General features: G+C 37.5%; 1 protein-coding gene across 4 annotated transcripts; it reads right to left on the bottom strand.

Annotated features, from left to right (window-relative positions):
* Nucleotides 1-24,220: 24,220 nt before the first annotated feature.
* LOC149563790 (NagB/RpiA/CoA transferase-like superfamily protein) lies at nucleotides 24,221-143,521 on the bottom strand. Of its 4 annotated transcripts, none has more exons than XM_089826921.1 (10): nucleotides 143,301-143,521; nucleotides 143,080-143,184; nucleotides 68,324-68,379; nucleotides 54,565-54,723; nucleotides 54,372-54,471; nucleotides 25,996-26,138; nucleotides 25,800-25,905; nucleotides 25,034-25,172; nucleotides 24,603-24,871; nucleotides 24,221-24,442 (listed from the first exon to the last, which is right to left on the bottom strand). In XM_089826921.1, the coding sequence occupies exons 2-10, from the start codon at nucleotides 143,173-143,175 to the stop codon at nucleotides 24,374-24,376; spliced, it is 1,137 nt and encodes a 378-aa protein (XP_089683047.1). In that variant the 5' UTR covers nucleotides 143,176-143,184; nucleotides 143,301-143,521; the 3' UTR covers nucleotides 24,221-24,373. The 4 variants fall into 4 exon arrangements, with proteins under 4 accessions (XP_089683047.1, XP_089683049.1, XP_089683050.1 ...); XM_089826923.1 differs by having other exon boundaries at nucleotides 143,340-143,465; XM_089826924.1 differs by having other exon boundaries at nucleotides 54,565-54,739; nucleotides 143,301-143,330.
* Between the last annotated feature and the right edge of the window lie 658 nt (nucleotides 143,522-144,179).

Below are 144,179 nucleotides of genomic sequence, written 5' to 3'. Positions count from 1 at the left end.
GGAATAGGTAAGAAATAGGACAAAGAGGTCAGAGAAGATCAGGCATAGTGGCACAGATTTTCAATTTCATGACATGACAAGGCTTAAACAACTCAGGGGAGTCATAAGGTACTTACAATATTTTTTGAAATTTTGCATGTAAGCCAAGCAAGTAAAGAATGTACTCAATAGGATTGGATCATAAATGATCAGTTAAGTGTTTTTGACACTCATGTCAATGGGGGAGATTGTTGATCAAATTAGTAATATTGACAAATGAGTGTCAACGCACTTAACCATTTCCATATGAATGTTGAGTACACAATGTATGCCGAGTTAGAATTTTAGTTAGTATCGAGTTAGAGTTAGTCCCGAGTAGATCACAGTATAGTATGTGTCAAGTAATGCAAAAAATATGTACGTGTTGAGTGATCCATAATTCTCCATGTGCCAAGTAATAGGAAAATTATTCAGGTGACGAGTGATTCAAGAACTAGAGTGTGTTGAGCAACCAAGAAATAGTATGTGCCAAGCAAAGCAGGAAATATAGTTGATGCCAAGCAATCTAGAAACAATATGTGTCGAGTATTGGTAACACTTTATGTGTCGAGCAACACAGGATTAGCATAAGAGTTTGTGCCATCAAAAACCAATATGTAAAATGGTTATCCATGACTCATAAGAAGATAAGAAGATAAGATCAAATCCTTCCATCCACCTATGCATTCAACATGCAACCAATCAGAAAATTAGAGTGAGCATGCAGCCAATAGTTGAATTCAAAGGATTTCAGAAGAACTTTTTTAATCACCAATGCATAACCAACCACTAATCATTTTAAGGAAGTCATGACACCATTGAATGAGTTGTTAGAAGAAGAAGAAGAAGTAGAGCCTAATACTAAGGTTGTTGCAGAACATAGGTGTCATAGATTAAGTGGAAGAGATAACATTTACACATCCAATTGATCAGACCAGAACAAGGGACATATTTAGAAGATCAAATCTAGGAGAGATCAGTAAAAGAAGAGCAGATCAAGTGCCTGAGACAAGTAATTACATATTGCATTCAATCAAGTGTATTGTTCTAATATTCTTTTATAATTGTATTAGAAGTTGAAATCCTATATTGATAGGTTAGCTTAATAGCTAGGTAGAAGATCCTTTGGAGAAGGATAGGAGAGCCTTTGGAGAAAGTCATGAAAGTTCTATTAAGTTAGGTATATTTAACAACCTATATGTAAATCCTTTAACAAGGTGACACTTCAAGTAAAGTGTTTGTAAATCCTTTCAACAGGTCACATTTGATAGTGTGTAAAGCCTTTAACAGGGCAGGCCCTTAACAAGGAAAACCATCAGAAGTGGTTGAACTCATTACTGCAGTAATTTTATGGGTGTCATCCCCACCCTAGTTTTACCTTCTTATTCCTAGAGGGTTTTTAGGTCACCAAATTCTCACGTGTTATGTGGTGTTGCATGTTTACTTTTCATTGTTTTTCAAATGTTTATATGCATGCATGTTTATTTCAATTATATGTCATTGAGGGTTTGAAAAGGATAAAAAGCTATTACTTCTGATTCTCCCCCCCCCCCCCCCACCCTCTTAGAAGCACTCTTCCCATTAAGACATTCCAACAAATTCTTTAAAGGGGTATTGAAATCTCTCATCAGTAACCAATTATTTTTAGCAAAGAGATTTCTCTAATTAGAAATTTCTTCCCACAATGCCTTCCTCCCCTATTTTGAATTGGGGGCATAAAAATTAGTAAGGACCTAGCTAAAATTATCTTTTGAATTGAAGAATATAACATTCATCATGTTTCTACTTTGAGAGATGAGTTTCCCTTGAATCCATTTATTAATCTAAAAAATTGTCATCCCACCTGATGCTCCTTTAGAATCATTACCAATAATATTTCCTCCCTTGAAAATAGAAAGACATTCCACCTTATCCTTTAGCATCTTGGTTTCTTGAATAACAAAAATGTCTGGCCTATTGTACCTAATCATATTTTTGAAAATGTTATGTTTATGAGGGTTATTTAACCCTCGGATATTCCAAGAAATAATCTTCATAATTTATGATTTTTTCTTTATTCAAGGATAGTTCTATGACTACCATCAGCAATGCTTCTATTAGCCTCAGCTATTCTTTTCTACAGATTGGATGGTCTTCCAACCGATGACAGAGAAGACCCAACATCACCATTCTTAAAGGTTGAACCACCATCCTTAGAAGAAGAACTTCCATGTTTACCCTTAAAAAAAATTGACTCCCCATTTTTGGAATCTACTTTGGGCCCTTTCTTATTATTTTTCACTAGAGTAGACTCCTCATCTTTTTTACCACCTTTCTTCCTACCTTTAGAATTTTTACCAACCGAAGTCCAATTGGCATCAGAACTATCCTCTTCCCATACTGCTTCCTCAACATGAGATACAGTTAGAAGGTCCTCAACTTCACCACTAACAAAGTTGTCAGCCTTCATCACAGGTTCCTAGACCCTGTGAACAGTATGCAAACCTAAATCCTTTTAGGTTTCTTCATTGACATTATCCCTCCCCTCCTTGGACATGATCACCATATCTTCTTGGTTCCTCTAAAAATTGTCACTATTAGGGATCTCTAAAAGGAACTAGGTAGAGGCATTCAAACCACTCTCCATCTCCAGAGGTGAATCCAAGCTAGGATAGGGAGCCCCCATATCATAGTGTGAGACATCAAACTGATCTTAAGGAGGTGCACCAATCTCACAAGGTTCGGTAGGAACCTCCACACCCCTAGTCACATTACCCACCACACCACCATCTGAACACATAGACTGGTCATTTGGGGAAACAGAATCATCTAAATCAGCCCCTGCACCCTTAGAGAGATCTTTCCTCACCCACACTTTGTTGACCTTCTTAGCCTTTCCTTTCAGAGAAAGAAATTTCTTAGCCCAATGACTAGTTTTCTTAAAGTGAAAGCAGACAAAAGGAATAGACTCAAACTCAATCCGTTGGTCCCAAATACCAAGTTTAGATTTTTAAAAGATAGATTCAAGAAAATCCACGCCTCATGAAACACCAATACAAAATCTAGAAAAGTTTAGTTTCCTCCTTAAAATAGTCACAGGATCTAAAGAGAGCTCTCGAAAAGTGTTAGCAATGCCCTTGAACACATCTTTCACCTAGAACTCAAGAGGGAGACTAGGAAATCTCACCCAAATAGGGGCTTGAATAGCAAAATCATCCAAAGAGTAAAGGTTGGGGGTCCATTTCTATAACAACATTTTATGCCTTCCCATAACCCATGGATTTCTACAGAGGATGTCTTGCTTATCCTCCTCGCAAGAAAAAAAAAAGGAGAGGCACCCTTTAGCCATTGCTAAAATGTCAACTTGGCCCTTCAAAAACCATTTTTTGTGAACAAAGGCCCACACATATTCAATATTGGGTCTAGCCCCAATTAAATGCCCAACCAGAGTCATGTCCATACAAGAAATATTTTTGTCAATAATCTAATCAGGGATTTTAATTGAGTACTTACCTTTATCCCTCAGAGAAATATCCCTAACTGGCAAAAAAGTAGACTTGCCAATAGGGTGTACCCCAAATAAATTGGACCATTCTTTAATCTTCTTGTTCCCCCCTCATGAGTCCTCCAAAATCCTACCATCATGAACATCCCTAGATTCAACATCCCCAAATTCAATAGGGGAATCTCCAGAACACTCACCCAGTACAGAGGAATTCAAATTTAGATTCCCACCCGAACACTTCTCCCTGCTCTTCCCGCTCCTACTTGCATTTTTACTAATCCCTTGACACTCATTTGGGAATTGATTTATATGTTACAACAAGTTTACATTTATAGTTTTGCATGCACAAGTTATTGAGAGTTGTGGATGAATATGTGAAAAATGTAGATTGGTATAGATTCTGATTCACCCCCACCCGCCCCCCCACTTTACACCTCCATAAATCGACATTAATATCTTCCTCTTATTTTCAAACAAAGTATTATTAACTTAAATATAAAACACATCTACAAGAAGAACCTTTTTTTTTTTACTAACACTAAAAAGAAATGAATAATTCATATGGCTATGCTTTGAGATCCCTATAAATAATTTTAAATTAACTTTTCCTACCTCTCCCTAATTTTTTTAGAATTCATACGACTTGGTCAATGGGTTTGGATGCTCACACATCTCATTGAAGGCATCATTTAGCAATGGGTTGTATTTTATGTTTGTGCAATATATCTATGGTCTCTTCTAAAATAATGGTCACAGATAGTCACAAAATATCTACTTGGTTATTTTATTCATATATAGTGACCTTTATAGATATGTTTACTTATTTTGAGGCTATACCCCATGGCTCTCATCTATAGGTGGCACATAGTTCACAATTTATATCATCCATAATCATGGCTAGGTTGAGAGTCATATTATCCGCTCTATACATTTCAAGAAGAATCTACTATGCTTGCAATCCTTCATGCTTTATAGTTCAAAAAAAAAATGTCTTGGTATAATCTATATATTTGATCATGTGTGAGATTCTCTTCCTTAATTAAACCAATGGGTGTTGGATCCTTGACAACTTCTCACAAGAGACAAAATCAAGATCTATCCTCTTCAAGAGGTTTTATCAATTATAAATTATTAATCAAAATCATAAAAAGCAGGTGGTATAGGTTTTTATTCTATGAATATGACCTCTATTAGGATTGAAGGATACCAAGGGGAGTGGGGTGAATCAATATTCTAGTTCTTTTAATAACTTCAAACTAATTGCACAAATATCATATAAATCATATCAAAAGTAAACTAAAACATAAAAAAGATGCAATCATATAACTCATAACACCGTATTCTTATTTTCAAGGAGAATTTGTTTAAGGGAAGAAACCCAATGGGGACGGTGCCCACAAATTATCTCACTAGTGCAACAATAATTGTCCTATAAAGGTTTCATAGTTAAAGTATTAAGTACACGAAATTTTGAATGCACGTGCATTTAGGAGAGTATTCTCTTTTATTTTATAATATGTATTTCTATTTTTTAAACCTTTATTCTAATTTCCTCCATCGTATATATTGAATGGTTACTTCCACTTGATAGAAAAATGTATGTCATGTGATAACTTGAATATTGGTGATTTTTTAGCTTTGAGTATTGCATATCTCATGTTGTTTCCCAAGATTGTGATGGCCCAACTAAAAGCTTGAGTTGTTTTGAGGGTTATGCAAATCCAACACCTTCTTTTCTTGATGAACCACCTTCTCTTTTTTCCTCTTCCAATTGACACTCCTACTTCTCAACCTAGTATTTTCAAGGTGTGTTCATTTGAAGCCCTTATTCTTTGTGTTCCTTTTTATTTTTCTCAATTCATATCTTCTATGATTAGTCACTCTTCTCTAATTAGTGTGGCGGAGAATTTTAAGGCTATAATAGAGAATTATTCTCTACTCTCTTGTGAATTTAAAGACTTAGAAAATGATGTTTCTTAAGCTATCATCCAAAGAATAAATAGATTTATTCCTAAAATTAATATAATTTTCAATCAACACATTTTAATGTGAAAACTACTAGGTGGGGCCTTGGTGTTCTGTAAATTGTTTGTTGATCATGCAATTTTTTTACTTATTTTGTGGTTTGGATTTAGTGTCAATTATTTTTGTTTTGTAAATAGTTTTGACAACCCTTCAAAACCTATTTTACTCATATAATATAAAACTTTGGGTTTTTATAGGTTAGAAATGATTGACTAAATTAAATTAGCTTATAAACTTAGAAGATAAATAAATTTCAAGTATGAGTTGCCTATTAAAAATTTTAATGGAATTATTTTTTCTTTTACCTTAAAAATTATCAAATGGTATTTAACAATTGGCAATGATTCTCGTCAAAACACGATATAGAGTTAAATTATAGATTGTTTTATTATGTTATTTTATCTTTAAATAGTTTATATCAAATATTTTTATTTCAATTATCTTAGCATAATTAGTGGTGGTGATGACATGTTTCTTGATTACACCATCCACCAAGTTGAAATCTTGCAGAGGTCTAATAAATAAGGAATGAGGTAGAAATAATGTCTTGGATGAATATGGTAGAATGGATAGTCCCCAACCTTTGGCTCTTAACTAAAGATTCATTAACTTAAAATTGTTCTCTTATATCAAGCTTATCTCTAGAAGAAGTTATGAACTTATACTCGTTCTCCTAGAGCAAACTGAAACAATGATCTCAATTTAATTTAAAACCTTCTAAAAGAAAATCCTCAAAATATTCATTAAAAAATGTTAATTAAAAAAGTTCTATTAAAATATGTACTTTCCTAACTAAATTCCAAATTATTATTTTCTCACATATATCATAAAATATTTCAAAAATATACCATAACATGAAATTTTAAAAAAACCCAACTGTGACTTGGGTTTGTACATATAGACCCTAATAGATTCAATCCTAGGTCAAAGTAATAATAGCTAAAGCATTTCTTTTTATCAGTATTATATGTATTTTCTTCAAACAAGATCTGAATCCATGTACAAAAACCTTTGATGGAGTCCAAAAGCTTTGAGCATACTTAATATAAATGATCACTCAATCCTATCATAGGTATTTTCAAAGTCTAGTATGACCATGACAGAGTCTAGAAAATCATGTTTAGCTCAAGGAAGAGTATTATTTTCTAAAGAAAAAGCAATTCTATCAAGAATCTCAAAATTAGGGTCACGGGAAGTCAAGACCCTTTCATTTAAATGGGGTAGAGTAACTCGGGATCCTTGTATTCGAAGAAAATTCCCGAAAACCTTCCAAATAGAACAAATATTTAGAGAAGACATAATTTATGTTGGCATTTGATGAAGATGATCGAACATTGGCATGGGATGGTGTTGTCATTATTGGAAACAAGGTTACACATGATGTACAATATTACAACAAGGTCAAATGGAAGGATTATGATCAAGTTAACTTGTATTCTTAATTGAAAAAGTCCTTACAACACTAAGTCGTGATAAAATGTTATCTTCAAATATTTTGATGTGAATTTAGTGCATGGTCATAGTAATTATGTTTAAATGTCTTGTATTAGAACTCTTCAATTGCACATCCTATATTTAACAATAGTACAAGTTATGGGTAATTTCGTAAACATGGGGAGATTGTTCATAGTGTAGGAACAAGAGCAAGAACAAAAAAGCAAATTCAATCCATGTACTCTACTTGGATATGATCAAATTGTGTGATTGTAGGTGTGTAATCCTCAGAATATTTATGATTATTTTCTTAAACCACATACTTCTAGAAAATTGATAAAGGAATTTATTGAATTCTAGTGATTGATAGAGGAAGCTATGAAGAATAGTGGAGAACTATTAGATAGATTATTGATTGGTACAAGTAAAGTTGTTTAAGTAATAAATTAATAAATTTAGGTGGCATAATGATGTGTCCATGTTGATGTAGAAAGTTGTTTATAATTTGTATTGGTCAAGTTGATCAAAGATTCACAAAGGCATGCATGTACCCAGGGAAGTGTACTACATTTTTACTTTCTTGTCAAATCAATGCATGATTGGATTGTATTTCCTGTCCAATCTGGAAATCATTTCTAACATGTTTGGAAGACTTGTAAGTAGGGAAATTTGAATTAATTAAAAATTATTAAGATGGTGGAAAACCCTAATTAAGTGAATATATTAACAACAATTTTTGCATGAAAAAGGTGTGCAAACTAGTTGAAGAATACAAATAAATCTTGTGTGTGGTAGTGGCAGATTGAGAATCAAGGAGTGTGATTGATAATAAGGCTAAGTTTGAATGTGAAGAGGAAGTGTAAGGCTAATTGGATTTGTCCAAAAAAATTATAGGTGTTATTTGTCGAATCGCTCTACTTGTTGTATCCTAATAGTTGCCACAAGTGAAATCTTTTATCAAGGTCATAATAAACAATATGGGAAGGATTTTTAATAGGATCTAAAGTAAAATTTCTTTAATAAGGTAAAACATTTACTTGTGCTATAAATCTATTAGTAGAGTACTCTCTAATATGACTTTCGATCTCCTAACAGGGTATGCCTTTAACAAGGTGATTGTAATTAGTCCTAAGAGGCCATATTTCACATAGCTCAATGAGATATTATGGGTTGCATCCCCACCATGATTTTTTTCCCTCTAACTAGGGTTTTCATAATTGTTATTTTTCTTACAAATTCAATAAAAATTTTGAATTTAAAACAAATGCACCTAAGTTAGTTTAATCTTTTAAAGAATGTAGTCAAAATTATAAGATGCATATTACAAAATTAGAAGGGAAAGATGTTAGCATGAATTCTGATGCTATTCCTTTGGGGGAGTATCCTAAGCATTGGAGAGCATGTGGCAGTATTGACATGTTGCATTAATGACTATGTTTTTCATTGATGTTAACATAGCATTAATTTTGTGAAGATTGGTAGAGTAGCAAATAGAGATCGTGGTAGTATGAACAACATTTTGATGTTCAGACGATGCGTGGTTAAGGATGCATTCCACACTATGTCCTAATAATGAGGTTAAGTGTGAATAACATAAGTCAAAGAAGTATGGAAGATATGTTTGATTTACAAAGACTAGTATAGAAACAAAGTAACTGAAAAGAAGCTTCTGATATTTATATTATATCTTCTGATAGAGATATAATACAGATATGTGAAGTTATACAGTGATAGAGGACAATTTGATGATGACATCAGTAAGTGTGAAAAGTCTCAACTCGCATGTGTAAAAATTTGTATAGACTATGAGTCGATAGTGTTATGTAATTGCAATATAACTAATTATCTTAATGCGGTCCTATTATAATTGATTGGGAAGGCCTCAAGTCCGACTCAAGGAAGTTTTTTGAGGACATGGTATAAAGAAAAGATGTTTTCCTTGTTTGGAGGAATGCAAACAATGCAAATATGATTAAGGAAGTGCAAAAAAGAACAAAGTGTTTGGTAAGTGCAAGTAAGTGATCTAAGGGATTATTGGATGTGAAGTTAGTGATCTAGTATCAAGATTAGAAGGAGTTGAAGTCCTTTTGACAAGAAAGGAGGAAGAGAAAGGAAGAAAGTAAAATACAATTCTATTATTCTACAAGGAATAATACAAAGATCATTTGGACAGTGGGTTTATTGGTCTTGCCCTTGAAGCTATTTGGATAGCAGGTCCATCTTCCTTCTATAGCTCCTAACAGGGTTGAAATCTCCTAACAGGAATTCAAAGTATCCTAACAAGACTGATATGTACTTAATGTTTTCATGGACTCCTAACAAGGTCCATCCTCTAATAGGGAATATTTATATTAGTACATTACCTTGTGGTTACCACCCCACTAGGGTTTTCCCTCTAATCAAGGGTTTCCCTAGTTAACATATCTCGTATTATTGTGTATGAGTATCTTTTTATGGTTTCTGATTATATTGCTCATATGGTTAAGGTTTAATAAGGTTGATAATTATAATAATAGTTGGATAATTGATTCATCCTCCCCCCCCCCCCCGGGTTATATTGGTGGACTACATATTCTAACAAAAGATTCTATGGGAGCCCTATGTTGTTTACCTTATGGTGTGGCATACCAAAGACATAAGTGCATCCATACACTACAATTTGAAATTATCAAATAAAATGCAATTCATGAACAGTTTGAGAAATTACTTAATGATGATAAAGTGACACTAGGGGTAGAACATTGGAGAATTATCGAAAGGGGTTTCATCACTAAGTTGATATTTCCTATGAATTTGTGGAAGATCAGTTTTGGGTTGTACATAGTAGGTGTTATGGTCACCACATGTGGATAAAAATATCATAAAATCACAAAAGAGGTTATTCATAAGGTAACCAATCTTCATACAATCAGTGAAGTGGCATTTTTTCTAAATGCACATAAAGAGGAAGCGGCAAGATTAACATGATTAATATGGGATGAATGTGGAATGATTTTCATTGACATTAAAGATGAAGAAGTGAGATTGGATTCAATAATAATTAGCTAAAATATTTGTCATTTTGGTAAATATAATAGTGTAGCAATGGGAGTAGTTCATACTGCTTGTTAGATAACTGAGAAGGAGGGTGAATTAGTTATCATGAGGTCCATGACACCAATTTTTAACAAATTAACAATTGAAACTTGCAATAAACAATCTTAATAACTAGATCCAAACTTCACAATAATACCAATTAATTTTTTACCAATAAATTGTTAATTTATATCGAGTATCAAAATAATTGATTGTTAATTGTAAACTTCATAAACTATAAACTTCATAAACTAACTTGCAACAATTAATAGTAAACATGTGATCTGGGGGATATTTTCACCAAAAATTGAAGTATCTCAAAAACTCCAACAATCAACATCATTTTAAAGTCTTCAAAATTCTGCACCCAACATAATTTGAACGGGCAAAAAAGTAGTTCATATGCAAAAGTTATAGCCAGTCAAATTTTGGTCAAACCAGGTACAGAGGTCATCAAAAGGTGAAAAAAATAATCTCAAAAGTGGTCAACAATGGGTTTCAAATTGAAGATCTTGTCGAGAGCTTTCCAATAGCGTTCGTTTCGTCAAAAATGGAGTTCGTATGCGAAAGATATGTTCGATTGAAGTTCGAGATGATGAGGTGGAAAAAAAAATAATAAATTTAAAAAATAAATAAATAAATTGTTGACAGTGCCGGGATTTGAACCCACGACCACCGGTCCCCAAAATCTGGCCGGTGGCCATTACACCACTAGCAGCCTTTGAAACATGTTAGACAAATGTTTATTATAATGTTTGAAACGGTGCTAAGTTTAGTTAAAGGCTAGAGGTCGGTGTGGTGGTTGGAACCACCAACCTCCCTCTATTACATGCATTTTCAAAATCTCCTTTGCCACTATGCCACATGAGTGGCTATGCATAGAATATGTGTTGTTTTTATTTAACTTTAAGCCAATGCTGATTCCTCTTGCCAATTTAAGGGGATTTGTTGGAAACTAACCCTCCAAAAGAGGAATAATGACAAATTCCTAAAATGACTAAGGCCTGATTTCGAAGGTGGATAGTTGTGAAGGCCTATTATTAGATTTGTTTTTTTTGGCCCTATTTTAGGCAAATATTTTGTATAAAAAGGGGGGTTAGAGGCCTTTTCAAGGGGGAAAATGAAGGGAGAAATAATGCAAATGTTGAGAGAGAGTTTGTCTATTTGGAGACTTAGTGATTTTCCTGCACATAGAGGAATTTTGCTACGTGTGCTCGAAGGGAATTGTCACAAATTATTTGTATTGATTTATTGGAGTTAATCGGATTGGTCCCCCTATTGGAGCTAGACCCAGAGACGTAGTCCTTCTCGGATGAACTCTGAAATCAAATGTGTTGTGTCTCTATCTCTCTTTCTATCATCTCATCTCGTGTTTCCTTATTTGAAGTTATTTTAATTTTTCTTTATTAAAGCTTTAAAATTAACTTTATGTAATTGGTTAACATTATCTGTAATAGTCCTAGATCCTAGAAATCAGATCAAATTTTGGTATCAAAGCTTTGTTGGACTAGTATTGCAGATTTGAATGTTAACAAGATTCAAGTTGAATCAAGGCAAAGGTGATCTTGAAGAATATAATCCTAAGATTGGAAAACGAAGAGCTAATCCACCATTTCAGATGGAAGATAAAGGTGGTGGACAAGGTTCAAAAGATCAAAATGTCCAGAAGACTCTCCAGAGTTTGCAAACAATGGTAGAAGTTTTGTTACAAGAAAGAGAAGAGAAGATGCGAAGGCATGCAGCTCGTGATGATAAAGGGAAAAAGAAAGGTGCTGATCGTGATCCTGATCATGAGCCTCCATCTCCTCCCTCATCTCCCTCTTCTCCTTCTCCCCCTTCTTCTCCTTCTTCTACACATTCTGAGTCTTCTAATATTTTTAAAGGTGGACATAAGCCTCGAATTAAGTTGGATGTAAAATTTGACTTGCCAAAATATTGTGGGGAGTTAAATGCTGAGAAATTAGATGACTGGATTCAACAAGTAGAAGTCTATTGTAGAGTCCAAAACCTTGTAGATGATGTTGATAGAATTCGGTTAGCCACTCTTCGGTTAGGTGGTGTAGCTCTAACTTGGTGGGAGAGTAGGACTCAGCATGAAACTTCACAACATGGTAAGTTAAATATGTCTTGGTCAGAATTTGTTAGTGCTTTAAAAAAGAAATTCTACCCCCTAGGCCATATGCAACAACTAATGATGAGCTGGCAACATTTTAGGCAAGGGAAAGGTCAAACTGTCCAAGAGTACACCCATGAGTTTCATAAAAGGGCTATTTCATTAAATGTCCCATTGTATACCCAAGAAACTTTACTCAAGTATATAGGTGGTCTTCATTCTTACATAAGGCACTCTATTCTCATCCTGAATCCTTGTAATTTGGATGAAGTATGTGTCCAAGCAACACATTTAGAGTCAAGAGGTAAGGGTACCTTCATTGATAAGTCTGACAAAAAGTCATCTAAGTCTGAGGAAAATTCCAAAGGCAAAGGGAAGGGTAAAAAGACAGCTACGGTAAAGAAAGAGGGTGAGAAACCCACATGCTCACATTGCAAGAAAGAAGGGCATGATGATTCTAAGTGCTAGAAGCTACATCCTGAAAAGAGGCCGAAGCGATTTGGTGGAAATAAAGGCAAACAAAAGACTGCTACTGTAGCTCAACAGGATCTTGGATCTGACTCCGGAGATGAAACAAAAATCGCTGCTACCGGGATCCAAGGTAAAGCAAAAGGTATTTCTCTTTCATCAGCTACCAGTTCTTCTAGCATAAGTGCAAGTACAAGTGAAGATTTTTCTCCTAAGAATGACAAGAAAAGGAATGAATTATTTCACATTCGAGTTGTCATCAAGAAAAATAAGGTTGATACATTATTTGATACAGGTTTTCAAGTTAATTTGATATCTGAGGAAATTGTTAAGAAGCTCAATCTGACTACAACACCTCATCCAAAGCCATATCCTCTTGGATGGGTTTGCAATGATGTGCAATTACAGGTAACCAAGCAATGTAAGTTAAGATTCGCTATCACTACAAACTTTTTAGATGAGGCAAAAGCTGATGTAGTCCCTCTAGATATTTGTGGTCTTGTACTTGGGAGTCCTTATTTGTATGATCGACAAGCTATCTTCTATAGGGGGGAAAATAAGTATCATCTGTTTAAAGATAAAATTGAATACATTGTACGGGCACATAAGGTTGAGACTAATCTGACACTAGTTAATGCTGGTCAGATGAAAAGGTTAGTCAACTCTAGTAAGAATTTTGTGCTGATGATTGTAAAAGCCAAAGAAGATGAAACATCTGAGGCATTTAAGGGATGTGATCCAAAACATCAAGATGAAATGGTCAAAGTTGTTTCCGCCTATGATGACTTGTTTCAGGATCCGAAGGGATTGCCTCCCAAAAGAGAGATACAGCATGAAATTCAGTTGCAGCCAGAAGCGCCACTTCCTAATATCAGCATGTACCGCTTATCAATCTTGCAGAATGAGGAAATCAAGAAGCAAGTTAAAGAGCTCATGGAGAAAGGAGTTATTCGTCCTAGTACTTCTCCTTGTGGTTCTCTTATTGTGTTGGTTCCAAAGAAAGATGGGACTTGGAGAATGTGCATTTACAACAGGGCTTTGAACAAGATAACGGTAAAGAACAGGCATCCTCTTCCTAGAATTGATGATTTACTTGATCAGTTGAAACATGCAATTTATTTCACTAAGCTAGACTTACGTAGCGGATATCATCAGATAAGAATAGCAAAAAATGATATTTGGAAAACTACTTTTAAGACAAAACAAGGACTGTATGAGTGGTTGGTTATGCCATTTGGGCTTTGTAATGCACTAGCTACATTCATGAGAGTCATGAATGATGTCTTTTGTCCTTTTATTGATGATTTTGTCATTGTATATCTAGATGATATTCTTGTATTTAGTAAGTCTTGGGATGATCATGTAATTCATGTAAAGAAAGTTCTTGATGTATTGAGAAAAGAAAAACTCTATGTAAAGATGTCAAAATGTGAATTTGCAAAGACATCCTTAGTGTACTTAGGCTATGTCGTAGGAAATGGTCAATTGAAAGTAGACCCTATGAAGGTCGAATGTATTGTAAAATGGCCTAAGACAAGTATAGTTACAGAAGTCAAGAGCTTTTTAGGTGCAGTTCAGTATTGGAGAAAGTTCATTGCAAACTTCTCTTATATTGCATCACAGTTGCATGCATTGACCAATACCAAGGCAACTTTTCAGTGGGGAGGTCCACAACAGAAGGCTTTCGACACTTTGAAGGAAAAGTTGAGCACTGCACTAGTTCTGGCTTTACCAGATTTACATCAACCATTTGAGATTGAGACAGATGCAAGTAGGTTTTCCATGGGAGTTGTACTCATACAAGGAGGTAAACCAGTATGCTACCACTTTGAAACTTTTTTGGGAGTAGTAAGTAACTATCCTACTTATGATAAGGAACTTTATGCTTTAGTTCAGAGTGTTAAAAAATGGGAGCACTACTTAATGGGAAAGGAAACTATAATCCACACTGATCACCAGCCCCTACAATATTTGCACTCACAATCTAAGTTGCAACAGAGTAGGCATTTTAGGTGGATGGGTTTTCTACAACAGTTTCATTTGGTAATTAAGTATAAAAAGGGTTCCCATAACAAAGTAGTAGATATGCTCTCTAGGCCTCCTGTTAAGAATGCTTTGATAATCCTTCAGAATAGTTCTATGGTTCATTAAAGTTTTCAGGAACAATATTCTAATGATGAGGACTTTAAGGATATCTATACAGCTTTAATCTAGGGTAAACATGTGGAAGAGAAAGATTACCATGTGCAGGATAATTTGTTGTACCACTTGGGCAAACTATGCATTCCTAAAGATGAAAAAGCACATGTAATCTGTAAAGCACACACCTCTTTGATTGCAGGACATTTTGGGGTAAGTAAGACATTAGCTCAATTGCAAAAATATTGTTACTAGCCTCGTATGCAGGAAATTGTCAACAAGTATATAAAAGGATGTGTAATGTGTGCAACCAGTAAGCCAAGTAATAGGAAATTTGGTTTGTACACACCATTACCTGTACCATCCCATCCATGGGAAAGTGTGTCTATGGACTTTGTGGGGGGTTTACCTATGTCTAGGAAGGGTCATGATTATTTGTATGTAGTAGTTGATCGGTTCAGAAAAATGTGTATTTTAATGCCTTGTAAAAAGCAAGTCACTGCTGAACTGACTGCTCATTTGTACTTTCAAAATGTATGAGTTCATTTTGGGTTACCCACTTCCATTGTATCGGATCGAGATTCTCGATTCTTAGGGGAATTTTGGTCATCTTTGTGGGGACTCATGGATACCAAGCTAAAGAAGAGTACAGCCTTCCATCCATAAACTGATGGACAGATAGAGGTACTCAACGGGACAATGGTTCATCTACTTAGAGGTTATTGCAGCAAGCATCCTAAGTTGTGGGATGAAAGTCTTCACTATGTGCAACACGCTTACAACCATGCAGCACACTCTTCTACAAAGAGGTCTCCTTTTGAGACTTGCTTCGGATATTTGCCAAAAACACCAATGGATTTTTCTTTTGGAAAGGACAATATCATTGATGGACACCATGATGCAGAAAGGGCTTTGAAGTTCATCCAGAAGGTCCAAGCAATCCATCAGGCAGTAGAAGCACAGTTGGAGCAAAGCCAAGCAAAATACAAGGCTCGCCATGATAAGCATCGCATTGATCATCAGTTCCAAGTTGGTGATAGAGTTTGGTTACATATCAGTAAGGAAAGAATGCAAGGTGAAGGAAGGAAACTCAAGCCTATCAGGTATGGTCCTTTTGAAATCTTAGAAAAGATTGGTACTAATGCATTCCACCTTAATCTTCCTCCATACATGCAAATTTACTTAGTTGTCAATGTTGAGAATCTAAAGTTGTATGAGCCTCCAATGGTCTTGGATGAAAACATCAATGTTCAGGTTCCATCAATTGATGATCTTTCCCCAGAGTATATGACAGAATTGCCAGAAGATGTCATCTTTGACAGGAATGTTAGAACTTCACGAAGAGGACCAATTGAATACCTTTGAGTGGGATTGAAAGGGATGCATCCAATCAAGGCAAGATGGATGGAGATTCGTAAAGTGAGGGAGAAATACCCTCAACTACTTTCCAAATAATCCAAACTTTCGGTGGTCCGAAAGCTTCTCAGTGGGGAGGCTTGATCCGGGGGATATTTTCACCAAAAATTGAAGTATCTCCAAAACTCCAACAATCAAACATCATTTTAAAGTCTTCAAAATTCTACACCCAACACAATTCGAACGAGCAAAAAAGGAGTTCATATGCAAAAGTTATAGCCAATCAAAGTTTGGTCAAACTAGGTACAGAGGTCGTCAAAAGGTGAAAAAAATAATCATCTCAAAAGTGGTCAACAATGGGTTTCAAATTGAAGATCTTGTCGAGAGCTTTCCAATGGCATTCATTTCATCAAAAATGGAGTTCGTATGCGAAAGATATGTCTGATTGAAGTTCGAGATGATGAGGTGGAAAAACTAATAATAAATTTTAAAAAATAAATAAATAAATTGTTGACGGTGCCAGGATTTGAACCCACGACCACCGGTCCCCAAAATCTGGTCGGTGGCCATTACACCACTGACAGCCTTTGAAACATGTTAGACAAATGTTTATCATATGGTTTGAAACGATGCTAAGTTTAGTTAAAGGCTAGAGGTCGGTGTGGTGGTTGGAACCACCAACCTCCCTCTATTACATGCATTTTTGAAATCTCCTTTGACACTACGCCACGTGAGTGGCTATGCATAGAATATGCATTTTTTTTATTTAACTTTAAGCCAATGCCAATTCCTCTTGCCAATTTAAGGGAATTTGTTGGAAACTAACCCTCCAAAAGAGGATAATGACAAATTCCTAAAATGACTAAGGCCTGATTTTGAAGGTGGATAGTTGTGAAGGCCTATTATTAGATTTGTTTGTTTTTTCCCTATTTTAGGAAAATATTTTGTATAAAAAGGGGGGTTAGAGGCCTTTTCAAGGGGGAAAATGAAGGGAGAAATAATGCAAATGTTGAGAGAGAGTTTGTCTATTTGGAGACTTAGTGATTTTTCCTGCACATAGAGGAATTTTGCTATGTGTGCTTGAAGGGAATTGTCACAAATCATTTGTATTGATTTATTGGAGTTAATCGGATCGGTCCCCCTATTGGAGCTGGACCCAGAGACGTAGTCCTTCCCGGATGAACTCTGAAATCAAATGTGTTGTGTCTCTATCTCTCTTTCTATCATCTCATCTTGTGTTTTCTTATTTGCAATTACGTTAATTTTTCTTTATTAAAGCTTTAAAATTAACTTTATGTAATTGGTTAACATTATTTGTAATAGTCCTAGATCCTAGAAATTGGATCAACATGAAATAACATGTAACACAATCATCTACACATTTCTATACAAATATTTTTAGCATGGAAACCTTGTTAAGGAAAAAACCACCTAGGACCAGTTACTCAAGATGTTCACTCTTCTAAAGTGAGCTCGGTTAGGAGCCAACGTTATTCAAGGTTATATGCACATTGTTAATGTGACCTTGTTACGAGATTTACACCAAAGATAATCTAGAACTTATCACTCCTCAATTGAGCAGCCTTCTCTAAAGGGCTTATGAATATTCAATGGAATGCTACCCTAAAAAGGATTTACAAATAAGGTTGTTAAGTCCACTTAGTTAAGATATTTTATGCTAAAATTGCTAGAGAGTAACAATGAAATGGTTTGATAAATAATGAAACTACCTTTGTTGCTTCAGATCTTAATTTTTCTCATTTTTTTTCCCATTTTGGTTGATCCACTCATATACATCAACTTAGCACTTCACTTTCTTGATCTTGGAATATAGTTCTTCTCAATGTCACCTTCTATCTTCACTTCAACAAATGACTTTGATTATCATATGTAAACATCTTGATCATCCCTTCAATAGATAGGTTATTACCACTTAATTAGTTTCTCCAATGTTTTTATGCTTAATCATAATGATTTGAGCATCTTGTAGCTTGGATACATTAAATCTAGACACTCGGTCAACATAGTTTGTCACCAAAATTTGAACTCCTTTTCTTGATCATTAAATATCCACCATAAGATCTTCTTTGAATTTCTCTTGTAGTAGATCTCTAAAAAAACTTAGTCCTTATCTTGGAAACTTATTGATCAATTCATATTTTCATTAAATGTTGGTCTCCAATTGATTCTTCTACAAAAAAATTGTCTTTCCCTTGCTCGCTTAATATTGTGCTCACTTAGTCAGTGCTAATCTCACTTAACACTATACTACTTGGTCCATACTATTCATCATTCGCTTACTTAACATGTTCGTGGTGACTATTAGTCCTTCATTCAGCAACCTCATTGTCTAGCTCAGTGCATTTCATTATTGCTTTGGCTTTCCACTTCATAACTACTTTCCTTCTTTATCAACCAACATCAATTTCTTATACATGATCTCAAAAATTAATCAAATCATGTAAAATAATCAAATCAATATTTTCTTTCCAAATTCTAACTCATCAAGTGCCCATTGAATATGTATCAATAGTTTTTTGCACTTAATTTTCTTCTTCAGTATACAACCAACACTACATCCTTCATACGATTTGGCACCTTAGTGAATTAGCACAATGTATTACATTTTTATGCTTTACACTAATTACAACATAACAACTCATCTAATTATTCCACATACATTATCTCCCTTATATTTACCATGATCAGTTGGGGCTAACAATCTCCCCCTTTAGCATTGATAGAAACACATTATGAAACAAGTCATCCAATACCAGACATCAACATCTTCAATAGTATAATAGTTCTATCTTCATCGAGATATCTACTTAGTCTACAACTTATAGTTCCATTCATATACTCTGTATACTTCATATACTCCCCTTATGATATACTTCATTCACTATTCATTATCTTCTTCTTCAAGTAACTCTTTTATTGACCTCATCACATGTAATCACCTCCTTTACTTATTATCTTCCCCTTTGATTCATATACATTATGCTCTCAAAATCATATCTCCTTGATGTTCTCAAACATATACACTCCCCATTTACTCACCTCTCCCATGAGCAATCACTTCTAAGAAATATCTCCCTCTTTTACTAACTCTCTCCCCCTTTAACAAAAATATTAAAGGTGACTATAATCTTAAGTTAGAAACTTATAAAACCCTGTAGTTATACTTTTTGGCTTGCATGTAATTATTACATCTTTTTTGTAGATTTTGCCATCACAACCAAAAGCACGTATTGGTGTCTAGAGGGATCTCATCGAGGATATAGTCACTATGCCAACACCCCCCCACATGGTGGAGCTAGATACAACCATTTATCATGTGGTTTTTTCACCCACTACATACCATGTTGATAATCCAAGCCTACAGGAATGAAGGGTCAAAGGGCTTGAGGCACTCGAACTGATGACCTGTGCTCTGATACCATCTAGATTTTTCCATCACACCAAAAGCACGTACTAATGGTGGAGAGGGATCTCATCAGGAATATTTTCACTACATTAAGAAGTATGCCTATTGTTAGATTAAATGGTTCTTTTCCATTTAACTCTTATTTAAGTTCACTCTTATAAGAAATTTATAGGTTCTTCGAGGATATAGTTCTCTGTTGTTAGAGTAAATGGTTCTTTTTTATTTAACTTTTATATCAAGTTTTCCTAGGTGAGCTCATAAATTAGGAGGAACCATTTACTAAGTTGGAAAAGAGCCATTTACTAAGTCACAACTTTAAGGCATCCTAAAGAGAGAACTCATGCATCAAATCCATAAAGATGATTTGATAAATTTTATACATCTTTACTTAGTGAACATTGGATAAGGGAAGGAACCCTAATTTACCTCTTCAATACTCAAATACATCCTTAATAAATGGCTTGGTGAATATAACTACTATTTTCTCTTTTGACTTCACATTCTCTAGCTTTACTTGTTTCTCTTGAACTTGCTCTCTCAAATAGTGATATTTGATAGAAATGTGTTTTGTCTTTGCATGCATCACTAGATTATTTGATATGTTAATAGAATTGGTGTTCTCACAATAGATTGTTAGAGGTTTTTTTACTTCCTCTTGCATAACTTCCAATAGTTGTTTAATCCATACAATATTTGAACAATTTATTGCAGATGCCACATATTCAGCTTCAATAGTGGACTGTGAGATACAATAGTGCTTCTTACTTATACATGTCTCCAATATTTCTCCTAAAAAGAAACCTCCTCCACTAGTACTCTTTATGTCATCAATATTTACTTCCTAGTCAACATCAGTGTAGACTCTCAATTCAAAATCTCCATCTTTCTTGTACCATAATCTATAATCTTTAGTTCTCTTTATACATCTAAAGATTCTTTTCACCATATTCATATGTATCTCCTTAGGATTGGCTAAAAATCTTGCTACTATTCCAATTTCACGTGCAATATAAAGTTTGTTATGTAACTCCACAATCATAGATCTATACATTTTCTTATTCACTTCTGTCGAGTTGTGTTCCTTAGGAATTTTACATCGAGTGCCATTGGTGTACCAACTAGACTTGCCTCATCCACACCAAATGGTTTCAATATCTCTTTGATGTATTTGGACATAGTAAGCTATGTTCCACATTTAGCTTGGTGAACTTACAAACCAATGAAGAATTGTATCTCACCAAACATTGAAATCTCAAAATTTTTACTCATTTGATCACCAGATGAATTACACATCAATTTATTTCCTCCAAATATAATGCCACAAACAAACATCTATGTTATTAAGACCTTACCTTCAGCTTCACTCTATAGGTATCAATTACTATTGTCACTAGTTTTAATAAAAAACCAATTTTGATCAAATAAGAATGCAATCTTTCATACCATACTCGGGGTTCCTTCTTCAATCCATATGAAGATTTGTATAGTTTACATATGTTACTCTAATATTTTTCTACAAATCTGTCAAGTTGTTCAATGTATACCTCTTCCTCCAGAATTCTATTCATGAATGTAGACTTGACATCCATTTGATAGACCTTGAATCTTTTGTATGCAGCATATGCAATTAATATTCTCACTCCTTCCAATCTTGCAACAAGGGAAAATATTTCACCATAGTCAATTCCTTTGTCTGCAGCATAACCTTTACATACTAGTCTTACTTTGTTCCTTACAACTTCTCCTTTTTCGTTCAACTTATTCCTAAAAATATATTTTTCTCGAATCACATTATTTTCCTTGGGTCTCAATATCAATGTCCATGTGTTATTCTTCTCAATGTGATTTATCTCTTCATTCATTGAATTGATCCAATATTTATCTTCAAGTGCATCTTTGATTGTTTTAGGCTCAAACTCATAAATCAAGCATGTATTGTCTCTTAACTTACTTTTTTTCATGACTCCAACATTCTTATCTCCAATTATGTGACTTTGTGAATGGTTCCTTCTAACATACTTTGATAAAATAGGCTCCAATTTACATTCTTTATTATTTTCAATGTTTCATTGGACCTCAATAATGTTCCCAGTGTACTCTTGTTTTGGCTCAGCAACTACATGTTATTTCTTGGTAGATCTTTGTTGTTGTTCAAACATTCTCTTTTGTGACTCACTTTTATTCTCAAGTAAATTTTCAGGCTCTTCTTTGTGTACATAGACAAATATATTTTAGTCTTTAGGTTCTTTCTTTATTTCCTCATTGTTCTTGTCTGCAAACACATCAATTCTGACATTTTTCACTTTCAATGATGGGGAGAGTTAGGGTAGACTAACCAATATATGCCACTAATCCACACTAGGATCTTTGTGTTCTCCTAACATCTAACTTGGTCTATAGGATTTCCTACAACTTGGAACATCCCCTGACTTGCCCTAACCTTCCCACTAGGTGAAATAATGAAATCTTGATCCATGACTCATTTATCCTCTTAGGAATGCAATTCTTCCAAAATACCTATGTAGTTCTACCAAGGTCCTACAATAATCCCTAGTCCAACCAAGGTTCTAGGTTTTAAGGTTCTATGGGAACAAGTTTAGTATGCTTGAATTGATAGAATTAATGGGTTCATACCTGATTTCTTGATTTCTTCACAATAAGGCTACTATTAAAGCCCCAAATTAGGCCTCCACACAGATTTATAGGGCTGATAACTCTTGTGTCTTAGAGATTCACCACATCTAGTTTGAAGAAAAAATTCTTCACATAGTCCATGCTTAGAGATTCTCGAGGTTTTAGGCCACCAAAAGGCCATACAACAAATACGGAGACAATGAGGGTTTTGGAGGGTTTTCTAGGATGTCTGTTGTCCTCAACTTTCAAACACCTTATTAAACTCACAAAAACTTCTCCTCTTTAAGAAATAACCTTCTTATATCTCTCTTGAATCCTCCAAAGAGAAAGTCTTGAATCCTCATACTTTGCTCTTGAGAACTACTTCTTTGTTGATTGCTCCCAGTCGAGCATTGCCTAGCTCGCCTAGGGATTTGTCAAACAAATGCTTGCATATATTTTCTGGGCTCTTTCCTAAATTATATTACACCTTAGGTTCTATAGTATTATAATACAAGAGGCCATGAAAATCCCACAATGGAAATAAGAGCTACAGACCTTTCATTGTAAAGAACTCAAAATTGGATAGCAAACAATGAACTTTAAAGAAATTTACAAAAACCTTCTAAAACTTGATTACATTTCTAATCTAATTCATGGATAATGGAGAATATGCAAGATAAAAACTACAACATGGAACAAAATGACAGTAACAACATGATTTTCTGCCAAACAACAACACAAACTAGTAAAAATGTATTAAAATTGGTCACAGTCTGCTACAACAGTACAATGTCATACAAAAAAATGACTTCCAGCCCGTGGTTGGGGTTTTTCAAGCCTTAAATAATATCCCCTTTGGTGTATGAACATTTTTTAGGCTTTATGTTAAGCCATTTTACAAATTAGACCTTTTCTTTTACAAAGGAAAAAGTTGTTGAGCAACTTTTAAAAGTTGCTACAATTTTTTTAATGCATGAGTTACATTACTTGTTTCCACATTTAGAAACCATTGATAAGCCTTCCCAAACATCCTTGGGAGTTAAAATTTCACCAACTTGCCTCATCTAAGACCTCCAAGCTCTTGATGTCATCTATAGCATATGGTGACAACTTTTGCAAAACATTGTATTGTCTAATCATTTTGGCCTTTCAAGCAATTTATCCACCTTGGGAGGTTTTCTAATGCATACATATGCCCAAAATGTAATAAGAACTCCTAACTCAACCTTTCACCAACATGGAAACACAAAGAACTCAGAATGATTCTGACCTAAGGCCAAGATATCATTCTCAACAAAGACCAAAGAGGAAACTTTTAAAACCTATCCTAGCTTAGACACACAAGCACGAGCTATATGCTCTTATTGTACTCACATACTTTCTAAGAGAAGTTTATCACACCAAAAATGAAATGGTGGAAGCCTTGGAAGGGTGCTCCTATACCATTCAACCATAGTTTCATTAACTTTATTCAAATACTTATATGACTTACTTATTCAAAAACTTCAGCAAATTTTGTTTTGTAATGCTAACGATCTTTATTCAAATTCTATAATAATCATTTTCTGCTCTAAATTATAGAATATTTCTAAGTGGAACTATACCTGGTTCGTACTCGGTTTGCCTAGGTCTCCACTGGTTCAACCTAGGTTCAGCCTAGAGGAACCAGCATACCTGGGTTCGGACCTAAGTAGAACCCAAAAGAGAACCGGGACCATAACCAAGGACTGGTTCGAAGGGCTGGGGGGAGAACTAAACTAAGTTTAATTGTATTGATCTTCTCCACAAAACATGCTGTAATTAGTTGTAACTTTCAGTTGTTTGTTGGTTGTGTCTGCAGCTTGTTATTCTGTTTTAGATTTTGCTCTTCTCAACTTACTGGCTTACTCTGTCAAAGTGACAAGACCCTGGTTCCCATTTTATCTTATCAAATAACAATCGAAACCAATCTGAATGCAAATCTATCGTAACAAACAGGTACAACTTGCTACACACCATACTGCTACAAAATTTATGTTACTATTATACCAACAGACCCACCAGCCAAAAAAAAATTATTGATAAATTATTAAAAAAACATGATTATTGCATTGATGAATAAAAACTGTGCAGTCAATTTGCTCTTTTTTAGAATTTAATGACTGACGAGTACTTCAGTTTCTTTAAATTGTTATGGAAATCATAGTTGCACTTGTCCAATGTATCCTTTGTCTGCTCCTTAAGAAACACTCTCTATGAACTCCTTTACATCAAACACGGAAGTTGGATTCTTCTTTGTAATGATGCCCTGTTTTACACAACAAATTTTAAATATTGTACGCCAAAATATATATCATGGTTGCACTTGTACAATGTATCAAATGACGAAAACCAAGTTTGAGATCAAATTGTATTTTTTTTCAAAATGACAGTTTATTCACAAAAAAAGAGTAGATATGACAATGCACCTTTTCAGTTATAATGGCTGAGATAAGATTTGCAGGGGTAATATCAAAAGCAGGGTTCCAAACAGAAATCCCAGATGGAGCTACTTGTTGACCTTGGCCACCAAGAGCATGTGTTAGTTCTTTTGGTGACCTCTCTTCAATTATTATATACTCACCAGAGGAAATTGAGAGATCCACTGAGGTCAGAGGAGCAGCTACATAAAATGGGATATGATGGTGGAAAGCTGAGAGTGCCAGATTATATGTCCCTATTTTATTTGCTGTGTCACCTATGAAAATATAATACCAACTTAGCAAGCCTTAACATACAAGAACAAATGTTGTTGGCAAAATTCTGTCGGCCAATCATCTAATGAGATTGAATTTGATGAACATCAATTTCAAATATCATAGCAAAGAAATTGCAGGATATTAATAGTAATTCTACATACCATTTGCTGCAATCCTATCTGCTCCTACAACTATAGCATCTACACGACCTGACTTCTGCAATGCTGCTGCTGCCGAATCTGCTATAAGGACTGCAGGTATGTGATCATGGACCAATTCATATGCGGTGAGCCTTGATCCCTGAAAGAAATGCAACAAATCTTCAAGTCAATATAAATCTTGATTTTGAAATCATATGCGATAAATTTGTTCAGATATGAAATTTCAATAAAATGCAGAGTTGGATCAAAATGTTCAGCACTTTTCATGTTTCATCAACTTTGAGGGATACAACAGGGAAGTTTCTTGGGAAAAATGCTAATCAAAAGCTTATGTTGCTTTCGAAAACCAAAAATAGTAGCGCAAGCAGGACTAGCTGAAATAAAATATTGTGAAAATTTCCACCTAATCTATTCAATAATCAGTAAGCCTATGAAATTGTCAACCATCAATACATTCTCTATGTTTAGAGAGGACCCTTGATCAAATAATAACCAGAACAGTCTCTTGACATCAAACGAACAATCAGTTGGCAGGTGGAAATCACTACATATGCTGAAGTAGATGACTTTTTTAAATTGAAATAATCTATGATAACTTTTTGAGTCAAAATTGTTTATGATAATTTTTCAAGTTACATTAATTATTAGAATCTAGATACAAACAACACTGACCAATTTTCTTGAAGATTTTTGACATGAAATGAATTCTTATAGACTAAAATATAGAGTTCAGTCACAGAAATTAACAAAGAACCATCCACAGTACCTGGTTGAATGGTCTCGTCTCTGTGCAAAAAGCAGTCTCTAACAGTCCCTCAGAATGAAGTGCACGAATCACACCAAGAGCAGTACCATATCCAGCAGTTGCAAGACTGGCCAAACACATCACTAAGTTATGTTAGAATCATGCAGAGTTCACAAAGAAATGGATAATTCAACATATTATTGAAGTTCTGTCACACCTTCCAGTGTTACAATGAGTCAAAACATTAAGGTTCTGAGTTTTGTTGGTCTGGCATAGAATAAATTTAGCCCCATGTAAACCAATTGCTTTGTTAGAATTGACATCATCTATCAGCATTCCTTCAGCAGCTTCAATATAGGCCTGTACTCAAGAAATTTAAAAATGCCATTAGAAATTTAAAAGTATATATATATACAAAATGATTTGACCTGAGTATACATAGATGATTAGACCTCAGCAATACTTCATACCGTTACTAACTGAAAGTGCCTTCTTCATATTCCCCACCAAGTCCTCTGCTGATCTATCACAGCCATTAGTTTCTACATTTAAAATAAACCAGTACCTGGTTCCCTCTTTGATCAGCAAAGATGGGTTTTATACCAACAAATTATACAGATTCATGTGAGGAAATCACCCCTACCAGCCATCAATGTACAAAATCAGGAAAACAAGACTAACAGATGTAGTATAGGGTACTAGATATAAAACAAAGTGAACAGAAGATAAAACCTAAATACCGTGTGGGTCCTTTCAGAGTCGGAAAAAGATTCTCAAAACAAAAATCAACTTTAAAAAGAATGAAAAGGTCACATCAAATTTAACAATCTGGAGAGCTAGAATGTGATTCAAAATTGCAACACGAAGAAAAAGAATCTCTTTCCTACAATTCACACACAACAAATACTAAGATCGCTGCCAAGTTGAAAATTAACATCATGCAGGTTAATAAGTTCCTCCTAGAACATATGACCAAAGAAGACAACAAAAACCACGAATTTCCTAACATGAAAGGTGATGCTCAGGAAATAGAAACACAAGGTGTACAACCGTTAGAACATCATCTTTACAATAAAATTTTGGTAAAGTGACCAGTCTCAAACACGCAAAAATTAATGAACCTGGTGGGAATTTCGAAAAATTGGATGGAAAAAATAAAATGGTCTTTCTTCCTCCATGGAAAGACATCCTACATCTCTACTTGGTTTTGTTTCTTCCCAAGGCGAGGAAAGTTGTTTTGGACCATCATCATCGTTTTTTGAGCATCTAACATCAATATAGAAGAATATACATTGTGGGGTGGCTACACACTCTCTCTCTCACGTGCACGCTCCCCCCACCCCATATGGGATATATCCATTGTAATTTGATGACAAAAGTAGTTCTTGGCGGTCCTTGTTGAGTTCTCATTTCCTTCTTTCACTAGTAAATTTTTGTATATTTTCTCTTTTAGATAGTGATTTCTTTTAATGATTATTTTCCTTTAATCTATTAGCTAATTATAAGTTTGTAAATGGCTACCCAACATGGCCTTGTAGCTAGAACATGTTACATCATTGCATCTATGCGTATTCCATCATACTCACTAATCCGCACTTAAGGGGAGTGTTGATATGAACATAATATATTATATACTATTTTCCTATTAGTTCCTATTCACACTTACACACTTAAGCTTTCTAAAGTCATTTACCTTTTTGTCTCAGCTCATAGAACTAAGACACCTGTCATGATTTCAGTATGTTCCGAGGTTCCATCCTAATTTTTGTTAAAAGGTTTTCTCATCGCATATCATACCAATTTCGATTTTGTATCCAATAATCTTTCTGGCTTCATAGCATTTCCATTGCTTCTTGATTGTGAGGAAGGTTGTTTTGGTTGCAAATGATCCTTGTGCTACGATGGGGTTCTTTACCGTACTGGGTAAATGGATTAATGCATATAGACAATAGATATGAATAGCAGAACTTATTGTTATTATTCGCATATGCCAAAATAGTACATTATGCTTCGCTGATATCTCATAATTACAATGCTTCCCGAAGGGGGTATAAATACTTTCCGAAGAACCTTACCGAAGGGGTCCATCAGCTACATGACAATTACCGAAGGGCCCATCGGCTACATAACAAGAACCTTCCCCAAAGGGTCCGTCGGCTACATAACAAAAAATTTCCCGAAGGGACCCGCTAGCTACCCAATATTTACCTATGACATCATCCCCCCCCAAAAGAAAAAGTCGTCTCCGGACAACAATTACAAAACAAAATACATTAACTGACTAACTTCAACAAGATAAATCTGCTTCTGTCACATCACTTTCACATTCGTTCCGTGCTTGAACCAAACTGGTCTCCAGCCCACATGGCATCTATAGCCACTATCTCCTAAGTCAAGCTGACCTTGATAGCCACTAGTGCCGCTTTGTCTGCTTCCAACTTTGGGTCCACTGAGCCAAGTGCCACTGAACTGCCTTCAACTGGATGATCAACTCCTCCCGAGCTCTCTCTACATCCACCAAGACAGCTTCATAGCCAACACCTACTCCAAGTGTAACACCCCTCTCGAAATGCTTGTTCCGTAGATCTTTCCACCTCTGGCACACTATGCCTGCAGCAGCTCCAAGTTTCATCAATTGGTCACACTTCCCACGACTGATATCCGCAACGAATGGGGGTCCAGGGGCAACCAGCGGGGTCGAGGGGCAGTGCCCCTGCGAGGTCTTGGGGACCAAATTAGCACTCTGAAACCCACAAAAAAATGCACGGAACACACTATTTCTACAATTTCTCCTAATCCCACACTCTTTCTGGCAACTGTTGGTGCTTCCCCTTCCCTATGGCATCATCTGATACTCATTCTGAGCATTCTTGATTTGTCAACGTTCTTTTTTTTTTCTTTTTTTTAGCTCTTCTACTTCCTCTTTCCTGCAAACCCATTCGTTCCGTACAGCTACCAGGCTACAGGAGAGGCTGGACGTATCAAGTATCCCATCCCTCAAGCTTGATGCCTTTAAAGTCCGTACATGATAGGTTGGGGTTGAATCCTCAAATCCGTACTGCACCTAGTCTTGTTCAAATCGTACGGCAACCTGTTCTGACAAATTGAATCTTCACTTCCTTGCTTGGGAATCCATACGGCTGCACTAACACGAGACCTCCAAAATTTGTACGATGACTCCTTCAAAAACCCGTACAATGCCTAAAAATCGTACAGCAACCAATCTTCAGAAAATCCGTATGGTAGCTTTTATTTAGAACCTATCCTCATTTTAAAATTCGTACGGTGAGCAACTTTAAATCTCGTTCAATGATTTAAAAACCCGTACACTAGCCATGACATAATGAAAAATCCGTACGGCACACAGGCTTATAAAGCCGTACAATCTCTCAAAAATAACTTTAAAAGACCATACAAGCTGAAAGCCGTACAGTGCATCAGCCTTCAGAAAACCGTACAGTGGACTTTCATCATTCTCTTTCTTTTTTTTTTTTCCTTTTTTTTCTTTCTTTTTTTTTTTTTTTCACTTTTTGAACTATGTACAATATTTACATATATACAACACTTACGGTCTTCTTCTCCCAGTTGTTCGTCCACGGAGGTGCATTACTTCTTTCATGGCAGACATTCAACTTTGACCTATTCACTACATCGAACACTTCCTTTCTGTCTAGCATCCATTGTTTTACTGCTCCGTTATCACCCATTTCTCGAATTTGATATGGTCCGACCCACTTAACTTTGAACTTGCCTAGCTTGATCTCATTCTGGCCATCATACTTTAACACCCATTTCCCCCTCTGAAACCTATTCCGTTTCAAGTGCTTATCGTGCCATGCTCTACGCCTGCTCTGTGTCACCTCCGCAGCCCACTCCTGCAACTGTTGCTCATCAAGTTTATTTAAGGTACACGATCTCTCCATCCGGTTTTCCATATCACCCGGTTTGTTTCCGAAGCTCGATACCATGGTCTCCGTCAACTGCCCCTTTTGGCTGTCAATAACACATCCACTCTGTACTGCTGCAACTTTTATTAAACCCTTTCGCTTTGTTTCCTATGCGGACCGTATGATGTGTCTTCCTTGCTGCTGGCACCTTTCTACTATATCTGTGGTTTGACATAATACTTTCTTCTTGCACAGTCGTATAGTGGAATCTTTCCTCCTTTTGAGTTCATACTGTATGTTCTTTCCTTCAGCTTCAGTCATACCCGCGTTTCCTTCTTCGCCTTCTCTGTGTTGCTTCGAACATTCATTTCCTCCTTCGGCTTCTCCATGTTCATTCGAACATTCATTTCCTTCTTCGGCTTCTCTGTGTTCCTTCGGACATTCATTTCCTTCTTTCTTACCTTCATCGACTCTTAACATATTACAACTCGAAAAGAGTTTGTAGTCCTCTATCTGCCAGTGGTAAAGACCGTTCACTGAATCCAAATCGTCATCTATCAATCCTCCTTCCAACCACAGGACTCCCTCTTCATCTGGTTCCATATTTTGCCTCCTTTCATCCTCTTCTTCGAAATCTGACGATAGAGCTTCTTCCCCGACCATTTGAGTCTATAGATCGATGACGTACTTCCGCCCTTTGCTTTCAAGTGATAAAGTATTTTTCTTCCAATCGTGCTTCGCCTTGGCTTGTATCAACCACCCACGGCCCATAATGGTATCATATCCTGTCCGCTTCGATGGGATCACGACGAAATCCAACAAGAATGGATGTGTTCCAATCGTCACTGGTTGTGCTGTCAGGACTCCCAATGGCTTGATTCCATGTTGATCAGCCGTTAGCAGCTGGAATGTAGGCGGCCATAATGTCGGTTGCCCCAACCTTTTCCAGGCATCTTCAAGCAACACATTGACACCGGACCCTTCGTCCACAATCGTTTCCGTCAATACAGTTCCGAGAATTCCCATTTCGACGACTGCCGGATGGCGTCCAGATGAGGGCTAACAGCATCAGATCTTCTGCACTTGTGCCACTTTCCTTCTCCTTTTTGTCCGCTATACTTGCTCCACTTTCCTGCTCCCTTCCATGTTCTCCTGGTAGTTTAGTAGCAGGAACGATGTTTGTGAGTGCCGATCGGAGCTGAGGCATAGTGAGCAACAGATCATTTATCCTGACAGGTACCTCGGCTTGTAATATTTGTCATACAATGTTCTATTTTGTGCAGTTCCATACAGAGGTACCAGGCGTGTCCTTCAGATGTGTCGTTTCAACCTACGTTGGTCTCTGGATCTCTGCGCGGGCTTCGTCCAGTCTCTTCTTTTCCTCCGTCGGATCAGGGTAGAGCTTCGCCTGCTTCCGAATGATTGCCAGGACTTCTTCCTCGTCCATCCCGACAGTAATCAAGTTTACTCCGGACTTCAGGCACTTAGCATCGTCATGATCGCCAGGTCCACACCATCGACATAGCAACTTCGGTGTGTTCGCCGTTGTGCACTCTCGGGCAAAGTGACCCCACAGATTGCATGCGCGGCATTGAACTATTGGCTGACTATTCGCATCATACTGAATTCGACTCCTGCCATTATTGTTGTTGCCGGTATTGTTGTTGCTGCTGTTGTTGTTTTGACCACGCCGGTTGTTTCTGTATCTGCCCGATGTGGCACCTTCCCTATTGGTGTTTTCGCTCCCTCCTGACGCGAACACTTCCTGCGTGAGGAACACTTGTTGTGGTGCTCTTGATTTCAAGTTGAAAGGGCATTCATTTAAGGAGTGTCCTAAAATCTAGCAGATCTCATAAAATTGATCTTTCGGGTAGGATCCCTTCGTATGGCCTTCTTTCTTGCACTTCGTGCACCATAGCTCATTGCCCTTAGTCTCCTTGTTCATGTTCTTGAACTCCATCATCTGAATCATGTCCTTCTGGAGGGCACAGACCTTCTTGTTGCTGCCCTCATCATCACTGCTATCTTCTCCTGAAGATGCATCGTCATCTAAATCGGATGAGTTCTTCTTCTTCTTCTTCTTCTTCTTTGTCTTCTTGTCACTTTCGAGGTTCATTGCCCAATTGTACGCTTCAATGTATGTCGATGGTGGCACGATCTTCTTCTTCGTTCGCAGCTTCGGGCGAAGGCCTTCAATGAACCATCTCTTTTGTAGCCCATCAGCCGGCTTATTCTCCATTTTATTGATCAGGTCCTTTAACTTCCTGGCGAAGACTCGGAGTGTTTCATTCTTCCCTTGCTTAGTATTGAATATCTCCGCTACAATCTCATTATCGTCTCGCAATATTTGAAATTCCGCAATAAATTCCTTCTTAATATTTTCCCAACTGTTTAACTTTTGTGGATCTGTCTCAATAAACCAATCAATCGTGACACCCCGTAGGGTAGCGAGAAATTGTCGGATCCATTCGTTTGTAAGATCGTTTCACATGTTTTATAATGTCGGATCAGATCAACGGTTCCTTCACCATCAAATTTAGGCAACTTTTCTTTTGGTCCTACCATTATTACTAGATGTCGTGGGTTTTGTTGTGTACCTGCGCTGTTTTGCACTCCCACGTTTTGCACTCCTACGATGTTCTGCACAGCTGCGCTGTTTTGCACACCTGCGTTGTTCTATACACCCGTGTTGTTCCACACACCTGCATTGTTCTGCACACCCATGCTGTTTCCAACACCCACACTGTTTTTGACACCCGCGCTATTTCCAACACCCGCACTGTTTTCAACAGTCGTGCTGTTTTTGACAGTCGCGTTGTTTTCGACAGTTGCGCTATTTGGTGAAGAAGGGTTTTTGTCAACCGAAGCTGTCTATTCCGGAAGTATATCTCGGACGAAGAGTTCACTCCACGCTCGTGCTCCCTCGGCACTTCGAGCCATGCGAGCCGATCCCCTTCCGTCTAGATTCTCTTCCCTTGATGTCTGCAGGTTCAGAAACTCCTCCCTTGCTTCTTCCACCAAATCAAGCCGCTATCGAGTCTCTTCCAACAATTTTTCAGTGCTTTTGTGTCCGTCGGTAACTTGCTGAAATCTTCATCTGCATTCAACCTGTTGTGCCAAAATTAAATTTTCCTGCACAGCGCATATGTCGTCCTTTTCCTTCAACTTATTCTTATTCTTGTTCAACTGATTCAGCATTTAGTCTTCATCCGTTTATCTGTGTAACAGGTCCATCGGGCAACGGTGCCAAATGTTTACTGTACTAGGTAAACGGATTAATGCATACAGACAATAGATATGAATAGCAGAACTTATTGTTATTATTCGCATATGCCAAAACAGTAAATTATGCTTCGCTGATATCTCATCATTACAATGCTTCCCAAAGGGGGTATAAATACTTTCTGAAGAACCTTCCCGAAGGGGTCCGTCGGCTACATGACAATTACCGAAGGGCCCATCGACTACATAACAAGAACCTTCCCGAAAGGGTCCGTCGGCTACATAACAAGAACCTTCCCAAAAGGGTCCGTCAGCTACATAAAAAGAACCTTCCCGAAGGAACCTGTTGGCTACCCAATATTTACCTACGACAGGAGTCGATAAACAACCATTACAATTTCAGCCTATAATGTGACATCATGAACTTAATGTACACCACATCAAATTCCTAATCTCAAAATTATAATTCAATTTTGACAAGATTTATTTTAAACTAGTTGAGAAATCTATGCTTAAGTTCCATTAACCTCCTTAGGTTGTTGTTGACAATAAAGTATAATTTTCCTTCTCACTTTAATGGGTTCCAATCAGTTTTCTTGTCATTTGGGTAAATTTTAAATTTCAGAAATCACCCTACATACCCACATGTTCATCAGCCTACTAGCTTCTTTCATCTCAAGATATCATGAGCTAGTTTGCAATTATTGCTTGGTAAACTACTGGCATATTTGAAATGTAGTTGGATCTTCAAACAAGCTCCTTGTCACTCAAAAGTCTTTGAAACTCAAACAAGTGCCCCACCTACTAACATTCCTCAAACTTCTCAGACAGAAGTAGTCCTAGCACAAAGACTGTGTGCCAATGCAACCAGTCTATGATTAGCAGAAGAACAGCATAAGAAAGTCTTTGAAACTCAAACAAGTGCCCCACCTACTAACATTTCTCAAACTTCTTAGACATTAAGAGCTTTGTTACTGTTATATGCCAGATATGGAAAGCACCGAGACTATGCACTAATGCAACCAGTCTATGATTAGCAAAAGAATAGCATAAGTAACAATATCATTGGAAACACACAACAATGGCAGAATATTACTGTACTGATTGTACCAAAGTATTGCATTACCAACCATACCAACATATCCTTCATTGTTCTGAACAACCCCTACATATAGCACTCCAACTGGTTAAGAATACCAACCGTCATGACTCTTCGGTACATCTTATTTCATAACAAGTCTACTATTATAAACTAATTAATTGTTAGTAGCCTACATTTTCCTCTAGTTGTGTCTCCTTATGGAAACTCCTATCCTTATTGGGTTGGAGGGGCATTAATTTTTGGAGTTATTGGATGTGTGACGCCTATTTGTGTCGTGGGGTTCCTCCTCCCATCGGTTCCTTTCTTGGAATCGTTGCAGCATTTGTTGTCTTTTTTGTTCTCTTCGGATAGCCTCTCGCTCATCTTCTACTTCTACCACCTTACGTGCCAATAATCTTGGAAAGCTCCCCAGGTGATCGTATACCGCTTTGTTCACCGTGAATTCGGTCGGTACCGTACTAGTGGGAAGAGTCTTTTTCTCTGCCTCCCATCGTATGTATTGTTCTACCGCTATATTCCACGACTGAACAAGGTAATGTGTCAATTGATCCTTTCAGGTCACTTCCTCCTCCTCGATGTCACTATCTATTATCACTACTTGCTGGTGGAAAGTACAACCCATTATACCTCCATCCTTTCACCTGTCACCTCGAGACCTCTATGATTGTTCTCGGCAATAGTGCCAGATATGGAAGTAGTCTTAGCATAGAGATTGTGTACTAATGCAACCAGTCTATGATTAGCATAAGAATAGCATAAGTAACAATATCATAGGAAACACACAACAATGGCAGAATATTACTTTTTTTATTGTACTGAAGTATTACATTACCAACCATACCAATATATCCTTCATTGTTTTGAACAACCCCTACATATAGCACTCCAGTTGGTTATAAATACCAACCATTGTGACTCTTCAGTACATCTTATTTCATAACAAGTCTACTATTATTCACTAATTACTTATTACTAGCCTAGAGTTACTCAATCTTCCTATTATCCAAATGATTGTGGACTTCATTATCTCTTCTAGTTGAGTATTATAATGTTCCATAGACATAATCACACTCGGCAATTTAAATGTCTCATTTAGGACAACACAAAATGGAACAGCATGTAATGATAAACCTTTAAATTAGAAGGGAAAGCTCCCCAGCAACAAAAAATTTAAACCAAAAGCCAAGAACTCTAAAGTCTAAACAAAGAAAATAACCTATAATAACCTATCTTTTTATTCTCTGGAATGGGCACAAGGCTAAACAACTCTTATATAAAAGAGGAGGATTTTTGTTAGTATTTTAACTTAAAAAAGACAACTTGCAAAGGGTAGCAAAATGCTCTCTCTTTTCAGCTACAAGTAGAGACCAAAATACATGAGTAGAATACAAGAATTGAAATAGATTGAGAACAAACACTAGATAAGAAGTTAAATTTAAAACACAATGGCATCCCTAAGGTTATGGCTTTTTTTCCTCTTAATTTTCTTTAGTTTTAAGACAAAATCAGAACTTTTTGGAGGTCAAATATCATTTTCCAGCTTTTGATCTGCTGTGCCATTTTTCTAATTTTCAATTGCATACTTTTCAGACAAAAAGTGCACTTTTTAAGCTGCACTGCATTTCCAATTGAAGCACAATTTTTAACCTGATCTAATGGTTTCCATTTTTCACTCATGCCCTTTTTTAGACCAAAACTGCACAGTCTTTACCTGCTATGCCAACTTCCTCTTAAAAGCACACTTTTTTGCCTATTACCACTTTTCCACTTAAAAAGCGCCTGCTACACTGCTTCTCCACTTAAGTGCACGCCTTTAACATATTCTGTGATCTCCGCACTTAAAACCACATTTCTTGATTTTCTATGACACTTTTCCACTTTAAAGTGCACTTTCTGACTTGCTATGTGTTTACCATACAGGTAAATTAAAGCAATGCATACAGACAATAGGAACACGAACAGCAAACTCTGTATATTATTATTGGCATATGCCAGGACATTACATACAGAGCATAAAGATAAGATCATTTACAATGATCCTAGACAGGGTATAAATACTTTCTGCCGAACCTTCCCGAAGGGGTCCGTTGGCTACAAAATCTTTACCGACGACGTCGGCTACAAGTACAAAATCACCGACAACAATCAAGTTGGCTGACATCATCCCCCCCAAAAAGAGAAGTCATCTCCTGACAACTAACAAAATTAGGAGACAACCCACATACAACAAACAAAAGAAATACTAGAGAGGAGGTGGTGTCCCAGAAGAGTGTTGTTGGCGACGCAACTCATACACCTGATCTATCCGGATATGCAGATCCTTCTGAATCTGTGAATTAACCTCTACGGCCTCCTCCAGAAGAAGTGCGGCATCCATAGCCTGTCTCCTGGCTAACTGCAACTCGTGCTCAGTTGCATCCTTATCTCGTATAGCCGCTTCCTTATCCTGCACAGCTGCTTCCTTATCGCACAACAGAGCTGCCCGCTCAGCTACCCACGCTGCCTGCTGGCTAGCCAAGTCAACTGCTAACTTCTCTCTAGCCTCTCTCTCAACTGCCAGAGATCTCTCGGCTACAACCCTGTCCGCTGCCCTGTCCACCTTCGCGTGCCTGTGAGCATAATAAACCTCCTTATACAGTCCCACGATCTCATGTGCCAGCTTCATCAATGGAGTGTCACTCAGTCCCAACTCCGACTCAGTGACCCAATCTGCCAACATCTCCGGTGTCTCAACCGCTGGCCAACCTCTGTCCACAAAACAAGAATGAAATTGTCGAGGACAAACCCCACGGATATACGCCCAGATCAAATGCCACTCCCTCCGCCAAGTCATAGCCTCAGTTGCCAGCTTGGTTCCCTTCAGAACGGCAGCCTTCATAGTCCTGAGGTAGTCCCTGCACCTGTCCTCGTTCGACCCATAATCCTCCTTTGCAAAGCCCTCCAATAACCATTCCGCATCACTATTCTCCTCCTCCTCTGCGGGGACCATGCCTACATTCGGTGCGGCCTGCTCAGCTCTCGACGCAACCACAGCCTGTGGCACCCCCACCTCCTAAGGCTCCGGTACTGTAGCTGATGCTCCTAGATGCCTAGGGGACTGAATGGACGGACCAAACTCGGCAGGGATGAGTCGGAACTGCTGTCTCAAGAAAGCACTGGCTCTATCCATCACCTTTGGCCGCTCTGACTGTGCAGGCTCCATGCTCTCCTCCTGCGGTGCTGGCTGGGCTAACTATCCTGGCTCGGCATCTGCTAATAAGGAAGACGAAATAGTGACGACTGCATCACAATCAATCACATCCAAACGAACCTGAGGTTCAGGCTCCGACGCTAGCAACTCTGCTCTCTGCGAGACTGCAACTGGAACAACATCTGCTTGCGAAACTGGCTCCGCTGGTGCAACTGAAATGACATTAGCTACAGCCGTCGACAATGCATCTACAACTGTCCGTGGGACATCTGTCACTACGTGTGGGACCACCTCGGCCACTGCCTACGAGACAACCTCTGCCACCGTCTGTGGGACCACCTCCGCTACTACCCATGGGACAACCTCTGCCACCGTCGGTGGAGTCATCACGACTGGGGCATGGCGCTGGTCAAACAAGGGAATGACTGACGTGGAGGTGGTCAACAGTGCCAAATGTTTACCATACAGGTAAATTAAAGCAATGCATACAGACAATAGGAACACGAACAGCAAACTCCGTATATTATTATTCGCATATGCCAGGACATTACATACAGAGCATAAAGATAAGATCATTTACAATGATCCCAGACGAGGTATAAATACTTTCTGCCGAACCTTCCCGAAGGGGTCCGTCGGCTATATAACAATACCAATCTACCAATCGGCTACAAAATCTTTACTGACGACATCGGCTACAAGTACAAAATCACTGACGACAATCAAGTTGGCTAACACTATGCCTGCCACATAATCCTGCACTTTTTGATGGCAAAGTAATTTCTACCCAAAATGCATTTTTTGATATGCTGTGCCACTTTTTAACTTACCTGACCTTCTTTGCCACCGTTGGCGAAATTGGCCAAAAGTTTGCAATTCGACATAACTTTTGCCTTGGGAAAATTTCAACATAACTTTTGCATCCACGCTCCAATTTCCATCTCATTAACAATTTGGAAAACATGGCTAAAAATGAAATTGACTAGAGCTTAAAAGCACGCCGTCGATGGACATGGGAGATAGGATTTGACAATGAATTCTTAGACAACAAATGGTGTGTTTCGCTAGAAAAAATGACAACAACAAAATTCTTATGGGTACAGCAACTTTTAGATTGTTCTACCTAGTATTTCCTACACTCCATAAATTACAACTGAAAAGAGATATGCAATCTCAGTTGGGTTTTCAAGATTCTCAATTATGGCAATAAAAATCCCCACAAAATCCAACCTTTTTCCTCTCTTCCCTCCCTGCAATAATCCAGCCCCTCTTGGTGCCACCTACAATTCTCTAGTTTCTTCAAATTCCAAGAGTCATTTTAGTTAGGGTTATCCTCAACTGTAGGAGAATATCCTATCTAAGGCAACATAAAGCCATCTTCAAGATCTTCGGGACATTCCAACATTTCAAGGATGTTCATTGAATATGCTGGGATGCCAGGTTGTCCCTATCATCCTACGAAATGAAAATGTTAGCAGTACTGCTACATTTCGCAAGCACAGAAAATCATCAAATGATGATTACTTGCAGCTGTTCAGTACCAGCAATAATCACCTCACGTGATTGTATTTGCTTTTTAGATTTGCAATAACATTATCTTTTTATTGAGAAAAAAATAGGAGCAAGAAAAGTAGATTGGTTGCTTATCTAAGATACTATACTAAAAGATCAGTGTTTCTGGTTTTAGTGTCCTTAAAGTCTAAGAGCCCTTGTATTGGATGTCAAGAAGCGAAAACAACAAACTGTAACGATGTACATAATTCCAAAAGTTGACAAAAAAAAACAGAGAGGAGTTGTACCAATTACAAAATACATCCTTCTTGCCCGAGTGTTACTTGTTGAGTTAAAAATCAATTGACCATTAGCATATCCATCATCACTTTCCTGAGACCATCCATCATTGATAGATAGCATGTGCATTCACATCTTTTGAAGTGTACTCCAATGTATTGGCTTTGCGGTTTTTATCAGACTTTGGAACTGAAAGGACACCCCTCTCAATCTCTAAGCTACAATCTGACTTCTAGACTTAAAAAAATGTACGATGTAATAAATACAGAATCTGGCTGACATTTCAAGCCTAGAAGCCAGATTATAACTCCATGAAAGATCGAAAGCACTCTTTCAGTGTCGACATCTGATAAAAAAACTCAAACCAATGCACTGGAGTACAACTTCAATAGATGTGAATGTGCATCCTATCGATAAGTGATGCATGATCGCTGCCCAACCCCACCGCTCACCCTCATATATAAAACTTGCCGATCCCTGTTCTTGCCTCCAAACCCCAAAAGTAATTTTGTAGTAAAAAGTTTCCTCGTGCCACAACATCTCAAAGAAACATAATTAAATCAATCACAAAATAGTATGCTCGCTTTGATCACTGTGTCTCAAACATGCTTATTAAACTTAAGCTTTTATAAAATGTTCTAAACTATTCACATTATCTTTTAGATGTTACAATTAAAGGAGACTACAAGAAGCCTTGTTATAAGCTCGGTATGGGAGCCAGAAATAGTGTTAGGAGAAAGGAAATCAATGGAAATGAGCACTGAGTCATTTTACTTCCACCTCTGACTGTCTGCATCACCCACAAGATACAAACTTATCTCTTGACTATCAACCAGCTGCACACGAGGGAAGGAACCAATATGGATAGTGACATCGCCTGACCCACCAGCACCCCATAATTTGCACCTCTAAAGAAAAGTCAAAATGGGATGATTGCAACAAGGATCGAAAGCAAATTGTGTTCCCTGAGGCAATAACAGTTGAGTCCAAGTTTAGCCACATCTGATCTTGGTGAGTACATAGTCATGAAGCAAGGGGTGGCACATGTAGGAAGCACTCATGTACATGGGATGAACAACTAACTTCCTTATACAATTCAAAAGAACAAGTGAGATGTCCACCTTCCTGAATTCTGCCTGATTTAAAACTCTAGGACCATATCAGAAGACTAAAAGACCCCCTTTGGAAGCCATGGAATATGAGGGAACTGCCAACTCTAAAAGGCTAACAAAAGGTACACTAGAATTAATGCCCTTATGTATTCCATCAATTAGATAAAGATTAAGATTGTGATGGTCAAACGTCTCAACTTCCCCACTACATCCTGTCTTTCTGAAGGGCATTCCAAGTACAATCTTGAAATTCCTAGAGAGTAGGGACAGCCAGGGCACGTCCTCTAATGTCCCGCTTTCCTAGGGAAAGCTATAGGAATGGGAGCAAGGGTTGTACACAGAGGATGCTTCCCTGTGTATCCTAGAAAAGCACAAAGAGTTGACAAATTTATTTATACTCTAGAATGCAAAGAAAAAAAAAACAACATTGAAATGTCCACTTCAAAATCTTGAGTGTGAGAGAAAGGTTAAACAAAATCTGTTTGGCAAATGGCAAAAAACATTTAAAGCCATTTTTAAATATTCTTTTAGCTTTTGGATTGATTCTTCTGGAATAGTTCACACATGATTAATTATCTGTTTCCCCTGAAGAACTTATAGACTTGTTGTTCAAGTCCTTGAACAGTAAAAAGATGTTAAGCACTCTCTCTGTAATCACATTTTTTATCTTGTTCAAAGAGAGAAAAACTCCCAAAAAAGTAGACATCCCAGCTCAACCAATAAATAGGTCATCCTCCCCTTATTCATCGAGTGCTCTCCAATTTATCTAGTTATAGTCAGTTGAGTGCTCTTTGGGTAGGCATTTAACCACTCCGAGTTTGCCACATTGTTGTGTTTATTTTATTTAGTGCTTTGTACTTACCATGTGATCTCTGGTCCTTTTACCAAATTATTTACCTATGGAAACTGAATATATTCTTCAACCCCCGTTAACCTACTTTTAGTCATTTGCAGACATTAATATTAATTTTTCATTTCTTTCAACCCAAGTTACCAATTCTTCTTCGAAACCCCCGGGTGCAAATTCTAATGCAGAGAGGTTCTGGATGCATCCAGAAGCCCTGTGGAAGCTGGCCGGAAGCCAGCCACACGCTTCCAGGTGTTTGGAAGCCAGAGCCAGCCACAGGCTTCAAGATGCATTTGGAAGCCAGTCTGCCAACCACATACTTCTGGATGCGTTTGGAAGCCAAAGCCAGCCACAGGCTTCTGGATGTGTTTGGAAGCCAATCTCTGGCTTCCAAACACATCTGGAAGCCTGTGGATGGCTTCCGGCCAGCTTCTACAGGGCTTCCGGACGCATCCGGGAGCATCCATGGGCCCAGCAGCCAAAACACAAAAACTAATCACAGCATCCTAATATGTTACAAATGATCTTATACATGCTAAAAGTATGATGGATGTACAAAAGCCACTCTGGTATCATGTCCCTTGGCAATTACAGAACATTATGCACCATCAGACTGATTCCTTCTATAGTCATTAATACTTAGTATTAGTTTGTCTGACCCAAACTCCATGGCACTGGATAAACATTCCATATTATTAAAGCACAACATCTAAAATTAAATCAGAACTTGCATCAAGATAATCAAAGCGTATAAAGCAGTAGCATCGTGTCAAATTAGAGTATAATTCTGGAAAAAAACAATGACAAAGTTACATTAGAATTAACTTTAAGACCACAACAAGTATATGGAAACAAGAGATCGTATTCATGCTGCACCTCTCAAAGCAAAAATCGAAGAACAGATTATAGGAAGCTGAAATTAATAATGACCAACATATTCCATATCCAAGCTTCAAGAAAGTTTTGCTAAACAGTGAACCAGGAAAGCCAAAATTTTGATGTAATTCTGTTCAGATTTTATTTTGGACAAGCACATATTGATATATCATATGAATTTTGAAATATCTTGAATTTTGATAAACGGTTAAGTATCATAGTCATACTATCAAATGATTTGCTTTTGTATATTTCTTGCATATATATATATATATATATATATATATATATATATATAGACACACACACACACACACACACACACACACGTTTCCTCCCGCATCCGCATCCAAAAAAAAAAAATCCCAGCATCCCATATCTGCTTCTGGAATCTGCATTTGAATCGGTAACTTAGCTTTCAACATATGGGACAGCCATGTTAAATGTTGTCCATTCAGGTAGTCAGTTGAGTTCTATTTGTTTAGAAAATGCAATTCAGACTTGAAGAACAGCTACCAAGTGGCATGGTTTTTAAAACTAGATTTGAGGCAGTCAAATGGAATAAGCCCAAGTGACAAATCATCAAGACTTTCCTCATGGAAACCCTTGCTCAAATCCCCTACAGACATGTATATAGTTGAAAATATAAAGATGCTGAATGTTAAATCAAGTGAATAACTACATCCAATTCTAACGTGGCATTCACCAGCAAACAAGGTCAGCCAAAATTCCTAGGTGAAATAAATGTAAGTGATACTCCTTAGTCATGGCATCTAAGCCAAGTGGCACCCAAGCAGGAGAATTTATCAATAAAAAACAACTTGAACCTTGTAGTCGGTAAATAATTGTAAATGAGCCGACGGGTAGGATAGTATGTATTATTTGTTATGTAGCCGACTTATGCCCGACGGGTTCCTTCGGGAACCTTCGGAAAGGCCCTTCGGTGAAGTATTTATACCCCCTTTGGGAAGTATTGTAATCATCAGAACTTAGCAAGCATAATGTAATGTTTTGGCATATTATCTGTATGCATTGATTTCTTTACCAGTACGGTAAACATTTGGCGTCGTTGCCTGAAGACTAAATGCTGAATCAATTGAACAAGAATAAGAATAAGCTGAAGGACAAGGATGAAATACGCACTGCACAGGAAAAATTAATTTTGGCACAACAGGCTGAACACAGACGGAGATTTCAGCAAGTTACCGACGGACACAGAAGCACTAAAAAATGGCTCGATTTGGTGGAAGAAGCAAAGGAGGAGTTTCTGAACCTGCATATGCCGAGGGAAGAGAATCCAAACGGAAGGGGATCGACTCGCACGGCTCGGAGTGCCAGAGGAGCACGAGCGTGAAGTGAACTCTTCGTCCGAGATATACTTCCGGAACGGACAAATTTGGTTAACAAAAACCCTTCTTCACCAAATAGCACAACTGTTGAGAACAACGCGAATGTTGGAAACAATGCGAGTGTTGAAAACAGCGCGAGTGTGCCAAACAGTGCAGGTGTGCAGAACAACGCAGGAGTGCAAAACAATGCAGGAGTACAAAACAACACAAGTACACAACAAAACCCACAACATCCAGTAATAATGGTAGGACCAAAAGAAAAATTGCCTAAATTTGATGGTGAAGGAGCTGCCGATCTGATTTGACATTATAAAACATGTGAAATGATCTAGAGGGCAAATGGCATAACAGATACGAACGAATGGGTCCGACAGTTTCCAGCCACCCTACGGGGTGTTGCGATTGATTGGTTTACTGATACAGATCCACAAAAGTTAAACACTTGGGATAATATTAAGGAGTTTAGCGCAGAATTTCAAATATTATGCGACAATAATGAGATTGTCACTGAGATGTTCAACACTAAGCAAAGGAAGAATGAAACAGTATGGGTCTTCGCCAAGAGGTTGAAGGACTTGATCAATAAAATGGAGAATAAGCCGGCGGATGGGCTCCAGAAAAGATGGTTCATTGAAGGCCTTCACCCAAAGCTCAGGAAAAAGATGAAGATTGTGCCACCATCAACATACACTAAAGCGTACAATCGAGCAATGAACCTCAAAAATGAGCAGAAGACAAAGAAGAAGAAAAAGACTACCTCATCCGATTCAGATGACGACGAACCTTCAGGAGAAGATAGCAGTGACGATGAAGGCAGCAGCAAGAAGGTTCGCGCTCTTCAAAAGGACATGATTCGGATGATGAAAGAGTTCAAAAACATGCAGAAGGTGACCAAGGCCAATGAGCTATGGTGCACAGAGTGCAAGAAAGAAGGCCATACGAAGGGATCCTACCCAAAAGATCAATTTTGTGAGATTTGCCAGATCATGGGACATTCGATAAAAGAATGCCCTTTCAACCTTAAAAAAAGAGCATTGTAGCAGGCGGCGTCTGTGTCAGGGGGGAGCGGGAATACTAGTACGGATGGTGCCATGTCGGGAGGATACAAAAGTAATCGGCGCGGTCAAAACAACAACAACAACAACAGCAACAACAATAATGGCAGGAGAAGTCGAATTTAGTACGACGCAAACGGCCGGCCGATAGTTCAATGCCACGCATGCAATTTGTGGGGCCACTTCGCCCGAGAGTGCACAATGACAAACACACCAAAATTGTTATGCAGATGGTGAGGACTTGGCGATCATGAAGATGCTAAGTGCCCGAAGTCGGGAGTAAATTTGATCACCATCGGGACTGACGAAGAGGAGGTTCTGGCCATCACGCGGAAGCAAGCAAAAGTGTACCCCGATCCAGCAGAAGAAAAGAAGAGACTGGAGGAAGCACGGGCAGAGATCTAGAAAGCAACGTAGGCAGAAAAGGCACATCTAAAGGACACTACTAGTACCTCCGCACGGAACTGTGCAAATATTACAAACCAAGGTACCCATCAAGATAAATGATTTGTTGCTCACTATGCCTCAACTCTGTACGGCACTCACGAACATCGCTCCAGCTACTAAACTACCAGGAGAATATGGAAGGGAGCAAGAAAGTGGAGCAAGTATAGTGGACAGAAGGGAGAAGGAAAGTGGTGCAAGTGCAGAGGATCCAATGTTGCTAGCCCTCACATCCGGACGGCATCCGACGGTCGTCGAGATGGATATTCTGGGAACTATCCTGACAAATACAATTGTGGACGGAGGTTCTGGGGTAAACGTACTACCAGAAGATACTTGGAAAATGTTAGGACAACCTACGCTGTGGCCACCAACCTTCCAGTTGCTCATGGCAAACCAGCATGGGATCAAACTGTTGGGAGTCCTGATGGCATAGCCTATGACTATTGGAACACAACCATTTGTGCTCGACTTTGTTGTCATCCCGCTGAAGAGGAGAGGATACGACACCATTCTGAGCCGAGGATGGCTCATACAAGCAAAGGTTAAGCATGTTTGGAAGAAGAATACCCTATCAATGGAGCAAAGGTTAAGCATGTTTGGAAGAAGAATACCCTATCAATGGAGCGCAGAGGCAGAAGATTCATAATTGACCTGCACACACAAATGGTAGGTGAGGAGGCAGTGTCCTCAGATTCCGAAGGCGAAGGTGAAGAGGATGACGAGGGGAAGTAGAGAATGGAACCTGATGAACAGGGAGTATTGAGAATAGAAGGGGGGTCGAGTGAGGACGATCTAGACTTGTTGAACGGCCTTTTCCACTGGCAGATGGATGATTACGAGCTCTTTCCGAGCTGTAATATGTTAAGGGTCGACGAAAGTAAGAAAGAAGGAAATGAATGTCCGAAGGAATACAGAGAAGCGGAAGAGGAAAAGGCAGTTACGGCTGAAGCTAAAGGGAAGAACATACAGTATGAACCCAGAAGAAGGAAAGATTCTACCGTAAGATCGCACAGAAAGGAAATGTTATGTCGAACCACGAATATAGTAGAAAGGTGCCAGCAACAAGGAAGACACATCAGACGGTCTGCACAGGAAAGTTTAATAAAAGTTGCAGTAGTACGGAGTGGAGATGTTATGGACGGCTAGAAGGGGCAGCTGATGGAGTCCATAGTACCGAGCTTCGGGAACAAACTGGGCGATATGGAAAACCGGATGGAGAGATCATGTACCTTAAATAAACTTGATGAGCGACAATTACAAGCACAAGAGGCCACGAAGGTGACACAGAACAAGCGCAAAACATGGCATGACAGACACCTGAAATTGAACAAGTTCCAATCGGGACAGTTGGTGTTGAAGTATGATGGACGAAACATGATCAAACCAGGCAAGTTTCAAGTGAAATGGATCGGGTCGTACCAGATTCAGGAAGTGGGTGATAACAGAGCAATAAAACTATGGATGCTAGACAGTAAAGAAGTGGCCAACGCAGTGAATAGGTCAAAGTTGAATGTCTACCATGAAAGAAGTAACACACCTCCATGGACAAACAACTGAGAAAAGCACAACTGTAAATGTTGTATATATGTAAATATTGAAAAAAAAAAAGTGAAAAGACACCGTACAGCTTTTAAGCCCACTCACCGTACGGCATTTCTAAAGAGCACACACCATACGACTTTTCCTTTGCAGAGCAACGAGTACAGATTTCAAACAAAGTTTCCAGAAAATAGTAATCTCTAAGCGTACGGATTTTGGTAATTAATTGCTCTAAGATGTACGGCTGAGACTTTCTCTGATGGTATTCCTACATAATGAGAGTAGTTGTACGGATTCAAGAGGATATTGTGTTCCTGTACGGTCTTAAGTTCTTTTTGGCACCACCATATGGCTTCTTAAGCCTATGTATTGTACGGATTTCCAAAGTCAAGTTTTTTAATTATGTTCACCATACGGCTTTTAAAGACATTAACCATACGGGTTTCTAAGTTCATTTGCAAAGCACCGTACGGATTTCAATAAGATATGCACTGTACAGATTTGAAGGCTGACGTACGAATTATTGAAGATATTAGAATCTGCACCGTACGTATTCCTTTAATTTCACTTGGCGTACGGTTTCTGAAGGTTTATTTTATGGTCATCGTACGGATTTTCTTGGAAGCCTAAATTCTCTTGCATACACCGCACGAAATTCTTATTAAGCTCTGAGAAGGTACGGATTTTGGGTATGGGCTGAAGCATTGAAGCCGTACAGATTCCGATTAAAGTTTAATAGGTTTTCATTATATGATTGGAGATGTATGGATTTTGAAGGATGAGGAAGGATATTGCTATAGTACGGATTTCAATTGATAAGTCCCCTGTGTGCTTCAGTATAAATTTGCAAATTTAAAGCTTTCAGTTGCATACGGATTTTGCAGGATATTCTGTACAAATTTTGAAGGGTATTTGTGTATGGCAATTTTTTGAAGGAATCGCTGATGTGTTTGTATGGCAATTTTGTGGAAGGATAATTTATGCGTTTCTATGGCAATCCATGGTGTAGCTGTACATTGGCAGCGTAGAAGAACGATGACAGGAGGGTTTCTAAAAAAAACGTCGACAAATCAAGTATGCTCAGAATGAGTAACGGATGATGCCAAAGGGAAGGGGAAGCATCAGCAATTGCCAGAAAGAGTGTGGGATCAGAAGAAATCACAAAACTAGTGTGTTTCATGCAGTTTTGTGTGGGTTTTGGAGCGCTAATTTGGTCTTGGCGGCGAGGGGCATTGCCTCTCGACCCCGCTGGGGGCATTGCCACCTAGACCCCCAGTCGTTGCGAATATCAGTCATGGGAAGTGTGACCAGTTGATGAGACCTGGAGCTGCTGCAAGCATGAAGTGTCTGTGTACAAGTGGTGGAGAGAACAACAGAGCAAGCCTTTCGAGAAGGGTGATACGCTTTGAGGCACTTGGAGTAGGTGTTGGCCGTGAAGCTGTCTTAATGGATGCATGGAGAGCTCAGGAGGAGTTGATCATCCAGTTGAAGGCAGTACAGCGACACGTGGCTCAGTGGACCCAGAGTTGTGTGATGTCCCCAGAGTGGGCCCCTAACGGAATGTGACGTAGGTCTGTCCGTGCGGTTTGTCGCTACCATGTGTCCGGGGTCCTCGCTAGTGAGGCTATCCTGGGGTTGCCCCCTTAACGCGGGGAGGTGCCGTTTACTAACAGTCTGGGCTTTTGGTGTAACTGTTACTAACTTGGTATCAGAGCCGGAGGTCTCGAGGTCAAGACCCGTGGAGCGTGGTGGGCTGTGATGTCCCCAGAGTGGGCCCCTAACGGAAGGTGACGTAGGCCTGTCCGTGCGGTTTGTCGCTACCATGTGTCCGGGGTCCTCGCCAGTGAGGCTATCCTGGGGTTGCCCCCTTAACGCGGGGAGGTGCCGTTTACTAACAGTCTGGGCTTTTGGTGTAACGGTTGTACCAAAAGCCCAGACTGTTAGTAAACGGCACCTCCCCGCGTTAAGGGGGCAACCCCAGGATAGCCTCACTGGCGAGGACCCCGGACACATGGTAGCGACAAACCGCACGGACAGGCCTACGTCACCTTCCGTTAGGGGCCCACTCTGGGGACATCACAGCTGTAATGACTCTTACTATAAAGGCCACTGAAACCCTCAAACTGGACTTAGGAATTTTGTCAAACAGTTGGCATGTAACCGAATAAGGCTGCAATATTACTAATTGTTGTACAACAAAACCTCAATATATGATGCCAATAATGTATGAACAACAATTCCAGATTATAACACTACCAATCTACGAGATAGATGACAATATGAAACTCAAATATGAAGTCCAATGCAATTCTGATTTTATGACAGCAAATAGAACTGATTACAATGAGAGACTGTCACAACTATGCACTTCTAATGCATCAAGCTCTTGACAATGCAATGTTATGACATGAACAATAACCCAGTTCAGATTTGGAATGCAAATGACGAAACTTTTACAACAGTTATTAATGACTAGAAATAACTATTTATGCAATGACAGTGCTGACTGTTCTAATCCTTAACATGCAATATTTTGGCAATCAATATTTTGTGCACCTGGAATAGCTCCAATTTTGCCGGATATGAATGCTGGATTAATGCCACACGAAGACCTCACAATCTGCCCCAAACTGACTCACAAAATTGCTGCTGCTGCCCAACTGACAGGGCCGTATAGGTACGGCCTGGTACGGCTGCTAGATAAAAATATTGCAGCGTTTTTTGTCACTCCAAAAGCAATAAATCTGGGCGCCTAGGGTTGCTGAATAACCCCCTAAAATATGAAATTCATCCGTCAAGCCAATTAGGAGTTATGAGCAAAAACGTGGGTCCAAACCCTGGACTGGCAGTCTGAAAATAATGCACAACTGTGTCTACAAACCCTGTTAATCAATCCACAAATGCTAGGGCACAACTGAAACCCTTATTCCAACCAAAGTAAACCCTTATAACTGAATCTCAATGAAGTCCAAATGAGATGGCTGCATTACCAACTCCTCAAATGCAACAATTCAGGTGATATTTCACACCCTCAAAGTCGCCAATCCAAGGGAATGATTCGTTCCCAAAGATCAAATAATAATTTGTAGACCCAAGAGACTACAAATTTGCTCCACAATGGAAGAAGTAGAAGAAATCTCAAATCCAAGCATGTCCAAATGAGAGGCCCAGCCCTCTATTTATTCACTTTTCTAAGAAGTTGCTAGAACTTCTAGAAACATCCTTTATAAAATCTCATTATAATGCACTTTTTATAATAAAGTAATTTTATAAAATAAAAAGTGCAACTCAACTTAAAATTATAACATGTAGGCCCCAATAACACATAATAATAAAATATAACCTCTTAACACTTCTTCAAGAGCAAGATATGACCATCTGATCCGCAGAATTGACTCCCTCTCCACACCATTTGCCTACGAGAGTCTGGAATAGGCAAATCCATGATCAATGCCATGTCGAACTAAAGAGGGGACATTACAAATTGGAAGCAAAGAAAGTGGCACAAGTGGCTGTCAAGGTCAGCTTGACTAAGGAGACCGTATTGTGGCTATAGATGCAATATATTTTGTAATTGTCATCCGAAAACAACTTTTTCTTTTACTGTGGCTACAGATGCAATATGGGTTAGAGATCAGTTTGGTGCAGGCATGGGACAAATGTGAAAGTGATGTGGCATATCTATCTTGTTGTAGTTAGTCAGTTAATGTATTTCGTTTGTTAATTTGTCTCAGATATTTTGTAATTGTCGTCCGGAGACAACTTTTTCTTTTGTGGGGGATGATATCGTCGGTAGATATTGTATAGCCGACATGTTGTATGAGGCCAACGGACCCTTTCGGGAAGGTTCTTATTATGTAGCCGACATGTTGTATGTGGCTGACGGACACCTTCGAGAAGGTTCCTCGGGATGTATATATAGCCCCTTTGGGAAGCATTGTAATCATCTTAGGAAGCATAATGTAATATCTTTGGCTTGTGTGAATAAAAGAAGTTTTGTTGTTCTCATCTATCATCTGTACGCATTGATTTATTTACCCAGTACGATAAACAAACCTAAGATATAAAAAAAAAATCATACCGAAGAAAATAAATAAATAGATGACTCGATGACAACGTAGTTAATGAAAATGCAAATATTAGCGGGCAAACTATTACATGGTAGCAATAGATACTCATACAGTTATAGCATCTTCTAACTGTATACTCTTGAAAAAATTACCATGTGCAATAAGAGTGCTTACTTAAAGAAAAGTGAAAAACATCAAACAATAAATTTGGGTTTCTCAAACATGGATTATAGAATCTCCAAATATCCTTTTAAAGGTGTAGCCATTTCGGTAAAAACTTAAGATATATAGTTTGGTTAAAAAGCACATGTATTATCTAAATTGTCAATTCGAGTATGTGTATGGAGGATGTGGATTCAGGTACATGTGTGCAGCAAAAAGGAGATTCTTTGGACATGGATATGGATAAATATGTGCATACATTACAAACTTTTGTGTTTGTGTGGGTCTTTTCAACAATGTATACAACATGGGTCCCAAGGGACCGAGAGTCAATGACAGTGGAATGATTTTCAATTTTGGGGGTGCTAGAGAGATGGCAGAGGAAGTTGGCAAAGGGCGGTGCTGTATAAACTATACACTATACATATGGTACTTGAAATGCTAGTTATGAAAAGATGTATATTAGTATAAGAAGTAAAATAGCAGAATTCCAAATGTCAAATACAATGTCTGAAATACTAGATACAGACCATAATATACTTGAACCTTGAAGTTTTATACATGGAATATTGAATTACTAGTTAATATTAGAAATTGGAATACTAAATAAAATTGTCAAATCGACAAATGGAAAAATTTGTCAAAAATATGACAGGAGCACCACATGAATTGCAAGCATAGACACCCCAGTTCTGAGTTTTATTTAGGATAGTCAGCATAACTAATAATAATGTATGCACTAGCGACCTAGAAACCCTCATAAACTGTCCATACTATGTTTGAAATGATCTGAAAGTGTCCTTCAATCAGCCAGAAAAAAATTTATAAATCTAGTCATCCCCACATTGTGGGGGAGATTGAGCAGCAGGGAGGGGATGCCCAAACCTAACCCCAAGTGTCTAGGACATCATCATACAGGAAACTCAAGGTTTAAGGGGGGACGCATAAAAGTTATAAATATATAATGTGACTATAATTTATCTAGCTATAAGAAGAGAGATACTCATAAATCCAAAAAATAAATAAAATTAAATACCTCATATATCCTATTCATAATTTGCGAAAAAGGATAATATTCAAGTCTTCAAATATCATTACACAATGAAATTTCAAATTACAAGGCATATTTAATATCCAAATCCATGTTCATCTTTACCAAATGCATCAAAGTCAACATTTGGTTCACCTTCATTTGAACCACAATCTATTAGATTGCCACGGCCACTAGCTACACACAAGTCATGCAAGAGCTGACCTGTGAGTATCTACTGAGACTTGGGCGAGCTGTACAATCGTAGCATCTAAATCAGCATACTCAAGGGCTAAATCCATATTCCTTGTCACATCCTAGTTGTATTCAAGTTGTTTACATGACAATAATTTGAAGGTTCGAGTGTATGTAGACCAAATCCTCTACTTTTTTTTTTTGCACCTGACTGAGTGGATAGAAAAGTATGTACTCCAATTACACTCAACTAAAGAAGAACTTGCAACTTGTTGAGTTTGCAAACATTTAGTATTTAATTTTACAACACCAGAATCAAAATTTAAAAGTTAAATCATAAATTATAAAATAAAAACATTTTAATATGATAGCAACGAATGAAAAACGATAAAAAAAAAAAAAAAAAAAAGATACATACTTGTGAGAGAATTTTAATCGTAAGAGGCTACAAGAAAATGGAGCCTTGACCATGCACCACCATGCATCAACACTCATCCTATATTTGGTATGAAGAGTGGAAACATCACAATTTTTTGAAAATGCAAATTGGCGAAACTTCCTTAATACAATATTTTGAATTTCTTTGTCTGAATATATCTTCTACATGCAGCCTTATAGCCAGCAGCAACCTCCACATCTCTATATGGTGCCACCCTCCTTGGTATTGCAAGTACCTCTTTGCTACAATACCTTGGTGACTAAGAAAATGCTAAGAGAAGTTTGTGGCCATCTTGTTTCAATGGTCAAAATTTGATGCACAATTTTGAAAAATGTATCCATTGGTTTATGTTCCTTGGCTTCAATAATTGCTCTTATTCTCTTCACGATGGTGTCTGTGCCATCAAAAGTTTCACCTAGACATGGGTGGTCAATATTACCATACCTAATCATGCTCATGATACCCTCTACGGAACTCAAATCATATTCCACACAATCCCACAGCTCATCATTAAGGATCCATACTCGTACTTTTTGGGCTCTCTTTGTTTGACTACTTCTATACTCTCCACAAGGTGTTGATGACCAAAGCACTCAAGGCCTCTCACAACTTCACAAGTTGTCTTAAGACGATTGTGTGAGATACAAACCGTGCTTTGGAAACCTAAAATGACAAAAACATACATGTCATGTATCAACTACAAATAATTTAAAGTTTAAATTTCGCAAAAAGAGGGGTAAAAATTTATTAAGAAAGAAAGGAATACAACAAGGAGAGCTCAACAAGGAGCTCGATCCTGAGCAACAAGATCATCAAATTCTTGCACCATCTCAAAGGACAGTTGCCCCCTATCCCTAATATTCCAACCCGGATCATGACTAGAAGCCCATTTGGCTAAGCAATCAGCAGTTCTATTCCATTCTCGAGGAATATACATGAACCTAATGAACTAAAAAGAGGAAGAGAAGAAAAGAATCTGCTTAACAACAGTGGCCAGCTGCTAACTAACATCCTCAAGCTCTTGCGAAGAAAGCATGTTCACCACCACCTGGGAATCAGACTCACAAATAATCTTACTCCATCCCCGCAAGCAACACTGTTCCACAGCATATAAAATAGCCTAAGCTTCCATGAGATTGTTAGTATAATCACCCTTATGAACTGAGAAGAAAAATTTAACATCCCCAGAACTACAAGGAGCCACTCCGCCAATACCAGCCGGACCAGGATTCCCACGGGAAGAACCATCAGTGTTAATTTTCAGAACTCCACAGGGAGGAGGAGTCCAGTGCCCATCCCGGTTAACCCGACCCTTCCTCTGATGGTGAAGCTGCCTGGACATAGAAGGAAACCTATGAGCCGCAACCCCATCCTGCAGATGAAAATTGAGGCGATTACAGATAGCAAGATCAACCGGATCCATATCCCTATCAAGCTCACACTTCACAAGAATAGTTTCCTGGAGAGAATGTGATATTTTCCACCAAAGATGCAAAACACCAAGCCGAACATCTTGGAATATGCGACGATTCCTCTCCAACCAAATATGCCAAAGCATGAAAAATGGGCCAGCAATCCAAGCAGCATGGCGAGAAGAAGACTTGGAGGGAGCACTACCCAAGCGGGCCCAGAACTCAGGCAAAGAGGAAGCATGCCGACAAGAGCAACCCCAAGCGCTCCACCAAAGGTGCCATATCTGAGTAGAATAGAAGCAATGGAAGAACAGATGGGAGACTAAATTTTAAATTTAAATTACCTTCAACATTTCAATATGGAGAAGGTCCTAAATAAGGCTTTTCATAAGTGATAATTAATTGCAAACATTTGAATCTACCCGGCCTTCGTGTGAACTTGTTTGACCCAGTCAATTTGTGGGCCAATTTTTTGCATAATTAGATTGAGTGGACTGCACATGATGTACAAAAAATGTGATTATATGTAGCCCTTGATAGACCCAACTGCCCTACAACTTTTAGCATTGTTTGATATGACTTGGACAACATTTTGAGGTCCCACCATCCCAATGGACTCTCAGGATATTGCCAATCAAACTAGCATCTTTTACTTGCCCCTCATAATCTAATGCTTGGTTAACACATCGGAAACCTAATTGACTATTTTTTTCTGGACATATATTATACACATTTATGACTCCAAGTTCATTTTGTCAACATGCCATGAATATATGAATTATATACACAGCTTAAAAATACATTACTGACCAAGTTACAGGAGCAACAAGAAAAATGATTGAATCATGTTTCAACAATTAACAATCACCTGAAAAATGCTCTCAGGACTGGAGGCTTTAGTGGAAGCCTTTAGGACCACATCATCTAATGTTTTGGCAGCATCTGATAGGTTAACTGCTGTTGGGCGACTGCAAATTCAAAAATGTGTAAGGTATCATGATATTTTCTTAAATTGGCATTTGTTAGAAACAAACAAAAGAGGATAAAGTTATCCATATTACCTAGAAACAAGGTATTCTAACCGTTTTCGTAGAAATGCAACAGCATCATCCACCTTCCAATCAATTGAACCCAAATTGGTAACCTCTACTGCAAGAGAAAGTGCAGCTGATATGGCAATTGCAGGTGCACCACGTACCACCATGTCTTTTATGGCATACCTGATTGATAAATTTTCTTGGTAAAACCATGGACAAATATAAGATATATAGATTAAGTTCTACCTTCAAAGTTTGAACTGCAACTTTCCAGCCCAACAACTTGACAAGATTATCACACCTTTGAACAAATGCACACTATAAACATTGAAGATCCTGTTGGCCTGAAAGATTAGTGGATTGACAGCTGACTACTGTAATTTCCCTATCAGTACACTTCTGATGTATGTATATAGCTAGCCAATGTTTGAACTTTGGAGAATGCATAACAATATTAAATAGTGTTTTCTTTCTAAGGATTTGATTGTCCTTCACAGCTAAGGAAGCACCATCATAAGACCCAAGAAAAAACTCCATTTTGACTCTTTTAAGTCCAAGCTTGCTTTAAGATGGTCACAGAATTGTCAGAAATTCATAGTACCAAACATAAGCACAACTGAAACACAGAACATAAAGACACACGAATGAGGAAAGCAGATCAGCCAGTGCCAAAGAGCTGCTAGAAATTTATATACCAAACATTAGCACAACCCAGATATAGAACACAGGGACACGAGAAATGAGGGAAGCACATCAATCACTGTATTTCTCTACAGAATAATTGCAGTTTTCTAGCCCCAGATACACTACCATTAAATTTCATCTCCCTCAATCAGCCACATTCCCACTACATTACTTAACCCACTTTTGACTGAACCATCTAAAATTAAATAAAAAATTAATTATCTGTCAGATAGAACACAACACAAGTTAACTTTTAACAACGTATTAAACTAATAAACGCCAGTTATAAGAAAGAAAGAATGCCATAATATTAATGTCCATGAATAACAAAATAGAGCAATAGGGCTGAAAAGCTAAAATCAGTTATATGAGAGAAGCACTACGGTAGCAAGACCTTAGGTTAATACTCCATCTCACTCAGTTAGCCCCATTCCTAATACATTACTCAGCCAAGACTTAGCCGAATCAATTAGCAAAAGAAAAAGTATTAATAAATCCCTAACTGGTAAGTTCAACAAAAAGTGAGTTGTTTAGACGCTTTAAACTTAGTTGCCCGGGTTCACCATTTTGGCCCAAGAACCCTGCCTGGGTTCAAACCGGTTCAAAATACGGTTCCACTTCGACCCAAGTTCGATCAGGGTTCGATTTCCCTAGGCTGGTTTGAACCCGCAGTCCAGAATTCGAACCCGGACAAATTTTGGCAGCCCAGATCAAATTTAGGACGAATTTGGGCAAATTTTATAATTTTTGAGTTTTGGTTGCCCTAAAACGTGAATGTAAGTAGGTTATTTTGGCTTCTAACATCATTTGTGGTGTGCAAACAGGTGATTTTGTGAGTAAATAGGTGATTGAGCAAAAGAAGTTTGTGCAAAGTGGAGTTTACATCATATAATTTTATGATACTCTATGCTTCTAGGCTTCATAAATATGTGTATATATATATATATATAATTTTTACACTTTTTGTAGGAACGAACCCAAAACTCTTTCCAAAATTTTGCCGTACCAGCAAACCGGTTCGTGGAACCTGTATTTCGAACCGAACTCAAACCGGTAACTAAGGTTTTAAACTAAAAAATATGCATCATTGACACTGTAAAAAAAGAATGAATTCAAATCTAATTATCTAAACCATCAGGCTTTCCGAGTGGAGATCCATGTTCAAATCCCCAAGAGGCATTTTACATGCTTAAATGCATGTTGAAAGTTGAATCAGGTAAAGTACCAGATCCAAGTTCAGTTGTGGCATATTGATGCAGAAGCATCCCAGGCATATGGTAATCAGCATCCACAAGATAGGGAAAAAATGTAAATTTCTTATTTTCGGATATCTGGAGGCAGTCACATGTGGGAACAAGAGAATGTGGAAGGGGAGAGAGTGCAGAAGAACGGGTCTAGGAAAAACAATTGATTCATTGATTTTTCAACAATTGTTATAAAATGAAATGACAACTCGGAAAGGACTAGAAAACCACAGTTCAGATTTCGCAAATAGAGATTGAGTGAATGACCACAAGTTTTTGAAGGCATGTCATTAATTTTTGAATGTTTCTATTGTTCATGGTTCCCTATCTGTTTTCAAATTTAGATTAAAACCATAGAATATTGTGTCTTCACATTGCATCAGGGATGTGTCTAAATGTCAGTTTAGTTGCATGAATAAAGCCATCATTAATAAGGCTCTCTTTCTTTGACTGCATCATGTTTTTTCAGAGCTCAGATTCAAGTCGAGTTGAGAAAGAATACCCACCTACGTTGGATTGTTATCAAAGATTAAAGAAGGTTGTTTATGAGTTGTGTTGGCCACATGGCTGTGATGTCTCTTCCTAATTTGCCCTAAAAGCACAATCACAACAAATTAGGCTTAAGGTTACATCTTACCAGGTAGATATTTCTTTAAATATCGTGATCTTGGATTTGAATTTTGCAATCATAATATAAATAACATATACAAATATACACACACACATACACAATCAATGATTAGGGTTAGATCATGTCATAATCATAGAGTATCAATACATTGCAAAGTGTATCAGAGATTGGAGGAAGAAACGTGAGCCATTTCTACACTAGGTCCAAGACAGGATGTATGCCACAGCCCTTGTCTTTACTTGTTTAGTGTTTTGCTTGTACATGTTTTCCCTGTCAATAGCTCATCCTTCCAAAGACACATGCCACCTTGTGGAATTGAAACAAGGCCGCAAGGGGGTTAATTGATCTCCTGGCCTCCTTACATGATGCAAGTGCCCTCTTGACCTCCGTACATGACCCTGTTTACCCTCCTCTTACACCTCAATCTTTAGCAATGAGGGGGGTTGTAGACATCTCATATTCTGCTCTATACATTCATCTCAACATTATCTATTATTCGTGAACAAATTTATATATCAGAGTTACTTGTAAATAGGAAGGATGCTGAAATGGCAGATATGATATAATCTATCTGCTGATCTGCAGAGAAATCCTTGTGTATAGGTGCTGAACAGTCTTATGAATTGCCTTAGCCCTTTTGAGTGCTGGTGTTATCTTGCTTCTATATTTCCTGATGATTTGTGTTTGCAGATATAATGGTCTGCTGAGTATGTTTGGTTCTTGAATGTTTGTACGCCAATGTGATGGACCGTTGCATGTATCTAGTTGCTGAATGATTGGAATGATCTATTTTCTACTTCATTGATGAAAGGGTCAACACTTTTCATTGTTGCCTTCAAGAAATAATATACTATTCCATGTTGCTCTCCCTTGGATGTCTTCCTCAAGTGAAACCTTCTCCCCTTTATATCTTCCAATATTAGGGAGAGTTGCACCTCTTCATAATGGCTGCCCTTTGCAATGGTCACAGGTTACAGCCTTTCACAATTACCATCATTTGGAAGAGTCGCAATCCTTCATCATTTCTACCATTAGAAAGAGCCACACTACATAATTTCCACTCTTTGAAAGAGTCACAGCCCTTAATTATTTTTGAAGGAGTCACTTCCTTATTTTCTTCTCACTTTTTTGTTCTCTTCCATTAATTCTTACTTGATCCACATCCCTGTTCTCTTCCTTCCTCTCCCCCTTTTCAAATGAAGTTCCATTCTCCCTCTTATATCCAATGTTTAAGGGTGTCACAACTTTTCATTTCATGCCTCTTGACCTTTCATAAAACTTAATTAACTTGATTATTATATTTATTTATTTACTTATTTATTGATTTAGTTTTTTATTTTATTAATTATTATCTATTGTTAAACCCTATTTCAGAAAGGGGACATTACAATGGCTCTCGAAAGAACCTTAGTAGAGGAAGGGTAGAAGTTGCCCTTGTGACAGGGATACTGGATGAAGTGGACTTGCCAACAGTTGTGCAATTAAGATTGGATGCTGTTAAAGACCAAAGAAAAGTTTTTCCAGTAAAAGACAATGTGAATGATGAGTAAGAAGACAAAGTGACAATAAGTTATACCAGAGCTAGACTACTAAAAGAGAAAATAGCATTAGATGAAGGAGATGATAAGCTCGTGATAGCTATTTCAAGAATTGGAGAAACAAATACAGAAGTTACCAACTTTTAAGGTAGTTTGAATCCTGGAGAGCTAGATGATTGACTAACAGAAATTAAAAAGTACATTAAGACCCACAAGAGAGTAGAACTGGCTCAGACCAAGCCAAAAGGTCATGCAGCCTCTTATAATGGACAAAGTTACAGGTAAAACAAACTAGAAAGCACAAAGAAAAAGACTACCAGAAAGACAACTTTTCACCTGTTGATCATAAGTTGGAATTGTCAAAAAAGTTACACATTTAAGACAAGGGGAGCTAAGTGTCAGAGCATTAGAAAATCACAGTAATGTTGGTTTACCATGCACTAGATTAAAAAAGTGGCAATGTCTAATTATGAATTGAGAATGAATACTTAAGATGAATTGAGCATGGCAAGACTTTGCAACAAGAAGAAAAATTATCAATAGACAAACAAGCAAAGCTAGTGGAAAGGGTAGATTCTCAATAGGAAGAACCAGCCATATGCTGGAAGAGAACAGCAAGGTCATAAATTAGAAGCAAGCAGTTGTTTTATGTAATAACCCCAATAGGTTATAATTTCCTCAATCACAAAAAAATCCTTATACTTCAGTTGTTTGACATTTCGTCAAACACTTTGCAAGCAAGGGTCATCTGACTGATATAACTTTTCAGATTGCCGCAGTGATTCTTGTTTGGATTTGCCTCAATGTAGCACAAATAGAAGACTGAAGTATCTTCCTCCCAGCTGCAATAATTCAAGTGATATTTCACACCCTCAAAATTGCGTACCAATTGAGAGTTTTCGTTCTCAATGGCCAGTTGTGACTATTGCAGAAACCCTAGGCTCCACAATGCACATCAACAAACATCAACATCAACAACAACAAATTTGGATGAATAGAATGAAGCTCGGGGTGCCTATTTATTCTTTTTCTCCACTTTCTCCAGAAACTTCTAGAACATTATTTTATTTTATCTATTAAGTGACTTTATAAAATATTTTATAATTCAAGTCACTTTATTAAATTAATTAAATATAAAGTTACCTTTTAATATTTATTTATTTGATAACTTTATAAATAATTAACTTAATATCACTTATTTATTTAATTAAAATAATTAATTAGTCATCCTCATAAAATATTCATTATTTTGGACAACCTAATTAATTAAATTAATTAAATCGAACTGCCTCCAAAAATGGGGACATGACAGTCCGCCCTTCCTGAAATTGCTTGTCCCCAAGCAATGGCTGAACCATAAACCAATCAATCCGCTTGGATCCCAAATGGAAATCTGTGTAATATCCCAATCCTCACCATACTCCCGTGGAGAAATCATCAACATCAACAATACAAGAATCAGCAACTGAGAAACTGCACTCAACACCCAAACAACCGACATTACTGACAAAATCATCCGAAGACCAACTGTAGATGCCGATAGAAGAAACCTCTCTGCGAAACTCAAGCCAACTGAAACATCGATTTTATCAAAACTCAAGTCCCTGTCTAATTGACACTTGCACCCAACTACACAGCCATAGGTACCTGAGTCACTGCCACCAAATCCAATCTCTGATAAACTGTTCTAGGTGTGTCGATACTGCAGGCTGTGTAACTTGCAACTACCAATTCTATTTTCAAAAGATGGTGCCAATCCATCCCATAATGGATGGTAAGAAACTGGAGCCGATCTACACCTACGTGAAATCAAATCTTCTATCTCTAGGTCAAAAGGAAAATGATGAGCGTACCCCACCGTATAATGCCGGTAGGAACCCCCAAACTCTGCTACTGGTTCACCATAACTGAACTGGGAATCAACAGATGGCTCCAATCTCTGACTCCGAGTGGCTGTAGGCTGGATAGGACCTTGTGCACTCCGCTCAACAAACCCCACTTCATAATCTCTGTGAGGTAGCATAGTAGAAAGGATCACTATAATCTTCCCAACCAATCTGCAAATAACACTAGTACCTCGGATGAGAACACCTTTTGACACTTTATGCGAGTGAACACGTGCACTATCCAACAAATACTCCATGATCGGTTCAGTGTGGTAAAAATTATACGAGGAAGCATCAACATACTCCCCTGCACACCACAACTGATTCCCCTATAAAGGTGGCACGATCAACTGTACCACACTGTCATCTGTCTGAGAAGAATAAATCTGGAGACTCGACTCTACTCGTATCCCAAACTTATTAGGACCAGCTACATCCAAATCCTGAACATGTGTGTCAGCCCCAACAACATGTTCTGCAGTAACAATTGCAGGATTGTACTCACCACCAACCACCTCAATAGACAAATGAACTGGATCTGGGGCAGGTTTTGACCGCAAATGCTCCAACTCCATGGTCAACTCCTTTAACTGAAACTGTGACTCCTGTAGATCTCATTGTGTGTCCTCCAAAGCCTCAGTAGTCACTATGAGCTCCTAGGTAAGCTCACTCACCTCCTCCTCACGATCCAAGAGTGCCTCATAGGCTGTACCTCCCCACTCAACCAGGTGATCACGGTCGGCTACCAATCGTAAGTAATCCTGCTTCAAAATCCGAATAGCATCCCATAAAGAGTGGATCTCTATCAAGGGAAAATAACGGCCTCCTTGCTCATCACTAGTAGGAGAACCCCATCCATAAACTGCTAGCAACTGTCGAACAGCATCGAAATGCTGGCAAGCCGTAACAATGTCTCGCTCACTAACTCTCAACTGACTAGACACGTGATCGCACAGGCTAGATTGTCTCCTACAAACCTCCTCTGATGCTCTGTCTAAAGGAGTATCCTCAAAGTTACTGGTTTCTAGAATATTGTCACCCATATCTCGCGAATCAACTCCAAGGTTCCTATCAACATCCAGGGTGTCAAAAACTGTAGTACTGCTGTCTAACTCCTCTGTACCCAAAGAAATTGTCAAGGAAGCTAAATCTTCAAAACTGTCCACTGCATCCTCCTGGATGTCATCAAGACCAATATGATCCTGGGACTCATCTGTACACACTGCCAAATATGAAAAATCTTCAACACATTCTAGCAAGAATGGTCGACTGGATATATGAACAAAGCCCAATACCGGTGTATAAAAACTAATACCAACATCGGACAAGCTGCTAGCACAAGAAAAGACAACACCGTGTAATCTGCTAATCAAATCCATGATAGCACCCAAACAATCACTGCTACCAAAAAGTGTTAAAGATCTCCAGTCAAATGAATCCCATATGCCAATGAAACAATCTCGAGTCCATATCCGTAAACTAGAATCAGCTGGTAACTCAAGCAAACTCCTCACTTGAGTAATATGACCAATACCAACTAATTCCACATACCTGAATGACATTGTCCCTGTATCCTGGATGTGAATGCAAGATGAACTAGCAACATTATTTGATCCGCCTATCGCAGAAAGCTGAGCATAAGGAGTGCAAGATGAAACTAAACTCAACTCCATGCCATGCTTATCCCCATGTCTCTCCCAGTCTTGTAATGCCAATGGAATATTCACCAAAGACGCTTGAGTGTCCTCAAACTCGCGAGAAAGCTTGGCAACTTTCTCCTCCTTCCTCCTCAGGGCATCTGAATATTCTCTAACAAGGCTAAGAAGATGGTCACGATCTGATAGAAGATGTAAATAACTCAATTTCATCGTTCCCATTCCTTCCCTAATCGCCTGTAAGTCAACACAAGAAGATTTTTCCTGAACTCCCTTATGTCTACTCTGTAGCTGAATCATCCGGATGTGATCCTCTATCATATCTCGCATCCTGTCATGATGAGATAATGAAGTCACAATACTGTCTTTGCTCACCTTCAGCTGGCTGGACAAATCGTGTGAAGCACTACCATCCTCATGTGACGAAGCATCTAACTGTGCCTGGTACTCTCTCTCAGCAAAGTCATGAATGCTCAATGTCTGATCAACTGTACTATCCTCAAACATGATAGTATCCTCAACTGCAGTAACTTCATTCAGCCCAACTGTACTGGAATCACTATCTATGTCAATCACGCAATCTGGTGTGTCTGTGATATCACCTTCTGATGCAACTGGCTCAACCTGCACAACCTCTGTAACCCCTTCTGCCTGTGAAGATGATGCAAATAAACCATTACTTGAAAATGTGCTAATGTCTCCCTGTATCGAATCCGCATGTCTGTTAAACTCCTCATACAAGTTTCTGCTTGTCATAGGAAAGGTACGATCCTTAGGCCTATCAATCAGGCTCTTTAACCACGTACGTGCCATAGGTGACAAATTCCTCTCTTTTGTCCAAACATACCATAAGTCTTTTGCCAAAAGCTTAGAAATCTCATCCTCCTCATAAAAGATTGTGAACATGATGGAGTGCATCGATACCAATACTCTGTTGGGATGAAACTCGTCCATAATATTCCAAAATGTATTAAACATCCTGCGAATGTCACTAATACAACCAATTGCCAGCATAATATTTTCAAATCTACACCTTGCAAATACTTCAAGTAATCTTGCCCTCTTTGTGAAATAAGGGTCCCGAATGTTGTCCAACTTTTCAAAGCTTTTTACCATGGCATGAAGTACCTCTTTCATAATCTAATCGTCATAAGAATCAAGGCCCGCTATTATCCTCATGATTTCACTAATGCAAGAGAGAGCTGTAAGTCTTATTACCTCATCATGATGTCTCAATAATCGGGACTTAACCAACGAACCAAATGCTGGAGATAAAGTTGTTTGCATAGCATCGGGTTTTGACTAATCAAACTTGCCTAAATAAGTTTCCAACTCCTCCAAAGTTCTTAGAAGGTCCTCTGTTCGCTGAAATGGACAATCTAATTTCTTCTTTACATTGTGCATTCTTTCTTCCAAATCCTTGTCTCCTGTTAAAGCCATACTGATAATTGAATTCAATCTGAAATAACCCAATCAGGCTGGCAGGAAACCGCTCTGATACCACTGAAATAACCCCAATAGGTTATAATTTCCTCAATCACAAAAAAATCCTTATACTTCAGTTGTTTGACATTTCGTCAAACACTTTGCAAGCAAGGGTCATCTGACTGATATAACTTTTCAGATTGCTGCAGTGATTCTTGTTTGGATTTGCCTCAATGTAGCACAAATAGAAGACTGAAGTATCTTCCTCCCAGCTGCAATAATTCAAGTGATATTTCACACCCTCAAAATTGCGTACCAATTGAGGGTTTTCGTTCTCAATGGCCAGTTGTGACTATTGCAGAAACCCTAGGCTCCACAATGCACATCAACAAACATCAACATCAACAACAACAAATCTGGATGATTAGAATGAAGCTCGGGGTGCCTATTTATTCTTTTTCTCCACTTTCTCCAGAAACTTCTAGAACATTATTTTATTTTATCTATTAAGTGACTTTATAAAATATTTTATAATTCAAGTCACTTTATTAAATTAATTAAATATAAAGTTACCTTTTAATATTTATTTATTTGATAACTTTATAAATAATTAACTTAATATCACTTATTTATTTAATTAAAATAATTAATTAGTCATCCTCATAAAATATTCATTATTTTGGACAACCTAATTAATTAAATTAATTAAATCGAACTGCCTCCAAAAATGGGGACATGACATTTTGCTTGTAGCCAAGCTTACGGACAACAAACGTAATATCCTTCAAGACAAAGAGGAAGGTATAGAAGAGGAAGATATAGAGGATTTTATGGAACTTGTTTCCATTTGAAAACAGCCGAGTCATAAATCATACAAGTGTCCACAAGCCCAAAATGATAGAAATAAGAGTAATCAAGCCAGTGCTCACATGACAGCAGGCACGAAATAAATTGCATCAGCTGAACATGCAAAGAAGCTAGAATATGGAGATACTCAAATGACAAAGAGAGTTCTATTAAACCAGCAAAGGCAGATAATGAACCAGTTCAAAGGAAAAGTATTTTTCCCACATTTTTCAATCATAGGGCAAATGTTGCGAAGCTATCATTGAAAGTGGTCGCACAAACAAGTCAGTGTCAAATAAGATGGTGGATAAGCATGGGTTGAGAAGAATGCCACCCGAATCCACACAAGGTAAGTTGGTTACAAAAAGGACATAAATCTTGGTAAATGAGTAACGTGTACTCAAAATTTAGTTTGATGCATATAGTGATGATGCTTGTTGTGACAATATGACCATGGGCATTTGCTGTGTTGTTGGGCAGAGATGGCAATTTAATAAAAAAGTCATACACAATGTAAAAGAAAATACATGTTCCCTAAAAAGGAATAAGAAGAATTATTCTTTGATCCCACTGAGAGAAAAAGAATAGAAATGCCATCATTGACTAAGTTTTGATGATCTACACGAGATTTTTTTTAATGGTGGACTTGGAAACTTGTTTTTCTTTCATCAGACAATTAAAAAGAGTGCAAAGCCAAATGAAGTTAAAGAACTATTGTGGAGTTGGAAACTTGTTCAGCCAAAAAGGAAAGTGCAAAGACAAGTGAAGAGAAAGAATTATTGAAGGGATGAGAAGAGGTTGTGACGAATGAGCTGCATAATGAAATAATGGTAATGAAGAGTATCAGTCCATAAAAGGATTAGATCCCCCGATTGAGTTTGCCAAACAATAAAGTGTACAGATTGAAACCCATGGAAAATGTATAGTAAATAAACAAGTACTAAAATTGTTGGAAAGGGGTTTGAACAGTGATGATTAAAGCCCATGAATAGTTCCAGCAGTATTGGAACCTAAGAAATGACAGGAAAGGCAGATGTGTACAGATTCCAAGTCAATAAATAAAAATCATGATCAAGTATATATTTCCATTCCACTGAATTGGTAATAGAATGAATTGTTTGAGTGGAGCAAACTATTTTTCAAAAACTGATTTGAAAAGTGGGTGGTATCAAATAAAATATTGGTAAGGACATAAACAGAATACCGCATTCAAGACCAATTAGGATTTGTTTGAGAATCTGGTTATGTCATTTGGATTGACCAACCAATGCATCAAGCAGATTCATGAAACTCGTGATTGCAGCATTGGAACCATTATGGCCGAAATAATTGAGCTTAAACACATTATCTCCAACCTTCTGAGTGAGGACATACGTATATCCCATAGTGAAGAGGATGTAAATTGAGGTAAGGTCCTTAAAGTCTTTCCTTTTGAAACTGAAGCCATACCCCACTACCAAATTTAACTAGAATCAAGCTCAGAGTTGATCATGGCACTACCTATATTTAGCATTGATCTTTTACATCAAGGTTCAGACCTACAATTTTATGTGCTCAATTAACTTAGCTTCTATGTCAACTTACTTTTGGGCTGCAAGAGTTGTTCTCATTGTGTACCTCTAATGACACTAGATCACAGAGAACTACGGCTAAAAATGCTTAATCATGTACATCAAGTAATCCCAATGAGTGACTTGATTCTCAATACCAGAGCTGATCCATCGAATAATTGATGGTTGTGGGTGAGGTGCCAGTGGTATGTTCAATCTTCAAGCTGCCTCTAAATCCCATAAAGAACAATGATATGCATTTGTTGTCCATTCACCTGAAATGGAAGAAAGAGCTACATTGTCAATTGCTACTGTGGCACTTGGCTCACAATCCATGATTTACTTCAATTTGCCTTTGTCTTGTGTGTCATGGTAGAACTTGATGATTCTAGACGTGCAAACAAGACCTCCTCACAGTATTACATGGTAGAATGATAGCTTGAACCATTGTTGACCCACAGAAAACTTGTAATCACCTGTAAAACTTGCTAGACCAACTGTATGGAAAGTACTTGCTGATTATTTGGCAAGTATGCACCAGAATGTTGGCAAATCCATGCCATAAACTGGCAATTGGCAGCTGTAAAGCACATCAGGCCAAAACCAGACCCTAAAACATCATAATGCCACTTGGAAATAAGCAATTCTGTTATGCAAAACACCCCAATCTACATCCCAAATTGAACAAAATATGCACAATAATTTTGCATGTAGGAGGAAAGATCTAAAAGGGTTTTGGAGCAAACTTGGTGAGCGGATTTGAAACACAAGTCAGTTTTTTGTTTTTCTTTTGACATTTTACTTTATTTTGGCAGCAAAATCTGATATCTATGCTCTAAAAAAATCATCATACACTAAAACTCGGTATTTTTGCAAATTACAAAATATTGGATTCATTGCCATTTTTTAGAGATTTTTTCTGGCTTTTAATTGAATTCACTGGTTTTTCCATACACAACTTTTTTTAATAAAATGTTTAGAATCTTTAGATTATATTAAATTTTTACTGTTTAAACTATATTATATTAATTTAAACTAGATTCATGCTATTTTTAGTGATTTGAGCTGAAATTGGGTTTTTTAATATTTAAACCTTATAATGCTGTAGTTACACTTTGCATGTGTAGATTAAATCCAGCATATAATAGCAAATAGAGAAGCTTCCAGATCAGGTTCAGCCTTAGGCTCCGCCCCATCAGTGCCACCACAGATTATAGACACTCGTCCTACTAAGGTAGTTCATGTTTACTCCTACATCTGATAACTTACATGAAATCATAATAAAGATGGCAATGGGTACTAGATACAGGACTAAAATATGTCTTTATTTTCTAATGAATTATTACAAAGAAGAAGACTAAAGATGGTTGGCCAAGGATTCCAACTCATTTGACTCTAACATTCCCCCTTCCTTGACGAACAACAACAAATTTAAAGGACCCAACAATTGCCAAGAAGAATATACTTGGGAACCAACTAACAACTAACTTAATACAAGCAACTAACACATTGTTGAATAACCAATATTATCAAACATAACAATCAGCATTGTGGGTTGACTATGTCATCCCCCCAAAAGAAAAAACCATCTTCCAAATGACAAGTATACATCATGTAATATTTGGAAAGACTAATGACAAGAGTGTAGACAATGACTTGTACTATGCTAACTCAAAGTTCTAGTGTACTTCAAAAAGGCAGCACCTCTGATGGGGTCGAATAGTGGCACCCCTTGCGGAGGTTTGAGGGGCAATGCCCCTAGCAGGGTCAAGGGGCAGCACCCCTCACACTCCATAGTGCACATCATTTTTGTGCCTTTTAAGATGCCAAGATGGCTATCAAAATCATTATAATCTCGTTATTGGCCCATAATTTGGTGCCTTCATGTAATTGATTGTAAATTTGGCAACCCTAATTAGGGTTTGTAGGGTTCAACTATGGCCCTTAATCTTGGGTTGATCTTGGTCCTTCATGTAATTGGACATCTATAAAGGAGTTAGATTCATTAGATTAGAGAAGTATTAGAGAGCTACTATTAGATTTTAGAGTATTACATAAGTATGGATCACCATTGTTCACCTATTGTTAAAAGCAATCTATCTCAAGTTGCCAGATTTATACAAATGAAAAAGATTACCTATTATATCCACTCTTTTATTATGTATATTGAAGCCTACAAAACCTATTTAATATAAAGGACTTGAAGCAACAATCCCAAATGGATCAGTTGGCCTGCATCAATGCATGAGTATGGACATAACAAGAAATTCAACATATATGGCATTCGAAGAAATAGTTACAAAAGAAAAGTGACAAAAACTCACCATCCTGCTGTAGAGTCTCGAATCTCAATATAAACAGATTCATGAGGCAGCTTTCTCTGTGGAGGACAGACAAAGAAATAGAATTAACTTATAAACAAGAAAGAAAGGATGTTATTTATAATTCATTAAATTGATTACATCGTCAAACAATCCCCTGAATAATATAGAAATAGGATGTAACTTAATCACAATTTATTATACATTATTACAAAATCAAAGAATAAGTTCTTTCAGCTCCTGTCATCCCAATGATGGATCACAGAGTGTGATGCAAAAGTTGATGCAAAACATTTGCACACAATCAAATCCAGAAACCGTGTTATCTCTATTTGATGGATTGTGGAAATCTCCTAGCATCGAGTTTAATATTGCTAGAACCTGCTTCTTTCAAAATTCTATTCAGCTACATAAGATAGGACAAGCAATGACTAAAACCATAATCTACCATGGTTCAACTTGCTATAATGGCGACCATACAGTTTGCAAATTTCAGTTACAATTTGCTAGATCCTGCTTCTTAAGTGAATACAGTGTTTCCAAAAGTGGTAAATCGAATGCTGTTTCAAAAATAGAAATGTATTCAGAAAGAGTTCTCAAAGAAATATCATTGAATTTATCACTTTTCAAAGTCAGTTTTGCTTGCCTCAAAATTTTAAAATGATATTAGTAGCCCAAAAGACATCCTTATTTTAAATGGACCTAAAATATGACGTACATTCAAAAAATTGCAGTACTTTAACAATGAAGCTGGTAATAATACATATTAGTAATTATTTACTCCTTGCTCAGAAAAAATTCCACCCAAAAGGCCCTAGGAATGTATCGACAAGCTGTTATGTTGATAAATTACGATAATAGAGGTTATGAATATCAACAGCATGGCCTCATAGAGATATGTCTTCTCATCTGTTAGGGAAAAGTTAAGTTTCTTCTAGATTTTTTGCACCTGACAAAAAACTCGTAAAAAGAAAATTGAAGAAGCTATTTGCAGCATGGCATAACTGTCTGTTCAATAACTTAAAAGTAACTTATCATCTTCCAAATATTATAAAAAATAGCAAGAAAAGCTAAGAAAAAAACTGCTTACTATGCCTCGACACAAAACTCCTAACCACAATGCCCTTCTTACTATACAGATGGCCATGAGCAATGCATTGGTGCTCAAAACTGCATCCTGCAATTCTAGAAAACAAACTTTGATTACCAACCCTGGGAAAACAATGTCTGGTTATGTACTCAAGTAGGAATTGTGATCAAACTACAGCTGGTTTCGCCAACCAACAAAATCAGGGCAACTCTTTTACTACTCTGTCTGCCGAGGCCGATGAAGATGTTCTCAGAAATCTTTGTATGATAAATGAAAACAAACTAGTCACATGCTTGGCTATACCCTATACATAAGAATCATACCTAAGAGGTTGCCACTAGAAATCCCTTATGCCAGCTTACCAATCTTTTAGACCATAGATCTCTCAATCAGTATGGACATGTCTCTCTCAAAAAACCCATGTCGGAAGTGAGTGGACATTTCCGGGACTTCGGGATTGGGGGGAACCATACCTCCAAAGCACCGCCAACTTTGCCCCCTCTGCCAGGGATGCTGCTGGGTCACTTCCTATATAGTGTAATGAGCCCAAGCTGGCTCTTATCTGAATTTGCTGAATACTAATGATATGCTTTTTGTGTTCAGTTTTCTATTGAAATATATAGTTCTTACGTTGTTTTTTCACAAATAAATATGAAATGAAATGCAAGAGGAAATGGGACTGCATATATGTGACATGTAACTCACACTAACTAATAATTTTGAATTTATTGCATTTTGATCAACTGCAAATCAAAGCTACACACACAGGAGATATTACATTTTTTTCTGAAATGAGCCTGATTGGAATTGCACAGTCCCAGCTTCGCAGCGTCAGTTCTTACTCTATCCCTAATGCAGCCCTTCACAAATGCCCAAGCTGACATAATTGCAGCCCTATCTTCCAACGCCGAAACAGTGGCAATTATCACCACAACCAACCTGCCTTACAGCTCCACGGCCTCTCTGAGCAACAAGGCAAAGTGGCATCTAAACAAATGTGAAATGATCACCCAGCTAGGCGTTCTATCAGACCTTGATGGGGGTTAAAATACTGCCCAGAGTTCTCAGAAAAATACATCCAATTGCAGAACAATACACATCCATTTGACAGCAGCCTAGGTATTGAATTTGCAGGTGGTCAATATCAATTGGTAGAGGATAGAAACCCAAGCTACAGCCAGATACTTGATGCCAAATAATGATGGTGAAATCCAGTGATAGGAACTGCCCAATAGCAGATACTTTGCAGTAGTTGTAAAGATTACACAACTCCTCCAAATTCTGATGCAAAATCGTACAAACTGAGATATCTTGGATTATCACATTCCTCAAACTCCAAATTGAAGACTAAACCCTTGCCCAACAATAGATAAAATTGGGCTCAAAAATCAATATTAAATTCTTCAGCAAGCAAACAATTCTCAGCCACAGGAAAACACAATATGAGAAGATACCAAATTCTCCAATAGATAACTGCTCCTCAGCCACAATTGATACAAAAGAGGAAGCTCCAAATTCTCAGATTAAAACCATTATACTTCAGCAATGGAATTGATTTTACCGAAACCAAAAACCCTCACAAGAGCCAAATAAAAAGCAAATAGATAATTGGATGCCCAATTCTCATAATGGGAGTCATATTTATAATCTCAATTGTGCAACTTAGCTTCAACTACACACCCTTCACTTAAAAAGTCTTTTTGTCTTATACTTAGGTACATAATATAATTTATTAATGCCCTTTGGCCCTCAAAAACAACCTTTTTAACCATATCATTATATTCTAAATTTCTAAAACACAAGGTCATTGTTTCTTGTGCCCAAGATTTATAACTTTTTGACCCGGTTCCAACAAGCTATGACATTAAGGTGGTCAATGTACAATACTAGCAAAAATAGCAACTTCAACATAGTTAGTTGAATAATAATAATTCACCCGTCTTGCAAAAATGACTAAAGAAGCATCAGAATCAAAATCAAACAACACGGGAGTATTCCTAGAGAAGAAAGATGGTGAATGAACCTAACGGGGCCAACTTCCTAAAAATAGACGCTCCTAGAAATAAAAACTGAGAGCATTACTCAACTCCTCTAACTCGTCTAAGCTCATCAAACGATCTGTTGACTTACTATAAATAGTAAGTCCCTTAAAACAAAGCCAAACTCACCATATGCCACTGGAAAGCGTAATAACTCCACAACTGAGACCTTCAAATCCCACTGTCAACTCACGAGGATCGTGATGCTGAATTGACCAAGCTAACTAGAAGAACCTACTAAAAATGGGGACATTATAGTCCTCCCTTCCTAAGATTGCTTGTGCCCAAGCAATCCCAAAGCAAAAATAAACATCACAATCCACTTGGATCTCAGGGGTAAAGTTGTGTAATGTCCCTGTCGCGCACAACCGACTCCTGTAGCAACAGCACCCAAATAATTGATATCAATGACATAATCATCTGAAAACTAATTGTAGGAGTTGAAGGAGAAAATAAATCATCGGAACTCAACCCATCTGAAGCATCAAGTCTGTCAACACCGGAGTCCCAATATAACTGGCTCACACCCAACTACATTGCAAAATGGTAACACCCATAGGTACCTGAAACACTATGACCAAGTCCATCATCTGCTAGATTGTTCTAGGTGTGTCAATACTGAAAGAGATCTACCTTGCAGCTACTAATCCCATCTACAAAAGATGGTGCTAACCGATCCCATAATGGATGGTATGAAAATGGAGCCAGCCCACACCTGCGTAAAATCAAATCCTCTACCTGTGGGTCAAAAGTGAAATGATGAGCACTCCTCACTATGTAATGCCCGTAAAATGCCCAAATCTTTGTCAATGGCTCATCAGTACCAAACTAGGAATTAGGAGATGGCTCAAATCTCTAAATCCAAACTATTGGTCAGGCAGGATCCCAAACAACCCTCTTAGCAAACCCAACCACAAAATCCCTATGGAGAAGCATCATGGTCAAGGTCTCTACAATCTTTCCCACTAACCTCAGACACCTGGTATGATCCCTCTCGCAAATCCACACTCTCCAATAGATACTGCACAAAAGACTCTATGTAGTAGAAATTATATGTCAAAGAGTCAACCTGCTCCCTACCAAATCCACAGTTGATCCCTTTGAAATTGTGCAAATCCACAGTTGATCCCTCTGAAATCGTGGCACTACCAACTATCAAATGCTATCAACTGTATGTAACAAAATAACAGACTTGCTTCTAGCAGAAGGACAAAAAGCTCCATGAGAGCATGCCTCCACATCAGGTGATTACCTACCCAGATACTGTGAAGAAAAGGGAGTAGTGTTAGGAACCGACACACATCCCTCTGAAGAGTCCTCCACTGCCATGTTGACTGCTAGAGAACTTGGCACAACAAGAATCACATTGTTGTCCTTCACTGATGCTCTCACCTCCTCTGTACCTACTACACACATATCCTAGACGGATGTGACTGCCACATCATCACGCCCCTCACCCCTATCCGTGGAAGTAAACTCACCACCAACCACCTGTTAGAAAGTAAAATCCACCAAGATAACTAAGAAGGGGGGGGGGGTGAATCGGTTATGCATTTAAAACAACTCTCAATATCTTTATTAATTTTGAAACATGTAAACAATAGATGCAACAACCATAGAAAGATAACCATACACAATAACTCCAGATATGTTAATTAGAGAAACCCTTGATTAGAGGGATAATCCCAGTGGGAATGATGCTCACAAGATGTACTAATATAAAAGTTCCTTGTGAAAGGATAGACCTTGTTACAAGTCAATGAAATACAGTTAGTACATATGAGTCCTTTTAAGAGACTTTGAATCCCTGTTAGGAGATTCCAAATTTGTTAGGAGTTGTGCCAACCCTATTAAGAGTTGATAGGACAATTGAACCCATTACCCAAATAGCCTCAATACAATTCTTCTTAGACAATACAAGTATGAAATAACCAACAGCTCATCTTGCCAAATTAGTTCCTTTTAAGCTCATCATGCATCAACTGCACCAAACTCTGCTCTGATCTTCACAAGTTTGCATATCAACTTCGCATACACCTTACAAAGATATGATTGCATATCGCACTCTTTACCCAAGGAAAACATCTTTTCCTTTATACCAAGTCCTAAAGAATAAGTATTGGGTCGGCCTTGAGGATTTCCTAGTTTACAATAATAATATAGGACCATCTTAAGATATTCCAATATATGTTACATTACAATTTACACTTTATCCAAGATTACATTGAACGATTAGCTTACAATCTTCATAACTTTCCACTTGATGATCCTCTGATTATGCCCTCTTAACTAAGGCATCTTTAACATATCTTCAACCTCTGTCTCAATCCACTTAAGCCGATTCCATCCCTGTGAAGAGATAAAATCAAAACAACAATACCTACTTTCTAGAAATGTTGTCTGAAAGTTGCCTTCACTAAAATCCTCATAACTTTGTCCAATCTTCATATTTCTATACGCACTCTTAGCTATTGCATCTAGATAGACTATGGAAACTAACATCAAGTGCGCATAAACTGATCTTCAATCCAAGAACAACGCCAAACACTTCTACCTCTATAACTTTGTCAGTTTTCACAGAATAATCAAATTATTGACATCAATGACAAACTGTAAAGTTTCTGCAAATTCCGTTCTAAAACACAGACTTCTGTAATATCCTTTAGATTGTTGAAGATGATCTTCTTAATGTTTTGAAGGTAGGAGGAGCTATAACCTTTGATTTGAATTTGTTTTATATTTGCAATATATTCGTATAGATATTATTGCTTGAGGGAGCAAACTTGTGTTTATTGTGTGTCCTCAAACTACAATAAAACCCACCCTTTATATCAAAGACCAAAGGGCATGTTCCCTCTCTAGGTCATCCCAAACACCACTTGTAGAAATCACCGCCTAGAAGGAAATAATACAATGTTTAACTAACATAACCATTTGTTATAGTTAGTACAAAATATATTTTCTGCCAAGGATCGCCGCCCATTCTAATGCCAAGTTTAGTGTGTATATAGGCTTTCTATGATATAATGGGTGAAGATTAAGGTGCGATCTGCACTTCTCAAACCAATATGATTATCATGGTTAATATTTAACACTCCCTCTTAACTTGATAATCATACTAAGAGATAACATATCTAGCATCATCAATTACGATGAATAAGCATACATAAGATAAGATAATGATATTAATGTCCAACAAAAGGTCTATGGAACTGAAGGATTGCAATAATGAGGTTGACAGCATCAGGAGCACACAAAGGTGTCTGAAAATAAATACAAATAACAACAAAAGAAAGCAAACAAAGAACCAGAAAGGAGGCCAAGAGAGAGACTAGGAGTCCTTTCTAGGCAAAAAAAAGTTAGCCACTGAATCATATACATGTCAATGAGTAAAGGCCCTGCTCTATCTATGGCCACACATAGAGGAGTGTCACCGGTGCAAATAGCCGGTCTGGGACCTGACGCATCTGGAATGCCTGGTAGATCTAGAGGAGCTAGAAGGCTTTTTCACACCACACAAAGGAGATAATGGTGTGAAAAGGTCAGTAATGAGTTGAGTAGTCAAGTGTCGATGTGGAAGCAGTGACTAGATCGTGCTATCACAAAGCATAGTGGTCTCTCGAAGATAAAGTGCAAGATTGATACTCTATATCTATCTGAATCTTCTGAGAAAAATGGTATCATGTAACATATGATACTAAGTATTGTGCTATCACGAAGCATAGTGGTCTCTCGAAGATAAAGTGCAAGATTGATACTCTATATCTATCTGAATCTTTTGAGAAAAATGGTATCATGTAACATATCATACTAAGTCATATCACACTATGACTTATCAATTATACTAGTGATGTTAGTATTGCATGTACACAGGATAAAATCTGAAGAACGATTAAGTTCTTCATTTATCCAGATTGTGATTCATAGGAACTGGCAATCCTATATCATAACTTGATCTTGAGTTAAGATCTACCAGAACACAGGATAAAGTCTAAAGAATAAATTCTTCCTTTATCCAAGTTGTGATTCATAGACATGGAAATGTTTGTCACAAATGATCTTGAACTCACCTAGATCTAACATTAGTTCTATACTGTTCAATACATTATTTGAGGGATCGTCATCTCTCATAATGTCTTTAATACAAGTATTCATTACCTTAGAAATAGTCACCTCTTAAACAATGAATACAGATGGTGGAGCCCATAATAGTCAATAGCCTAAGAAATAAAATTATTTTATTAATAATTTAAAGAATACAAATGAATTACAATTCAACCATACCAAGTCTTTTCCTGAAGTGATCTATCTTCACTTTAGAGAGATTTGGTGAGAATGTTTGTTGTCTAATCTGCAGTGCAAATGTATTCTAATTTTACATTATTCTTGTCTACCATATCTCTTACATAATGGTAGGGAATTTCAATATGCTTGGACCTATCATGAAAAACTAGATTCACTGAAAGCTTGATGGAACTCTAATTATCACAATGAATAATCGTAGGATTCATGGCTTGACCAAATTATCCCACAAGTAACTTCCTCAGCCAAACTGCTTCTCGCGAGGTCATCGCTGCCACAATGTATTCGGCTTCTGTGGAGCTTTGTGCTACTGAAGATTGTTTTCTACATATCCAAGATATCATTGCTGATCCTAAACTAAAACAACACCCTAAAGTACTTTTTCTATCTTTAAGACTTCCATACCAATTTGAGTTAGTGAATCCATGTAAATCTAAGTCAACTTTCTCATATTTGAGCCCAAGATTAAGAGTGTCTTGTAAGTATCTCATAATGTGTTTTACTGCAACTAGGTGAATCTCCTTTGGCTCACACATAAACTGATTTAAGGCATTAACAGCATAGCAAATATCAGGTCTTGTATTTACCAAGTACATAAGGGACTCAATCATTTGTCTGTAGAAAGTAGAATCTATGGAAGGTGATTCTATTGTTGCTTCTTTAAGTTTATGTAGATTAGTTTCCATTGGAGAAGACATAAGCTTGCAATTTCACATTCCAAATCTCTTCCAAATAGTTGTTGTATACTTCTATTGATTAAGTATAATGTTGTCTAAATTCTGTCGTACTTCCAGTCCTAGGAAGTAATGAAGGAGTTCCAAGTCTTTCATCTCAAATTCTCTAATTAGATCTTTCTTGCATTGATCTATGAGATGATCATCACCTGTTATTAGTAAATCATCAACATACAGTATCAGAATTACCATTTCATCTTTATCTCTTTTATAATATAAATTTGGATCTGCTTCATTTTTGGAGAATCTTAAGCCGGTGAGATACTTATCAATTCTTTCGTACCAAGCCCTTGGAGCCTGCTTAAGCCTGTAGAAAGCTTTCTTGAGCCTGCAAACAAAAACATTAGGATCATGAGTTTCAAATCCTTCAGGTTGCTCCAATATACTTCTTCTGTAATCTTTTCATTTAGGAATGTTGTTTTTACATCCATATAATGTACTTTTCATCCCTTCGATGCAGCAATGACTATAACTGCTCTTACAAAGGTGTATTTGGCAGCAGGAGCAAAAGTTTCTTCATAATCAATTCCTTCTTTCTGAGAGAATCCTTTGGCTACAAATTTGGCTTTATATTTTTCAATGCTATTGTTAGCAGCATGCTTTATTTTAAATATCCACTTGGAAGAAACAACAGATTTTCTTTTAGGTCTAGGAACAATTTCCCAAACATCATTCTTCATAATAGATTGGTACTCTTCTGTCATAGCTTCTTTCCAAGCTGTATGTTTAATAGCATCTGAAGTATTGTCTGGTTCTGATTTAGACAAATCATTCATGTTTGTTGTATAACTAAAAAATCTTTTGGGTCTTTTGCTTTCTCTGATTGTTCCAGAAGGTACAGCAAAGTCTTGTGCTTCCTTGATTGTTTTAATGGCCCAAAGTGGTCTATTCATTGAATTTTGAGTTTCTGCAAGATTAAGGTTTTGAATTTCATCTTCAATTTCTTCCATGTTCTCCTTCTAAGACTCAAACTTGGTATTTCTTTCAGAACTAGGTAAAGGAGAGGGTTCTTCAGAACTTAGGACTCTTTTGAATGCTAGATTTTCTTCAAAAATTATATCCCTACTAAGTTCAATATTTTTCTGTCCAGGCATGAAAATCCTATATGCTTTAGATGTTTCACTATACCCTACAAAAATGTCTTTCCTCCCAAAAGGTTCTAACTTAGTTCTCTTTTCTTTTGGAACATGGATATATACAGGGCACCCAAAAATCCTAAGATGAATTATATTGGATTTAACCTTAGTAAAGACTTCTTCAGGAGTTTTATCTCTAAGATAGGAGTGAGGATTTTGTTTTGAATATAGACAGCAGTACAAGAGGCTTCTACCCAAAGATAATATTCTAGATTTTGATCAAATATCATAACTCTAGCAGCTTCTATAATTGTTCTATTCTTTCTTTCTACTACTCCGTTTTGTTCTAGGTTATAAGGAATGATATACTCCCTCTTAATTCATGTTTCTTTACAAAACCTTTTAAACAAATCTAAGGTGTATTCCCCTCCATTATCAGTTCTAAGAGTTTCAATTTTATGTCCTAATAAGTTCTCAGTTAATGTTTTAAATTATTTAAATCTCTGTAAGATTTCTTTTGATTCTTTGCATTTTAAGAAGTAAATCCAAGTTTTCCTAGAGAAGTCATCTATGAACAAAATATAGTACTAGAATCCTCCAAGAGAAGGAACAGACATAGGTCCACATAAATCTGAATGGATTAATTCCAAAACATTTTTGGTTTTTCTAGTGCTATCATTAAATGGACTTTTGGTGTTCTTACCCAGAGCGCACTCTTTGCATATGCTTGAGTGGTCTTTATTTAGTTTAAGCAAACCAGCAACCAACTTCTCCGTAGTTGATAAGGTTTTGAAATTTAGATGTCCTAACCTTCTATGCCATATTTCATTTATGGTTGCAGCTTCATGAATTAAGGCTTGAATAGGTCGACTAGGTTCTGAATTTAATTCATACAAATACCCTTTTCTCTGACCATTCAATTTTGCTTTCTTAATTGAGGAGTTCTTAGCCCAGGTTATTACTTTACCACCCATGAATGCAACATTATGTCCATCATCTTCAAGTGTTGTGACCGAGATTAGATTTCTTTTTATTCTTGGTACGCAGGGTACTCCTTTGAGAAGAAGAGAATTTCCTGATTTTAGTTTCAAAGTGCAATTCCCAATTTTTTTGACAAAATGTGTTGAATTATCACCAATGGTGACTTCGCCATTAACTTTTTTTGATATAGAGTCTAGTGCTTCTTTGTATCCTATAATATGTCTAGATAATCCACTATCAATCACCCATGCTTTACTTGAGATTTCATTTGATAGTGACGAATACAATACACAATTTTCAGGATCGTAGTTATCTTCTTCCCTAGTAACATTTGTACAGTTTACTTGTTTGGAATTCTTAAGGCAATTAGATTTGTAGTGTCTAAACTTTTCACATCTAAAGCACTTTATTTTGGATAGATCTTTCTTAGATTTGTTATTCTTTTGATTTCCCCTTTTCTTCTTGAAATGTTTCTTCTTGCCTTTATAGGAGTTCGTATTAAGAACATGATGTTCTTCATCCTCTGTTTTCAATTTCCCTCCTTTCTTTAGTTTTCTAGATTCTTCCTGAATACAATCTCCCTTAAGTCTATTGAAGTCAGGGAGTTTATCTCTGGCACTTACTCCTTGTGCGAAAGTTTCCCATGAATCTGGTAATCCATCTATAGCCATCAGTGTTAGTTCCGTGTCACTAATGATGGTTCCTATACTTGCAAGTTCATCTCTTAGGCTGGCAACCCTTAGAAAGTAAGAATTCATCGATTCTCACTTCTTTATTTGTATGTGACTTAGTTGCCTTTTTAGTGCGAAAATTCTAGTTGCATTGTTAACCTCATATGCATTAAGTAGTGCATTCATCATAGCAAATGTTGTTTGATGTTTTGTTAACATAAGTGCGATATCATTTTTCACTCCATCTAATATGATCTTAATAGCTTTCCTATTTCCTTTAATCCAAAAGCATTTATGAGGTTCAACTGTAGGTTGTTTCGATGTTGATTCAACAAAATGTTTTACATCATTTTCTTAAAGATTCGTCATGATTTTGAATTTCCAAGCATCAAAGTGTTCTTTCCCATCAAACCTATCCTCGGGTCTAATTGTGTATATACCATTGAAGATAGGAAAATGATGCTAGATACATATAAGGTCTGATTACTTAATTTGCAGAGCCTAGATTCGACTACCATAGCTCTGATACCATGTAAAGTATTTGCAAATTTTGTTCTAAAACTCAGACTTCTATAATATCCTTTAGATTGCTGAAGATGATCTTCTTAATGTTCTAAAGGTAGGAGGAGTTATCAACTTCTAACTCTGATTTGAATTTGTTTTATATCTGCAATATATTTGTATAAGTATTATTGCTTGAGGGAGCAGACTTTTGGCTATTGTGTGTCCTCAAACTACAGTAAAACCTACCCTTTATATAAAGACCAAAGGGCATGTCCCTGACCCTCTCTAGGTTGGCCCAAACACCACTTGTAGAAATCGACGCCTAGAAGGAAATAATACAATGTTTAACTAACATAACCATTTGTTATATTTAGTACAAAATATATTTTCTGCCAAGGATCCCCTTCCATTCTAATGCCACGTGTAGTGTAGATGTTAAATCCAAAAAATTTGACCTAATTTAAACTTGTTCATAACCGTTGGATTTAACGAATTATTCTTTCATGATCATGTGAAATAGGTAGTTATTTATATACATTGTATTAACTATTAATGAAGATGGTCATTAACCATTAACTATTATTTGATGATTACCAGTTGCTTGATTTGAAATTATGATTAATAATTTAAGGTCTTTTAAAATGTTTATATGAAATTATTATAGAATTGTTATTATGGCGAAAGAGTTTTCTTGGGTGATAGCAGGAGAAGATGAAGAGGGGGGAAGCATTGCTAAACGGGATCATCGGAATGGGATGCTCGCTTAGTTCAGTCAACAAGATCGGCAGGTATGACCTTAAACTTCTTTGAAAAGGACACAACGACTTGAACACAAGATACATTTGTGGGACCCGCATGAGCTATCAAGAAAATAATCTAAAAAAGGATAAAATAATCTAATTAAAATATAAAACATACCTCAAGGGATTTTAATTGACCTTTCATCATATATATATAAAAATGAAATGGCACCATTATATTATAATAACTTAATAAAATGATATCACCCCATTGATATACTTCTATGAATGTATGTAGATATAAATTATAATTTTTTTCCAACTCTATCATCCAACTTTTTACCTTTCCCTTTTCTTTAAAAATCAATTTAATATTTGGCAATTCGAATTGTCCTATAATCTTTAAACCGGCAAAAGCCAAGAAGGCACGGTTCTTCTTTTAAACTTAAGCCATAAATAAAGACAGACAACTTTTATATATTCCCGATTGCCTTGCAATGGATACACAATCAATAATCACCCGAACACCTTACATTATTACTGCGTTTTTTTTCCTTTATTTACTCTATCACCTTCAACACTAGATTTTACACAATCCAATGTGCCGAAGTCTCATTTCTTCCCAATCTAAACGTCCATTATAAGCAGCGGCTCTATCATATGTACTCGACCATTGAGGAACAAGTATTTTTGCATTGATACATCTGCAGCGTCTAAAGGAGAGCAGATTTGCAATTCGGATTTCAGGGTTCAAACATATTCAGAATATACCTCAAGTCATGTAATATCACTTCAGTATTATTTTATTGCTTTCCATAACAGCCAGTTAGGCTCCTAAGACTTTCTCTTTTCCAGATTTATTTCTAGATACAAATATGAGTTTCGCTACGTATTCAATGTCCTTTGTTATCAGTCCTCTTCCTTAAACTTTCATAGTAAATTAGATACAACCCTTATGTAAGCGTTTATTCATTCAAGTACAATAAAATCTAGAATGAAATATACTATCCAATGAATGTTGCTGATCTCAAGAACAAGTTTTATGTTGTCACAAATTGTGATAAATGATATTAAGAGCAGAATGCTCATAACTTTTCCAAAACACTTGAGATTCACCAACAAAGTAGCCATGAAATGGTGAAGAGGTGTAAAAGGGCAGAGTTGCCCTCATAATCTTTCAAGCACCTGGGAATCACCAGCTATATAGCCATGTATGGTGAAGAGGTGGAGTAAATCTGCAAGAAAATAGAAGAGAAATCAAACATGAATAACTTAAATGAAATATACTTAATAGCTCATGCTCATCCCTATAATGAAACCTGTTGTCAAGTCAAGCGGTGGTGGTTGAGTCGTTGAGCCCATCGAAAATCCTTGGCCAAGGTAGTTTATAGGCATGTTTGTCATGTAATGATCACTTGATGTCAAAAGCGTCAGTTATGTAAGCATGTTCGTTTCATAACTAAGTGGACATTCAAAACACCAAGATGCTCAGGTGGCTGGACTAAAGAACACCCAAGCCCGATCCCGAGGTAGGGAAGATCATTCTAATTTAATAGAATGTGTTGGGATAAGTATGGTCCAAGGTTGGGAGGTTAAGCCTATGTCAATGCTTCTCCTCTCACCAAAGCCGAGGCTTGCACAACTAGCTAAAGATCCTTCAATGATACTTGTATGTTCCATTCTTTCTTTTTATGTTAAGCATTTACTTTACTTGTATCATTAATCAAGTTATTTCAATTGATCACGAATACCGTTATAATTAGTTAATCGTTAGTCAAGTTATTTCAGTTGATCATGAATTCAATTATGATTAGTTAATCATTAAACAAGTTATTTCAGTTGATCATGAATTCAATTATGTTTAATTGTTAAACAAGTTATTTCAGTTGATCATGAATTCAGTTATGATTAGTTAATTGTTAATCAAGTTATTTCAGTTGATCATGAATACAATGATGATTTGTTAGTCGTTAATCTAGTATTTCAGTTGATCATGAATTCGATTATTTTTTGTTAAATGTTAATATTTGTTAATGTCATGTGAAAAGGATTCAGATGTTTATTTATGAATGTTGGGAGTATTTTACCATCTTGTTTTTCGTTATGAAAATCCATTTGTTACACATGGTATCAGAGCGTTGGGTTCAACACTAAACCTAAGACACACTACCTTCCATGTAAACCTGAAAAATTCTTAAAATGATTATACAGGATGCAAGTACATAAAACACCCCGCAAGAAAGCGCAACATCCCATCTTTCCCTATTTAATTGAAAACATGCCTAAATTCAACTATACTTGCTGCTCCATGCCCCAAGATAACGAAACTCTAAGTCAGGCATCGCAACGAATGAAGAAAGAAAGAGTCAAGTGGACTTCTACTAATAAAGCAAAATATAAGAACAAATTAATTCAAAACTGGAACGCTCGACAAGGCAACTCTCTTCTGCATTTTCACAGATCCTGGATGGTGCGAGATATATACCAATCTAAGTCAGAACTAAATGTTGAGAAGCAAGATTAGATTTTATGATGTAAACATTCTCTATAGAGGAAATTTCTGCAAATAAGGCTGCCATGAAATGCAGCAGCAAATTATTAAGTTGATTAAATAAATTGATTTAATTTATGTGTTTTATGCATTGCAAAACTCTTTGGGTTGTGGGTACATTTAAACTATATATATATATATATAATCAATTAATTGACACAAATTTTGTAAATTCACAAGTTAAACTAGTAAACAAACAAAATGAACAGCAACAAGAACGTTGCAGATCATGACATGATCCGTGAAAACACTCAATCATCTACTGATTTGTTACTTCAGATTTTGCAAGAAACGCAACTGAAGTTGGATAACATGGAAAAGAGAATGAATGAGATGGCAGCCCAGATGGAGCATAACCATGAGGAAACACAATCATCACCTCCTCTTAGAACAGAGACAAAAGTCTCCAAATATAACAAGAGGACTTCTTCACCCATTCAAACTAAAAAACCAAAAAAACAAAAAATAGTGGTTGATCTATCAACAGATATTAAGAAAATCAAACCACCCAAATTTGCCAGTTCTGAGTCCGAAGAGGAGACAATAGACAAGAACATGTAACACAGTAATACTCCTTTCATTATTCGCATATATGCCGAAGAGATTACATAATGCTTACAATGATTATTACAATGATCTCGGAGGGTGTACATATACCTCCCGAAGGGCCTTTTCAAAGATTCCCGAAGGGACCCGTCAGCTACATGTCGACTACATAACAATTACCGACTACATCAACCTGTCGACTACACAAGAATTACCGACAACATCAACCTGTCAGCTACACAATATTTACCGACAACATCAACAAGATAAAAATCCGAAGGTGAGAAAATTCATTATGAGTCTGAATAACAGAATAGGAGAAGCAGTTGATTGTCTCACTCCTCAAACTATGGAGGAAGCTCTAGAGAAGGTTGTTCGGAAAGAATACAAAATCAAGAAAGATGACTCCATCCGGGATAATAAAAGGAAAACAAACTAGAATATGGAAGGTGTTGATACTAGATCTTAGGAAAAATAGTTTAAGGATTTCAAGTACAGCAAACCAGAATCAAAAGGAAACGGACTCAAGGATGTTAAAAGTAATTTCAGTACAAGTAAGAATAATAAGAGTAATGAAAGGAAGGGGCCACCTTCAGGATGCTTCACTTGTGGAGGAGATCATTATGCTAATAAATGCCCCATCAAACCCAACACCAATCAGCTGCAATGACCACCTCTTCCACAACAACAGCAAGTTTATCAGGAAAGGATCCATGCAGCCGTGGACAATAGACAAGCAGAATAGCAAATAGGCCCGATTGAAACTCCGAGTAAGATCTACGGGAACCTTGTCTCCATTTTAATTGATACTAGAGTTTCTGAATGTTTTATATCGCCTAAATTATTAAGTAGATTTCCAAAGAGATCTAGGTTTATGGCAAAACCATGGACAGTCGAATATGTTAACCAATCAAGGGCTAAGGTAAGAGCAGTGTCTGTTTGAGGCTCAGGATGATTTTCCAAATTTCTCAATGGAATTGAACTTGTATATAGCACCTCTTGGGTCTTACGACATTATCATAGGCATTAATTGGCTCAATGACCATAAGGCCAAGGTGGATTGTCTTACCAAAACTGTAAATTGTTTGGATGATCAAGGTAGGCCTACAAGCATTATAGGGATTAAACATGAAATTAAATCAAAACAAACATCTGCCATGCAACTTAAGAAATATGGAAGAAAAGGCTATGAAATCTTTGCAGTTAGAGTTGAGGACATGAGATAACCTAAAAACACCACATATGGAAATGACTACATTTTTGAAAATGGGAAAAAAAAAGAAAAGTTAAAGGAATCTTTCGAAGAAAAATATCCCTATCTAAAAAATTATCAAGATGTGTTTCCAAAAGAACTCCCCGATCTACCACCTTCCCGAGCCTTTGATTTTACCATAGATTTGATACTAGAAGAAGAACCCATTTCTCGGGCACCATATCAAATAACTACCACAGAATTAATGGAGTTGCAAATAAAACTACAGGATATGTTAAATAAAAAACTGATCCAACCCAGTGTTTCACCATAGGGAGCCCAGTGTTGTTTGTTAGGAAGTAGGACGGAACCATGAGATTACGCATAGATTACAGAATGCTCAACAAGGTTACCATCAAGAACCGATGTCCACTTTCTAGAATAGATGATCTTTTTGATCAAATGAAGGGCGCAACAGTGTTTTCAAAAATTGATTTGAGGTCAAGATATCACCAGCTTCGTATTAAGGAAGAAGATATTCACAAAAATGCATTCAGAACTAGGTATGGACATTACGAATTTATAGTGTTGCCATTCAGGTTAACCAATGCCCCAACAGCTTTTATGAACTTAATAAATAGCATATTTCAAGATTGCCTAGATAAGTTTGTGTTGGTCTTTATAGATGATATTCTAATCTATTCAAAGAACGAGGAAGAACATCAAAAACATCTGGAAACAGTTTTGCAAAAGTTAAGAGAACATAAATTATATGGAAAATTGTCTAAATGCGCTTTCTATCAAAAAGAACTTCAGTATATAGGGCACATTATATCAGCTCAGGGCATAGCCGTAGATCCGTCAAAAATCAAAGCAATTAAGGAATGGCCCATACCTAAAAATGTGACAAAAGTTAGAAGTTTTATAGGGTTGGCAGAGTTTTATAGGAAATATGTCAGAAATTTCTCCAAGATAGCTTACCCGATTACATCACTTCAGAGAAAGGCAAAGAAATTTGTATGGACAGAAAAATGTCAAACAGCCTTTGAATACTTGAAAGAAAAGCTAACCACAACTCCCATACTAAAAGTACCTAACCCACAAAAGGAATTCCTAGTTATAACAGATGCATCAGGAGAAGGTTTAGGTGGTGCGCTAATGCAGGATGAACAAGTAATTGCATATGAATCTAGGAAATTGAAAAATTATGAGCAGAATTACTCACCTCAAATCTGGAATTAGCAGCTAGTGTACATGAGCTTCAAATGTGGAAACATTATTTGATTGGAAAACCTTTTGAACTACGATTTGACCATCACGGCCTAAAATATATTTTCACTCAACCAAATCTAAATGCTAGACAAAGAAGATAGCTGGAATTTTTAGCAGATTATGAATTCGACATAAGTCATATTAAAGGCAAGGAAAACAAAGTGGCAGATGCCCTAAGTAGGAGAAGACACATTTCTGCAATGGCTACTATAAACTTCAGAATAAAGGACCAAATTTTACAACATCTAGAACATGATGAGTTTGATGCAAAAATCAGCCTAGCTCTTATCAAGGACCCACAAGATTCTAAGTATTTGAAGTTTAATCTAGAGGATGGATTGTTAAGATATCATAACAGGATTTATGTACCCAACAATTCTGAACTCTGAAGAATGATTCTGGAGGAATCTCATTTAGCTCCATATTCAGGACACCCTGGGGTAACTAAAATGTTGTTTGATATAAAACCTCTATATTTTTGGAAAGGAATGAAAACAGAGATAACAGAATTTGTGGTAGGATGCTTAGAATGCTAAAGAGTAAAAGCAGAACATCGATACGCAGCCGGTCTTTTGCACCCTAATAAAGTACCAGAGTGGAATTGGCAGATAATTTCCATGGATTTTGTACAAGGCTTACCTATGACACGAAATCGACACAATACCATTTTGGTAGTAGTTGATAGATTGACAAAAGTTGCTCATTTTATACCAAGAAATCTAACTGATGGAGCATCAAAAATTGCTCATAAATTCATTAAAGAAATTTTCAAATTGCATGGAATCCCAGAGAAAATTATTTCAAACAGGGATGCTAGGATAACTTCCAAATTTTGTCAAACATTATTTTCAGCACTAGGTACTAAACTGAACATCAATTCAGCCTATCATCCTAAGACGGATGGTCAAATAGAAAGAGTAAATCAGGTATTAGAAGATCTTTTGAGAGTATACTATATGGATCCGCAATACCAATGGGGAACATATTTACCTTTGGTGGAATTTGCATATAACAATTCCTATCAATCCATCATTAAAATGGCTCCCTCTGAGGCTCTATATGGCCACAAATGTAGAACTCTTGTGACTTGGAATCACTTGGAAGACAGAATTATTGTTGGCTATGAAATGCTTAAAGAAATGGAAAAACAGATAATCCAAATTCGTCAAAGATTGAAGGAAGCTAATGACAGATAGAAAAGCTCTGTAGATGTAAAAAGAACACCTAGAGAATTCTTAGTGGGAGAAAAAGTACTGTTAAGGGTGAAACCTCAGAAGAGTACTATCAAGTTTGGTAAGAATGCCAAGTAGCCCCAAGGTATGTGGGACCCTTTGAGACATTGGAAGTTGTAGGTTATAGAATTGCATTACCACCAGCCCTTGCCAAAATGGATGATGTCTTCCATGTGTCATACCTTAAGAAATACATTACCCATCATGATCACATAATTGATTGAAAACTGTTACAGGTGCGAGAACCAGGGGTGGTAGAAATAGAACCACTTAAAATACTCAAGGTGCGTAAGCTACGCTTACGAAATCGGGAAGTGACACAATGCAAGGTCCAGTGGGATTAGTATGCAGAGGATAATGCCACTTGGGAAGATTATCACGAAATTTTTCAAAAATACCCTCATCTTTACTCTAGGGCTGGAATCTAAACATTTCCTTTCTTTTCTTAAATTAAACTAATTAAGTATTGTTAAGGTTTTTGTTGTGCTATTCATCAGGGACGATAAAAAATTTAAGGGGGAGGGTATGCTACATCCCAAAATTTTGACCTAATTTAAACTTGTTCATAACTCTTAATTGTTGGATTTAACGGATTATTCTTTCATGATCATGTGAAATAGGTAGTTATTTATATACGTTGTATTAAACTGTTAATGAAGATGGTCATTAACCATTAACTCTTATTAGATGATTAGCAATTGTTTGATTTGAAATTATGATTAATAATTTAAGGTCTTTTAAAATGTTTATTTACGTACATATAAATATAAAAATGAAATGGCACCATTACATTATAATAACTTAATAAAATGATATCACCCCATTGATATACTTACATGAACGTATGTAGATATAAATTATAATAATAGTTGAAATTATAAAAAAATTCCAACTCTTTCATCCAACCTTTTACCTTTCCCTTTTCTTTAGAAATCAATTTAATATTTGGCAATTTGAATTGACTTATAAATCTTTAAACCGGCGGAAGCCAAGAAGGCACGGTTCTTCTTTTACACTGAAGCCATGAATGAAGACGAACATCTGTTATATATTCCCAATTGCATTGCAATGGATACACAATCAATAATCACCCGAACACCTTACATTATTACTGTGTTTTTTTTCATTACTTACTCTGTCACCTTCAGCACCCGATTTCACACAATCCCGTGTATCGAAGTCTCTTTTCTTTCCAATCTAAACATCCATTATAAGCAGCAGCTCTGTCATATGTACTCATCCATTAAGGAACAAGTATTTTTGCATTGATACATTTGCAGCATCTAAAGGAGAGCAGATTTGCAATTCGGATTTCAGGGTTTAAACATATTCAGAATATACCTCAGATCATGTAATGTCATTTCAATATTATTTTACTACTTTCCATAACAGCCAGTTAGGCTCCTAAGACTTTCTCTTCTCCAAATTTATTTCAAGATACAAATATGAGTTTTGCTACATAATCAATGTCTTTTGTTATCAGTCCTCTTCCTTAAACTTTCACAGTAAATTAGATACAACCCTTATGTAAGCATTTATTCAAGTACAATAAAATCTGGAATGAAATATACCATCCAATGAATGTTGCTGATCTCAAGAACAAGATTTATGTTGTCAAAAATTGTGATAAAAGATATTAAGAGCAGAATGCTCATAACTCTTCCAAAACACCTGGGATTCACTGGCAAAGTAGCCATGAAATGGTGAAGAAGTGTAAAAGAGCAGAGTGCCCATAATCTTTCAAGCACTTGGAAATCACCGGTTGTATAGCCATGTATGGTGAAGAGGTGGAGTAAATCTAGAAGAAAACAAAAGAGAAATCGGACAAAAATAACTTAAATGAAATATACTTAATAGCTCATGCTCATCCCTGTAATGAAACCTATTGTCAAGTCGAGCAATGGTGATTGGGTAGTTGAGCTCATCGGAAATCCTTGGCCAAGGCAGTTTATAGGCATGTTTGCCATCTAATGATCACTTGATGTCAGTAGTGCCAGTTATGTAAGCATATCCATTTCATAACTGAGCGGACATTCAAAACACCAGGATGCTCAGGTGGCTGGAATAAAGAACATCCCAAGCCCGATCCAGAGGTAGAGAGGGTCATTCTAATTTAATAGAATATGTGGGGATAAGTATGGTCCAAGGTTGGGAGGTTAAGCCTATGTCAATGCTTCTCCTCTCACCAAAGTCAAGGCTTGCACAGCCAGCTACAGATCCTTCGATGATACTTGTATGTTCCATTCTTTCTTTTCATGTTAAGCATTTACTTTACTTGTATCATTAATCAAGTTATTTCAGTTGATCATGGATACAGTTATGATTAGTTAATCGTTAGTCAAGTTATTTCAGTTGATCATGAATTTAGTTATGATTAGTTAATCGTTAAACAAGTTATTTTAGTTGATCATGAATTCAGTTATGATTAGATAATCGTTAAACAATATTCAATTAAGATTAGTTAATCGTTAATCAAGTTATTTTAGTTGATCATGAATACAATTATGATTTGTTAGTCGTTAATCTAGTATTTCAGTTGATCATGAATTCGGTTAGTTTCTGTAAAATGTTAATAGCTGTTAATGTCATGTGAAAAGGATTCAATCGTTTATTTATGAATGTCGGAAGTATTTTACCATCTTGTTTTTCGTTAGGAAAATCTATTTGTTACAGTATATAGAGGCTTTCTATGATATAATGGGTGAAGATTAAGGTGTGGTCTACACTTCTCAGACCAGTATGATTATCATGGTTAATATTTAACACAAACACAATCATAAATGCAACAGAGAAGCTCTTAATCATGTCTTCGACAATGCTATTATGCTCCCCCATAGGAATATCACCAGCATTAATGCTAACAATCTCTCCCTTTGGCATTGATGTTGCTCATGAATACCAAATATACTTCTTCCTCATTTGCATTTGCTCCCCCATTCATGTTGCTCATGAATGTAAATATACATCTCTATCTCAGATAGGTTGTAAAGGGTTTTTCATGTTCAAATCACAACCATATAGTAATCAGCAACTCATATGCACAAGGTGTTAATCTCCCCCATACATAAGCATATGTATTCTTTCCTAAATCTTCTTCCCCCATTGACATCAATCAATGTATATCAGAAATAATGTTTTTCATGTGCTACTCTCTCCCAAAGAAAAATCTATTTTTCAAGGGATGTTTTCATGTACATATCTCTCCCCCATTGACATCGATGACAAAGGTATCATTATGTCAATTCTCGAAGTTCAATCATTTCCAAAACAATATGTTCAAGCTCTAGTATTCAAAGAACTACTCATGCAAACTCTACATCAACTACTTTGAAGTAGGTTGGGGCATAACCCCAAGCATACCTCTCAAATACTCAAATGTGTCCTTCGTTGTGAATATATCTACTATCTGCTCCTTTGTGCTAACATATTCAACTTGTTTCTAAATACTCATTTAGTTCCACTAACATTCTTGTCTTTAGGTCTAGGAACCAATTCCCAAGTCTTGTTCTTTTCAATCTGATCTAATTCCTCTTGCATAGCTTTTATCCAGTAATCATCTTTACAAGCTTCATCAGTATTCTTAAATTCAACTTAAGAAATTAAACATAACATGTACCTTGTTCCTTGTCATAACTCCTTTGTCCTTACTCCCAATGATTTGTTCAACATAGTGGTTCTTTGCCACTTTTATGATAGGTGTCACTTGTTCAATTTTGATTTCTACTCTAGGCTCAAATCTAGGTTCTTCTCTCTATTCTTCTCTTTGTATTCAGTTTGCAAATCAATGTCAATTTTATAAAATACTTCCTGCTCAACATTCTGCTTGTTAGTTCTTTTATTAGTTTCCTCATCAGAATTATAATCAAGTATATTTTCTTGAATTCGAAAGTTTTCATCAACTCTCACATTAGCACTCTCCACTATAGTCTTCAATCTCTTATTAAAACATCTATATGTTTTGCTTTTCAATGAATATCCAAGAAACATTCCTTCATCACTTCTAGAATCAAACTTTTCAATATCATTATCTCTCTTAATATAGCATTGATACAGGAAACTCCCCTTAATACCATAAACTCGTAACAAAAACAAAGAAACAACAGCAAATGCGAGAAACAAAATATGGACTTCTTATTATCGCCGCATATGCGGTATTACAGAATTCTCCATTACAATATGCTAACCCAAATAGGCGCCTTCATTATAGTAATCTACAAGATAGTGCTGCGAACTATCACTTAGAGCTGTCCTAGACAATGTTCGGGCCTTTCTTAAATAGGCAATTTTATGCCGCCCGGGAAGGTTCTAGATGCTCAAACTTAATACCTAGGGCTGACAGACCCTAACAATACACAAAGTCGGCCAAATACATTGTTGACAAATTATTTTAGAAATTTCAATAGCCCAACTTCCGAAGGCCATAATTCACGAACCGTTGCTCCAAATGGCTATTATAACCACTTTTCGAAAACACCAGCTCTTGATCTACAAGCTCAAAAAATGCTAGTACCTTTCCGTCGAGTTTTCGGACCTCATCCGAGCACTCTAAGGCCTCCAATGATGAGCCTAAAAAATTTTATGCAAGTTTTTCTACCAAAAATCCACAATAACTTCTCTGATACTTAAGCTGGAGAAATGAGATTTTTATGGTAGGCTTATATCTCTAAAATGAACCTTCCTGTAGAAAATGAGAACATTCTACGCTCATATGTCAAACTTACTAAAAATAGCAAGCTCCCATAAATAGTAACCACCCTGTCTACTAGTCCTTATTAAAATAAAAAAGGCTGAAAATAAAATATATTTGGGTGATGCAAGATTGCCCTTACACCTAGGATGCTCCTGCATCAAACACCCGGGGTAATTTGAGAAGTGACCCCATCACGTCTCAGGTGTTCAAAGGAAAACCAAGATGGTTGACCTCCGCCTTTGCTAGCCATGATGAATCCTCAACTGGTCTCCCTTTCCATTTGACCAGATATTCCTCATAAGTTTTGTTTCTAGTACTTTTTCCAATACGACCATCTAGTATCTCCACAATCTCCTTGGTAGCCAAACTAGCTACTGCAATGCTCCACTGCGCTTCTGCAACTTCATCTCCATCACCTCCTTCATAATACTCTGTCAAATTTGAAATATTAAATACTAGTGAAATATTCAATTCAAGAGGCAACTCCACTTATACGCATTTCTAGAATCATGCCTCTTCACTATCTTGCATGGTCCAAACTTCATCTTCAGCTTATTATATGTACCTTCTGAAAAACGCTCCTTTCTCAAATGACCCATGACTTCATCTCCAATTTGAAATTCCTTATATCTCCTTTTCACATCTTCCTTAGCCTTATACTGTGTATTCATCTTTATGATGTGCTTCCTCACCTCCTCATGGATGTTTTTCAAATGTTCAGCAAAATCTTCTGCTTCAGCACTACTTATCTCTCCCTTATTCAACTTCCTCAATTCAGAAACATTTCTAGGACTACTCTCATATACAATTTGGAATGGTGATTTACCAGTATTCCTATTGACAGAATTATTATATGCAAATTTTGTCTATGGTAAAATCATATCCCATCCTTTTGGTTTATCTCCAACCAAGCATCTCAGCAAGTTTCCCAAACTGCGATTCACAGCTTCTGTCTATCCATCACTCTATGGATGATGTGATGAACTGAACTTCAAATCTGTCTTCAGCTTCTTCCACAATGTATGCCAGAAATACCCAACAAATTTTGCATCTCGATCTGAAACTATACTCTTTGGCAATACATGTAATCTCCCCACTTTTCTGAAAAATAACTCTACTACATGAACAACATCACTAGTCTTCTTGCAAGGAATAAAATGTGCCATCTTTGAAAACCTGTCAACCACCACAAAAATAGAATCATGCCCGCGTTGTGTCCTTGATAATCCAAGAACAAAATCCATGCTAACATCCTCCCACGGCTTCTCTAGTACAGGTAATGGCTGATACAACCCTGTATTCTGCTTCGCTCCTTTCGCCATCTGACATACTCGGCAACTTTGTACAAACTTTGTCACATCTTGCTGTAACTGTGGCTAGTAATAATTTTCAGTAACCAAAGCTATAGTTTTATCTCTGCCAAAATGTCCAGCCAATCCTCCACTATGCTTCTCCTTGATGAGGTTTTCTCTCATTGAACTTCTTGGAATGCACAGCTGGCTTCCTTTGAACAACATATTATCTTGGATCATAAAATCCAACCACTGTCCTATCAAGTGTAACAGGTTATGTACAAGCCTTCCACGCTTCACCAAAATCAGGATCATCTAAATACAATGTACTAAGTTTCTTGAACCCAACCACCTCTATCTGCATTTCTGTCAGCAAAAGTTGTTTTCTACTAAGAGCATCTGCAACTTTGTTAGACTTCCCACTTCTGTGTTCCAAATCAAATGTATAACTCTGCAAAAACTCAACCCATTTTAAATGTCTTTGGTTCAATTTTCCTTGACTATTCAAGTATTGCGAAGCTTGATGATCAATATACAAAGCAAAATCCTTGGGAAGAAGATAATGTCTCCACTTCTTCAATGCTTGAACTATAGCATAAAATTCCTGATCATAAAGAAAATATTTTCTTTTTGCATCATTCAACTTCTCACTGAAATAAGCAACTGGTCTACCTTCTTGGCTCAAAACAACTCCTATTGCAGTACCACTAGCATCACAGTCTACTTGAAACACCTTGTTAAAATCAAGAAGTGCTAAAACAGGTTGCTCAATAACTTTCTGTTTCAACAAATTGAAACTCTTATCGGCTCCTACAGTCCACTTAAACTCTTTCCTATCTCCTCTCATTGTTTCAGTCAAGGGTCCACAAATACTGTTAAAACTTCTTATGAACTTTCTGTAAAATGTAGTCAGTCCATGAAAAGGTCTTACCTCTGTCGCACTCCTTGGAGTAGGCCATTCAAGGATAGCCTTCACTTTCTCTGGGTCCATTTTCAAACCTTCTCCTGAGATTACAAATCTCAAGTACACCAACTCTACAAAACTGCACTTCTTCAGGTCTATCAACAACTTTTCTTCCCTCAACTTTTCAAACACCTTGCAAATATGAATCAAATGCCCCTCCAATCTCTTACTAAAGCTCAATATATCATCTATATAAACAATGACAAACTTACCTAGAAACTCCTTCAGTACCTCATTCATGAGCCTCATGAAAGTGCTCGGTGCATTGGTTAGCCCAAAAGGCATGACTAACCACTCATACAGTCCTTCCCTTGTCTTGAAAGCAGTCTTCCACTGATCGCCTTCTCTGATATGAATCTGATGGTACCCACTCTTCAGATCTATCTTTGTGAAATACTGAGCTCCACTCAAACAGTCTATAATATCATCCATCCTTGGCAAAGGAAATCTATACTTGATGGTGCTCTTCTTGATAGCACGAGAATCTGTGCACATCCTCCATTCTCCATTCTTCTTTAGTGCTAACACTGTTGGCACAGCACATGGACTCAAACTCTCTCAAATTAACCCCTTCTACAACAACTCATGAACTTGCATGTTCAACTCTTCACTTTCTGCTAGTGTCATTCTGTGCACTGCCTTGTTTGGCAAACTGACTCTTGGAACCAAATCCATCTAGTGACTGATCTTCCTCATTGGGGGCAATCCATCAAGTACATTATCTGATACAATATCAGAAAACTCTTCCAACATATCTGCAACTTCTGCAGGTACCTCCTCTACTTCTTCTTTACTATCTTTAGGAATTATAGCAAAACACATATGCTCATGTTTCATACTTTTAAGAAACTCTTTTCCATCAACAAAACATATTCTCACACCACTTCATACCTTTTCTTCTTTATCCTTCAATGGCTTCAACTTATGTTTCACTCCATCCTTAGTTAGAGTGTAGGTATTTGCTCGCCCATCATGTACAGCATGCCTATCAAACTGCCATGGACTACCCAACAACATATGACATATGTCCATAGGTATGATATCACATAGTACCTCATCCTGGTAGCTCCCAATCTTGAACTTCACTGAGCATTGCTCATTGACCATAACCTTGTGGTCATCTTGCACCCAAGCAATACGGTATGGACACGGGTGTTTCTGTCTCTTCAGCTTCAACTTGGTAACCATCGTTTCTGACACTAGATTGTCAGTACTTCCACCATCAATGATCACATCACAACAATTATCTTCACATCTACACCTTGCTCGAAACAAACTCCTTTGATCAGATTCATTCTCACCACTCAGCAGGACTCTTCTGTTAACTAGGACTTCTCCTCCTTCAACATCTTCATCAACATGTGCAACTCTCGCCTGACCTTCTATTCTTCGATCTGTCCTTTCTTGGCGCTAGGTAGATTCAAGGGCTTTATGCCCTTCTTCTCCATAGTGAAAACATTTTCCACGGAAGCCTCCTATTTCAAATCCTTGTCCCTTGCCTCTTTCTCTCTGATCTCTATTGTTTGGTTCATGGAAACGAATGGAATTGTTTCCCCTTTGGTTCTGGTTGCTACTTCCAGCCTCATCCTTGTTCTTCTCATCATCATTACAGCCTCCATAAGATCGTTCGCCAGATCTTCCACCACGACCTCTTCCACTATTCTTATTGTCGAACTTCTTGCTTAGTTTCTCCTCAACTCTTAGGGCAAACTGGTATGCCTCCTCAATTCTACTCATTCGAACCAGACTTAGCTCGTCCTAAATGCTTGGCCTTAACCCATTAAGATAACAGGCGACTTTCTCCTTATCAACTTCTGCATGGCCGGTTCTATTGAGAACTTGGTAGAACTCTTCGGTATACTCTTGAACAAATTTTCCTGCTTGCTCCATTCCTTGCATCTTCTTTAACAGATCAAGCTCATAATCCATAGGAATGAATTGTCGCTTCATTTTAGCTATCATTCGATCCCATCTGGTGATTATATCCTTTCCCTTTCTATTTCGCTCCAACTGAACCTCTTGCCACCAGATCTTTGCATGCCCCTTCAGTTTTGCCTTCGCAAACTTGACCCTATTCGGATCCTAAATATCTACATACTCAAAGTACTCCTCTAGTTCATTGATCCAATCAATCAGCTCTTCTAGGTTAAGATTTTCTGAAAATGTGGGAACCTCAAACTTAGGTCTTTTTCCAATGTTGGAGATGGCCCTAAAAAGCCTCTCTTCCTCTGGAATTAGAACTGCCTCTGCTTCAGCATTTTCTTCTATTTTGTCCTCATCCTTACTTTCATCTCTTACAGGGAGATTTATTCCTCTTCACATTTGTTCTTCCGATGCTTGCATTTGCCTTTGGAGGGCTCGGAAACCCTTAGGTGTAACACATACAACTCTTCCGCCACGCTCTCTTCGTGGAGGCATTTTTGCGCTTCCGCTGAAACCCTAGTGTAAACTACCTCACAATCAGCAATCTATCTACATGCTCAGCCCAAACCATGGTCCTGGTGCAAACTGCCTCACAATCGGCAATCTCTCCACACACTCAAGAACTCTAGCTTTGATACCACTTGATGCAAGAAACTCCCCTTAATACCATAAACTCGTAACAAAAACAAAAAAACAACAACAAATGCGAAAAACAAAATATGGACTTCTTATTATCGTTGCAAATGTGGTATTACAGAATTCTCCATTACAATATGCTAACCCAAATGGGCGCCTTCATTACAGTAATCTGCAAGACAGTGTTGCGAACTATCACCCAGAGCTGTCTTAGGCAATGTTCGGGCATTTCTTAAATAGGCAGTTTTATGCCGCCCAGGAAGGTTCTAGATGCTTAAACTTAATACCTAGGGCCAACAGACCCTAACAATACACATGGTCGGCCAAATACATCGTTCACAAATTATTTTAGAAATTTCAGTAGCCCAACTTCCGAAGGCCATAACTCACGAACCCTTGCTCTGATTGGCTATTATAACCACTTTTCGAAAACACCAGCTCTTGATCTACAGGCTCAAAATGGTGCTAGTGCCCTTCCGTCGAGTTTTCAGACCTCATCCGAGCACTCTAAGGCCTCCAACAGTGAGCCTGAAGATTTTTCTACAAATTTTTCCACCGAAAACCCGCAATAACTTCTCTGATACTTAAGTTGGAGCAATGAGATTTTTATGGTAGGTTTATATCTCTAAAAATGAACCTTCCTGTAGAAAATGAGAACATTCCGAGCTCGTATGACAAACTTATTATAAATAGCAGGTTCCCATAAATAGTAACCACCCTGTCTACTAGTCCTTGTTAAAATTGAAAAGGCTGAAAATAAAATATTTTTGAGTGATGCAAGATTGCCCTTACACCCAGGATGATCCTACATCAAGCATTTACTTCCAAAGATTCTAAAGTACTTCATAGTAGGTGCATGTCCAAACCAAGGTTCATAAGGGGTCTTACCAGTGCCTTGTCTAATCTACACTCTATTCATAGTATACACTGTTGTATACACTGCTTCTCTCCAAAAGATATGTGATACATTGTTTTGTAACATCATTGCTCTTGTTGCTTCAGTCACTGGTCTGTTTCTCCTTTCTACTATCCCATTCTGCTCTAGTGTCTTAGGAGTTGAAAGTTGTCTCCTTATACCATAATCTTCACAAAAATTGTTAAACTCATTTGACATAAATTCTCCTCCTATATCAGATCTCAAGCATTTAATCTTCAAACCAAACTCATTCTCAACTCTACTCTTAAATCTCTTGAATTTCTCAAAAGTTTTAAATTTATCTCTAAGAAATGCAACCCCCATCATTCTAGTGAAATCATCAATAAGTAGCATAAAATACCTTTCACCATAGAATGCTCTAATCTTTGTAGGACTACTCAAATCCGTATTGACAATCTCCAAGTTCACTGAAGTAGTAAACTTTTTCCTCAAAAAAGAACTTTTCTTCTGTTTTGCCAACACACATTCTTTGCACATCATGTTAGTAGGTTTCACAATCTTAGGCAAGTCTCTAACTGCAAATGTAGTACTAACCTTCACAATGTTATCAAAGTTGATATGACAAAATCTCTTATGCTATAACCGTCATCCACCTTGCCAACTAAACATGTCATTTCAATAGGATTCAACTGAAATATATTACCTCTCGTTTTTGTACTAATACCAATCAATGTGTCATTCTTATCCTTGATAATACAAGTCTTCTCTATGAACTGACTAATATCCCTTGTCAACAAGCTTTAGGTTTTGTCTTCATAAGCTGGGCAAGTCCTCCTTCAATCTTCTTGTCTTCTTCATCTTTTGTTCGGTTGCTACTAGCATAGTCTCCACTTGTACTTGCGCTTCTTGTCAAAATAGGTTTGTCTCTTTGTACACTGAAAGCAGTCTCTATTATAGGTAATTCTCCACTTTGTTTTATCCACATTTCAGATGTCTGCAACCTCGCAATAAGAGTTTCTCTTGTAAAATTACGTGTGCAAGGAATAACTTGTCCAATCATCTGTGATGTTTGTTTATAAGCAAGTGTCAAGGTCTTCAATATTTTCCATACAACTCCATCTTCTGACTTTTCTCCTCCACAATTCTTTGTTCCTATGACAATCTCTAATATTCTAGCAAAATATCCCATTATAGTTTCATCTTCCAACATCTTAGTATCTTGAAATAAACATGTCCAACTCTGTAATCTAGCCTTCTTAGCATGTTTATCACCCTCAAATATACTTTGTAAAGCACTCCAAATCTCATTAGCAACTCTTAAAGATTTTACCTCTCCATATCCAGTTTCAAAAAGAGTTGATAACAAAGCTTCTCTGACAAGCTGTAGAATGGAAATACTACTCATGAATAGATCTTTCTCTACTTCTTCACAACCCTCAAGCTTGTCTTCTTCAATCACAGCTTTAGTCTTTGTAGTAACCAACCAAAATTCCGGACCCAAGCTGTTAGGATTTAACCATGGACATAAATAACAATTACATGCAAATATAAACAATATCAATAAATAATAGATCACACAGAAAGGAACACAAGGTACCAAGATTGAACACGGTTCATCCAATTCCTGGGCTACATCCACCAAACAGCAAATCCAATATTATTACAATCAGGTGATTACAATCCGTAATCCCTTACACCTCAATACTGCCACAAGAAGCAATTTTCGCATCACGCACAATAAAACAATCCCTAACCCTAAGCCCTTTTATACAAGTATTTTTACCGCTTTAGGGTTATAATTAATAATTACATATCGACCAAATATCTCAATAAAATAAGGCCCAAAAAAAATTTCTCAAGGGCTGCCACCCCCAAACCTTCGCTCGAGGCTCGGCCCAGCCCCGAACCCCGCCAAGGAATTATAGAGTATGTACACTACTTCCCTGATCAGTCACCACAATCTAACAATCTCCTATTTGTGGACTGATCAAGCTCCACACTAAACAACAATCTCCCACTTAGAGATTGATCCTGTAGCTATGTCGCTACGTTATGAGGCTCCCATTAGAGCAAACCACCCTGGACTATGTTGTTCTTTTATTCTTGTCCAGTCTAGAAGATCAACCAAAGCTAAAGAGGAGTTTAGCTTCTCCCTTGTTACTACCTTTGTAAACATATTTGCTGGATTGTCATCTGTATGTATCTTATCCAGCTTTAACTGTCCATCATCCAAAACTGACTGAGTGAAATTGTACTGCAACTGAGTGTGTTTTGTAAATTATCCCTGCCAAACCTGAGTCAACATATCCCTGCAAATTAGTAGTAGAGACTCCAAAGTGTAAACACTTACTGGATGTACCTCTCAGATATCTGAGAATCCATTTGACTGCATTCCAATGCTCAATTCCTAAATGACTCATATACCTACTAACGACTCCCACTACAGGTGCAATATCTGGCCTTGTACATACCATAGCATACATCAAGCTTCCTAGAGCTAAAGCATAGGGTACCTTGGACATCTTATCCTTCTGCACCATGCGATATATAGTGAGAGAACAAATTGAACCATGTTGCTTATATCAGTATCATATCTCACATGCCAGAAATGGCAAAGTCAATGCAAAAGGCCGACGTTATAATAGAAAGAGATATTGTCTTGGGACACAACTCCTTAGTCAACTTCAAATGACCAAGTAAAGGTGTGCTAACAGCTTTAGCATTCTCCATAGAGAAACGTTGCAACACCTTCTCAATATAATCAACCTGAAATAGCATCAATTTCCTATTCCTCCTATCTCTGCAAATCTTCATACCAAGGATTTGTTTTGCTGCCCCCAAATCCTTCATGGCAAATGCATGTGCTAAGTAGCATTTCAGCCCCTTAATGTGATCTATGTTAGACCCAATTACAAGCATATCAACATATAAACATAAAATAAGGTAGTTGTCATCATCCAACCTCTTAAAATAAATACAATGATCTGAATGACACCTATTGTATCCATGCTCATACATAAACCTATCAAATTTCAGATACCATTGCTGAAGTGCTTGCTTCAAGCCATATAAATTTTTCTTCAATCTGCACACTAAGCTCTCCTTACCTTTGACCTCAAAGCCCTGTGGCTATGCCATATATATCTCTTCATCCAAATCACCATGAAGGAAGGTTGTTTTAACATCAGATTGCTCCAAATGCAAATTTTCAATAGCCACGATACTTAAAACAGTACGGATAGAAGTCATCTTAACAACAAAAGAAAGTATCTCATCAAAATCAATGTTTTTTTCTATGCAAATCTTTTTACAACTAACCTGGCTTTAAATCTTTTCTTACCTCCATCCTCTTCTTTCACCCTGTAAACTCACTTATTTTGTAAAGCTCTTTTACCTACAAGCAACTTGCATAAATCCCATGCCATATATTACATCAAAGAGTCTATTTTGTCTTTCATTGCAGACTCCCACTGAATCTTAGTATCCACCTACACAGCTTCATCATAACATTCAGGTTCACCAACATCGGTTAGTAAAATAGAATACAAAGAGGGAGAAAATCTTTCTGGAGGTCTACTTAGCTTTGTTGACCGTCTAACATTCACTGGTGTGTGTGGTATTTGTTGTTGCGGTTGTTGCACATCATGAAGAATTGTTGGAACATCATCTTTTAAAGTATCATCCAACACAACATAATCATCTTCTTTCTTCTCATGCTGCTGCAACAGATCTTTGTACAACACTTTCTCATTGAATATGACATCCCTGCTTCTTACAATTTTACGATTTTCAAAATCCCAAACTCTATAACCAAATTCATCAATGCCATATCCAACAAATACACATTTCTTTGACTTAGCTTCCAGCTTGGTTCTATTTTCAGAATCTATATAAGTAAATGCTTCACAACCAAAGATTTTGAAAAAAGAATAACTCACCTTCTTACCAACCCATGCTTCTTCTGGAATACCACAGCCCAAAAGAGTAGAGGGACCTCTATTAATCAAATATACAGCAGTATTAACAACCTTCGCCCACATGTTTAAGGGCAACCCAGCATGCAACGTCATGCTCCTTGCACGCTTCATTATTGTCCTATTCATGCGTTCAGCCACTCCATTTTCCCGTGGAGTCCTTGGAACAATTTTTTGTCTACGAATACCATTAATGGAGCAATAATCTTCAAATTCATGACTGCAATACTCACCACCATTATGAGATCTGAGACATTTTAATTTCTTACCAATTTTATTTTCAACCAAGCATTTCCATTTCTTAAAAGTTTGAAATACATCATATTTCTGTCTAAGGAAATCAACTCATACTTTTCTAGTTACATCATCAATAAATGTTATATAATAATCAGAGCCACCAAAGGAAGATACCTGAGCCGGTCCCCATACATCTGTATGCACAAACTCTAATTTCTCCCTTTTATTTTCTTTCCCAGTCTTCACAAAATTCACTCTCTTTTGTTTTCCATACACACAACTTTCACAGAAATCCATATTAACACATTTCAAACCTGGTAAAACTTTCTTTGAATGAAGTACTTTCATACCTTTCTCACTCGTGCCCAAGTCTGTTGTGCCATAGTGTTGTATCAGAATCTACAGCAGCTATTTGTTCTCCCTGCTCAACTGCAACAATTGTTTCTGAACATTCATTTTTCTCTGAAACAATTAAAGTAGAAGGAACAATATGACCTATACAAAGATTTAAGGTGCCTACTTTTACACCTTTTGCTACTACAAGGGAACCTTTTGAAACCTTCCAATTTTTATCATTAAAAGTAACTACACATCCCTCATCACGGAGTTGCCCTGCTAAAATTAAATTCCTACTTAGTCTGGGAACATGTCTTACCTCATGTAGTAGCCAATGATTCCCATTCTGCAACTTAATCTTAACTTTTCCCTTTCCAACAATCTGACAGGGTTCATTATACCTCAAATAAACAAGCCCAAAATCCCCTTAAACATAACTAGTAAAATAACCTCTATAAGGTGTAGCATGAAATGAAGCACTAGAATCTAAAACCCATGAATCATCAACACTTTCTAAAGACAGAAGCAAAGCATCCTCTTCGGATTTGTTACTTACCACATTTGCCTCCTTGTCTCCATCTTGCTTTTCCCTTTCATTTTTCTATCCAATCCAGCAATCTTTCTTTTTATACCCTGGTTTCCCATAGTTCCAGCAGTCATTTGGTCCTCTTGATTGAGACCTCTTCCCTTTTGACTTTCCTCTTGATTTTTCACGATTTCCAGAATTACTCTCTCTCAATCGTTTTGCCTCGACTTTGTGCGTTGAAAGCACTTCCTGATATAGATCCACCTAAGGATTTCCTACAAGTTTCCTCACTCAAAATAACACCGATCACATCATCATATTTTAGAGTATTAGATCCAGAAATGGAATTACTCACAGAGATTACCAAGTTATTCCAACTTTTAGGCAAAGAACACAAAATCAAGAGAGCCCTAATTTCTTCAACAAAATTAATACCCACAGAAGATAACTGACTAGTAACAATATTAAACTCATTTAAATGATCTACAACAAATCCACCTTTTGCCATCTTCATATTAAATAAACACTTCATGAGAAATACCTTGTTTGAAGCGAAGGGTTTTTCATACAATTCTGCTAGGGTTTCCATCAACTCTACCATCGTCTTTGCTTTTGTAATATTAAATGTCACTAATGGTGCTAGGCATAATCGAATGCTTCCAAGTGCCTTTCTGTCTAAAAGATCCCATTCGTCATTTGTCATAAATCCCTGATTCTTGGTTTTTCCTTCCAATGGCTTCCATAAATCCTTCTGATAAAGATAGTCTTCCATTTGCATCTTCCATAATTGAAAGTTTTGCCCATTAAACTTGTCAACCCTCAGCTTACCCTCGTCTACCATCGCTCCCACTCAACCGTGAGACTTTCCTGCAGAGAATAACTGAAAACAACCTCACTCTGATCCCACTTGTTAGGATTTAACCACTGACAAAAATAACAATTGCATGCAAATATAAACAATATCAAAAAATAATAGATCACACAGAAAAGAACAAAGCACCAAGCTTTAACGTAGTTCACCCAATTTGTGGGCTACATCCACCAAACAGCAAATCCAATATTATTACGATCCAATGACTACAACCTAATAACAATCCATAATCCCTTACAGCTCAATACTGCCACAAGAAGTAATTTTTGCATCACCCACAATAAAACAATCCCTAACCCTAAGCCCTTTTATACAAACATTTTTACCGCTTTAGGGTTATAATTAATAATTACATGTCGGCCCAAAATACCGATAAAATAGTGCCAGGGCTGCTGCTGCCAAACCCCTACTCGTGGCCCAGCCTGGCCCCGAACTCCGCCAAGGAATTATGGAGTATGTATAGTAATTCCCTAATCAGTCACCACAATCTAACAATCTCCCACTTGGGGACTAATTAGGCTCTACACTAAACAACAATCTCCCACTTGGAGACTGATCCTGTAGCTATGCCGCTACGCTATGAGGCTCCCACTCGATCAAACCACCTTGGACTCTGTTGTTCTTTTATTCTTGTTCAGTCAGAGGCAATGATAAATATTCAAAGATAAGTCTCCAACGTGGATGGACACATTAGCAGCCTTTAAAGGATTAGTTTATTCAACAAGAGGATTTCCCAACAAGGAAATGACAAGAGGATTTCCCAACAGCGTTAATAAAATCAATGGTGAAAGAAGGAAGAAGTAACTAATACAAAGTTAGCAAAGATAATGAAAAGGTGTGATTAATATAGGCATGATTTAGTTGAAAAGATGTGTCTATTTGAAATGAAATCTTGTGTATATATATTTGAAGTGATATAATTATGTGAATAAGAAAAATAGAGGATATAGATCCGATCAGTAGAGCAGAGAAGACTATCTAATGGTGTGAGAAAGAAAAAGAAAAATAAAGAAACATATATATCAGAATATGTGAGATAAGAGAGGAGGTTATCAAAATATTAAAAATGAGAGAATAAAGAGTATAGATATTCAGATTAATTAATCTAGACATGTATATATTGTCCATCATTTGTTGAAGAAAGCAACATAGTCAAGGTGGAAAAGAAAGTTTGTGCACAGTGGGTTGGTGCTCACGAAGACAACAATGGGGGTTGATGCTTCCAATAGGTTGGAGTCTCAGAAGTGTGGGAGTCGGAGCTTCTAGTGAGTCGGTGCTCATAAACATAGAGGTTGTAGCCTCTAGTAAGTTGGTACCTACAAACCAATTTGTAAAAAAACTGTTTATATAAGAAAGCATTTATTTGCCGTGGTTTTCTCCCGCATTGGGTTTCCACGTAAATCTTGTGTCATTGTGCTCATGTCCATAATTGTTCATTTCAGCATTTTGAAGTTGATTGTTTAGATAAAAAAATTTAATTGGCCAAATTGTTATTATACTGATTCACCCCCCCCCCCCCCTCTCAGTATAATCATGTGCTCTTCATCTCTAACATGTCTTCAACCTCTATCTTTGTCTGCTTAAGCCAATTCCATCCCTTTGAGTAACCGCTTTCCAAAAATGTTGTTTGAAAGTTGCTTTCACTAATTTCCTCATAACTCGAATTAGTCTTCATATTTCCATATGCGCTCTTAGTTGTAGCGTCTAGATATATTGTGGAACATAACCTCAAGTGCGCATAAGCTGATCTTCAATCTTCGAACCGCGCCAAACACTTCCACCTCTATAACTCTGCCAGTCTTCACAAAATAACCAATATGTTGATATCAATGACAAACACAGCCATGAATGCAACACATAAGCTCTGAATCATGTCTTCAGCAATGCTGATATGCTCCCCCATAGGAATATCACCAAAATTCATGCTAACACTACCACTATGTGTAACTGAACTAGGTTTGGGGCTGATGTAGACTGAATGCGTTCCAACTCCATAGAGACCTCATCCAACCATGATTGTGACTCCCGGAGAGCCAACTGAGTAGACTGACGGGAATCCACAGTCACCTCAAGCTCAAGAGTGAGCTCAACAACTTTATTCTATTTCCCTAACAATGTCTCATAATAGGTGCTACCCCACTCCAAAAGGTAATCCCTGTCAGCAGCTAACTGTAAAAAAATAGTTTATATAAGAAAGCATTTATTTGTTGTAGTTTTCTCCCGCATTGGGTTTCTACGTAAATCTTGTGTCATTGTGTTCATGTGCAATATTGTTCATTTCAGCATTTTGAAGTTGATTGTTTAGATAAAAGTTTTAAATTGGCCAAATTGTTATTATACTAATTTACCACCCCCCCTCTCAGTATAATCATGTGCTCTTCATCTCTAACATGTCTTCAACCTCTGTCTTTGTCCACTCAGCCAATTCCATCCCTTTGAAGAGACAGAATCAAAACAACAGTACCCGCTTTCCAGAAAAGTTGTCGGAAAGTTGCTTTCACTAAAAACCTCATAACTCTAATTAGTCTTCATATTTTTGTACGCACTCTTAGTTGTAGCATCTAGATATATTGTGGAACATAACCTCAAGTGTGTATAAGTTGATCTTCAATCGTTGAACCACGCCAAACACTTCTACCTCTATAACTCTGTCAGTCTTCACAAAATAACCAATATGTTAACATCAATGACAAACACAGCCATGAATGCAACACATAAGCTTTAAATCAAGTCTACAACAATGCTATTATGCTCCCCCATAGGAATATCACCAGCATTCATGCTAACACCACCACTATATGTAACTGAACTGGGTTTGGGGCTCGTGTAGACTAAATGCGCTCCAAGTCCACGGAGACCTCACCCAACCATGATTGTGACTCCTGGAGAGCCAAATGAGTAGGCTGAAGAGAGTCAACAGTCACCTCGAGCTCATGAGTGAGCTCAACAACCTTATCCTCTTTCCCTAACAATGTCTCATAATAGGTGCTACCCCACTCCAAAAGGTAATCCCTATCAGCAACTAACTGTGAATAATTATGCTTCAAAATCCTGACAGCCTCTCAAAGTGCATGAACCTCTGCTATGGAAAGACTATCACCGTGCTCACTTGACATAGGAGCACCCCAACTAGATGCGGCTAACATCTGACAAATAGCATCATAATGCTTAAGAGCTTAAGAGATGTCACTAGCACTCACCTTCAATTGACTAGTGACACGATACCTCTGTAACCTCTGACTCCTATACATTGTGATAGGGAATTGAATCTAAATTGTTCACCCCATGATCGCTAACATCATGTGCACTCCCATTCTCACACACAAAAAATTGAGGTACAACTACTCAGTACCTCTACCAACTTCTCATCCATGAAGTAGAAGCCCCCACAATATGGAACTCCTTGCATGTCTCAGCTTCCCCCTCAATAGTAAGTCCCTGCAAACATCAATCCTAAGATCCATCCAAGAACTCGTTGTGTAATCACCCAAAAATAGTCATCTAGACTATTAGCCCCCTTTCTAGCAATTTTGCATAATTTATTAATCACTCGTTCTTAATCACTCATTCTTGATATAAAATTGCCTTCTCTGCAGCCGCCGCGATGACTTTCGTCACGATACTGTTCTTTGCCGCAACCTCGACACTGTTTGTGACCTTTCCCATGGTCATTCATGGCTCCCGTCAAATCTGATTCTACGGACTTATGGTGTGGGTGTGTTCTTCGGTTTGCTTTCTTTTGTTTGCCTGGAGTGTTATCATGGGTTTCGTTGCTGGAGTTTTGTGAGGAGTGTCCACGACCTGGCTTTCTTGGGTTACAAGGTGTGCTCACCGCTTGGTCTTCGTCTACAACATGAAGGTGCTCCGCCTACCCTGGTTTTCGTCCACGACGTGAGGGTGCTTGCCGTGTGTACATTTTCTCCTGTGTATGCCATTCTTGCCGTATGCCCTTTCTCCTAGCGTTCTCCTCTTCTCTCTTTTGTTTTCAAGTCTTTTCATAGGGGGTTTACAGTGTGTTTATGAGTTCCTCTATTGAGTTTTGAGTAGGTGTTGGCTTCGGCATTCCTTTCTGCATATTATTCACATATTAGGTTGCGGTTTTATGCTCTATCTAGATATGGCAGACCGTGTTGATTCAGGTTCAACCCACAGCCAGCAACTCCTCACTTATCAGAGGTTATGTAATAGGATTTCCAAGTTAGAAATAGATAATTTACAACTAAGAGAGGAGGTTACCTCCCTAACTGATACCATTTCTGAACTTAAGTGTGCCACAACCTCCAATACGGCTCAATTCCAAAGCTTCTCAGATACTTTCACCGCTGAGACAACAGGCCTACAAACTAGTATCAACTCTATTATTGCACAACTGGAGGGACTTGATGCCATCAAAGAACAACAATCCATCATACCAGCTAAGCACTCCTCTCTTATATCTGAAACCGAACTAAAAGTCAAGTCATGGGCCCCTGTTTGTAGTAGCACAGATTCTACACCTCTGGCTAGCATTGACAAAATGGTACAAGGTAAGATTGAGAATTTGATGGTGAGACAAGTTCGTGAGCTCAACCTGCAGGTTCGTGGTCTATCCTCTACTCATGATCCTCTTGCAGCTGGACACTCTTTCTTTTGTGATCTACTTGGTCTTACTGACATCATGTTGGATAGGTGCTAGATTGGACATGGTGACATCTTACTTATCAGATTTTTTTCACTTGCTAACAGGCTTCGAGCTCTCTGTGCTAAGAGGAAGTTATTTTCTCTTCCTTCCAAGATCTTCTTAGATGAAGACCTCACGAAGGCTCAAGTTGCAGAGCTCAAACATGCTTGTAGTATTGTTGCAAAGGCGAGGCAAGCTGGTAAATGGGCAGTTATCAAGAATCTGAAAGCAGTTATTAGAGATTCCCCCCCCCAGTGGTTGGAAGAGAAGCGGGCCCCTAAGGTCAAATGATAGTCCCACCAGCAATCGGACAAGAGGAAGACCCCCACTTTCTCGCTTCTTGTTAACTGCTAGAACGGTAATGGGTCCTTATGGTCATTACTTGGTCTTCTATATGATGTTGTAGGATCCACAGATATTCTTGTCATAACTAAGACTCATGAGAGTCCTGTGCGTCCTCTTCCATGTGTTACCGGTTTTCAGTGGTTATCTATTTGTAGAGAGTAGGTTTGTGTTTCTAGTGGGATACGGGGCTTAAGTGGTGTAGCTTGTTTGATTAAAGAGGATATTTTCAGCAGCACTTCTATTGTACACTCAGACACGTTTGCCAGATTTATGTGGGTCCGCATTGACCGTAAGTGTCACCGTCAAAGAGATCTTTATTTGGCTGCCTGCTACTTTCCACCGGCTTCCTCTCACTATGTTATTCATGGTATCAATGACGGAGACACTTTTATTGACCTTTGCGAGACTATTTCTCAATTTGCTACTCTAGGGAACATAATTATTCTCGAAGATTTCAATGAAAGAACCAGAGTACTCCAAACTCCACTTTATGATCGCAATTCAGATTCCACATGCTCCACTGAGATTGATCCAACTTCTTTAGGGCTTCAGAGGTATTTTGAGGATGCTCTTGGGCCGTTATCCATGTATGGTAGACATTTGCTGCAGCTTTGTGAGTCTTCTGGTTTTGTGATCTTGAATGGCCTTTCCTACTTCCCTGGATCTGAGTTCTTCACTTGTTAGCCTCATTGTGGCGGTGCTAGTGTCGTTGATTATGTTCTTGCCTATCCCTCCTTCATCCCTTGCATTTGCAGTTTCACCTTCTTGCGCCTTCCTTTGGCGGAGCATGCTCTCCTTAGTATTCATCTTCGCCTCTCCCCTCTCCTTTCGCCCTCTCTCATGTCGCCTCATCTTTCATCTGTCATTGCTCGCTCGCCCATTCACTTCCGTTTTCTCGACAGTGATTGTGAGCTTTTTTTCGCTCGTCTTTCGAGACTCCTCAACCCTCCATGCTTCCCGCCTCCATGTTTAACTTGCTTGTGTTAGCTATCCTTAAGTTTGTCACCCTTTTCATTCCTCATCGTCCTCCTTTGCCCCTTCGCAGCAAACATCATAAGCCCTGCCCTATGAACCAGTGGTTCGATTCGCATTGCAAATCTTTCCATCGTTTTATGCGTTATACTTTTGAGGCTCACTCCACTGACTTTTCCTGCATTCGCTCGTCTTATCTCCGCTTTCTTTGGAGTAAGAAGCATAACTTTGCCTTCTAAGTGCAAATCCCTTTGCTCCACACTGATCCACAATCCCCAGCTCTTTTGGCTCACTCTTTTCCCCCATAGTTCTCCTCCACCCTCCAGCCTCGACTTTGGCTCTCTTACCTTGCACACCATGGCTCTTTATGACATTCCTGGGCAGCCTTCCATCCACCCCTCTTTGCCTCCTTTCGCCCGCCTTTTCACCCCTTCCCACATTTATGAGGCTATCAGATCCATGAAGTATAGTAGAGCTGCTAATAAGGAGGGTTTCCAAGCTGAGCTTTTCAAGTTCGATACCTCAGTTCTGAGCCCCTATCTCTCTATTCTTTTCAATAGAGTGATTCACACTGGGTTTCCAACCTCCTGGTCCAAGCATCTGATTTATCCTATTCACAAGACCGGCCCTATCTCTGATCTGGGGAACTACAGAACCATCATGATTGGGCACACTTTTGCCAAACTGTATGCGACAACCCTTATTGCTATGCTATCTACAGAGCTAGACAAGAAAGGTTGTAGGGCTAGAGGGTAAGCTAGTTTTCGAGCAGATTATCAGACTATGGATCACATCTTCACCCTACGGGCTATTACTAAGGAGGCTAGACATAGATCGGAGAAGGTCTACTGTTGCTTTGTTGATTTTCACAAAGCTTTTGATTTTGTCCCTAGGGTGGCTTTGTTTTAGAGACTTAGGGAGGTTGGTATTTCTGAGATGTTGCGTACCACTATTATGAGATTGTATGAGACTATGGCTAGCAGATTCAAGACTCTTGAGGGCTTCTCAGATCCGATCCATAGCACCATTGGGGTTGAGCAGGGATTTTTCCTCTCTCTCCTACTTTGTTCGAGTTATATATTGATGAGCTTGAGGACTTCCTCCTAAAGTCTTCGCTCCCTGGGGACGGATGTTATCTTTATCAGGTTCTCATCTCCATCCTTCTTTTTGCGGATGATGTCGTTCTCCTTGCCTCCTCTCCAAACAGGTTATAGAGACTTCTTGATGGCTTGGCTTCCTTTTGTGATCAGCGACAGCTTGTGGTTAACTTGGGTAAGACTCAGGTCATGGTCTTTAATTGCTTAAAGACTTCTCATCTTCACTCCATTTTTCAGGGTCAGGAGATTGAGATCACTTCATCCTACACATATCTGGGGGTTATGTTTTTCGGTCCACGTTTCAGTATGAGACCAGCTATTCAGCCTAGAGTTAATAAGGGTATGGGTTCTCTTGCTTTGCTTGAGAAACAGTGTTTCAGACATCACTTCCAGAATACCTCGTCCAAGTTATCTCTCTTGGACTCTCTTTTGCGATCGACTGTTCTTTATGGGTCTGCGGTTTGGGGCCCTTCTTTTCTTAGCTCAAATTGAGCCTTGATAGAGCGGGTTCAGATTTTGTTCTTAAGGCGCATCATCAGATGTCACAAGTTCACTCCTCACAATGTCATTTTTGCTGAGTTTGGTGCTCATCCTTTTAGTCTCGCAGCCATTTTTTATTTGGTTTGGTTTCTCCATCGCCTTCGTGGTTTTGTGGATAATGCTGGGGACCGTGACCGATACTCCTATTTAGCTTATTGTTCGTCTATTTCTACTGTGAATGCTGAGTCTAGTTCTCGCGCGCACTGTTGGTATGCTCAGGCTTCTTCTTTGTTGGGTTTGTTGGGATTGGCATTGATCGTCTCCCCCCTTTTCAGTTCTCATTGGATGCCCCTACTCATCTTCTCCCCTCTTGGTAGGAGTTGAATGAGCATGTTAGACTTGACGTCTATAGACGTTACATTGTCACTACCTGGGTTAACCCTTCTGGCGAGTTACGCCCGTGGATGTCCTTTTACAAGGAACACTTTTTGGAGATTTCTGATGGGATTATTGTCCATCCTAGCTAACTTTCTCGGCAGTGGTCTCACACCCTACAGATCTCCTTAGGTTCTTTCAAAGTTGGTTCCCACCGTCTTCAAGCTCAGACTGATCATCATATCGATAGTGGGGAGAGGATTTGTATGCTCTATACTTTAGGGGAGGTGGAGACTGAGACTCATTTCCTTTTCCGATGCCCTATATATTACGAGATCAGAGGGAGATTCTTCTATTTGTTCCGGGAGTGCTTCTCTCTCTATGACTTTTTCAGCTACTATGATTAACGATGTCTTGCACTTTATCTTTGTGAGGCCACTATGCTCCGTGATAGCACGATCTAGTCACTGCTTCCACACCGGCACTCATCTACTCAGCTCATTACTGCCTTCTTTACACCATTATCTCCTTTGCGTGGTATGGAAAGGCCTTCTAGCTCCATTAGATCTAGCGGGCTTTCCAGATGTGCCAAATCCCATTCCGATTATTTGCACCAATGACACTCCTCTGCAAGTGGCCAGAGACAGTACAATGCCTCTACACATCGGCATGTGTATAATTCAACGACTGATTTCTTTTCGCCTAAGAAAGACTCCTAGTCTCTCTTAGCATTCTCTCTGTCTCTTTATTTGTTGTTGTTCCTTTGGTTTTGTCATTTATTTTCGGACACCTTTGTGTGTTCCTGCTGGTGTCAGTCTCACTATTGTAATCTTGCAATCCCATAGACCTGTTTTTGGTCTATTGTTGGACAGTAAAATCATTATCTTATCTTAACTTCAAGAAATAATTTATTCAATTTTAACATATAGTTTGACCATTATATCCTATGTCATTATTTAATTAAAAGGAACTTGTCCCCCTTTTAATTAAATAAAAGACCCCACTCCCCACTTATCCAAAGTTGTGCACACAAAGTATTATTCCCACTTTAAAAATAAAATAAAAGCCTTTTTTGTCTCATATGGGGCACAAAAGTCAACTCTTGATTACGATTAGTGGAAACGCTTGTGCACATTGATCATTCAATTTTCATCCTCCACCCTTGATTAGATCCCTCTTGTCCTTGGATCTCCATCATCTATCTATCTTTAAAAGGGAGAGCTCTCTCCTCATCTCATAACACTCATGCTTTTACTAATGCTATGTTGCAGGAATCTTAGGTACCCTTAGAGCTTTTGAGAGATTGTGACATTCTTGCACTACATCGTCATTTGCATTTTAGCATAATGGCATATAGTATACCTTTCCTTTTCATGCATTAGAATAGCTCATCTAGCTTAATAAAGGATTGTAACATTCTCATTCTTGTTAGTTAGTTTGCATTTCTTGTACTCCATTTAGCTTAATTTCATTTTCTATTGCATTTCATGTTGGTTCTTGGACACTAGCACCATTGCTCTTGTCTTCGAATCTCCCATTTCATGGTGCACCTTGCAAGGGTTAGATATCTAAGCTCATTTGAGAGCCTCAACACTTCATTTGAACCCTTTGCATGTCATGACTAGGGAGCTCTAAGTCGTCATTCGAGATTCTCAATCCATGAAATCCCTTGGATAGGACTTAGAGAAGTGTACATTTTTGTGTATACATGTTGAAGTCATTATCTACATCTAGCAAGGAATATCAAACCCACAACAGCTCATAGCATCCTCAAACAAATCATCAAAGGTATCCATATTGTCTGTATCCAGAACTCCTGATTGAACATTCATTGTTGTCACCTAACCCTACATACATGACTCAATGTAAAGTTGTGAATCAATAATGCTAGAGCATGAACCAACATCCACTGACTCCGTTGTAACACCAATATCACTAACATCACAACTAGGTGGCTCCAAACATGCATCAGTGCCACCTGAGATAGTCACTACCTCCTGCACAAAATCATCATTATGACCGCTACCATATACATCACACTCTCCGCACAGTCTCCAAAGAGAACCCTCTCCTCAAGAGAGCCTGAATAATCAATGGCAACAGCTACATCACCTGTCCCTATACTATTTGTAGCATCCACTCTTGAGTCCGCAAACTATTGAGGCTCGGTGCTACTGACCACTAGAGACACTAACACATCCACATGTCCCTATGTAATAAGTCTATCATCACAACTACGAATAGGGCTAGTGGTTGTCATATTGAACACAAGCTCATTTGCCTCCTGAATGCTTGCCGCGAAAAACTCAAGCCTTCTTCCCTGCATCCTTGGTGTCGGTTTACTAAAAACAGAAACCATGTATTGGGCTGCCCTATCAACTGTCACCAGATCCAACAGTCTTGCCTCTAACCTTTTTTTGATGTAACTTGAGTCTTTCCATGCTCTCCCTCAAAGCATTTATTTTCTCGCTATTTTCCACACTACTCTGCCAGATCCCATTATTACTAGTCCTCATGTGTCTATCCATAGCTAGAAAATGCAAGAATGTTGGTCACTCCCCAAACAATGACAGATCTGAAATAATAACAAATTTCCTCCCCCACAGGATGGCAAGAAACTACTCTAATACAACTGTAATGAACCCAATTTGGCTCTTATTTAAATTTGTTGAATACTAATAATATGTTTTTTGTGTTCTTAGTGTTCCATTGAAATATATAGTTCTTACAAAAAAAATTGCAAATAAATATGAAATGAAATACAATTGGAAATGGGACTATATATATGCAACATGTAACTCACACTAACTAATACTTTTGAATTTATTGCAATTTGATCAACTGCAAATCACAACTAAACAATTAGGAGATATTGCATATTATTCATAAATGAACCTAATTGGAATTGCACAGTCCCAGCTTAGCAGCGTCAGCTCTTACTCTATCCCAGACGCAACCCTTCAAAAATGCCCGAGCTGGCGTTATTGCAGCTCTATCTTCCAACACCCAAATAGTGGCAATTATCACCAAATCCAACCTGCGTAATAGCTCCACGTCCTCTGAATTGTTAAATCTAGAGGCCAGAAATCAATGATTAAAAATAGTAATAAGAAAAGAGCCAAAACTGAAACAATAAACACTAGAAATATCCTAAGAAAACGCTTCTAGAATGAAGGGAAAAACCCAGCCACAACAAGAAAATATTATTTTATTGATCATATAAGTTCAAGTGTGCAATGCCTATCGCTAGATGCGATATATATATAACTTAAGAAGAGACTCTTCACATACCAACCGAAGGTCTCTCCGATTTCCCAAAACGTGACTCTTTATTATAATTACAATTACAACTCTTCAAATTTTCATGTCTCAACGCATGTCAAATGACACATCATTACATTTAATATTAAAATTTAAACATAAGTGTCCTTTTCTAACAGAAATAACGTCCACATTTCCAAAGATAAAGATCTCTATCGCAGCTACAATCTTCAACACTCCCTCTTAGCCATAGAGAGATCTTTAGCTGAAAATCACACAAGACTACAACCAAAATGTCAATGATAAAATCTCATTACGTAGATCCTATATAATTTATGGAATCACTCAACATAAAACCTGTAACAATTGCTCATATTCATGGAATCACTCAACATGGAAACCTGTAACAATTGCTCATATTCATGGAATCACTCAACATGAAAACTTGTAACAATTACTCATTGTTAATAATCATGGAATCACTCAACATGACAAATTTGTAAGATTTGCAGCTAAGCCTATAATCATAGACTCACTCAACATGAACTGTCGTGGAATCTCTCAACATGACATCCAACTCCCATCATGAAATTTCTGAACGTGACAACATCATGGATTCTCTCAACATGATTTTCACTATCGCATAGTGAAAGAGTTATCATAGTTGATCTTACAATCTCATTTATTCACATAAGAATAGAAATAGGCATAATAAAAACAAGACTTAATTCCATTTAAGTCTCAAATTTCACTAATACCACAAGCATTACAAGCATATATGAGAATGAAGGGGATTCCATAAGCACTCTCTCCTGATTATGAAGCCTCCCTCTGAAGCACAAGCTCCCTTTGAGCTTCATATCTGAATGTAATTATGTATCTTTAATTCAATTCAGCAAACAACATCTCCATCTCATGATTCTTGTTGCATCCTCTTTCACATGTAACCTATCATGAGCACATCCAACGATGAACATACAACACCCTTGCTAAAGGTATTTTCTATCTCTTTTCCTATTGAAGATTCGACTGGATGGTCAGGTTTTCTCCACAACTTGCTTCCAGCATAGACCTGACTTCACATTTCCTATGTTATGACTTCCACTCATGCCTAGATGTCGAGGGATAATGACATTATAAACCCATTGCTCTTCCTAGCAATCATAAGTGCCTACCAATCCCCAATATTGATGAGGTCTCACCATTCATTTGAAATTTGAACAAAAATGGCACAGTGTCCCAAGCAATGAAATTCAGACTTACTCCCAACAACAGTCATGCTAATAATCTAATTTCTAGATAGATAAATGAGCCTCTTTAAGAAAGCAATCAGAAGACAACCGATGATATAATGCTTGGTCTTTAATGAGACCATGACTCATCATAATAGAGGAACAATGGATGAAGAAATAGTCTAAACAAATTCTAGGTGAAACGTTGTCATCAGTAAAGATAATAGTTGTCATCCACCGTCAAAAAAGAATAGATGCACACGTAGCTTTTCATATGCCAACTCATGGAAATTTAAGGAGCTTTATTTCCCTAACATTCAAAAATCACAATTCAAAGATTGCATTAAAGAAAAGCTGTCTTGAATAGAGAAAATGAAAATCTCAACCCCTAGGTAAATAGTGGAAGAGGAAAAACTTATCTGATAATCACATTCAGTCACCAGTATTCAATTCTTGAAGAACAGAAGCAAAAAAAAAAACTGTCGAACAAGAAGTAGAAAATGTGAAAGACAAGCGCGAATCTCGATTCCCTCCATTATCATTCTCGTTACTTCATCTATCGACATCATGAATAAAGATCGATCCATTTCCAAACACACTTTCTCAAGCAGTTTTAAATCCATTCATGTTCCTTTTGTTCACATACTATGAACTCTATGATGCCGATCATGTATGATATCACCGTTATGTAAATAGTGGAAGAGAAAAATCTTATCTGATAATCACATTCAGTCACCAATATTCGATTCTCAAAGAACAGAAGCAAAAAAAACTGTTGAACAAGTAGAAAATGTGAAAGAAAAGCCTGAATCTCGATTCCCTCCATTATCATTCTCGTTACTTCATCTGTCGACATCATGAATAAAGATCAATCCATTTCCAAACACACTTTCTCAAGCAGTTTTAAATCCATTCATGTTCCTTTTGTTAACATACTATGAGCTCTATGATGCCAATCATGCACGATATCACTGTTTCCTGTCTTGCACAATACCTATCTTGATAAAAGCTCTGCCATGCTTCTCAAATTGTATCTATTCTCTCTTCCATGTAGACTTAACCTCTGATAGATTGTCTTCTTGTCAGTTACATTCCAGCTTTGTCACTTATTGATGACCATACAAGATGAAGCTCGAGCGATGTTGGACTCTCTTTTCATTGTTGGTTCGAGGCTTGCAAAAAAGACAATGATCCAACTTATTTAGAAGCTTGTTCTGATAACTTGTTCAATAAATACAATAATCCAGCGAGCACGAACATGAATAGAAGAGAAGGCCGATAAAACCAGCCCGATAAACCACAAGAATAATAATGAAAGACCAATATTTCTTTGAATAAAGCTAGCAACTCTAGCGTCACTAACAATCAAGAAGGCGTTACTATATAATATAATATAAGAACTCCTGCAAATATAATATAATATAAGACAGAGTGGCAAATACAAACTTGGAAACTGAAAATATTATTCAAATAAGAGGATAATCAAAATGAAGAGTCTACATGACAACTGAAAAAAAAGAATAGATGCCTCCATAAAATGAGAAGAGACGGCTTTAATAACAAAAACAAGCATCTTCAAAAAGAAACTGCCGACATGGCTAGATCTTGCAACCGATGTTTGCATACGATGAGGTTATGAATCCTGATGATGCTCAGATACATTTCTCTAGCAAGACTTGGACTCACAAATCGATACAGGAAATAATAGAAAAAAATACTTTCTCAACTAGAAGGCTATCCTGATAATATCCAAACAATCAAGATGATAGGACAAAATGTATTCAAGGCATGATCCAATCATAGCTGCTGCAACAAGTTATTAGCAGCTGAGGGTCTTGTTCCAAGGCGATTTTGAAAGCTAAAGGTACAAGCACCTAAGCTAACTGTAACTACCAAAGCATTTATTGCATTGAAGATAACAAGAATATCCAAAAAATAGCTCTACAAAACTAACACATATGATCCAAAAGAATTCTTATTGCAACAAGAAAAATTTATCATAGAGCACAACTAGGCTCTGATACCATGTTAAATCTAGTGCCCAAAAATCAATGATGAAAAACAGCAATAAGAAAAGAGACAAAACTGAAACAATAAACACCAGAAATATCCTGGGAAAACCCTTCTACAATGAAGGGAAAAACCCAACCACGCAACAAAAAATATCATTTTATTGATCATAAAAGTTCAAGAGTGCAATGCCTATCGCGAGATGCGATATTTATAACTTTGTTGTCACATTTTCATTCCTCCATTCTTGAACTTCCAGGTCAAGTGCTAAGTCAGTGATTCATGTCATGCCTTGGTATAGGTTGCCATTAGGCTTTCCTCTCTCATCTTTCCCTCTGAGTGGCCTAGGTGGGAATACAAGAGAAATGCAAATGTTTTTAATTGTGCTAGGTGATTAAGATGGGAAGGGTAAGTTAATGCATTCCCTAGATGAGAGCGAGAAATAGTTCTATTCATAAGAAATCCTAACTCTATAATCAAGTGTTCCATTGACGACATGATACAGGTAGAATGAACAAATTATGGGCATATTCTGAGCAAATGGCAATGAAGAACACAAGGATCAAGGTTAAAGAACATGGTGCAAAACACAAAAAACAAGCTAGAAGCAAGATCAGTTGATCTGAATGCAGGGTGAGCATTGAAGATTGCAAAAATGTTAAAGAACATGGTCAAAGGTGGCGAAGACCAAAGTTGATCTCAGATCGACAGCGTAAATCACATCTGAATTTCTACGTCCAAAGTTTGAAAAGATCTCATGATCAACAACTTGGTTTTGGCTCGAAGAATTTTAAGTTGCGAAGTAGCAAGAGCTAACCACAGCAGTCAAGGTCTGAGCGATCACACCATCGCAAGTAGTTAAGGCTTACTTCAGGTTAAGGTCACGAAGGAGGGAATGTTCTTCATCACATTGCCACAAGAGTTAATAACTGAGTTAAAATCTTAAGTCGCAAGGTTGCAAGCAAAGTCAGATCGAATGAGTAAGGTGATCAAAGGAAGCATAAAGTGGCAAAACTGTTAAGACTTTTCAAGTCGCAACGATGCAAAAAAAAAAGAACAGGACAATTAAAGATCAAAGGCTATCGCACTACTGCAGGTAGTTAAGTTTAACCATGAGTTAAGGCAGCGAAGCAACGAAAGCTCCTTGTCGTAGCTTTGCAGGGTTAAATGATGAGTCAAAGTTTTAAGTTGGGAGCTTGTGAACGAGGTAACAGTTAAACTCAAAACAATCTTCACAGCATCGCAAGGCATTAATGTTAACTTTCAAGGAAGGTTGCGAGGGTGTGAAAAGGATGCTACGTGTCGAGAAAGCATAAGGTGGACACATAAGCATCAATACGAAGGATAAATCTCAGCCATTGATCAAGCACAAGATCAACGACACCTATTTCATTTCGGAAAGTTTTCCTACAAGTACAATCAGTGTATGGTCATAAAGCATAATGTAAAAGTGAATTCAAGAGAATTTGAACTTACGACAAGAGGAAATAGCCATGATCGCATCCTCGCAAGGTTTAGGTAGTGGTTAAAAAGCTAAGTTGCAAAGTTGCGGCGAGTGATCAAATGTAACAACCATTTTTTCCCAGGTCTTAATTAGCAACTAACATATCAAAGAAATACAATTATTACTTCATTTTCATAGGAAGACAGTTATATCAATTACGTTCATATGAATGAGATTAATGGTTGCACTTAGTTAAACAAAATTTCATAACTAAGAATTGAAAACACCATCAATGAATTTACTATGGAAATTAAAATCTACATACCATGGAATTCGAAGCCGAATCAATCTAAGGATGCTTCTGCAAACACCCAGGTTAGTCCACAAAAACCACTTAGGATCAAATGATGATTACCATTAAATACCATTATATCAATTAGCGCATCACATACCACTGTATCAATTAGAGCATCAATTACCATTGGATCATTTAGGGCATCAGATACCACTGTATCAATTAGGGCATCACATACCACTATATCAATTAGAGCATCAATTATCATTGGATCATTTAGGGCATTAGATACCACTGTATCATTTAGGGCATCAATTATCATTGGATCACTTAGGGTATCATTTACCATTGGATCATTTAGGGCATCAAATACCACTGTATCATTTAGGGCATCAGATACCCCTGTATCATTTGGGGCGTCAAATACCTCTATTTCATTTCTTTTCTTCCTATTGCTAACTGTGGCAATAACATAAGATTAGAAGATATGCTCATAATCATTATTCTTATAAATAAAAGACTGAAATAACAATCCAATAGATATATTCCATAATTCAGTTGGAAGTTTAACCGATCTAAATGGTTACCAATTACATTGACGAGAAAAGTTGCTTCCATCAAGGAAATAACCGAATTCAACAATGTAAATTAATCCATCATATCTTCTACTTGTATAAATATCATAAAAGTAAAAATACCTGTTACCAATAAATGTTTGAATGCTCAACTTATCTTTATCTGATATACGTCCTGACATCTCGTGGAGAGGGGAAACATTGTCAGGGGCTTAACCACCCAACCACGAACCTTAAACTCATCCCACACTTTCTTTAACTAGAAAGCCCCTCCCTACTCGGAATAAACATGGAACACCTTGTCAACCAGTGAGCTTCCTGGTATTAAATCAGACAACTCGACTTGACAACAGGAAAAACCAATAAACATAATCATGCATGAGCTATTAAATGATATTATTTTAGATTTATTGTATCATATTTGTCTTTTATTTCTATGTCATTGCAAATTCCATCTCACCTATTCACCTTTTCCATGGCTATATAGCCCGTGAGTCCTAGGTGCTTGGATCTCAAAGCAATCGACTATGTCCATTGATTCTCAACTGATTGATGAACATTATATGTTTCCAGCTTATCACAATCTGTGATTTGAAGACTGTGTTCTTTAAGACTTGCAGAAAATATCATTTGAATTCTAATTTCCAATGGCATAAATAAATCATGATTTCATAACATGGTTACTTGGCTTTTATTCGCCTTAAACAACTCTAACTTAGAGAAGGTCTAACCTATGATATTAAACAAGATAATTTGCATCATGATATAAATTGTAGCTTACTGCTATATAAATCGAAATGCTATAACAACTAGTAAAGAAATCATATTGCAATTTTTGGATTTTTGGTTAACCACATAACCTAATATAATCTGAAAGAAAGAATGGAGTCTTGCTGGATGCTCAACAACCCGCCTTAGAAAAGATCTTGAACGCTAATTTTCAGTATGAATGTTGCTCACGATTTCAGCAAAACTTCAGTATAACCAGGAATCGTGGAAGGGAAACAATGCAATGGTTACTAATTGATAGAGATATCGGGTGCTATGATAAACATGGTCGAGTATGAAGAAGTTAGGTGCTTGAAAAAGGAAGTCGGGTGCTTGAACATGGAAGTTGGGTGCTTGAAAAATGAATGTCTTCCGCCTCTCTCGACTTCATAATATAAAGAGATAAAATGCCTCTTTGGCTTCCAAGAAGCGTCTTGGCTCTTGGACGCCAAATAAATATGCCAAGTGTTCAATCGGTTTCAAGTAAAGAATTGAATAAATAAGAAAAAGAATTTGAAAAGTTACAAATCAAAAGAATAATATAAACGTATTTATTTACTTGCACGTATATATATTTTATTAATATGGCACATATGAAATGTTTATCCAAGGTCGTACCTTTTAAATATGTATATTTAAATACATGTTTTATCTTAGAAGATTTATTTTATCTTCTTGTACATGCATTTAATTACATGTATTAAATAGATAAAATCTTGTATAAAAATAATGTTATGATGTCACCTTTAATTTATATCTGTGTACATACATAAATATGTATTATAATGATGCAATGGAAAAGTCAACCAAAAACCATTTGAGGTACGCTTTACTTAAGTTAAAATGATTAATATTTTAAATGTTTATTTAATAGCTCATGCATGTCTATTGTGTGTATCCTGTTATGCATTTGCTAGGTCCTCAACCATGGTGATTCACGATTCATACCCGTTTGCCCAGTGATGGTGATGCTCCTGTGCCCAATTCTTTTCTAACAATGCTTCCACCCATTTGGCGTGCTCCCTACAAGGAAATTCTCCACAGTTAAATCATACTACCATAACAAGTTATTAATCATAAATAATCATAACGGCTAACCGCCTTTTCAATTCCATGAATTCATGATAAATAATCAACTAGCATGTTATTTTCATATGAAATTATAATGACTAACCATCTTACCATTTCGCAGGATTATAACAAATTTAACTGTCAACTGACTTCATGTGAACTTCAACAGCTATATGAACATTTTAAATTGGGTCGAAAATTGGGATGTAACATCAAAATAGTCAAATTTAAAGGCTAGCGCAACATCGCTGGTCAAAGAAATGCTAAGTCCCAGACTGCGGCGAGGATGTGAGATAGTCAGTTCATTGGTCATCATTGGATCGCGACCTATTTCTGGCTTAAAGAATTCTCAGTTCCGATGTTGCGAAGAGCATAAAATAACAGTCAAAAGTTTGAATGATCGCAGCCTCGCATGCAGTCAGTTAAACTCTCAATTTTAAGTTGCGAAGTAGCGATGAGGTTAAAATGAAGGTATTCGCATTATTGCAAGTGGTTAACAATAACTCAGGGTTAAGACGGCGAAGGAGTTAAAGCTCAAATGGTTATCGCAATGTCGCGGGTTAAAAGCATTGAATACATTTTTAAGTTGTGAAATAACAACGCTGTTTGATTTAAAAGGTTTCGCTACTTCGCAAGTTTGAAACAACCGTTAAGAATATGAGCAATGATGTTGTGATAAGACATCAAAATAGCAGTTTCGCTAGGTCGCTACAATTAATGAGTTAAAAAGATAAGCTGCGAAATGGTCAAAATTAAAGGTTTCGCCACTTCACAAGGGATTCACTCTCAGTTAGTTTTAATGTTGCGAAGGTGCAGTCATATTTAGTGTGTAGTCATTGCTACTTCGTCGCCGTTAATAAAAGGGAACATTGAGCAGTTGCGAAGTTGCGATAAAGGCTTGAAAGAAGTATTCACATTCTCATAGGTCAACATGGTCAATGAATTAACATAGATGCATGACGACTGGATGAGTCGAGCTGATAACATAATTATCCCAAGAGACAAGGATCTAGACAAAGTAACTGGTGCTATGAAAGCACACAAAGCCAAAGCAATTACTCCTAAAAGACATGATTTCCTGTCATTCTTCCAGGCATCTGCCTTTCTCTCCTCCTTTTTGTAGCCATCTATGGCGTTATGATCAGTCCCTGTAACGGACAATGATTCAAGCTTGTCCTATTTTTAGCTTTTTTTTGTTCAAAGATGCTCTGTGCAGCATTCATCCAATGTAATCGGCCATTTTGAGAAGGCCTATAAATGTAATCTTTTGAAAAGTTAATAAGATCGGCAAAATTTACTTTGGGCAAACCCCTGTAGTTGGGACTACAATGTGACTCTAAGTTCATTTTATGTTTTGTTGTTCATTTAGTCTAAAGTTGAGTATATGGAATGAATGTGTTAATGTTGAAAATTGAATGAATGTGAATGAACTTGGTTTTGTTTCCTTCGTTCAATAGATTGTACATCTTACTCTCTCCAACATAAGCATGTCTTTTATTCTCTCTGTTGTTCATCGTGGTTTGTGTGTTTAGTTTAGTTCATTGCATAAGGAAGCTGGAAACTGGTGTGTGGAGTAGCTAAGAGATAGACAATTCGGGTATTGTCAAAACACTAGCTAACTGTGTAATCCGAGAATTATTTATTTCACCATCTCTTCCTATCTTCCTGTTGTCATAGCTAGTTATGCATGTTTCCATTCTTCCATCTAGGTTGTAATTGATTGCACAGTGAGAGCTAGTCCTCCTTCATTTGCCTAGGTTGTTTGAAGTGTCGAACAACTTGGTTTTTGCCTCTTCTGCTCTCTGGTTAAGAGCACACCCCCCAAAACCCGAAAGACAAATTCATTGCATATCTTGCATTTATAAGGGAGTTGCACCTTTCAATTCAAGGGTCTTTGATAGATTACTACATTGACCCATTTAGTAGTTAACTTCTACTTTTCATAAGCCATCGAGCAAGTTAAGAGTCAAGGTATAAACCAAACAGATAAGGAAGACAAACTATTAACCAACAACTTTTGGCAACTCTACTGGGGATCGAACTCATACATCCTAAGTTTTCTTAAGTAAGTTTGTCTGTGGCTATACTGAGAAACTTAGAGATTATCTCTGTGGCACTCAAATAGTTGAGTTATGCATAACAACTTATGAGAAGAAATGGTGTTGCCGCACGAAGGACAAATCCCCATAGTGCAACCTAATCTTGGCTTCCAAGACGAGCAAGAAGACATAATTAATCAATTGAATACCCTTGCCTGGAAAAGCCGAAAGTCTCACGACCAATATAGAAGAGTAAGCTTCGCCCTCGAAAGAGAGGAAGCCAATGTTGAATATTGGGAGGGAGTATTACGAAAAAGAAGATTAAGAAAAGCGCGCCCATTGTGAGCTAAGATAGTTCACCATCGATTCTACATATATCTGTAACGCTCGTGGTAAAGGGCAAGTTGACCCTGTATTTGAAGAATTGCAGAAAGCCAAATTCCTGATATTGGAAGATCCCCTCAGAAGAGGAAGAGCTTGTTCCTAGGATCAAGTATATCAAGGTATCCATGGTGCTCTTTTTCCGCCACCTCGCCCTTTTGCCTGTATACATAGCCATTCATCTTCGTCTCCTATTTTCCACACTCAAATCCCATCATTGTGCAACACCCTCACTCTTCAGAGTGTAGTTACCCCTACTACTGTCACTTTTCAGGCTATATCAGTAATCCTCCTTGCCTGAATGGTTGTTCCCTGGGGTAATTCTATTGGCTCTTTGCGCCTTGCTACCAATAATGACTTGCCTATAGCTTCTAGAAAGAATATCCCAAAATTCAATGGTGATGGGAAGGTCTTTGCTGACGAGCACATTGCGGCTTTCTTCACTACATGCAATGTCGTTTGTCCTCAACATGAAGATGTAGCAGTGAGAATGTTTGTGGAAACCTTAGTTGACAATGCGGCTGACTGGTTTCAGCACCTTCCAGTATGATGTATCACAACCTGGGACGACATGTGAAACCGATTTGAAGTGCGTTATAAGAGTACAAAGGATGAGCATACTCTCTTGACTCAACTTACCCAGATCAAGAAGGAACCCAGTGCTTATATAAGGGACTTCATTGCTAAATTCAATAAGTTGGTCAATAGGATCCTTGTTGCAAGCAAGCCTACTGCTGATAGTCGGAAGATGTTCTTCATCAACTCCATGCCCCCTAACATAAGCTTTCAAATCAAAAGTGTGCATGTGGCTAATCTGTAGGATGCTCAAACCGTGGCAATCGAATTGGAGAATGATCTGATAGCAGCCGGAAAGTGGAAAAGAGAAATTTAGAGTGGAGCCTCAACAAGCTCTATCCCTGGGATAACTAACAATACTGAAGCAATGCTTCAGAAGCTCTCTAATGAAATAATTTCCATGAAGAGACAAATGGGAAGACCCGGCTCTTTGCTCCAAAAACTATACCAAGACATTCCTTGAAAGCAACACAACCGCAGACCATTGAAATTGTTGTTTGCTCAACAAAAGCTTACTATTGAGGCACCTCCCAAGAAGCAAAATATGTGCCATTTTCATCTACGAGCAAATCATGATGGTAATTCTGCCTAGAAATGAATAGATATAAAAAGCTCACTACTTCTAATGAGCTAACCATCAAGTACCCTGAAAGTGAAGATGATTCTACTCCCTATGGCAACTCTGGAGCATTCTTTTTGGAGTATGAATTGGATTCTGAGGTTGGAGGTGACTGCTTCGCCACCTTAGACCGTGTTGGTTCCCAAAACCGCAAATTGGAATCCTACGAGTCTTGCCAACTCGATGTTGGGATATCCAACCAGTTATGGCCAACTTGACAGGACTGATCGATGTGATCCAAATCCCCTACGCTTCTGGCTTTGCAAAAACCAAGGCGGGTATACCTGATCCTGGATAACAACCTTAGATCCAGGATGTTTATTGTTACATCCCAATTTTTGACCTAATTTGAAATATAGCCGTTGAGAGTCGCATAAAATCAGTTGGCAGTTTAATTTGTTATAATCAGGCGAAATGGTAAAATAGTCATTATGATTTCAAGTGAAGATGACATGTTTGTTGATCGTTAATCACGTATTCATGAAATTAAGAAGATGGTTAACAGTTGTGATTCTTTAAAATGATAATATAATTTAACGGTGGAGAATTTCCTTGCAGGGAGCATGTCAGTGGGGTGGAAGCATTGTCAGAAAATAATTACAGAGGAGCATCACCATCACTGGGCAAACGGGTAGAGAACCTAGCGACTTGGAACAGAATACATCTACGGAACCCACATGAGTTATTTAATAATTAATTTAATTAAAATAATTGAGTTTAAATATAAAATGTATCTCAAATGATTTTAATTTATCTTTCATATTTAAATACGTGCATATAATATAAAAAATGATTTGGCACCATTATAATTTAATAATTTAATAAAATGATGTTTATATGTACCTATAAGATTATAATAATGTTCATAATTTAATAAAGTTTGAATTATAATTATAACTCTATTCTTTCCATTTTATTATTCCTCGCTTTTAGCCAATTAGCACTTGGGTTGGAAATCAATTTAATATTTGGCATTTGGAACTATTTTATAATCTTTTCCCTCTTTGATTGTTTCCTTTTCTCTTCTATGTTTTTAATCGATTTATTACTTGGGGATTTAAATCAAGTTAGATATTGGAAATCGTATAGTTTTCTTGATAACATGTGGAAGCCAAAAAGTCTCTTTGTAATCGTATGCAGCCGAAGAGCCAAACAAAAAAAAAATTATGTTGAGTCTCATAATTGTATTCCGGGACATCTTTTATTTCTCCATTCTTCCTTCCTTCTTATTCTCTACGATCGGTGACTCTCAAAGGACTGAGATCAAATTCCAACTGGTAATGCTACTTATACCATTCTTTCTTCATATTTTCTTTCACCTACCTTGCCGCAGAAATCAGAACAAGAAATGAAGTTCTCCTCCCCGACCATAGAGCCATCTAGGATTTAGCAGAGGCATCACGTAAGACTGCTCCCGTGACATGAATTATTTTTGTATTCTTCTTATGCTGTGCCTGATGTAACTCTTGTAGAATATGAATCATATGCCGTCAATTCCTTCCTGTATTTTCTTTTCATTGCATCAATAGAATATCTTTTGTGTCATCGATACATTAATCTATACCATGCTAATGTTATTCTTTAATTTATGAAAGTGTGTCAACCGAATGTTTTATATTTGCTTTCTCAGATGGAATTCATAGAATTTGTATTGTGCCACTGTTGTTCTTTAATCTATGAATTTGTATCAACCATGGATATGAAAGAAAGAAAAATGAATTTGTGTATAATATTTGCAAATGTGTTTCATAGTTCTTCTTTCTTATTTGTTGTTGGCTATATATTGATAAGAGTTGAGAATAAATTAAATATGTTTTTCAAATCCTTTTCTCTCTGAATGAGTATCCAACCATAGCTGGCTAGGCATGTTTAATAAAGAAAAATTCATTATACTAGTTGTTGCATTCTGAAATGTATATGAGATCATTCACCAAGTATCCCCGAGTATATATCATTTTTGAATTCATTTGGCAGTTGCATTAAACTTGATTGAATACATAAATACACATCAATGCACATTTCTTTTTATATAAATTTCCCAAACATATTCAGAGTATTTGTAACACCGGGAAATTCACCGACAGAGAAGCCTGAAATAGTGAAGAGGTGGAGTTAAACTGCAAGATCGCGGTAGAGGAATCAGTTATGATTAAATTAATTAGTTAATCATTCAATTCTGAAATCTTTAAAGAACATAATTATGTAAACACAAATTGTGAAATGCTGGATGTATGTAATCTTCTTGAATTATTGACATAGTGGTCTACTCTGAAAATTCCAAATACCTGGGACTCACCCGGTTGTGTAGCCAAGGAGAGAGGTGATGAGGTGAAAGAAAGGAATCATCAACAATATGAATTAGTATCAGATATGACATAACAACATTTATCACTTTTAATAAGAATAAATTAATAGCTCATGCATATTCCTATTATTGTGATCTGCTGCCAAGACGTATAATGTGTTATATACCAGAATGCCCAATGGATGGCAAGATGATCCCTACCAATTCCAAGTAGGGAGGACCTTTCTCGTTAGAGATCGTGTGGGGATATGTTGTGGTCTGAGGTTGGGTGGTTAAGCTCTTGACAATGTTTCACCTCTCCTCAAGATGTCGGACATGCGTTAGACAGAGATAAGCTATGCATTCAATTGTTTATCGGAAACAGGTATTATCATTTTTATTTATGAGGTAAGATTAAATTGAATTAATTTATTGTTACCGCTATTTTAAACCTAGATGCAATATATAGAATCGTGGATTGTTTTTCATTTATATGGATATCAAATATTAGTATTTTTTTAACCTTGAGTTAGTGTCACAATTAAGAATCGGAAGGAAAGGAATCTAAAGCCCTAATTGATTCCGTCATAGCGGAAGCCCTAATTGATTCCGTCGTAGCGGAAGCCCTAAATTAAATCCGTGGTAGCAGAAGCCCTATTTGAATCAATGGTATTGGAAACCCTATTTGAATCAATGGTATTGGAAGCCCTAAATGAACCAATGGTAAATGATGCCCTAATTGATACAGTGGTATGTGATGCCCTAATTTAAAATATAGCAGTATTTAACTAAAATTATCATTTGATTTTAAGAGAGCGATAGTCGTCATATGAAATTGTTATACTGTATTTGTGGACTAATCCAGGTGATTGCAAAAGCATCCTTAGTTTGATTTCGATCTCAGTTTTCGAAGGTATGTGGTTTTCAATTTCTATAGTAATTTCATTTGATGGTATTTCAAGTTTTTAGTTAAGAAATTTTGTCTAACTAATTTTTAATGGTAAATCTTATTCACATGAACATGAATGATATAACTGTTTTCTTATGAAACGAAGTAGTAATTGTATTCTTGAGTATGATAGATGTTAATTTAGACCCAGGAAAATCAGATGTTACATTTATAGCAGATAGATTTAATGCACTGATAATTTCTCAAAATGGCAAGAGGTTTAGGAAACTTTCGGGATTGCTTAAGTGAATATAAATCTTCGAAAATATAATTACTTTAATAAACTTGTGAACGCTGAAATAAGATCAAAAGTAGAACATTAAAACAAATAGATATCAAGCCCTTAAAGGAAAGAGACTAGATTATTGCCAGAGTAAAGATTGGGAATTGTGAGCACGTAAATGATCGATGCCAAAATTCAAAGAGGCAATAGAGTCAAAACTATAATCACATACAACTTTATGATATCATGTATATTGAATCTATGAACAACTCATTCATCAAGATGCGACAAATCAATCGTATTCACGCATATTTGAACTAGTCTATGATGTTTTAACCCTTATAGAGACAAAATAGATACAAATAAGGAAACAATCACAATATTTCACAATATTTGTATTTATTGGGTTCAAATAGCAACAAATGATTTGATCCACTTATCCTAACGACAAATTATTTATAGAAAATGAAAGATGCTCATAAAGGACGAACTATATAGTATTTTAACTCTAAAGCAAAATAAAATAAAAATCTTACTGATCATGTTGTAGACAAAATTGTATTGAAGACATTGATATGTTGATGCTCCACTCAACACAACTTGATCTCAAACAACATTCAAAATTTATGCCCAATAGTTCAACATCCACCAGCTTGGTTCAAAATCCAGTCCTTTTCCAATGAAGAAATTTGATAACATATATGCTTCAGAAATATGCAGAGGGTTTTTATATAATATGAGCTGTGTGTATTGTAAAATGTTACTTCTTACACCTTCTATTTATAAACGATGAAAGGGTGCTTGTTAAAACAACACATCCTTTCATAGTACCTAACTACAACTTAACAATTTATAACTGCTCACTTGATATAAAAGAATGTTTAATTAAGCTGTCCGATTTGTCCAAAACACAACCGCTTCCATCTTCACATAACTCCAACAGATTCTAAGAATACATTTGTTCCACCAATAGAATTCAAAAGACAATTAAAAGGATTTTATGGTTTTGACAATGCTCGAAGGTTGCAATAGAAGATGCGAGAAGATCATTCTCTTGCAGCGTATGTCTACTCTGCTTCAACAGTGAGTTATCCTGTGCACATGATGCTTGTTGGGAATAATATCTCCATTGTACACCCTATATACCTGCATCAAAACAAAAACTAATTAGATGTGAATGAAAGAAACAAAAAGTCTTATCCATGTGCTCCTATGAGATGTGGGTATAGAAATCCATGCATGTTTATTTTCCTTTGGAGAGAGCCCTCTATATATCTCCTACTGCAATGGTGATTCTTCTCCCTACAATAAACACATAACAACGTTAAAGGCCAACGATTTGTAACAAATAATATGTTTCATACGCTCGGAGGGCCCTGTGTGGTAACGAGGCTTTTGACAATACTCATATCTTCGACCCTTGTAATTTTATCGGGCTACTATTTCTGCAACGATTGGATGCCCTTATCGGACCCGGTAATTATCACTGAATATATTGAAGGTGTCATAGACTTCAAACACGAGTGTATGCTGTCTGGGTGCTCATTACGTTGTTATAACATTCCTTTATTTATATTTAATAACTCAATGGTATAGTTTGATCTCAACAATCCCCCATTCAATATAGCTTTGTTCCAATCTTCTTTCAATTCAAGTATCACTGCAAATCGTAGTCTTTTTGCTTCAAATTTTACCCTCCAGCGATGGGTTACCACTGATTGACCCACCCTTGCGCTTGATATGAAACACTTTGACATGTGGATTGCTCTTTGTTCCAGACTCTGGTCGAAGTGCCCTGCAAACGGCAATGAGATCATCGTGGGTATGATGAATACTTACAGCGCCGTCATCTAGTTGATACTTTGTTGACTGTGCAGGTACCAAGACAGTCTTGACAGCATCCATTATTGTATCAGGCTTGGTCTTAGATAATAATTATGCTCTGCTACACTTTAGTGTTACTGTACTCATAATATCTGAAGACTCCTTTATTTGCCACAAATTTGAAATGTTATATGCCACTTTGTGTGCTGTTACTGGAGAGTGAAATCTATGCTTCATTCTGAAGGACATGATGGCCTGTACAATACATTGTTAACACTTTCTTGTGCATGCTGCAGATTACAATTCTCTTCAGTGTTTCATGAACAAATTTATGTCAAAATAAATCACCACACAATAAACAAATCAACCTCCTGATTGAAGTCTTTCAGGCTGCCTTCTATTGGCCAGCAATTGGCTGCAGTACAACTATTGCAAATATAATTGAATACTGATTAAGCTCTGATTGATGCTGCTAAGTCCACATGCCAATTAGGATAAAGATGTTTTCCTGTAGTTGGATGGCTAAATGTTTGAAAATATGATTGCTATGCTTATCAATCTCAAATCTGTAGCCTTCAGTTTAACATTCTGCCTTAACCCAGTCTGAAACTAGGAGTTCTTGACAATAATTAGTGCCACTTTGATCTTAAATCTGATATACAATGTACACTGTCACAAGGCTGTATACTTGAATCATCATCCTTTATTTAAAAAAATTAAAAATAATGCTTAAATGGAGGCCCTGATTTTTCTCAAAAAATAGGGCTCCATCAGACGGAATTCAGATGACCGTGGCTACAAGAAGTCAGAGAGAGAAGAACCAGTGAACTCTGTTCCTTTCTGGAACACAGCCACTGGCCCTTCACCAGCTGCAGCTGGAGCATCCACTTCCTCATCCTGGAGGAAAGAGCCATCAAAGTTAGAACCAAGTGGTAAGCATCATTCCTCATTTGATATTATACAATATTGTAAGGATGCTTGTATCCAGGTGTCTCCCCTTGATTATCTCAAAACTCATCCTGCTGAATTACAAAAGCTGGTAAATCATTGCAAAAGTGATGCTAATGCCAAAACCCAGCCTAATGTCAACTCTACCATTAGCAATGACCAGCCTCAATTGGATAGTGGCCCACTAGCTAATGAAGAGCTTATTTTTCCTATGGTCTTCAAAGAAGAAGAGACGTCATTATTGGCTACCTCTCTTGGTCAAAAGTCGGACCCATTTTATGTGTCCTTATACATAAAATGCCATAAGCTTAGTAGCTGCATTATTGATTTTGGAGCCTCTGATAACGTCATGCCCTCTTCAATTGCTCGTGCCCTTGGCTTAACCCTTACCAAAAACTTTGGACGTTGCTATTCCATGGATGCAAAGCAGGTCCCTCTAATAGGTCAAGTGAAAGATGCACAAGTAGCATTGGCTATTCACCCTGCAAAGAGAATGAAGCTAACCATCCTGGTAGCAGATATTTTGGCCAACTATGGTATGCTTTTAAGTAGAAGCTTCTGCAAGGACATGGGAGGGGAAATCAAAATGGATTGGTCTCGTGCCATTATTCCTGTGGGGAATAAGAAAATCAAGTTGGAACCTGAGAAAAAGGCCAAATTCACAGTTTTAAAGTCTAATGATCCTAAGGCACAAATCCTATATCAAGAAATGGAGTTCGAAAATTACATGATGTTCTCTTACTTTGATTGTTCAGAAGAACAACCAGATCCTCCTAGTGATCCAGGGAATTTGGACCCTGGAGTTTGATGGTAGTTGCACTATTGTCGGGTCAAGAGCTGGTGTAGTGCTTGTATCCCCAAGTGGAGATGTAACTCAGCTTGCCTACAAGCTACAATTCAAAAACACCAACAACGCAGCAAAGTATGAAGCCTTGTTGTTAGGTATTATTGCTGCAAAGCAGAGAGGAATCAAAGTTCTAAGAGCTCAAGGAGATGCTAAAGTTCGAGCTCAGTACACTGTAAAGAATGCACAGATCAAGAATTACAGAAATAAGGTCTGGGATCAGATTGAACATCTGGACACCTTCTCAATTCAAGTTGTTCCAAGGGAGTAGAATGCAAGGGCAGACTTGTTAGCCGCATCCTCCTCACTGATACTCCCACATCCGGATTTCACAGACAATCAATACAAGGTCGAAGTCTTGTTCAGGCCGAACGTTCTTGACAACGTTGAGACCTGGCAAGTGTTCAATGATGATAAGCAAATCCAATCTTTCCTAGAAGGATCCGAACCTTTCAGTTACCAATGCTTTGAAGGGAGTGAAAATTCCTGCAAAGATTTCTCACCTGACACCAAGAAAGAGTTGGAGCTAGGAGCCAAACAACTCAAAGGTAACAAGATCCCTTGACACCTTATTTCACTTGAGAAACTATTTGATAGGCATGATGCATTTATCAGAAGGGAGAGGGGAAGAAAAGGTGTAACTTCCGAAGAATATGAAGGGATGAATATTGGCAACAAATATAAACCCAAATTGGTTGATATTGGGAGCAGTTGCTCAAATGAAGAAAGGACTAAAGCTAAGGAATTGCTGACAGAATACCAAGATGTATTTGCTTGGGGATATGAGGACCTAAAGACCTTTAGAAATGGATTCAAGCACAAAATCCCCCTTACACCTGAAGCTACTCCATTTAGACAAACGCAGCAGAATTACAACCCAATGATCTCAGATGCCATCTTTAGAGAAGTTCACAAGATGCTAGAAGCAAGAATTATCTATCCCATACACCATTCAACATGGATAACCAATATTATCCCTATCCGAAAGAAAAATGGGGAGATAAGAATTTGTGTGAATTTCAGAAATTTGAATCAAGCATCTTTAAAGGACAATTATGCCTTGCCCAATATGGATCAATTACTGCAAACACTGGCCGGTTCTGAAATGATGTCCATGTTTGATGGATTTTCGAGTTTCAACCAAATTGAGGTGCACCCGGAAGATCAGTTCAAGACACCGTTCACCACCCCTTGGGGAACATTTGCATATAACAAGATGCCCTTTGGGCTCATTAATGTTGGAGCTACCTTTCAAAGGGCTATGAATTCTTCCTTCGCAGATCTAAAGGATAAGATTATCATTATTTACTTGGACAATCTGACAATTTTCTACAAGAAAAGAGAAAATCATCTGAAGGACTTGGAGAAAGTGTTGAAAAGATGCAAGGAACATGGGATTTCACTCAATCCTAAGAAATCTGTTTTTTGTGTTACCGAAGGTAAACTGCTGGGTCATATAGTCTCCCAAGAAGGCATCAGGATTGATCCTGAGAGTGTTAGAGCCATTCAGCAATTGAATTTGCCAGGAAGCAAATCTAGAGTTAAGTCATTCTTTGGACAGGTGAACTTTCTGAGACGTTTCGTCCCTGGTTTTTCTGAAATTACCAAATGTATTGTTGATATGATGAAAGGAAGTCAAAGTTTCAAATGGAATGACTCTGGAAGAGTGGCTTTCAATCAAATTAAGGACACCATAGCCAAAGCACCTGTGCTGGTACATCCAGATTACACCAAGGAGTTCATATTGTTCTATTATGCCTCAGCCCATACGTTGTCTACAATACTCATGTAAGACAACAAGGAAGGTATCCAAGCACCAATTGCTTTCATGAGTACCCCCCCTTAAGGAGCATGAGTTGAGATATTCTCAAATGGAAAAGCATGACTATACAGTGGTAAGAGCTCTCAAAAAATTTAGATTTTATGTAATGCACTCTCATTCTATAGTATTTGTGCCTAATTCGGCCGTCAAAAGCATATTGACCCAACAAGAGATAAGTTGCAACACTAGAGGTGCATAGATAGCAAAGGTTCAAGAGTATGACATCGACATGAAGCCAACAAAGTTGGTGCACGGGAATGGTTTCTACAAGATGATTCCAGAAAATCAAGACTTGAGCTGAGAAGATGAATCTTCAAGGGCACTAATGGTCAGCCTTCAAGATCCCTGGTTCTCTAACATTGCCTATTTTCTAACTTACGAAGACTATCCTAATGGACTAACATACAAGCAAAAAAGAGACCTCAAAATCAAATCAGCTAAGTATGTCATATATGATGACCAATTGTACAAGAGGGCAATAGATGGGACCTTCCTGAGATGTGTGGATAAACCTCAACAAAAAAGATTGCTTCGTAATTTCCACAATGAGGCCTATGGCGGGCACTTCTCATCTACAGTCACAGCATACAAGATTTTGAGGCAATGTTACTACTGGCCCGACATGTTCAAGGATGCTTGCCAGTGGGTAGCCAAATGCAATAAGTGTAGAATGTTTTCCAGCAAGCCTCAGTTAGTTGCACTGCCACTCAAGCCAATTGTAATAGAAGGTCCCTTTCAGCAATGGGGGGTTGACTTTATTGGACCAATCAATCCTCCTTCCTCTGTTGGTCATTTATATATCATCACTGCTACGGACTACTTCACTAAATGGGTGAAAGCCAAGCCTACCAAGAAAACTACTTCTGAAGTTGTCTACGAGTTCATCAAAGAGAACATTTTGATAAGGCTTCGGGTGCCAATGAAGCTTGTCATGGACAATGCTTCTTACTTTTCTTCTACAGAGATTATAGAATTCTGCTACGACAACAGCATACATCTCAGTCATTCATCAAATTACTTCCCTCAAGGGAATGGTCAAGCAGAATCAAGAAATAAAAACTTGATCAACATCATGAAGAAGTTGATTTCGGAAAACCAAAAGAACTATCACAAAAGATTGCACAATGCGCTCTAGGCAGACAGAGTAACACCCAAGAAGGCAATCAGAATTTCTCCATTTGAATTGCTATATAGAGTTTAAGTCAGTCTTCCACTTCCATTGGAACTATCCATCTATAAACTGTAGCAAGTAATTGAGGATCCTGTATTTTACAACAGCTTGGAGAAGCGTATCATGTACTTGACTAAGCTTGAAGAGGAACGCGAAAGGTTGGTTGATCACATTCCTGAGCATCAGAAGCATGTGAAGACATTCTTTGACAAGAAGGCCAAACCAAGAAAGTTCATGAAGGCCGATTTGGTCTTGTTGTGGGATAGAAGGCACAAACCCAAAGGTATGCATCATAAGTTTGACTCCCTTTGGAAGGGCCCTTTCAAGATTGTGCAAGTAAACCAGAACAATTCTTTCATTCTACCATATCCCTCTGGAGAGATTCTACCATTTTTCTATGATGGCCAAGATCTAAAGTTGTATCAAGTTCCTAATTAAAAGTAGGTAGCACCTGCTGTTAATGTTAGTCTAGGTAGATTTGCTTTGCGTCTTTCCTTGCTTTGTTTGCCTACTTTCCTAGATTAGTGTTTCCTTTCAGTTGTGTATGTAGATTAGCTGCCCGCTGTAATTTGTCGTCCCAGTTGTGCAAAACTAGAGATTTGGGTCCCTTCTCAATCATTTGCATGCCTAAGTCCCTAGTCAAAGCCAACTGTTGTTACATTTTCAGTCCTCCATTCTTAAACTTCCAGGTCAAGTGCTAAGTCAGTGATTCATGTCATGCCTTGGTATAGGTTGTCGTTAGGGTTTCCTCTCTAATCTTTCCCTCTGAGTGGCCTAGGTGGGAATACAAGAGAAATGCAAATGTTTTTAATTGTGCTAGGTGATTAGGATGTGAAGGTTAAGTTAATGCATTCCCTAGATGAGAGAGAGAAACAGTTCTATTCATAAGAAAACCTAACTCTATGATCAAGTGTTCCATTGACGACATGATACGAGTAGCATGAACAGATTATGGGCATATCCAGAGCAAATGGCAGTGAAGAACACAAGGACCAAGGTTAAAGAACATGGTGCAAAACACAAAGAACAAGCTAGAAGCAAGATCAATTGATCTCGATGCAGAGTGAGTACTGAAGAATGTAGATATGTTAAAGAACATGGTCAAAGGTGGCAAAGACCAAAGTTGATCTCAAATTAATAGTGTAAATCACATCTGAATATCTACGTCCAATTTTTGAAAAGATCGCATGATTGCAACTTGGTTTTGGCTTGAAGGATTTTAAGTTACGAAGTAGCAAGAGCTAACCATAGCAGTCAAGGTATGAGCGATCGCACCATCGCAAGGAGTAAGGTTTACTTCATGCTAAGGTCGCGAAGGAGCGAATGTTCTTCATCGCATTGTCACAAGAGTTAACAAATGAGTCAAAATCTTAAGTCGCGAGGTTGCGAGCAAAGTCAAATCAAATGAGTAAGGTGATCGAAGGAAGCATAAGGTGGCAAAACAGTTAAGACTTTTCAAGTCATGACGATGTGAAAAAAAGAACAGAACAATTAAAGATCAAAGGCTATCGCATTCTCGCAAGTAGTTAAGGTTAACCATGAGTTAAGGCAGCAAAGCAGCGAAAGCTCCTTGTCGCAACTTCGCATGGTTAAGTGATGAGTCGGAGTTTTAAGTTGCGAGCTTGCGAACGAGGTAATAGTTAAACTCAAAACGGTCTTCGCAGAGTCGCAAGGCATTAATGTTAACTTTCAAGGAAGACTGCAAGGGTGCAAAAAGGATGCTACGTGTCAAGAAAGCATAAGGTGGACCCACAAGCATCAATACGAAGGATAAATCTCAGCCATTGATCAAGCACAAGATCAATGGCGCCTCTTTCATTTTGGAAAGTTTTCCTGCAAGTACAATCAGCGTATGGTCATAAAGCATAATGTAAAGTGAATTCAACAGTCTCCGAACTTACGACAAGAGGAAATAGCCATGATCTCATCCTCGCAAGGTTTAGGTAGTGGTTAAAAAGCTAAGTTGCGAAGTTGCGGCAAGTGATCATAACAGTCAGATTTAAAGGCTAGCGCAACATCGCAAGTCAAAGAAATGCGAAGTCCCAAAGCGCGGCAAAGATGTGAGGTAGTCAATTCATTGGTCATCGCTAGATCGCGACCTATTTCTGGCTTAAAGAATTCTCAGTTGCAATGTTGCAAAGAGCGTAGAATAATAGTCAAAGTTTGAATGATCACAGCATTGCATGCAGTCAGTTAAACTCTCAATTTTAAGTTGTGAAGTAGCGATTAGGTTAGAATGAAGGTATTCGCATTATTGCAAGTGGTTAACAGTAACTCAAGGTTAAGACGGCGAAGGAGTGAAAGCAAGCAATCGCACCATCGCAAGGTTAAGTGATGAGTTAAGGTTTCAAGTTGCAAGATTGCGAAGGAAGCGGTGAAGTTCAAATAGTTATCGCAATGTCATGGGTTAAAAGCATTGAAGACATTTTTAAGTTGTGAAACAGCAATGCAATCTGATTCAAAAGGTTTCTCTACTTCGCAGGTTTGAAACAACAGTTAAGAATATGAGCAGCGATATTGCAATAAGACATCAAATAGTCATCTCGCTAGGTCGCTGCAGTTAATGAGTTAAAAGATGAAAGGGCCGCGAAGCTACGACATGGTCAAAATTAAAAGTTTCACCAATCTGCAAGGGATTCGCTCTCAGTTTTAATGTTGTGAAGGCGCGATCATATTTAGTGTGCAATCATCGCTAATTTACCACAGTTAACAAAAGGGAACAATAAGCAGTTGCAAGGTTGCAATAAAGGCTTGAAAGAAGTATCTGCATTCTCACAGGTCAACATGGTCAATGAATTAACAAGGATGCACAAAGACTAGATGAGTCAAGTTGATAACATAATTATCCCTGAGTCGAGGATCTAGACAAAGTAACTGGTGCTATGAAAGCATACAAAGCCAAAGCAATTACTCCTAAAAGACATGATTTCCTGTTATTCTTCCAGGCATCTGCTTTTCTCTCCTCCTTTTTGTAGCCATCTATGGCATTATGATCAGTCTTTGTAATGGACAATGATTCAAGCTTGTCCTATTTTTAGCTTTTTTCTATTCAGAGATGCTCTGTGAAGCAATCATCCAGTATAGCCGATCATTTTGAGAAGGCCTATAAAATCTTTTGAGAAGTTAATAAGATCGGCAAAATTTACTTTGGGCAAACCCCTGTAGCTGGGACTACTGTGTGTGATTCTGAGTTCATTTTAAGTTTTGATTCTTCATTTAGTCTAAAGTTGAGTATATGGAATGAATGTGTTAATGTTGAAAGTTAAATAAATGTGAATGAACTTTTTTTTGTTTCCTTCTTTAAATAGATTGTATGTCTTACTCTCTCCAACATAAGCATGTCTTTTATTCTCTCGGTTGTTTGTCATGGTCTGTTTGTTTTGTTTAGTTCATTGCATAAGGAAGCTGCAAACTGGTGTGTGTGGTAGCTAAAAGATAGACAATCCAAGTATTGTCAAAATCTTAGCTAACTGTGTAATCCAGGAATTACTTATTTCACCATCTCTTCCTTTCTTCCTCTTGTAGTAGCTAGTTATGCATGTCTCCATTTCTTGCATTTAGGTTGTAATTGATTGCATAGTGAGAGTTAGTCCCCTTTTATTTGCCTAGGTTGTTTGAAGTGTCGAACAACTTGGTTTTTGCCTCTTTTGCTATCTGGTTAAGAGCACACCCCCCAAAACCCGAAAGACGAATTCATTGCATATCTTGCATTTATAAGGGAGGTACCTTTCAATTCAAGGCTCTTTGATAGATTACTACATTGACCCATTCTATAGTTAACTTCTTTGTTTTCCATAAGCCATTGGGCAAGTTAAGAGTCAAGGTATAAACCAAAAAGATAAGGAAGACAAATTATTAACCAACAAACTTAAGGAGAGACTCTTCACATACCAACTGACAGTCTCTTCAATTTCCCAAAATGTGACTCCTTATTATAATTACAATTACAACTCTTCAAATTTCCATGCCTCAACGCATGTCGAATGACAATGTCATTTAAATATTACAATTTAAACATAAGTGTCCTTTTCAACTAAAGGTGACAATAATGGAAATAACGTCCATATTTCCAGAGATAAAGATCTCTATCGCAGCTACAATCTTCAACATGAACAACATGTGAAATGGTCACCCAGCTAGGTAGTCTATCAAACCTTGATGCGAGTTAAAATATTGCCCACGATTCTCAGAAAAAACTATCCAATTGCAGAACAATACGCGTTTATTTGACAGCAGCCTAGGCATTGACTTTGCCGGTGGTCAATATCAGTTGGTAGAGGATAGAAACCTACGCTACAGCTAGATACTCAAAGCCAAATTATGATGGTGAAATCTAATGATAGGAAATCCCCAGTAGCAAATACTTTGCAGCAGTTGTAAAGAAAAACTCCAAATTCTGATGCAAAATTGTACAGAGATATCCTGGATTATCACATTCCCTAAACCCTTGCCCAACAACAGATAAAATTGGGCACAAAAATGAATATTAAATTCTTCAGCAAGCAAACACTTCTCAGCCACAGGAAAATATAGTATGAGTAGATACCAAATCCTCCAATAGATAATTAGTCCTCAGCCATAGTTGATACAGAAGAGGAAGCTCCAAATTCTCAGATCAAAACCATTATACTTCAGCAATGTAATTGATTTTACCAGATCTAGAAACCCTCACAAGAGACAAATAAAAAGCAAATAGATAATTGGATGCCCAATTCTCATAATGGGAGCCATATTTATAATCTCAATTGTGCAATTTAGCTTCAACTAGACATCTTTCACTTAAAAGTCTTTTTGTTTTATACTTAGGCACATAATATGATTTATTAATTTCCTTTGGCTCCCAAAAACGACCTTTTCAACCATATCATGATATTCTGACGCACAAGGCTATTGTTTCTTGTGCCCAAAATTTTTGAACTTTTCAACTTGGTTCCAACAAGCTATGACACTAAGGTGGCCAATGTACAATATCAACAAAAATAGCAACCTCAGCATAATTAGTTGAATAATAATAATGCACCCCTCTTGTGAAAATTACTGAAGAAGCAACAAAAATGAAATCTCACAACACAAGAGCAATCCTAATGAAGAAAAATGGTGAATGAACCTAACGGGTGGCTTACTCAAAATAGACAATCCCTCCAAGACTCTTGGAGCCCAAACCAAAAGCTAAAAATAAAAACTGAGAGCATCACTCGACTCCTCTAACTCATCTAAAAGCTCATTGAAGCCAACTGTTGACTTACTATAAATAGTAAGTCTCTCAAAATGGAGCCAAACTCACCACAAGCCACTCGAAAATCTAATAACTCCACAACTGAGACCCTCAAATCCCACTGTCAACTTACGAGGGTCGAGACAATGAGCTGACCAAGCCAACTGCAGGAACTTGCTAAAAATGGGGACATTACATATAGCACATGCCATTACACACTGATTGCAATTTTTGACCTCATGAAAACTAGTTTCCTTTCATGGTGCACTAATAGAGATCTTACATTGCAGATATTGCCTTGAAGATTTCAGTTCAGCTCAATTTGTATATCAATGCTGCCCCCCAACTGTCCTTCTATTGTCATCCCTGTCGTACCCAAATTCAAGCCCTTGGTCTCCCTGTCCCCAAAACACATCCCCACTTCCCCTCATCCCCTCATTGGGAAACTCTGTTCAACTATGGTATTTTGCTGTCAACTTATAATGTATCTTAAAATATAAAACCACATTCATATCCCCAAATGTAAATATATTGATCACTTCCTAGATTACCCTAAGAACCCAGAAAGTGAAAAGCTCTCTAAACATGACTAAAAGGTGTAGGATTTCAGAGGATTCAACAAAGGCAGGTACCAACACTGAATTTATGCAGATTGCTAGGACATAAATTACCAAGTAAAAAGACTTGATGGAACTTGTCTCCTATTAGAATATTGATAGGGCGTCCAATGACCTTGCTGAAGCAGAAGCTTTACTACATGATCTTAGGTTGGCACTAGGTAATAGCTGCCTCAATTTACAAGCGTTATTCCAATATAATCGTGAATGAAGAAAACTGAAGGTGAATCCCCACGCTGGACACTAAATGCAACCATTTAACTTTCAGAAATAATTTCCATCTCCAAAAGATTCAGATCATCTCTTAAGCACGTGTTTAAAAAATTGAAATAAAAATGGCAAATATTTTATCCAGTTAAGGAATCCGCCTAACCATGAAGTTAAAAAGAGCCTAAATGCCCTGTAGAATTAAAACTCTTGAAGAAGTATGTAACGAACTTAAAGGTCATCTATAATTAAAAGGCTATACTGAAACATATAGTTTTCTTTCATTTCGAAAGGTTGGAAAAACGATATGATATTAATATTCTTCAAAAGTCAAAATGACCGTTTTACGCGGCACATTAACTGAAAATCTGATCAATTATTAAGTTAGCTGGAAGATATGCTGTTTTCCACGTTGGGTAGAGATTATTTAACAAATTGGTGGTCTACAGCATCCCCGATAACGATAACCTACAATATTTTTCTATCCAATTCTGTGAAGCTGTCTGGGGCAACCTGGTATGGTAGCAGAAACAGCCTGTTATATGTTTCAGAGGGAGCTTTGATGAAACTAAGGCTGGGATTTATCAAGTTAGCTAAGAGCTGGCATACAAAAATTATCGGCGCTCGGATAGAATTACCACATTACATCCGGATAATGCTCCATTTCCTGTTTTGAGTGTGTCATTGAATTTTCTACGAAAAAGTTCCACGCAGTGGCCCTCTGGTTTTTTGTGGCGTCCTTGATAGTGTTCTGCTTCAATTCTTGTCTGGTGGACCGCTGTACTTGTTCATTAAGATTTTATTTGTTTCAATTTCCACCAAGACTGGCTTGAATTGTTTCGACGGCTTATCTTCCATGGTAGGTCCAATCTTGGGTTTAACTTTTGGATATATAAATTCTAGCCGGTACACCGAAAGTAAGTATTGCTTATCAAACCCAAACCAGTTAACAGATTCAGCTAAGCTCCAGAATGTTCATTCAAACAAATATCAGTCCTCGTCTATGCCAAGAAATAATTGAGCCACATATTCGTCGCCCTCCGTAACTGGAAAATGCTCCGAAACGAAAAGATATTGGAAGACAAAAACAAAATATCAGACGAAGGCTTCTCGGGAAATTTTAAAAAAATCTTAAAACGGGTGGCGGTAGCTCATAATCATTAGGAATGGTTAGGGTTCCAGAATAAAGAATGTGGTACCTGGTCCAAAAGCTGCAGACGTCCCCGCGAATATCTAATCGACTGCAACGTATTATCGTGGCCACTGTCCTTATCAAACGAAACTTCTCCCGCCATTTGCAAAATCTGCAGAATTTAATGTTTAATTAAAGATCAGCAACAAAATTCTCTTCCAGTGGATGATTTTAATAAATATTTGAAGGGTTTCAACAATCCGCGTTAACTGAGAAAAAAAAAATTACAGGACTCTTAGGAGCGTCGGGTCGAATCTTCTCTCTTACATGAAAGAATTTAACGTTTACGAATCGGACCCATGATTTAAATGGGCACGTTGATAAAACTAGCAGTTGCACGTTCGTATGCTTAGTGTAATGTTTTATTACATTGTATGATAACAATTGTGAACATTAATGTTTTTGTAGTTGCTTTGTTTATGTTTATGTTGATTCATACAGTTTAAAGTACTAAATTGTAGAAGAAAGATAGATAGATAGATAAAAATTTAACATCCACGAGGCCAAAAATAGCCTATGGGACAACAAGACAACTGTTCGCCTCTTGTGTATACTAATGATGAGCCCCCCCAATTGCTCAATGTACTCTTCGTTGAACAGGTTATGCCAAGAACTGTCACATATAGTATCCGCAAACTTATCCCTGCTATCCTTGTAGGCCTCACATTCTAGAATAAAGTGCTGTTCAGTTTCCACTTTCCCAGAATTGCAAAATCTGCAAATTCTCTCTTCCCAAGCCTCCTTCGGCCTCTTCCAACACCCGGTCTCACAACGAAGTTGGTGAGAGTTGGTTCTCAACTGAGCAATAAGAATTTTAGCTCTCCAAGAAATGTTGGCTCCTATGTACACTTTTTCGAGTTGATCACAAGTGGGGTTGAACTCATTTATATAATATAGTTTCTTCCTCCCAATCTCGCTTCCCCAATTTCTCTTGTAGAATTTCTCCATAACAAAGACCTTTATTTCTTTATTACTTGTGGGGCACATATTGAAATGAATATTCCATTTACTCATCCACTTGATGTTTTGTTGCATCCATGTCCTTTTTCGCTTACATAGTGTGTCACTAAAGACAACTTTCGGCCATCTATCCTCTTCCATTTTTTC

The sequence above is a fragment of the Cupressus sempervirens genome, chromosome 4 (assembly GCF_028749045.1).
Source record: "Cupressus sempervirens isolate cs-2001-9-10 chromosome 4, ASM2874904v1, whole genome shotgun sequence".
NCBI classification, from domain to species: domain Eukaryota; kingdom Viridiplantae; phylum Streptophyta; class Pinopsida; order Cupressales; family Cupressaceae; genus Cupressus; species Cupressus sempervirens.
The sequence above is the reverse complement of the archived record's forward strand: the minus strand, read 5'-3'. Positions and strand labels throughout refer to the sequence as shown.

What these genes read in the sequence shown, in the direction of transcription:
- LOC149563790 (XM_089826921.1), bottom strand. Translation starts at nt 143,175, where the DNA reads ATGGCGGGAGAAGTTTCGTTTGATAAGGACAGTGGCCACGATAATACG. An exon ending in GTCTGCAGCTTTTGGACCAG is followed by an intron (nt 68,380 to 143,079) that starts GTACCACATTCT and finishes TGTCCTCCACAG; the next exon opens with AGAAAGCTGCCTCATGAATC. An exon ending in GTCCTGAGAGCATTTTTCAG is followed by an intron (nt 26,139 to 54,371) that starts GTGATTGTTAAT and finishes TCTTGAGTACAG; the next exon opens with GCCTATATTGAAGCTGCTGA.